Genomic DNA, 129,128 nt, shown 5'->3' on the forward strand with positions numbered 1-129,128 from the left:
TATTAGATGGTATTGACAGAAAATGAATATGCAGGGGACACCCTTAGAATAAAAAAAAATTATATATTATATACATATAAAAAAAAAAATCTGTTTCCTGAGCTTTGCTGTCTAGAGCGAAACAGAAAGGACATGTTAAGATCACAGACAAGTCCTGGATCTTCAGCATCTTGCTCATGATCTACATCCTTACACATATCTGAAAGCAATGCCTGCAAGCATTCTTGTCTCACATGCAACTGCTTAACAGTTAAAGCAATTTCCCAGGACATCCAACAGCTTCTTTTCTTCATTCCACCTAACAGGAGTCAACCCTGATCTAACATCATCTGCCTTCTGCTGAGGTGGCAGTTGCCCTTCTCTCCCTGTCCTATCACAGGCAAAAAAATGAGTTTCAAAAGCTTAAGGAACATGAGCATTCAAGTAAAGAGTTCTGTGGCTTCTCAGTGCAAGGTGAGATGCTTAAATCCTTCTTGGAACTCTATTGGTCAAAATGTTGAAGGCTTCCCACATAATGAATGAGCATACTGACACTAGGCTCCAGTAAAGACGACTTCCTATAATGGAACAGCATTTTTAAAATAGCTGCAACAGGTACAATCACTTTAGTGGGCCTTCTGCTTTCCTATTTGTTTAACTGAGACAGAGGACAACAAAACATGGATTTTTTTGGTTACTAACTGTGTTTAGACAAGGCATTGCTCTGCAAGATAGGTACATGAGACAAGCAGAACATCAGACACTGAAAACTTAAATACAAAGGAACTAAGAAGGTATTACCAGCTTTGTGGAATTCATTAGAATGGACACACTTGAATTCTTTCCCTGATGTGGCTGTTAAGTTTATATTCAAGTTCCCCTTGCTAGAAACAGAAGGGAAGATTTATTACAGAGAAACACTAAAGAACTCTCCAATAAGTTTTGGCTATCAGAGGCTGCACTACTGTAGGCTTATACAAACAAACACAGCAAGGTTCATAAGGCACTCAGAAAAAAACTTAGGTGAAGTTCATGAAATTAACATTTATTAATAAAGATTTTTTCAAACAATCACTCAAGAGTCAAACACCATTTCAAACATCACTCTCCATGCCACAAAACAGCAACATTCCACATCAGCTGATATGAGCTTTCCTTCATATTCAAAATTTCAGAACTACAGCATGAGTTAAATTATTTAAAATATCAGAGGAACTTGAAGCCTTCCTCAGAACCAAGAGGAAGCAAGGACCAGTTCTGGGATGCAACTTACCAATTCAACTAAGTTTGAAATTCTGTATTTAAGCAAAACTCAGTTTGCTTCTTTTGCATCAGGCTTTTCTCTAGCCAGTACCTAAGAAAAACCCAAGCATCTGAAGAAACATTCAGTTTACCTACAGTTATGGGCAAAGACTCTGAAAACTTTCAATTCTTGACTTACTAAAATGTTCCTTCACATTTTGGCGTACAAACACAATTTGGGGCATTTTTTTCTGAACAAACATTAAAGTCGGATTAGTGTGCAGTACTTGTTCAAGGGGATTTCCCTAATCTCATTGCTCTTCTGCAAATACTGAAGCACATGCAGCAAGATATGAACTCATTCCAGCTCCTAATTGTTCTCTTGTATACTGCCAGTCTGCTTCAAACAATGCAGCATGACAGAAGCCAACAAAAGCTGTTCAATGACAAGACTATGGCATTATAGACTAAATTTTAGAAATTTTCCACCAATCAGCACTGCAACCAAGTCAAAGTGAACAGAAACAAGTAGTAAACAAGACATGGGAGATTATTTAATACTATCTAAATTAATAAAAGTAAAGTAGGGAACCTATTTGTGTTCAAAGCTGCAGTAGTAAACTGCAGTGTGTTAGTTTATCCTACAAGTTCTTCCTAGACTAACAGCCTGAGCTACACAATTGGGAAGTTTTTCCTGTAAAATTGCTCTGGTTGTCAGAAAAACATTCACACTAATAAAAACAGCTCTCAGGTGTTTTATTACAGTACCAAGAAAACCAAATTGGATGACTTCTACAAAAGAAGAGGGGAATAATGAGGAGAAAAAGCTTCACCACACTGAACAGCTGGTCTGATATAAAGATACTAATTACCACAGTAAGCCAGGAAATAGTTCAGTATTGATTTAGGTTGACTAAAGCCCTGATTCCTTTATTGGGGAAAATAATTAGTACTATGAGATAACTTGGGGCTCAGTAGTGACAATACAGCACAGTCAACATCTCTGAGTGACCAACATGTCATCTTAATGGTAGCATGAAGTGTCAGATACAGGTACTATTCTTTCTGGTTACAGCTTTGTACTGGGAACCACCAAGCAGTTTAAGTCACTAAAGTGACTTAAGCTTTTTTTCATTTGCTTGAACTCAACAGCCCCAGCATCAGTTGTTAACAATAGCATATAAAAATCAAGCAAGCTTTAACACTTCTTTTTTATTCTGACTCTTACTGTTCCTTACCATTAAGGCAATCCTAATGAGGAGCAACAGTAACTTGAAAAGAAAAAACTTTTACAAATTCCAACAACTTATCACCCCCAAATTTGTTTTTCACATCACTGATACTCCAATGGGAACAACAACTTAAACCCATACCAAATAACACAGCTTATACCAGCGACGTGAAGAGGTGGCATTACCACACACCTTACAAGGAATTCATCTCGATGTATAGAATGAAAAATGATAGCAAATTAAACACTCATATGGTTACCTGGGAAAAAGCAAAGCCAAAGCCAGAACCCACATCCCCTGAGCCTTTACCCAGTGCTCCACTTAGTATACAGTATTGTCACCTAAATTCAACAGTTTTTCCTCCTTACTTAAGAGGCAAGATCCTTGGAACTACACAGCATTTTGCTATTGGCTAAGAATCTTGTGCATTTATGGTTTTGCATGGTGAATGTAGAGACAACAATCAAGTGCCACCATAATTACAGGCCTGAGAAGAGCAAGGGCAACTTGATTCTCCTGCGACACCTTTCCAGCAAACACATCCAAATTCTTCACAGAACCAGCTATCACAAAGAAGATCAGGGAATTTCAAAACTAATCTTAGCCAATACTCCCCAAACTCTCAGCCAACTTTTTTTTTTATATATATACTTTCAGGAAAGATCTCTCTGCCTTTGATCCAAAAATGGTATTTTTATTGAAATTCGAACAAGAAAAAAGCAGAGGGGGGCTCTGCTTTATCCTCAATAATCCTGTCATGAGAAAAATGAGTCATCTTAACAACAATTTACTCGTACACTCTTCCTGTAATCTCAGCAGTAAAAATGGTGCTTTGATGTATTCTGATGTACTGTCTTAAACGTCTATACTTATTTTAAAAAGCTTAATATGTTCAACTATAGTCTTCAAACAATCCCAGGAACAGCTACAGGCTGGGTGAAGAAGAGATTCAGAGCAGCCCTCAGAGAAGGACTTTGGGGTGTTGGTTGATGAGAAAATGAACATGAGCCTACAGTGTACGCTCACAGCCCAGAAAGCCAACCGTATCCTGGGCTGCATCAAAAGAAGCATGACCAGCAGGGTGAAGGAGGTGATCCTGACCCTCTAACTCTGCTCTCATGAGACCTCACTTTGAATACTGTGTGCAGTTCTTGTGTCCTCAACACAAAGAGGACACAGCTGTTGGAGCAAATCCAGAGGAGGGCCACGAGGATGATCAGGGGGCTGGAACACCTCCCATATGAAGACAGGCTGAGAAAGTTGGGGCTGTTCAGCCTGGAGAAGAAAAGGCTGCATGGAGACCTCATAGCAGCCTTCCACTATCTGAAGCAGGCCTACAAGGATGCTGGGGATGGATTCTTCATTAGGAACTGTAATGATAGGACAAGGGGTAACGGGTTCTAACTTAAACAGGGGAAGTTTAGATTACACGTAAGAAAGAAGTTCTTTACTGTGAGAGTGGTGAGGCACTGGAACAGGTTGCCCAAGGCCAGGTTGAATAGAGCCTTAGATGACATGGTTTAGTGTGAGGTGTCCCTGTCCATGGCAGGGGGGTTGGAACTAGATGATCTTTAGGTCCTTTCCAACGCTAAGTATTCTAGGATTCTACAATTTATATAACCAATTTGCATCTAAGTGAATGCATCCAGACTGAAACATGATATATAGTTTGAGAACATGCTTTATAGATAACCATAGCTCACAAGTTGAGAGTTGTTAAGAATCAATGTCCATCTCCAACTTCAATAGTGAATTATCCCAGCTCTGCTACAAACTAACAGTTCTAAGTTTTGCTTCCAGGAAAACAGACTTCACCTCTGTCTGGATCATAATGCTATTTTAGGATTTACTGTGCCAATCCAACTGCCTGCTGTTGTCCTCTTGGCGAACTCATTCATAGCTTAGCAGCAAATGAGATCTATCTTAAAACAGTTTCCAGAGGAACCTTATCCCTCCCCCACACGCACACTGTAATTGTTCAAATTGCTCATCTCCTACAGCTGTAACTCAAGAAGGAAAAAAGGAATTTCTGTATTGCTGCCCTCTGAATTCACTTATTTTGGGTAAAGTTCTTAAAGCTTGAAAACAATCTGTTCCAGAAGCTACATTAGCTTAACAACTCCGCTCTATGAGTGATCAAAAGCATCCTTAACACTAGGTTACTGCATGCAGCTATGTGATGAATTTCCTGACAAGTATTCCCAAAGAATTAAGGAAAAAAAAAAAAAAAAAACAACACACACCCCCCAAAACAAAAACCACACAACAAAAACCAAAAGACGCATGTTAACTGTTAGCACAGATTATATTAAAAAAAAAAAAAAAACTGTGGCCTTTACACCTAAATCAGAAATGACTTTTTACTCAGTTACGTGAAAAAAAAGGCATCAAAATGTCAGAATTTGTTTGCTCTCAAACAGCAGTTCTGAGCCAGTTGTCCCATTTTTAAATAGGTTTGGTCTTTGTCCAGTTTACTTATGCTGTTAACACTTTTATAGACACTTTGATCAGCACTAAGTTCCATGTATGGAGGCTTGTATTAACTAATAGAGCGCCAGACTTCAGAAAAAAAAAATTAACACGTGCTGTGAGCTATGCCTAGGCTGTTCATCTTATCCAGTGATAACTCAGTGCAGGAATGAAGGAAGGGCTGCAGGACAAGTGAAGGAATATCACTACCATAACAGAAAAATTCAGTTTCTTTAGAGAATTTTAACCATGTCAAATGGTTTGGTCTTCACAAGTTCAATGAACTTTCACAAGATTCTGCAGTTTTAAGTATCTGAATCCTTGTAGAATACATTAAAAATACGATGAAATTAAGGTGTACTGGATTTATTTCCTCAACACCATAAACAAGTATAAGTAGTGTCAATAGCATTAGTTACTTGAACATCAAGAGCAGTCTTTTAGGCTGTCACATGGACAAGAAACTCCTGGATATGTAGGCTTTGCTTTACAAAAACAAACAAAAAACCCACCAAAAAACCCTCACAAACCGAAAACTTAACAGACTTCAGAAGCAGTCAGTATGTACTATATTTTTACTTTAAGGAAAAAATAAAGTTAAAAAGGTATTCTGAACGCAATGCTTAAATACCACCACCACACTATTTCCCCAGGAGAATCATGGTATAATTGGTTCCACAACAGCAGTTTAGAAATTTACCAACCTTCACTACCAAAGCGGAAGATACACAAGAGGTATGGCTTTAAAATATCACTACTTCATCCTAAAAAGCTCAAGCACTAGTGTTAGTGAACTTAAGTAGCTCCTAATTTCAATACCAACCACTTCACTTGCAGCTGTCTGCTTTGCATTCCCAACCTCCCTCTCAAGCTTCCATATTCCCCAAACCATCAACCCATTGCAGAGTTTCTTTTTTTGCCTCTGGATGGTACAAAATTTTAGAATTTCTCTCATTTGAAGCAGAAGCAAGGTGCTTTTGAAGTCCAATTGTTGACTGTGAATTCCACAAATCAGCTACATTCTTAAAAACAAAAAAAAAAACAAAAAAAAAAAGCCCCAAAACAAACCCACAACCAACCATAAAGAAAACAAACAAGCAAGCAAAAAAAAACCCCCCAAAAAACCCCAAAACACACAAAAAACCCAACCAAAACAAACCAAACAGCCAACCCACAACATCAGAATTTGAGCCCCTCTTAAGTCACAATTAGGAGGCTACAGAAAGAAAAAAAAGCTTCTGAAAACCAGGGAACATAGCACAGGGATGCTACCCCTCATTTTAAGCAAGAGGAACAGAGGGCACATTTTCTACGTACACATTGAACTGTTAAGCAAGAAAAACATTTTTTTCAGAGAAAGCCTTCTAAAACTCTAATGGCACAGCAGGCTGTGAAGCAAGGGCTTGCAGGAATATTTGCCTGCTCTCTGCGCTGAAAGCAGCTGCTGCATTTTAGCATCACAGCAAAGCATCACTGAAATGGGATTTAAGGAAGTCAGTCTTAAAACCTTACTCCAGTCAATAATCTGCCAGATCACTTTACATCAACATTCAACATCGCTTTGCTTTTGCACTGTTTCCTCTAATATAAAGCAGTAATAAAATTTACCTTCTCCACAGAAACTCAGGACCTCCCTATTAAAGCTAAGATTCAAGTGTTAAGTGTGGTTCCAGATACAGTATCAAAAGCAAGTTTATGTAGTAACTAACTACTACAATTAATGCCAACAAAAAAATTCATCTGTTCAAGAAAGTTTGTGAAGCTGTCTGATGCTGTATCAAACCCTTCCACAGCACTGAAATGAGCACACAAACATCTGGAAAACAAAAATAGAGGTATACTGTCATAGATGCATCTTTTTGCTGACCTCTTCCTCCCAACTAAAAATAGCCTTTGTCAGGGCACACAGAAAAGCTATATTCACTATTCAAAGCTAAAACAAATGAAAGCTAGAAATGCTGAGACTGATGGGAGGAACCTCTCTTCTTTATCCTCACACATAAACTGGAAGAAAAAAAAAAAAAAAAAAAGGAAAAAAGGCAATACATTGTGCAGACCATGTCAGCTGAAGAACAGGGAAACTGTCATCAAGATGATGAGGTACAGCAGTACTCTACGGTTCAACACCACGTAAGCAAAAGCACAGTGCAAGATGGATTCTTCTGGGGAAGAGCAAATGGGGGGTATGCCATACAGGCAGGTCATCTCCATGACTATGCATACTTCATATAAGATAAAGCCCTAATACAGCTGTCACATTACCCAAATGTTAGCATGAAAGTAGAATTCAATGAGAGATAAGGATGTACCCAGTTACAGCTCAGTAATGACACAGTTCTACATTAGTTTTCAGGTATCACAGAATAGTTTGGGTTTGAAGGGACACCTTCCACTAGACCAGACTGCTCCAAGCCCTCACCACCCTTATAGTAAAGGAGCTTCTTCCTAATACAGAATCTAAATCTCCCCTCTCCATCAGGGGTCTGCCTTGACCCTTTCTCCAGGCTAAACAAGCCCAACTCTCTCAGCCTCTCTTCATAGAGACCCTCCAGAGCATACATATGCTCCAGAGGAACAAAAGACACCACAAAGGAGTCCAAGCTCAATGCTTCCCCTAGGTTGCTGGAGTTTCTTTTGGGGGGAAGGGGTTTGTCACTTTTGTTAGGTTTTGTCATTGTCAGGTTTGTTTTTTTTTTTTCTGTTGTTCGGTTTTCTTTGTCTGGTTTGGGGGGGGGGGGGGGGGGGGAGGTGTTTGTCAGGTGGTTTTCTGTTATTGTCCTGAGTTCAGCAGTAGCAGTCATTTTTTCTCCGTCTTAGTAGCTGGTGCAGCACTATGTTTTGACTTTCGGCCTGGGAACAGCACTGATAACACCAATGCTTTTAGTTACTGCTCAAATGTTTAGTCTGACCAAGGACTTTCTGAGTATCATGCTCTGAACAGGGAAGAGGAGAAGCTGGGAGGAAGCAGAGACAGGACACCTGACCCAAACTAGCCAAAGAGCTATTCCGAACCACAGCACGTCATGCTCGGGATGTAACTGGGAGTTACCTGGAAGGGCACTCACTGCTCTATCGGCAGGTGGTATCGTACTCTCTTGCCTTGTTATTTCCCTTATCATTATTATTATTGGTGGTAGCAGTCATGATTTGTATTATACTTTAGTTACTGGACCCTTCTTAACCCATGGGAGTTACATTCTTTCAATTCTCCTCCCCATCCCTCCAGGAGCAGGGGGGGAGGGAACAAGCAAGACTGTGGCTGACAGAGCTTAAACCACAACAGTTATAATTAATATTCTACTTTTGTTTTGTTGGGATTTTTGTTTAAGGGGGTGTTTGGGGTGTGGGTTGTTTTTTTTGTTGTTGGGGGTTAAGTTTAAATATATATATATATATATATATATATATATATATATATATGAGCTACAACAATCTATGTTGTAGCTCACTGTTATCACAAACCTGCCCCAACTAGACACCATTATTAGTTGTACCTTATCAGGCATTTTACAGAAGCAACACAAATCCAAACAAAACCCTCCCCAAGCAGAACAATATTTGGAAAGTTAGACCAGCTGTCACATCAGAACTACATCTCAGCACCTCAAACTTCCATGCAACTAGGAATAAGAAAAATAAGTTTAAAATTCATTTCATTATTTATCCCTGCTGATCTGCAGATCTTTAAGATATTCATTAAAGCAGGTCTCAAGCAGCAGTTTCATTATCTTACTAAATCCAAGTACAACAATCTCCAGAAGTAATTACAGTACTGAGTTGATATTTGTTCTTTCTTAGGAACCCAGACTACTGCTGTCAAAGTGAAATAATATCCACAGCCCAAGAGCCAGCTACAATACTCAAGAATTCTGTATAGTGCTGCTGACAACCCTGACATCACCTCACCCCTTAATACCAAAGCCATTTCTTTGTTTAAAATTAAACCAAGATCACTTGAAGAGCTAACTTACTCCTAAGGCAATCAAGAAAAGTAAAGCCTAGATCCAGTCCTTTTTATAGCTGACTGAAGAACAGATGAGAAAAATCACAGCCCAGGAAGAACTGCTGGTCACAACACAGAGGCTATTCAGAGTATAACAGAGCACTGCATTCTGTTTTAAAGATTTATTATACCTACTTTAACAGAAAGGGTCATGGCAAGCAGGATGATACTCAAAGTAGACTAGGAAAACATTAGCATACTGTTTCTATCTTCTAACATCATCTTCAAAATTAGACAACTATTATTCTGAAGTAGCAATATTTACTGACCCATTACCCCAACAATAGAGCTTTATAAAGTTTCTTTAAGAGCTCAAAAAGAGCTCTAGAAGTTAGATACACATTTATATCAAGTGAATCTCCATATGACATATTTAGCTTGTCATATGAAGTACCTTCCAATTAAGCATTTTGTCTTTGCCACAATAAAGATTTACTAAATACAGAGTCATCTCAAGTCAAGAAATATATATCCTACAGGTTGCAATCTTAAATCCACTGATATACACTAAGACAAGAAAGCTCCAATATTTTATTTATGATCATTTTCCAGCTGGCAAAGTAAGAAAGCAGAAGGGAAACTCAGGGAATTTTGGAACTGCTCTAGGGAAGAAAATACAAGCAGAGGGCAGTATTAGAAGCAAAAGGTGAATAGAAAAAGAGAAAGAACAGAATTAGTCATTAATTCACAGCATACTCATGATGTTCCCAGAAAGCTGCATCAAATCTAAGAGAATGCTAAAAATATTATAAGATAACAGCTATAACATTTGATATAGAAATCATTACCAACACCAGTCAAATCTAGCTTGCACTATGACTGATACAAAGTTTAATAGTAGCTGGGATGAATGCACCAATACAGAAATTAAGGTCATAAACCAGAGGCAGTTTCTCCCCCCTAGAAATTATTTTAAGGATTAAGGGGCCAGAATATTCCTGTGCCACCTCTTCATATAAAAGCACACCTGTGAAGCCATTTGATACTTGTTGCACATAATGAACTTACACAGGCACCTTAGTAGGATTTCTGTAGACAAACTGAGAGCAGACTGCATTATACTTGCAAACATAACCCTTGCCTCTCACACAGCAGTTGCTATAAGTTGAGAAAGTCAAAGAGGTAGAAAGCAAGTTGATCACCTAAATCTATATACATATCAGGAACAAAAGAGCAGTTCCAGAAATACTCCAAGTTATTAAACAAAAAGCACTTTCATTAACCAATAACAAATAATAATTACAGTAAGTGAACTAGTCTTCAGACAACCTGCCTCCAAAGATAAAATTCTCCTTCAAAAGGGAGAATGGATGCAGCTTGTACAATTTAAAAGAAACTACTAGATACAACTGAAAATAATTAGATGACTGAAGTGTTGAGCTAGAAAAAAAGTCTTCTACTTTAAAGAAAAAAAAAAAAAGTAGGTTCCGCTATGCCCCTCTAATTATAGACAGGGTTATTAAATAAAAGCATAAGGCAGTGCTACAAACTAAGAGCTAGGCACCACCAGAGCATGCACAAATTGGAATCTACATAATAACAAAAATTGAAACAAAGACATTATTAGAATTAGTGACCTTACAAAGCATGCAATTGTTGTAAGCAAGCACTATATAAAACCAAAATAGGTTTTAAGGAATTTTTTAAGGAATCAAAAGCATGCAGCTGATTTTTTTTAGTCATTTGTTCACAGGATAGCCTAAACATCTATTTAGTAATTTCTTAAGTGGTTATAACTATTTCAAATACAACAGCACTTACCTTGGTATTGTCACACAATTTGTATTGCAATTCTGAGTTGTAATTGCCTTCTCAAGCTCATCCAGCTGTCCTGTTTTCTTTAATTTCTTGACCAAGCTTTTCACTGCTTTTTCACACCACTTTTCCTCTTGACCATTCTGCTCACCACCACCAGCCCCTCCAGAGCCACCAGCAGTTTTTTTCCACCCCAGAAGTCTTTTCACAACTGGTGGAGTGAATGGCAATATGGATGACATGACTTTTACCAGACGGAACTCTCAGCAAGAAATAAATTGGAGATTCCTGTCTGATCCCTAAAAACACAAACCAAAACAAACACATTAGCACTAAGGTTTCACATGAAACAAATATCTTACTTAGGACCTTTCACTACCAAATGCCATAGGACACTGCATCCGAAAAAAAGTCAGATAATAGATCATAATCAGCCAGCATCATGGTCAGGTACCATTAACAAAGTTCAAATGCAAGTTTCCTGCAGATTCTTCAACAGTTAGTGCGGACTAAAGTTACTGTGGGATGAGACACTTAACTTTTCCTCAAGCCCTTCCTGTCTAAAGTCAATTCCAGAAAATACAGAACTTAATTAGAGTCTAGCTTAATTAGAGTCTGCCCATCTCCAAATTAATTTAACAAGCAAAATTGTATTTGGAATGTCATTTAGTCAATTACAGCTTCACAGAAGTCTTCCAACAGCCAGCCATTTCACAAGCCTTTTCTCCTTTTACTTGACATGTTTTCAATAACTACCAATTTTTGTTCCACAGGGGACACATTTGAAATTCACTCAAGCTTGGCAATAAGCCAACTCCTTCAATCTAGAGTTCAGTAGCCTACAGATAATGAATCTTTTCAATTTTCAGTACTTTAACTCATCAAGTCTTCCAAAATTCATTAAAGGATATTTAAAATCTTAGTTTGCATGCACCCAAGCAGTAAAACTGTCTGCTTTCAATTTTGCTAGCCTTTCATTCAGTATCAACAACCCAATCAGGATGTTTATGTAAAATGAAAGATCAGAAGGGATGCTGAAACTCGGGATATGTTTGGCATTCACTGCAATTTGCACTTCAAATCAGTTTAAAGAGAAATGCATTTTTTTCTAAATGGCTATGGTCTTAGGTTTCTTGCAGCTTCTATTAGACTAGTTTTAGGTATCAAAACATAAATCCCAAATCAACCATTAATTCAGGCAGACAGCTATTAGAAATTGCTCAAGAACATAATAGTTCTATAGATAGAAGCATGGCACTTAAGTCAAAACCAACCTTATTTCCAAGCAGCAAATGGATATTTGAACTGCAGAAAGTTAACTTATTTTCAAGCTACTTAAGTTAGTTCAGGCACCTGAAAATACCTTGGTTTAGCTAAGAACCAACAAATCAACAAACACTACATTATATTTGGCAGATAACTTTAATCATAATTTTTCAACTTCCACAGAATAGAATGTTCAATAGGAATGACATTTCAGTTTCAACTAAATTATATCTCCCATAAAGGAGCTTCTGAGAGCACCTAAAAATACAACTCAAGAACTGTAGTTGGGAGGTGTGTGTCAGAGACAGGGGTTCCAATTAACAGGGACTCAAGAAGAGTTACATTCAAAATAATCTATCCTAAATCAGAGAGTCATAGAAAGGTTTGGGTTGGAAGAGACCTTTAAAAATCACCTAGTTTCAACCCCTGCCATGGGCAGGGACACCTTCCACTAGGCCAGGTTTCTCAAACCCCCATCCAACCAGACTTTCAACACTTCCAGTGACAGGGCATCCACTTCTCCAGGCAGCCTGTTCCAGTGCCTCACCACCCTCATCATAAAAAAAAAATTCTTCCTTACATCAAATCTAAACCTACTCTCTTTCAAATTAAAAACTGTTGCTCCCTGTCCTGTCAGTAGAGGCCTTGGTAAAAAGTCAAAACATTCATTTTCACACAAGACTAATACAACAAACTTTTATTCTTTCAATAACGTTATAGAACTGTCCCAAATATTTCAGACTGACAGTTTTCCAGATCACAAAAGCATTGCACTGGAGCCCCAGCTGCAGCAAACACCAAAAAAGTAAGTTCAATGTCCAACATTTTCAAATTAAACACTGACTAGGATGCTCAGGGTACAGTTTCAAAGGAAGCCAAGCAAATACAATAGTTTCCCTCCAACAGAAAGCCCAGGTGTCCTTCCTTTCTTTTCTGCTGGCACCACCACTACCTCAGCACCAGTGCTAATACCTTTCCACAAAGGCTCAGCAAGATAAAGTAAAAACTGAGCATGAGCAACTTCCTCCCCCTCCCCAGCTCTCTTTCAGGTCAGCAAATTATAGCAGCTCACACATGGTAATATAAGTTACTTGAGCTGATGTCATGAAGAAAATTAACTCTATCCCAGCCAAAATCAGGACAGTGAGCACAGGAATACAGATGAAGGGCTCCAACCCCAGCCTTCAACAGTGGTGTTAGAATTGACTGCATCACTGGAAATGCAAGCCAGGCACGTGCTTTAATTTCAATCATTTATTTTGGTGGCAAGGCAAAATGAAGCTCCCTTTACCACATGTACTGCACTGTTTCCAGGCCTGGGAGTGAAACTCATAGTACACCGAGTAGCTCAAGGGATCAAACAGGAGGCTTATGTGGCCTCTGCTGTTTTAAGGTTTCCAAAAGAGGGAGTGGCAGTCACTCCGAGCTTTATAAAAAGACTTCAACTTATGAGCAAGGCCAACATTAGATGCTTCAGAAACATACTCAAAAAATCTAAAAAAAGACCAAACCAAACAAGAAAGCCTCTTTTGCTTCAAAGCTCACATTTTAAACACTAGAAGCTGATGCTATAATATCTGAACATTAAATTCAATACTGAAAGATGTAGGCAACCAAGTACTACTATCACTGCTTATCCACACATCAATTCTCCCCTTAATGGAGCCCACTGACATGCAACATATGTTATTTCCTGTTCCTTAGCTTCAGAGTTTACATCTTTCAATGCCCCATAATGCTCCTTTGATTGTTAGCCTTATAAAAAAAATGCACTTAAGTAGGGTCTCATTTACCATTTCAGTAAATTTCTTACTCATTCAGGCCTGCTAAACATTCTTAATGCTTTTATCAAAATTTTCAGCTTTACAATAGTCCTTGTGATAAGGTATCCAATTCTGCAATATTCTCTCCCTTAACACATAATCCTGATCTATATAAAGTTTCCTGTATTCTCTGGTGCTTTTTTTTTTTTAAGCCAAGAGACTTAAACTAACCTCTTCCTTCTAGCTATTGTTCTGCCACCTCAGGGATTTACCAGAAATATCAATAAGAATTTCACCATGTTATTCTAGTAGCAGCCCCATATCTTTAAAAGGGCAATCAGAGATTGCAACCCAAGTAGGACAGGAATTGATTCAGCTTAATACTTCAGCCAATTGTGATGAGTACTCACAACTGCAGTCAGCAAATCCACATGTATGTGCAAAGCAGTGACCTTCTTCCACTTAGTATTATGCACCTTGAAGCATTGCTTCTTAAAACTAAAAAGACCTTTACATCCCCACAAAAGCAGTGAATAAACACTCCAAACCACAGCAGTTTAAGTCCTTCTCACCTCATTTGCTTTGACTAAATTTTCTATGTATAGCAGGCAAATACTGGTTTCATTGTTTTAGAAAATAAATACTCCTGGGCTAAATTTGACATGAATATCCACAGAACTGACTATAGAGTATCTAGGTGCCTGTTTCAGTTTTTATCCATATAGCTTAGCAGCTTGTCCACTTCGTTAAAACACAAACAACTGCATTTTACAATGAGTTAATGGAAATTAACTTTCAATACAGGCCTAATGTTCTTCAAACAGGCCAGCCCCACAACCCCTTGATAAGGGAAGTTCACTCTGCACCAGAGTGGCTTAAATTAGGTTCCTATTACTCCAGTGTAATTAAATCTAGCTTGAGCCCCAGACTAAACTGATAAGAGAGCCAGGAACTGCTCTCTCATAGTCATAGTCTCTCCTTGGTCTTACTTCACACTATGGCCGTCAAACACAAATCGTAATAAAATGTCATCTGGAATGAAGCCTTGCTGTTTGTAACATAGACACTCTGATGAAAGCAGAGAGCAATGTTTAAGAAGGTTTTCCGAGTAGCAAATTTCTTCTAGACCAGGGAGTACTGAACACAAGGCTGCCTGTACTCTCCATTCTATTACAAAAAAATAATCCCATCACATAACCTGCAGCAATTCCATTTAACAAATCAACAATTACAAATATTTCAGCAAAGTAAGCTTAGGCGTTGTTTGCCTCTTGGCACAGTTCACAACTAGCTTATGGCTTTATGATTAAAAAAAAAAACACCAACAACAGAATATTAAATCCAACCTGAAAAGCAGAATTTATAGCTCACTTAGCAAGTCAGGCCTGTATATGGATGCTTTCAATTACAGAGAATTCACATGCAATCATTAAGGCAGAATTTAATAAATTTGAAAACTCTACAATACTTTTGATATTAAAACTTTGCATACTGTTCTTTACATAACACTTGGGCATTCTCTTCAGTCTCAAGCAGACCTCAGATTCATTGTTATCCAGAACCTACTATAAAGCCTGCTCTCCCAGTACTCTTGTGGGAAAGGGATTAGAGAGATGAAAACAAGTTTTGCTGGGACTTTTTTTTTAATAATTATTTTGCTTTGGTTTTAAGTTACTCTTAGTAACAGAGATATTTTTGAGCTCAAATATATCAACTGGTGAGCAACACTTCCGAAAGATCAAGTGGAACAGGAAGATGGAAAAGGACCCAGGAGGGCCTTCCATTTGGAGATTTACTGTGTAATTCAAGTTTATTTGATTTTGTTTGTGAATCTAGCTTCCAGGTAGAAAAGGAGATCACTTAAGAGTCCAATTTTTCTTAACCTCATTTTTTCAGTTGTGTTATTCTTTTTATCAGACCACCTCAGGAAAGTTGAGAAATTCTTCTCCAGGATTATCATACACACAGTTTCACACATAAAGAAAGCTGGATCTTCAAACACTTTTGTTCATTATTTCAGTGACTTCAGGTATAGCCCATGACACAACCCACATAACTGCAGAACAATCAACTACGTCACATTTTTTCCTCTTCCCCGCCACACAAAAAAATTACAAATAGGAATTTTATAGCTCTGAAGTAACAACAAATACTTGCATTTATCACAACAGAGTTTCTCCTATGTACTTATCCAGACAGATGAAACAACAGATAATATCTGTTTACATCTTGCAATGCATAGACAGCTGTAGCATTCAAACTAGTGCCATGAAGAAAACTACTAATCTCAATTCGCATGTATATCTCATATAAGCATCATTTATTTCACATCCGTAGCTTTGGACTAGGAGAGGAATAGAAAAAAGGGTACTGGCCGAACCAAAGCCTTGCAGTCCTAAACACTTAACTCCTACTAAACACTCTTAACTTTCTCCACCACCCCAGCACGAAGCTCCGCACACCCAGTCTTGCAAAAAAAAAAAAGGGGGGGCAAAAAACAAAAAACCAAAAAAGAAACCGTTTGTTAGGGTTTTTTTCCATGCACACCCACCCGGAGGGTACAAGCCGCCCACTGACACCCCTCACCACTCCGCGTCGGACGCTATTCAAGCGTGTGGACGGCGAGGAAGTAACATCCCATCCCACCCCACCGGCCGACAAAAGCCACTCCCCGCGGGCATTTCCTTCCGCCGAGATGCCCCTCAGCCCCCAACCGCTGCCAAAGCCGGCCGGCCGGCCCGCCCACACACCCACCGTGGCCGCCAGCCGCCCTCAGTGCCGGCCGCATCCCACCACAAGTAGGGGGGAAGGTCGGGATCGAACCGACCTAAGCCAGGCCCAGCCAACCCAGACCAGACCAGACCAAACCAAACCAAACCAAACCCGGCCCGGCTCCCCCAGCCCATATCCAGCCGACGGAGCCCCCCTTCCCGAGGGACGACCACACTATATACCCCGCCAGCAACACACCCAAAACACCCACCCAAAGCACAAGGAAACCAAGCTTTTTCTCACCAAGCTGCACGGCCACCCTCCCACCTCAGTGCTGCCTTCCCCTACGGAGCTGCCCACCCCCATTGGCTCCTACCGTGCCCCGCCCCAGTGGTGGGCGGGGAGGAAGTGTATTAGTTCTGCTGCCCGTCACTTGATAAAAAGCGGCCGAGGACTGGGCAGCGGGCTTCGAGGGCTGTCCCGAGACGCCGATTGGTGGATTGAGGCGCCAATCGACTGCCCACGGTGGAAAAAAATGAGGAAAGAGAAATTAAAAAAAAAAAAAAAGACTCAAGAAGAAGGGCAATGGAGTCGGATCGGTGGTGCTGTCTGCCCTACGCGATCACTAGGGGCGGTTGATCGGGAAAGGAGACGCGACAGAGCAGGTTTGAGTGACCCACAGGCGCGCAGCCGCAGTGGCAGAGTGCTTACGCACCGCTCGCGGATCCCCTAACCTTCCACGCCGGGCGCGTTTGGGAGCTGAGAAAACGTAGTACACGCCTTGATTCGGAGAAAACTCCAGGAACAAACTCGCCAACAAAGTTTTCAAGTTGACAAGCAGGTATTCTTTATTGTCGTCTGTGAAATACGAACTCACTCCTCTAAACGAGCGGTTTTATTGAGGGACAAAGTCAATAAAGCAAAAGCAACAGCGCTGGGCATATGACCGGAGCCAGAGGCACGAGTGATTAGTATTTGTTACAGGTTTATATATTTTCACTATTGCATTATTCACATACATTATTCTACAACCTATGTTAAGCTAAAAAGTACATGAACTCTGTTTTCCAGACACTAGCTTTTCTTATATCAACATCCCCCCCCCCCCCCCCCTTTCCTTTACCTTTACAGATTCTTTTACTATGTGACTCCATTTTGCTCAAGAGTTCTGGCCCTTTTTAACTTGTTGTCTAATCTTGTGTCTCTAGTGAGCTTTGTTTCTGTTATTATAAACTCATACAGTTATATCCACATAACCACACCTATGATTTGTGAAAGCCAATACTTTTATGTGTTTATCACATCGTCTTTATTAAGTCCGGTTGGCTTGAATATAGAGTCTCTATAGTTGCCAAGCATCCGTGTGTTAGTGGTTCTGTCGATTGTTCCTGCAAAAAGGATGCTGGATTCACAACATTAGTGACCACAATTTCTATATCATCCTGTTCCACAAGGGTGGCTTCTTTTCTAGCGGTTCCAAGTTCTCTCTGTCCTCCTGTTATTTTATATCCTAGGTAGGAAACTCATGTTTGAATTAGTTGGGCCTTTTGTTTGGATACCCAGTAACCATTCAGTCCCAGAAAATTTAATAATTCCACCGTCCACTGGATACATTCTTCCTTTGTTTCAGTAACGATTAATAGGTCATCCACATATTGTAACAGAGTCCCCGTATGAGTAGGTGGCTTCCAGATTCTGAAGAAGGAAACAATCAGCTGCCTTTGCATTATGTGTAGAAACCAGTCATTATAAATCTTAAGCACGTGACAAAGCTTGGAAGCTATAAAAGGCAGTGCTCTGAAGTGAATAAAGGTCATTTTCTGATTACATTAATCAGTGTTCTGACCGTTGATCTTACGCAAATGGCGCCCGAACAGGGACCCTCTTGTTGTTGCTTGACTGAGCGAAGAAGACAGCTGGAAGAGGAGGGGAGCGGAAAAGCCGACCGAAGGGGTTGCTGTCCCGGCAACTGAAGAAACAGAGTGCACTCTGAGGTATCTACACAGAAAGGGAAGCGTTACAACTGAGAAGGAATCTCATCTAAGAGTGGTGAGCTGTTGGGGAGGAGATGGGAATCTCACTGTTGAAAGAAGAGGCGGAGGTAGTAAAGCTCCTCCAACATATCCTTTCTAAGAGAGGACTAACATATGATGATCATCACTGCTGAGGTGAGTAGCTCGAGAGAGGACGCCTTCAACACCGGAGCGGGGGAGAGATCAGCGTCCAGGAGCCTCAACTCAGAGCGGCGAGAGCTACCGAGGGAGCCTCAAGTCCCCGACAGGACCTGCCCAGGAGCCGGCAGCTCAGCTGACGCGAGCAGCTGACACACAGGGGGCGGAGCCAGGAGCAACGGCACCATTTCTGAGTGGTTAAAAACCTGCCCCAGGGAGCGCGAGCTACCAGGAGCGCGGCGAGGCAGTTTGCGCAGGTAGGCGAGCGGGATGGTGAGCACCTGTCGTATGACCAGGGCCTGGTCTGGGAGCTCTGCCCTGGCTGCCTCGGCGGTGGCCAGCGTAGGCACCCAGACAGAGCAGATGACAGGGGAGGCTGCTGTGCAGGGCTCGGAGTTTGGAGGGTGCCTGCACTGGTCGTGTGAGGGAAAGGTGCATGATGGGCAGGGCTGCACTCTATGCTCCATAGTGGAGGTCCTCCTGCAGCAGGTGGCTGAGCTGCGGAATGCTATTAGCGGGCTTCAAGATGTCAGGCTAGCTGAGAGGAAGCAGGGCTGCTTGCTCCAGCCCCAAACTGTGCAGGGGCCTCAAGCTTCCCCTCCAGCTCATGAAGGAAAGAAGGAGGCCACCAACCCGGGAAATTGGGAATTAGTGACAAAGAAAAATAACAAAAGAAGGAAGAAAAGGATAATTAAAGGCAAGGGGCTTCCTCCTAAGGAGGTTAACGAGGAAACGCACCACAAACAACCGGATGATGCACAGGTAAAAATCTCTAGTGGTGCTACAAAGAAAAAGGGGCTGGTTGTAGTGATACGTGGATTGACTCCACAACTCGTTTAAGTTGTAAAGTAGGTATGCTTTATTCAGCGCTGAGGTGCATGGGGATCATTCCTCCAAAGTATGCACACCCAGGGTCGTTTTTCCTTTACATTTATTCCCTTAAGGCATACATATGCATTAGATTACTGATACGCCTATACATATTTAGTATCTGTCCCCGCTTCGTATTATAATGAGCTAGAAGGTCCTTTGTGCCTGCGCAGTGCCCCCTCTGGTCATGGGCAGGGGTCTCAAGATGAAGTAAATGAGTCTTCCTCCTGTGGGCAGGTGTCCTGGGTTGAGCAGCAGCAGTCATTTTTCTCCTTCTTAGGAGCTAGTACAGTGCTGTGTTTTGATCTTTTGGCCTTGGAGCAGCGCTGATAACGCCGATGTTTTCAGTTGCTGCTCGAATGTTTGGTCTGGCCAAGGACTTTCTGAGCCTCATGCTCTGCCAGGGAGGAGGGGAGGCCGGGAGGAAGCAGAGACAGGACACCTGACCCAAACTAGCCAAAGAGGTATTCCATACCACAGCACGTCATGCCCAGGATGTAACGGGGAGTTACCCGGAAGGGTTGGGACTGCAGGGTTGGAGGAGGTATCGGTCGGTGCTCGGCTGGGGGGAGTGGGGTGAGTTATTGGTCGGCTGGTGTTGAGGTGTTGTATTCTTTCCTCTTGTTATTTCCTTTATCATTATTATTATTGGTGGTAGCAGCAGTGATTTGTGTTATACCTTAGTTACTGGGCTGTTCTTATCTCAACCCGTGGGAGTTTCATTCTTTTCGATTCTCCTCTCCGTCCCTCCAGAAGCAGGGGGAGGGCAAGAAGGGGGGGGAGTGAGTGGACGTGGTTTGTGGTTGGGTTCAAACCACGACAGTTCTTTTTGGCGCCCAACGTGGGGCACAAAGGGTTGAGATAACGACAGAGATGATCAGATTAATAGTCGTCACAGTGCTGATTTATTGGCTCTCAAAGTTGTTTCTCTTGCTCTCAGAGCTTCAGAAGGTAGTACATTACTTAGAGCTGGTATTCCCTGTGGTAGTGTTTATCAAGTGTGGGGCTTGGGCTAAGGTTTTTGTTTCGCTGTACTTTATGGCAATGGCTTGTAATACGGTTGGGCTCCGGCAGCAGGGAGAGATGGACGTGGCCGTGGACTTGTACCCGGCCGTCCCGCTGCTCTTCACCGCCCTGGCCCTTCTCCTCGCCTCCGTCTTTGTGAAGCTGCGGGGAGCTGAGGGGGAGCGGCCCCGGGAGCCGGCGGCGGCCGAAGCGGCCCGGGAGAGCGGCCCCGGGGAGCAGGCGGCGGCGGGAGCGGGGCCCGAGCCCGGGAGGAAGGCGGCTGCTGAGCAGCGGGAGGAGGCCGCGGAGGAGCCGAGCCCCGCGGAGGAGCCGAGCCCCGCGGAGGAGCCGAGCCCCGCGGAGGAGCCGAGCCCCGCGGAGGAGCCGAGCCCCGCGGAGGAGCCGAGCCCCGCGGAGGAGCCGAGCCCCGCGGAGGAGCCGAGCCCCGCGGAGGAGCCGAGCCCCGCGGAGGAGCCGAGCCCCGCGGAGGAGCCGAGCCCCCCGGAGGAGCCGAGCCCCGCGGAGGAGCCGAGCCCCCCGGAGGAGCCGAGCCTCGTGGCGGCCGAGAGCATCCCCCGGCAGCCGCCCGCCGAGCCGCAGGAGGATGCAGGAGCCCAGGCAGCATTTCCCAGCAAGGCAGAGCAGGAAGAGCTGCACCCAGGAAGAGAGAAGCCGGTGGTGGGAGAGCCGGCAGGCACAGCAGCTGCACCAGCCCCAGGGACAAGTACAGCAGCGTCATTGGAGAGTTCTGAAGGGTTTGAATGGCCTCTGGGTACCCTTGGGACCTGCCTGCTGATTGTGATGGGGGTCAGCATGTTGGCACACACACAGAGTGTGTTCTACCCACGGCCATTTTGTCTGATCTCAGAAGTCAAGCAGACTCAGGTTTGCTTCTTGACTGGGGTTAGACAACAATATGGGAGGACCAGGAGATCTTCCCCAAGGCTGGACAGCCATGAGTGGCAGTGTGTGTGGGACAGTATGAGCGAGTACCTGGTCCACTGGGCCCCTCCAGTGCTTTGGAAGCGTCGGAGATGGAAGGCAGCTCTATGGAGTCCCCAGCAACAAGCTGCAGAAACTGCTGAAGGGGACAGTGAATTATTCGAGCCTGGTGGGCCATGACACTTCAGGCCATCAGGGCAGAGATGCAACATAGAGATGGACTCATGATCGAGGGGTGGACTTAGCAATGGACACTATTGCCCAGGTGATTCACGAGTGTGAACACTGCACACAGCCTCTCCTGCTCTGAGAGACTGTTACAAGAGATGGCGCCTGACATCATGGACCAGATGGACTCAGCAGCTTTATAGGTCCATGCACTAAGAAATGATCTTTTTCTCTGTGTGTATGTAGATGTATATATATATGTAAGAGTGATGGCATATTGAAGATGTGGGATCTGAGCATGACGTGAATGGTATGGAATAAGGGGTGGATAATGTCCTGGGTTGAGCAGCAGCAGTCATTTTTCTCCTTCTTAGGAGCTAGTACAGTGCTGTGTTTTGATCTTTTGGCCTTGGAGCAGCGCTGATAACGCCGATGTTTTCAGTTGCTGCTCGAATGTTTGGTCTGGCCAAGGACTTTCTGAGCCTCATGCTCTGCCAGGGAGGAGGGGAGGCCGGGAGGAAGCAGAGACAGGACACCTGACCCAAACTAGCCAAAGAGGTATTCCATACCACAGCACGTCATGCCCAGGATGTAACGGGGAGTTACCCGGAAGGGTTGGGACTGCAGGGTTGGAGGAGGTATCGGTTGGTGCTCGGCTGGGGGGAGTGGGGTGAGTTATTGGTCGGCTGGTGTTGAGGTGTTGTATTCTTTCCTCTTGTTATTTCCTTTATCATTATTATTATTGGTGGTAGCAGCAGTGATTTGTGTTATACCTTAGTTACTGGGCTGTTCTTATCTCAACCCGTGGGAGTTTCATTCTTTTCGATTCTCCTCTCCGTCCCTCCAGAAGCAGGGGGAGGGCAAGAAGGGGGGGAGTGAGTGGACGAGGTTTGTGGTTGGGTTCAAACCACGACAGCAGGGGTCCTCAAGATGAAGCAAATGAGTCTTCCTCTTCTTAAACTTTTCACCTTTTAATCTTTGCGCATGGCTTTAGGGTTTAGTCGGTACCTCATCCATAAATCATCAGCTTCTCCCCCTTATCAACAGACCCAGACATTCGCATTTCCTTGTCAATAGTTGCTTATCAGTAGAATCAGGCCTCTGTCTCCTCCCCTTATCAGTAGTTTGTGCCTTGTTCTGTTTAGTAAGCATGATAGGTGTTTACAACAGACAATACTTTTGTTTAAGCAAGGAATTCTTCTAACTCTTATACAATACCCTGTATTGTTCCCTTGTACATTTATTAACCCTGTATCAATCCCCCCTTTTCTATAAAGTGAGTAAATTCTTTTACTCTTCAGACAAGTTCCTCTTTCAACCAATTCTTGCAGAAGGTATCTCTCAGCACCTTATTATGTGTATTTGATAGAGAGTTCAAAATCATTATGTGTCGTAACATTGGCCAGTTCCAAACAAATAATTCAATCGACAATATGAAACGAATACTAACTAACATTAGAAGAACAATAATGGGGTGACACAACGTATTCAGTATGCCAGTTGCAGTTGGTGGTCATCCCAAAGGTACATTTCACCAGTGGTGGCTTGTATCTGGCCCTACCCTTAGTAGGACTCTGCTTATTTCTTCCATATTATGATGGATGCCTGTTTTCCTGGACCCCTCTTATCAGGTCTGGATTTTATCAGTTGGTGGGATATAACTGGTGCTGAATATGCAAAGTCACACCCAGTGATCTTAGTAAAATTATAAAAACAAAATTAGAATGATTCTTAACAGTCATGATTTCATTATCATTATCTATTCTCACAAAAGCACAAGCAGTTCTTAAGCACACACATACACAATATATACAAGTACAATATATACAAGTACAGTCCTTTGAGTAATGTCTGGATGGATTTCAAAATGAGAAGTGCCTTGTTCTGTATCAAGGCATATGTTCTTAGTATCAATTGCGTTTCTTCTCAGGCCTTCACAGTTCTAGTTGGAAAGGCTTCTGGCCAATCTGAAAAGATATCCGTTAGTGCCAACAAATATCTATACCCCCCTTTTCTTGGCAGTTCTGTAAAGTTGATCTGCCACTGTTGTCCTGGTTTGTTGTCCCTCCCAGTTTGACCCATTTTGGGTTTAGGATTACTTTTGGGGTTTGTTTGGAGGCAGAGATTACACTGGTGAGTTACCTGTTGAATAATAGCATACAGAGTTATAGCCATAATTTTGCTTATCAAATATTTATATTGACTCCCCATTGTGTTTTGATGTGCATTCTTTACTAAGGACCATAACGAAGATGAGGGAACAATTATCTTTCCCTGTGGTGTACTAGCCCACCCTTCATCTTGACCTATAATTAATTTCTGATCTTCTTTATTATAGTTTGGCTTACCTTGTAGAGAAATTTTCCCATCAGGAATTAAAGCTCCTTCAATTGTTATCTCACCTTTTGCAGCTTCTTTTGCCTCTCTGTCCGCCAGCTCATTTCCCTCCTCCAATTCTGAGCTCACCTTCTGGTGTGCCTTGATGTGCATAATTGTCACCTTCTCAGGTAGCTGGACCTCTTCCAACAGTCTCAGTATTTCTTGTGCATGTTTAACGTTTTTTTCCTTGTGAATTCAACAGTCCTCTCCTTCTAAATGGTACCATGTGCATGCACAACTCCGAATACATATCTTGAGTCTGTATAGACATTTATGTTTTTCAGCATGTCGTTTTCTACTGATGACATAGCTGTTCCCAGTAAACCAGGTTTCTACGTCGTCTAAAGGGGTATCTTTCAGATCCGGACGACTGGAATATGTGGCCTCAGTAGTCTCTGCTGAGGCTTGCTCCACCATGATGGCTTGATATTTCAGAAACCTTTGTGGGGAAAGCCAGTGCCCACCTTTCACTTTCAGCACTGCAGACACTGTATGGGACACCAGCACAGTCATTTTCTGGCCCAAGGTTAGTACAACTGCTGCAACGGCCCTGAGGCATCCAGGCCATCCTTTAGCTGCAGAGTCCAATTGCTTACAGGCCCAAGTCCTGTGCTAGTAATTTCTTGTTTCTTATGGGAGAAAAGAAAGAATGGTTTACTCACATCTGGGAGTCCTAAGGCTGGTGCCGACCTCAAGGCGTTTTTAATTGGCGGAAGGCTCAAGTCGCTTCTCTTGTCACTGAAGATTCTTGTTGTAGTGCATATAGAGGCTTAACAATTAGTCCATGATGGTAGATCCACAATCTACACCATCCTGTTATACTGTCCAGGCCACACAGGCCTTTTCTGTCTGGGTAGCTATTAGGATGTCATCTATGTACTGCAGTAACTTCTCTTCTTCCGGTGGGGCTTCCCAGGACTCTAAGTCTTTTGAAAGTTGTTCTCCAAACAGGGTGGGACTGTTCTTAAATCCCTGAGGCAACACCATTCACATGAGCTGGATTTTTCACCTACTCTTGGGGGTTTTCCATTCAAATGCAAAGATTTTCTGGCTGGCTTCCTGGAGAGGGAGGCAAAAGAAAGCATCCTTCAAATCTAGAATAGTAAATCAAGTTAGCTCTGATGTTAAGCATGTTAGCAAAGTGTATGAATTTACTATTACAGGGTAGTTATTTTGTTAACAGCCCATAAGTCCTGTACCACCCGGTATTACCCATAAGGTTTACAAACAGGTAAAATAGGGGTGTTAAAATCAGATTGGCACTCTTTTAGCAGTCCTAGCTGTAGGAAATTCTCAGTCATTTGGAAAAAATTCCTTCCCTATCTTCCCTCTTCAGGGGGTATTGTTTAATCCTGACAGGCTGTTTTCTCTCCTTGAGCTTATCTGTATCGGGGGGTGCATTTTTGGCCTTTCCAGGTATGTTTGTAGTCCATACCCCTGGGAATACCTGATCCAGTATATCTTCAATCTGACTTCTCCCTCGATATGATTAGTGATCAAAATTAAACTTTAACATCTCTATATACTGTTGGTCCTTTACTTTTAAAGTGATCTCGCCTCCTTCGAAAGTAATGGTCGCTCCCAAGTGTTCTAACAAATCTCTCTCCAAAAAAGCTTTTGGGGAGTTAGGCATATACAAAAACTTATGGATGCCCCATTGTTTTCCCAATTGATATTTTAATAGTTTACAAAAATAAGCCTTTTCACCTTGGCCAGTTGCCCCTTTTATCATCATATAATCGTCCCCAAAGGCATTAAAGCTTTGTTTAAAACTGAATACGTTGTGCCCGTATCAACCAAAAATTCCATTTCCTTTTTTTTTTTTTTCCTTTTGTCCCCTAGCTCCATTATAACCAGTGGATCTGCTAGGGAAGATTCCCCTGGTTCCCGTCAGCCTAGTTCCAATTCAGTCACCTGAGCCACCCCATGGCACTCCCACCAGGGCAGTCTCACTCCCAGCGTCCAAACTCCTCATAGCACTCACACCGATCCGGTTCCACAGAAGAGGAGGTCACTCCCCCACTTCTGTCCGACGTTCGTCCTCCACCAGTTTCAAAGCAACCAGCGCAGCCGTGGCTGTAGCACGACCCAGCTTTTTCTTTTCTACCTATTTCCAATTCCTGTACACTTTCCATACTTCCTCCTTCACTCCCATCCACATTTATTCATCAACCCTTCAGTCCCGTCTGTCAACATGTCTGTCTGCCCCAGCACCCATCCCATGCTCAAACACAGGAACTGCGGGAGCTCCCCTCCTTTCCCCCTTGGTTTTCCCTTATTTATTTATTTATTATTTTTCACAGGTGCTCACTCTGCTCTGCAGGGGTTACAGATGCCTGCCTCTGCAACAGCACTTCTGGTTTAACCCCTTCTTAACTCTGAATGTGAATGTGCTGCTTGTTGCCAGTGATGGCAATTTCCTCCTCCTTATCAATACCTGATAGGACAGAGGCAGAGGGTGCTCCTCTTGGGGGTACCTGTGATACATAATTTTCTTGATGACTGTCCCAATATCACAGGCTGAACAACATCTCTCCAGCTTAGCTTTCTGGTTTTCCCTGTCCTTTTCCAAAACCAAAATTAGGGATCTGGCAGAGTTATATTAATTTCACATTCTGTCTGCCACTCCAGGTGCTTTCTTAAAGTGAAACATATCTGCATACATTACTTCATCGCATTTTCTTGGCCACCTCAAAACCAACATAAATTGTAAAAAATGTATTAGAATTCAGAGTTCCATTTTTAGGCCATTTTTCCTGATTTTCCAAAGTATATAAAGGCCACCATTGGTTACAATATTTTACCAATGTTTTCTTGTTTACCGAGCCCCCAGAAGAACCTCCCAGTTCTTTCCAATGTGCCAAAATGTAACCCAATGGGCTTTTCTTCAGAATTCCCTTGTTTTGACCGGCTCCCATTTCAAACAATCTCTTACAAATCTCTATAGCTTCTCTTTCCCAGTGCTCTGCAAATGCACTTAAAATATGAGAGCACCTACACACAAGTTTAATGATATTCTCAGGGGATTCAGTACGATAGTATCTCTGGGTTCTGCAGATCAACTCCCCTGTCATTAGAACATAGTTTCAGTTCCAGCAAAATTTACACTGCCCTAGTATCCACAGCAGGTTCCACTGTTCAAAACTTATTATGCACTCATATGTCAGGTTATGAAGTTTTTCCTAATATCCCCCGTTGATTGTCCCCAAAAGAGAGACATTAATTGTTGTATTCCCATTTTATTTTCTCCTTTGTAACCACATCTTCTCAAATTTTCTTTGATACCTTTTATAAACCCTTTCTCAGTTTTCCTTTCTAACTTCCCGGAAGTCCGCCAGGATTTTGTGGCTTTTCTCCACAAACCCACCAGCGTTTCATAAGACACCCCGAGCAGTATCTGCCCCACTACCCTGAGTGGCTATAAAAGTGGGATACATACTAAAAGCACTGCCACAATATCCACGTGAAATGCCACCCATCACATACAGTTACACTCCCACAAGGCACATACTCCCACAGGGCACACAGCCACAATATCCACGTGGAATGCCACCCGTCACATACAGTTGCACTCCCACAAGGCACATAGGGAATTCCCTTGCCCTTGTATTTCGTAAAGTTATCCACTGAGGGAGGGGTAGCCGGACCTTCCCCCGCTTTCTGAGCTGCTTGATGGTTATACACAGACAAGACACAGGACAGAAAAACATAAACGCTTCGTCGGTCTCCGGCCGCTCCCCTCGCGGAGACACGGAACCGCGGATTAGGACTCCACACTCGCTTCGTAGCTACGCTACGTCTCAGTCACACAGAAACACATGGGATCCCACACACTCACACTATGGTTCCGCTTACCCTTCTCCTGCTTCCTACACGGTCATTAGCAGGTCCGTCCTGGCTCCCAAAACCTGGGATGCAGCGGAGACCTGGTGGGTTCGCCTACCCTTCTCCTGCTTCCTACACAGTCATTAGCAGGTCCGTCCTGGCTCCCAAAACTTGGGATGCAGCGAAAACCCGGGCTCGCCCGATCCGCCTTCAGGATCGCTCGCAGCCGCGCTATCGGTCGATGAGCCCCCAGCTTGCAAGCCCTACCTGCCAAGGGGAACTCCGCTATGCACCAGACGTCTCTGCACGCCTTACCAGCAGCCCCGGGCCACGCGTACGCCTTACAGGCCCCCTCAAGTACCTAAATTTCAAGCATACCGTTTCTCCGCAGCCGGCACAGGTTGTTGTCTGTCCCCGCAGTGAGCGGATGAGAAGCGGAGCTCCTCCAGGCAAGCAGCCTGGGGCGCCTAGGATGTCCGCTCCTCACCCGATCCTGCAGCCAAACAGAGGTCTCCTGGCTGGCTCGCCAAATTGATACGCGGATTGACTCCACAACTCGTTAAAGTTGTAAAGTAGGTATGCTTTATTCAGCGCTGAGGTGCATGGGGATCATTCCTCCAAAGTATGCACACCCAGGGTCGTTTTTCCTTTACATTTATTCCCTTAAGGCATACATATGCATTAGATTACTGATACGCCTATACATATTTAGTATCTGTCCCCGCTTCGTATTATAATGAGCTAGAAGGTCCTTTGCGCCTGCGCAGTGCCCCCTCTGGTCATGGGCAGGGGTCTCAAGATGAAGTAAATGAGTCTTCCTCCTGTGGGCAGGGGTCCTCAAGATGAAGCAAATGAGTCTTCCTCTTCTTAAACTTTTCACCTTTTAATCTTTGCACATGGCTTTAGGGTTTAGTCGGTACCTCATCCATAAATCATCAGCTTCTCCCCCTTATCAACAGACCCAGACATTCGCATTTCCTTGTCAATAGTTGCTTATCAGTAGAATCAGGCCTCTGTCTTATCAGTAGTTTGTGCCTTGTTCTGTTTAGTAAGCATGATAGGTGTTTACAACAGACAATACTTTTGTTTAAGCAAGGAATTCTTCTAACTCTTATACAATACCCTGTATTGTTCCCTTGTACATTTATTAACCCTGTATCAGTAGTAATAGGGGACTCTACTTTGAAAGGGACGGAAGCACTCGTCTGTCGGCCTGACCCCATCTCGAGGGAGGTGTGCTGCCTACCAGGCGCAGGGATCAGAGATGTTAAAGAGAGGTTGCCTGCTCTAGTATGTTCCACGGACTATTACCCGCTCCTGGTGATCCATGTGGGTGCTAGGGATATAGATAGTAGTAGACTGAGGACCATAAAGAAAGACTATAGAGCCCTGGGAGAGGTGGTTAGGGGCTCTGGAGCTCAGATAGTCTTTTCGTCAATTCTCCAGGACACAGGGGAGGACCAAGAAAAAGCTAGGAGAATTGGCCAGGCCAATAGATGGTTAAAAGGGTGGTGTCATAGTCAGGGGTTTGGGTGTCTTGAACGTAGGAATAAAGTTAGTAGGCCAGGTCTACTGGGGGCTGGTGGAGCTGGTCTGATGATAAAGAAGGGGAAGAGCAGTTTTGGTAGGAGGCTTGCCAGACTGGTCAAGGAGGCTTTAAACTAGATGTGTTGGGGGAGGGGTCATCATTCCATCTCAACACACCCAGACAGTTGCCAGCACCTATAATAAATGCTCGGAACAATGTAGATATATTCCAGCTGCTCCAGCCAACGAGTCGGCTTCAATTGCAGCTTGGCTCAGATGCCTCTATACAAACGCCCATAGCATGGGCAACAAACAAGAGGAATTAGAGTTGTGTGCATGTCTACGGGGGTATGATATAATAGGCATCACAGAAACATGGTGGGATGGCTCCTATGACTGGAGTGTTGGAATGGAGGGTTACAGGCTCCTAAGAAAAGACAGGCCTGGCAGGCGGGGAGAGGGAGTTGCCCTTTATGTTAGGGATAGACTGGAGATTATGTAACTCTGGGGACAGGTGAGCAGTTAAAAGAGAGTTTGTGGGTCAGGGTTAAAGGGAGAACAGTGATGGGAGACATTACTGTGGGGATCTGTTACAGGCCACCTGATCAAGGAGAACCTGTGGATGAAGCACTCTACAGACAGATAGGAAAAGCCTCACGCTCGCAGGCCCTTGTTCTCATGGGGGATTTCAACCACCCTGACATCTGTTGGAACGATGGCACTGCATGGCACAAGCAATCCAGGAGGTTCCTCGATTGTGTGGAAGACAACTTCCTTCTGCAAGTAATAGAGGAGCCGACAAGGAGAGGTGCCATGCTTGACCTTGTGCTCACCAACAGGGAAGGGCTTGTTGAGAATGTGGTACTCCAGGGCAGCCTTGGATGCAGCGATCACGAGATGGTCGAATTTGAGATCCCCAGGACAGTGAGAAGAGCGTGCAGCAAGCTCACTGCCCTGGACTTCAAAAGAGCAGACTTTGGCCTCTTCAGGAGCCTGCTTAGTAAGGTTCCATGGGATATAGCCCTGGAGGGCAGAGGGGCCCAAGACTGTTGGGTGATATTCAAGGATCACCTGCTACAAGCTCAGGAGTGCTGCATCCCAACTAGAAGGAAGTGCAGCAGGAGGGCCAGGAGACCTCCTTGGATGGATAAGGAGCTGCTGAGGAAAATTCAAAGGAAAAAAGAGGCTTATAAAAAATGGAAGCAAGGACAGGCGGCCCGGGTAGAGTACAGGGATGTTGTCCGGGAAGCTAGGGACCAGGTTGGGAAGGCTAAGGCCCAGTTAGAATTAAACCTAGCCTGGGATGTTAAGGATAACAGGAAGGGATTCTACAGGTACGTAGCAAACAAAAAAACAGACTAGGGACAACATAGGCCCCCTGAGGAAGCTCTCGGGAGAACTGTCTGCACAGGATTTGGGGAAGGCTGAGGTTCTGAATGACTTCTTTGACTTCACTGTCTTCACTGGCAAAAGCTCTGACTGCACCACCCAAGTTTTAGAAGGTAAACGCAGGGACTGTGAGAATGAAGACCTTGGGCCCGCTGTAGGAAAGGATATGGTTCGAGGAAATAAAGCCCCCATTTTCAAGAAGGGGAAAATGGAAGACCCGGGGAATTACAGACCAGTCAGTCTCACCTCTGTGCCTGGTAAAATCTTGGAGCACATTCTCCTGGACAACATGCTAAGGCACATAAAAAACAAGGTGCTTGGTGACAGCCAGCATGGCTTCACTAAGGGGAAATCCTGCCTGACCAATCTGGTGGCCTTCTATGATGGGGCTACAGATCTGATAGACAAGGGTAAAGCAGTTGATGTCATCTACCTGGACTTGTGCAAAGCGTTTGACACTGTCCCGCACAACATCCTTCTCTCTAAATTGGAGAGATATCAATTCGATGGATGGACCACTCGGTGGATAAAGAACTGGCTGGATGGCCGCACACAAAGAGTTGTGGTCAATGGCTCGATGTCCGGCTGGAGACCGGTAACAAGTGGTGTCCCTCAGGGATCGGTGTTGGGATCGGTCTTGTTTAACATCTTTGTCGCTGACATGGACAGTGGGATTGAGTGCGCCCTCAGCAAGTTTGCCGATGACACCAAGCTGTGTGGTCCTGTTGATATGCTGGAGGGAAGGGATGCCATCCAGAGGGACCTTGACACGCTTGTGAGGTGGGCTGATGCCAACCTTATGAAGTTCAACCACGACAAGTGCAAGGTCCTACACCTGGGTCGGAGCAATCCCAGGCACGGCTACAGATTGGGCAAAGAAGAGATTCAGAGCGGCCCTGCGGAGAGGGACTTGGGGGTGCTGGTCGATGAGAAAATGAACATGGGCCGGCAGTGTGCGCTCGCAGTCCAGAAAGCCAAACATATCCTTAGCTGCATCAAAAGGAGTGTGACCAGCAGGTTGAAGGAGGTAACTCTTCCCCTCTGCTCTCGTGAGACCTCCCTTGGAGTTTTGTGAACAGTTCTGGTGTTCTCAACATAAAAAAGACATGGAACTGTTGGACCAAGTCCAAAGGAGGGCCATGAGGATGATCAGGGGACTGAAGCACCTCCCATATGAAGATAAGCTGAGAAAGTTGGGGCTGTTGAGCCTGGAGAAGAGAAGGCTGCATGGAGACCTCATAGCAGCCTTCCAGTACCTGAAGGGGGCCTATAGGGATGCTGGGGAGGGACTCTTCGTCAGGGACTGTAGTGACAGGACAAGGGATAACGGGTTAAAACTTAAACAGGGGAAGTTTAGACTGGATATAAGGAGGAAATTCTTTCCTGTTAGGGTGGTGAGACACTGGAATCAGTTGCCCAGGGAGGTTGTGAGTGCTCCATCCCTGGCAGTGTTCAGTGCCAGGTTGGATGAATCCTTGGGTGGGATGGTTTAGTGTGAGGTGTCCCTGTCCATGGCAGGGGGGTTGGAACTAGATAATCTTGAGGTCCTTTCCAAACCTAACTATTCTATAATTCTATGATTCTATGATGGTACCTGTCCTGGGTTCAGCAGTAGCAGTTATTTTTCTCCTTCTTAGTAGCTGGTGCAGCACTGTGTTTTGATTTTTTGGCCTAGGAACAGTGCTGATAACGCCAATGTTTTCAGTTGCTGCTTAGATGTTTGGTCTGACCAAGGGCTTTCTGAGCCTCATGCTCTGCCAGGTAGGAGGGGAGGCCAGGAGAAAGCAGAGACAGGACACCTGACCCAAGCTAGCCAAAGAGGTATTCCGTACCACAGCACGTCATGCCCAGGATGTAAGGGAGAGTTACCCGGAAGGGCTATTTCACTGCAGGGTTGGACGAGGTATCCGTCGGTGCTCGGCTGGCGGTGTGGGGCGAGTTTTTGGTCGGCTGTGTTGAGGTGTTGTATTCTTTCCCCTTGTTATTTCCTTTATCATCATTATTATTATTGGTGGTAGCAGTAGTGATTTGTGTTATACCTTAGTTACTAAACTGTTCTTATCTCAACCTGTGGGAGTTGCATTCTTTTCGATTCTCCTCTCCATCCCTCCAGGAGTAGGGGGATAGCAAGAAGGGGTGGAGTGAGAGAGTGACTGTGTGATTTATGGATGACTTTTTTTAAAACCACGACAGTACCTTAAAAGCCCTTTTAAAATGGTCAAAGGACCGGGAACTAATTTTGGGACTGGGTGCAGCTTTTGAGATACACACTTGGTACCAGATTGGATCCGCTTTATGGGAAGAAATTAGTAAGGGATCCAAGGAGGCTCATATATTAGCTACCTTGTGGCGACTGATTAAAGAGACTTTAGAAGAAATGAAAAGTGAAAGGGCAGCCACTGCGTCTGCGTTTGCTGCGCTTTTGCCGAATTCCTCTTGGACAGAATCCGCTTCAAATGAACTATTTTCCCCAATATCGGTGCCCGGACCGGCGCCGATACAAGCCCGAATCATAAACCCCCTTCAACCATCACAATCAACAGCTCCTGAAGTGAAACTAAAAGGTAAGTCTGATCCGGGGAACAACCACGAGGTGGCAGTAAAAACTCTCCAACCTAATACCGAAGATACTGAGGAATCAGGGGAGGAGGAGGAAACGAATTTCCCTCCGTCCCCCTCCTTCCTTATATCCACCACTGCCTCCATCTACGCCGGAATCTACCCCAGGGACGCCACAACAAGCTGAGATACCAACTGCCACTAGATCTTTAGAAGGACAGAGGGTATTCCCCAGAGCCACAGACAGCGTTTGATGTAAAAACATGTGGAACAGATTGGTGCGGAACTGTGAGATGAAGTTACAAAAGGCAATGACACTGTGAAAAATTTGTTAGTCATTTGGAGAACTATTTTAGAGATGTTAAAGTCAAAAAAAAAAAAAAAGAGAGACCGTGGAGCCCGTTGCACACCCATCCCCCCCAAACCTCCACCAGTTGCTGCTGCAGCTGCGAAGACTGAGGACAGAGATGAGGATGATCCTTGGATCCAGGCCCTATTGACCCCAAGGAGCCTGTGCACATTAATCAGACTGCTGTTGTTGCTGCTCCTGAGGTTCTGATGCCTGATAATTCTGATGCTGACCTGGATGGTCCTTTTGACCCGGGGCCTATTGATCTGGAAAAGGTGTCTGATTTATATCCCCCAGATCCTCATGATAAATTGTGGAGAGCTTTGCAAAGGACTGGCTGCGTGGCAGAGGCCATGCAGATGGTGATACGCTGCAGCTGGTGCAAATCTCAGATGGAAAAGTACAAGGGAGCAAGATGAGCGTGCCCTGGAGATAAACCGTGGCAGAAGCAGAACGATAATTAAGTTTGTGACCTTCAAGTTGCTTAATGTTTATCTTACTGACCAGACTCTTTATCCCTGATCCTATTTTGTATCCTGTTTTGCTGAATTCCTTTACTGTATCTTTAACCAATAATCTTGTAACCTGTAAAAGCTATAAACCAATGATCTTGTAACATGCAAAAGCTATAAGCCAATAATATCTCTGTAATCAAACTATAAACATGCAAGCAAGGTATATAAGCATCCAGCTGCTTAGCAATAAACGAGACTTCTAAAGCAAGTTATGCTCGTGTCTCCCAGCTCTTTGCGACATTTGGCGCCCGAACAGGGACCCAGGGGCTTTGTACAGAACAAGGAGCTGAAGTGGACAGACCTCGTCGCAGCAGGGGTGGCCTAAAAAAGACAAGAAGATTTGTCTCGAGGCTCCTGATGTCACAACGGTGAATCAGGCTGTTACGTGCCGCCAAAACCTTGGAAAAGCTGCAACAGTGCTGACAATACCGTATGGAAAGGCAAGCGGCATATAAACTGTTTGAGGACTTTTTGAAAGTTAAAGGGGCGGATTTAGATTATAAGAAGGAATTATTTAGTTTACTAGATTATGCTAAGTCATTGGGTTGTTTTATTAATCCACATACTGTACATACTTTAACGGAATGGCGAATATTCGGGGATATTTTGTGGGATACAACGATTAATGATGATAAAGTTGCAAAGAAATATGGTAAACCTTGGCAAGCTATATATAATACCCTGTTAAAACAAAAGGCTGGGAAGACAGCAGGGATCGGGAAAGCTCCGAAGAATGAAGCCTTCGGAAGGCAAAGAACGCTTCGCTGCTGGCAGCGTCGGTTCCGAGAGCCTGAGCAAGATTTTACTTGGCTCGCCGCCAGGAGGACAGTTATTAATTGCCTACATAAGTATGCAGTACTTCAGTTCTTCCGACATATCCTCTCTGCGAGAGGGATAGCGTATGATGAAGCTATGCTAAAAAGATTGTTGCTCTGGATTAAGGAGAAGGACTTAATCCAGGGGGTTGGAGAAGCCTTTGAGCTTGGGACTTGGGAAAAAATCGCTAAGGAAGAAGTCTCTGTTTTATGGATGTTTTCAGTCCTTAAAGTGAAGGGGGCAACCTTTAAAGAGACAGACTTAAATTTAATGTTGAAGTGGTCGAAGACGCATTGTCCAGAGACTGATGAGTCTACCGTATCTGAGGTCTCTCTGTGGAGTGGTGCACGAGTTGAGTTGTGGGACGCAGCCACGGAGGGCAGTGACACTGTGAAACATTTGTTGGTCATTTGGAGAACTATTTTAGAGATGTTAAAGTCAAAAAGTGAGATCATGGAACCCAGTGTCCCGTCCCCCCCACCCCTGGCCACCCCTGAGCCTCTGCCAGTTGCCGCTGCGGCTGCAAAGACTGAAGACAGTGATGAAGACACTCTTTTTGACCCGGACCCTATTGACCCCAAGAAGGAGCCTGTGCGTGCTCATCAGACTGCTGTTGCTGCGTCTGAAGTTCTGACGCCTGTTAATTCTGATGCTGACCTGGATGATCCTTTTGACATGGAGCCAGAAAAGAAACCTGATTTATATCCCCCAGATCCTCATGATAAATGGGCAGCTGTAAAGGGAGAAGCGAAACGGGTGGGGGATGCAGATGTATTGTGTGCTTTCCCTGTGATGTAGGTGCTGGATCAAGACCCGTGGTGGGAAGGTCTCTCGTATGCCCTTATCAGGGGTATCGGGAGGACTGTGGCGGACTGTGACGGACCGTGGACTTGGGGCCCCATATACAACTCATTTGATACAGTCTCTCTGTGATACTCATGTACTAGAAGTTGGCAAATATGTCTATGATTCTATTGATGCTTGGAAACCTTTATAGATATTGCTGGCCACTTCTTCTGACATAGGCTGGCCACCTGTGTCAGAATGAGTGTGCATTTTGATCAGTATAAAAGCCCAAGCCTCATGCGATGTGAGGGAGGCAGAGCCTCTGCGGGGACGCTCGCTAAGGTTGAGCCTGCCACCTCACACTGCAATGATGCTTGTTGGAGCTGGTTTCCTGATAGTCTTCACAGAGTCCTTGTGCCACGTTCTGTACGTGGGACTGTGTAGTGCGAGTAATGATTGTCTGGATTTTGTGTTTCAAATATTGTTCCAAAAGATGTGTGAAGTGTGCTTGTGGGATCCCATATGCATACGTATGTGTGTGTGTGTAATGAGGGCAGATGGTGTTCTATGTATTTTTTTTGTTATCGTGTTCATGTAAAAGTTTTTAACAGGTAGTGGTTTAACATTTCAGGCAAGAAAGGGTTAATGCAAAAGTGTGGTTGCTGACAGGTATTTATAGCTGCTGCCGAGCAGGCTGCTGTTTGTAGCTGTGCAAAGCAGGGTGAACAACTTTTGAAAAAAAAAAGAAAAAAAAAAAAAAAGGGAGAGAAGAAGGAAAGGTAGGGTTGCAGAGCACAGGTAGACAAATGCAAATCCAGGTGATAGATTGGAAATCTATTCAGAGAGAGGCTCTGTCAAACAATGATTTTGATTGTTTGCAGGCGTTGCAGGAAAAGATTCTCGCCTTTCCTGTTAAGTACCAGATTAACGCTCAAGGTCAGGCAGTAAATGCTGAAATGTCTCCCTTAAATTGGAAATTGCTATCTCAGTTAAGGCAAACTGTTATTTCTACAGGCATTCAGTTTGAACCCACTAGGCAGATGTTGTCATATATTTGGGGAACAGATTTTCTGTTATATTAAAAGTATTGTGAAATTAATCCTCACCCCTTCGCAGTTGTTGTTATGGAACATGTATTGGCAGAAAACCTGTCAAGAGGCGGTTGCAGTTCAGCGAGGCCAGGGAGATCCCCTGATTGGGGTGCAATTACAACACCTGATGGGAACTGGACAGTTCTCCACTAAGGAGGCTCAAGTCCAGCTAGGTCCAGAATTGTTAAAAGAATCTATGAGACTAGCCTTGCGAGCTCTATCACAGATTAAAGATACTACTGCAGCTCCTGCCTACATGAAAGTGACACAGAAAAAGGACGAGCCCTTCAGTACCTTTGTGGATAGGGTAGCTGATGCTATAAGGAAGTCAGGTACTCCAGAATACATGCATGGTATTTTACAGCGTCAGTGTGCAATACAGAACTGTAATGATGCTGTAAGGCAGATACTTGTTCAGTTACCTGCAAATGCCACTGTAGAAGAGATGTTAGAACGAATGGCACGGGTACCTATGGGGCATCAGGCAATGTTGGTTGAGGCAGTAAAAGCAGTGGGAGAGGCAATTCAAAAAAGTCATTCGCAAGTATTAGCGGCCTTGGCACCTTTGCAAGCCACCGGTATGGTCAAGGGTCCTCGATGTTTTGGATGTGGTCAGCCCAAGGTCATGGCTGTGCAGAATTTGGAGGAATGTGTTGTATGAATTTTTCTGATCATTCAAAATCCATTTACTCACAAATAGATACCCTACGACAGCTTACAGATAAATTATGGGTTGAACAAGATTGGGGATTTGAAAGATGGCTTCGATCATTAGGTCTTACTGAATGGGTGATATCCTTATTGAAATCTGGATTAATCATCGTTGTTGTATTTTTTTTGATTTTATTGTGTCTTCCCTGTTTTTGTTCCTGTATTCAATCTATGCTACAAAGGACGGCTGAGCACCTAACACAGTCAGTTTCGTTTGCCCAAACAGAAAAAAGGGGAATTGTAGGTAAAACATGTCTGATTTAGGGCCAAGACTCCGAAGGTCAAGAGGGAGTCTGTTTTATGTTAACAAGAACAAAACAGACTATGTGGCGGCTGGGAAAATGCAAGGCTTGCTGAGAAGAAGGTCTGTAAATAGTCACATGCATGCTTGAAGGTGTCTCAATGGCCTTTTTTACCCCTGGTGTGATGGCTGCCACTAATTGGAGAAATATTAAAAGCCTAGCATGCTTTGCTATCCAAGAATTTAATATCACATTAACCATATTAGATGACCTCTTATATGATGTTGACAGTATCCGACATGCTGTGTTACAAAATCGGGCTGCCATAAATTTTTTACTTTTAGCACAAGGTCACGGATGTAACGAATTTGAAGGTATGTGTTGTTTAAATCTTTCTGATCACTCAAGTAGTATACACTCTTAAATAGAAAAACTACGCAGTCAATTTAAGGATATTACTTTCGCTTCTAGTTGGTTAGATTCTTGACTATCTTCTTGGGGAATCACTGGATGGTTACTAGATGTCGTTAAGCATGGAATAATCATAGTTTTAGTCATTATATTACTAATAACCTGTCTACCTTGCTTGCTTCAATGTATCCAAATACAAATTAACAAAGCTATGAACAACCTCAATACGTCGCTTATTGTTCTTAAGAAAGAAAGGGGAAATGTGGAGAGCTTTGCAAAGGACTGGCTGCGTGGCAGAGGCCATGCAGATGGTGATACGCTGCAGCTGGTGCAAATCTCAGATGGAAAAGTACAAGGGAGCAAGATGAGCGTGCCCTGGAGATAAACCGCGGCAGGAGCAGAACGATAATTAAGTTTGTGACCTTCAAGTTGCTTAGTGTTTATCTTACTGACCAGACTCTTTATCCCTGATCCTATTTTGTATCCTGTTTTGCTGAATTCCTTTACTGTATCTTTAACCAATAATCTTGTAACCTGTAAAAGCTATAAACCAATGATCTTGTAACATGCAAAAGCTATAAGCCAATAATATCTCTGTAATCAAACTATAAACATGCAAGCAAGGTATATAAGCATCCAGCTGCTTAGCAATAAACGAGACTTCTAAAGCAAGTTATGCTCGTGTCTCCCAGCTCTTTGCGACAATAAATGGGCAGCTGTAGAAGGAGAAGCGAGATGGGTGGGGGATGCAGATGTATTGTGTGCTTTCCCTGTGATGTAGGTGCTGGATCAAGACCCGTGGTGGGAAGGTCTCTCGTATGCTCTTATGAGGGGTATCGGGCGGACTGTGGCGGACCGTGGACTTGGGGCCCCATATACAACTCATTTGATACAGTCTCTCTGTGATACTCATGTACTAGAAGTTGGCAAATATAAGTATGTCCATGTTTCTATTGACACTTGGAGACCTTTATAGATATAGCTGGCCACTTCTTCTGACGTAGGCGGGCCACCTGTGTTGGAATGAGTGTGCATTTTGGTCAGTATAAAAGCCCAAGCCTCATGCAATGTGGGGGAGGCAGAGCCTCCGTAAGGACGCTCGCTAAGGTTGAGCCTGCCACCTCGCACTGCGGTGATGCTTCTTGGAGCTGGTTTCCTGATAGTCTTCACAGGGTCCTTGTGCCACGTTCTGTATGTGGGACTGTGCAGTGGGAGTAATGATTGTCTGGATTTTGAGTTTCAGATGTTGTAGTTGTGTGGAGTGTGCTTGTGGGATCCCATACGTGTGTGTGTGTGTGTGTGTGATGAGGGCAGATGGTGTTCTGTGTGTTTTTTTGTTGTCGGGTTCATGTAAAAGTTTTTAACAGATAGCAGTTTAACATTTCAGGCAAGAAAGGGTTAATGCAAAAGTGTGGTTGCTGTCAGGTATTTATAGTTGCTGCTGAAGCAGGCAGGCAGGCAGCTGTAGCTGCTGCGGAGTAGGCAGGCACTTGTAGCTGCTGCTGAGCAGGCCACTGTTTGTAGCTGCTGCTGAGCAGGCCACTGTTTGTAGCCGTGCAAAGCAGGGTGAACAACTTCGGAACAGCCCCCCCCCCCCCAAAAAAAAAAAAATACCCACAAACAAAAACCAAACAAACAAACAAAAAAAAACCCAAGAAACAAAAACCAAACCTCTCCATCTATTGAAGTATTGAGGCAGTTTGTAGAGACACCACAGACAAAGCCTAAATGGCACCTGCAACACAGTGGGCGCATAGTAGGAGCCTTGCTTAGTGTGTTTAAAGTAACCTGGGGGTGAATCCAACAATTGGAGGAACAGATCGCTTGAAACAAGAACTGCTAACTGAAAAAGCAGGAGGGGTAGTGCAACCACAAGCTTTATCAGCCGTCATCTAAGCAGCATCAGGGTGGCAGAGAAAGAAGAAAAAAAAAAAGGATAATGATGCAGCAAACTTCTTGACTGTTAAAAATGTGCAGTTTACTTCTGCAGCTGCTTTACATTCCTTTTGCATCAGAATGCTTCTCCTTTAAGAAATCACTTTAACTTGTCTACTTCTCAAGAACTGATAACCCGGAAGAGGGGGTATATTTGTGTCCTCCTACCTACAGGTCCATGGCGGCTGCCTGCAAAGTTTGTCAAGCCTTGCCATGAGTTGGACAGACGAGTGGAAAAACCCAATGCCTCAGCTACAGGAGCCGACCGTGAATACCCCAAGCAGAATCAGAGAAAAATGCATGACTGCAAAACATCACTTGGAGGCAACTGAAAAGTAACAACTTGAATAAGTGTACTTGTAAAGTAGCTATTATTAGAGGCTGTGATTTTGTGTATAAAAGCACCTGTTTACTAGCCAGTTGCTAATATGAAACTACACCTTGTATTGTCTGGATTTGTCACTTGCAAAAGAGATGTTAGAGCATGCAAATTTGCAGCAGCTGCTAGAAAATGCTAAGGCAAGAGCTAGAAAGATTCTAATATGACGGTAGTGTTATAAAGCAGGTAATGGAACAAATTAAGAGGGTGGGAGAAATCCACTGGTAAGAAATTTCTTTGGCTAGTCCCTTGCTGCCATCAGCATCTTCACAACAAGGGGCAAGGACTGAGGTTGGCCAAATGCCTGCTACCACAGTTAAGGGCAAGACTGAGTTGGCCTCTGTGTTTGCCACCAAGAAGAACCCTTATCTCCACTGTTGGCTGCAACCCAGCAGGTGTGGAGCGCTGTGGACACATGCCATGCCAGACCTTGATGTGAGGGATGGCCTCCCTTGTTATCAGAGAGCCATCCAGGAGAAAAAGGACAGGCCCAGCAGCCTGTGGCTGGCATATGTTGGAGGTATGACCTAGTCCAAATCCCCTGCTCAAGTAGGGTCGTCTAAAAGATGTATAAAACAAAAAAAAAAGGGGAATATAAGGATTTTCTCCACGTGACGAACGATTCCTTGCCCAAACCACTGGTTCTATATAAAGACCTACATGATAATGAGTTGAAAGGACCAGTGCCATTGCTGACATGGGGTCAAGGATCCGGCTGTGTTCAGCTATCGACAGGACCATACTGGCTGCCAGCAAAACGTATAAAGCCCCAGAACTCAACAACATAAAAAAGCGACAATGACAAAAATCTTTATATCTGTTCTATTATGTGTGATCATGGGTAATGGACAAGTATACTGGGCACATTTGTTAAATCCCCCATTATTCCAACCTGTTACATGATGTGTAGGATACACTGGTATGCCACATGTTATAAAGATTCAAGTGACTTCAAATCAGACTAATCTTACTGAAAAAAAAGTAGTTGTAAACTCTTGTCCTGCATGTCAACCCACAGGCTTTGGCCTTGCTATTGGTGTAAATCCTCCAGGCATTTTACCGCTACAACTTTGGCAAAGGGATGTCACTCATGTTCCAGAATTTGGACACCAAAAATACGTTCATGTCTCTGTTGACACCTTTTCCATGGCAATTTGGGCCATCGCTCAAACTGGAGAAACTTCTCACCATGTTGTGAAACACCTTCACGCCTCTTTTGCTGTCTTAGGTGTACCCCTATCTCTTAAAACAGATAATGGCCCAGCCTATACTTCTTCTAGGTTTCACCGCTTTTGCTCGCTTTGGGGTGTGAAACATCTCACCGGAGTCCCCAGTTCACCCACTGGACAAGCAATTGTTGAGCAGGCTCCCCAGTCCCTTAAAAAGCTGTTATTTAAACAAAAAACGGGGGAGAGTAGTGTAGGACCTAGGGAATGCTTGGCAAAAGAATTATATGTGTTAAATTATTTACGCCTGGCAGGAGAAAGGGAAGAACCTCCCATGGTAATTCATGGTAGTGCCTTAAAATCAGGGTTAACAAAAAAGGAAAAGATTTTTGTTCAATACAAAGATCTCAAAACAGGAGAATGGAAGGGGCCAGTTGAGGTTTGTATGACTGGTCGAGGCTACAGGAGAAGGCCCTCGTTGGATTCCAGCGCGATGGGTAAAACCTTGGAAATCACTGATCAAGGAAACCTCAGAATAGCCTCATTTATAAGTTGGTGGATGATGGCTATGACTATAGGTCAAGCATTACATACCATAGAATCAAGAGAGAACATGTGGATCACCTGGGCAAACCAAACGAACCAGTCATCCTTCTCTATCTCCATGGCCACTCCTGGGGACCCTTTTTGTACTTGTTTAATCGGCATCACGTGCCTGCACCTGGCGGACTGGACCAATTGGATAAATAACAGGACAGCTTGAAATTTCATTTTATTTTTTTTATTTCATTATTTCATTAACCAGACATGTCATAGAATTTATGATTGTACTGTACCAGAAAACAAACCAGCCTGCTTTTATGGGGAAGTGAATCAAACAGGGATGGCTGGAGCAATGATCATTAACGCCTTAAACGCCACGATGCCTTGGGACCCTCAGGAGTTAGATCTCTGGGGATCCTTAGCAGGCAATGGGTCATGTTTTTATTTTGGGGGATTGGCATCTACAGGGGTAATTTTTTTATGAGAAATATAGTTGGACACAATGGACCAATATGTTGAGTAATTATGACTATAAAAATTATAGAAAAAATGGATATTGTAATGGAGCAATAGGTGCTGAGACCCTTGGTAGTAAATTTTCTATTTGGAATAATAATTTGCAAAACAATTTCCTAAAGAATATTTTTTTTAATCTGCGGACATAGAGCTTGGCAAGGGGTACCAAAAAACGTTCAGGAAGGGCCATGTTACATAGGGAAGATGACTATGTTTGTTCCCAGCATGAGGGATATGCTATCATTTTATAAAAGGAAAACCGAGCAACAAAAAAGATCAGTAGAACAACTAGGACCAAACTGTAATGATAATGTTGATATGTTAGGTAAAGTCGGAAGAGTTTTTATGTCCGTTTTTTGTTCCTGGGGCAATGGCTGGGAGGGCACTAAAAAACAGAGCGTTTAGCTTGCTGGACTGCAAAGCAGAGTAATATCACATCTAATGTCTTATCAGAATTATTAGAAGATTTAGACAGTGTTAGGCATGCAGTTTTACAAAATCGTGCAGCCATTGATTTTTTGCTTTTAGCACAGGGCCATGGTTGTGAAGATTTTGAAGGAATGTGTTGTATGAATCTATCTGACCATTCTAGTTCAATTCATCAGCAACTATCCCAATTAAAAGATAACATGAAATAATTAACAATCAATCATGGTTTGGATGGTTGGCTCCAAGGTTTAGGTATTACTGGGTGGTGTGCAGATTTGTTTAAATCAGGCATTACGATATTATTAAGCATTATAGTCTTTGTTATTATTATTAGTATAGTATGGCGTTGCTTAATGTCTGTATTATCGCGAATGATTAAAGGGGTCTGGATCGCTCAAAATAAAGAAGGCGGATTTGTTGAGAGCTTTTTAACAAACAATGGGCATGTGAGCGATCCAGGACTCTTGCCATTGGTTAGAGTTTGTAGTAAGGATTAACGGCCTAGTTCACAGGTTACTTCAGGGCAAAGTTGTGGCCACGTATGCGGAAGTTCTGCAGGAGGGAAACAGCTCCCGGATGCTGAAGAAGGGACCAATCAGCTGTCTTTGCATTGTGTGTAGAAACCAATCATTGTAAAGCTTAAGCACGTGACCAAGCTTGGAAGCTATAAAAGGCAGTGCTCTGAAGTGAATAAAGGTCAGTTTCTGATTACATTAATCAGCGTGCTGTCCGTTGATCTTCCACAGCTGTTGCTCCTCGCTTTATCTCCTAAAAGTCCATTTGAATCCAAATTTTTCGGTGCCCTCTGTGGCCTGTCCAGCATCAGAGTCAGTAGAGTATGAATGTTTGGACTCTGCTCCCACAGCCCAAGAGATGTGAGGAAAAGGTGGTTCTGTGCATTTTAAACGCACAGTGAGCTTTGCAACAGTGAAACACACACTGCTCTCACTCCTAGCTTTGTCTCCTAAAAGTCCATTTGAACCCGACATCTCCGGTCCCCTCTCTGCTGAGCAGCAGCAGAGTGAGCAGAGCACAAACGTTTGGACACTACACCCACAGCTGAAGAGCTGGGACAGAAAGCTGGTGCTGGACGTCTTCAGCACACTGAGCTTTGCAACAATGACACACACATTACTGTTGCTCCTGTCTTTTTCTCCTAAAAGTCCATTTGAATCAAACATTTCAGTTCCTGATCTCGCCTGTTCAGCAGCAGAGTAGAGCATGAACGTTTGGACTCTGCTCCCACAGTGGAAGAGCCAGGACAGAAAGCTGGTGCTGGGTGTCTTCAGCACACAGAGAGCTTTGCAACTGTGACGCACACTGCTCTCACTCCTAGCTTTATCTCCTGAAAGTCCATTTGAATCCAACATCTATTGTGCAAAGTCTCTGCTGAGCAGAAGCAGATTGAGTAGGAGCACAAAATTTTGGACTCTGCTGCCACAGCCAAAGAGCCAAGAGGGAAAGCTGGTGCTGGGCACCTTCTCACACAGTGAGCTTCGTAATAGTGACACACACATTGTAGGTGGGAGAGCGAGGAACGACAGCCATGTGGTTGTTATGAATGCAAACTCGCAGTCTGCAGAAATGGCCCAGCAGCAGCTTTCCATCCTGGCTCTTCAGCTGTGGGAGAAGAGGCCAAACATTCGTGCTCTACTCACTCTGCTGCTGGAAAGCAGAGAGAGGGAGTCACAGAGGTTGGATTCAAATGGACTTTTAGGTGGGAAAGTGAGGAGTGACAGCAGTGAGTGAGAAGCATTGCAAACAAACTATCTGCAGACTTGGACCGTCACCAGGTTTCTCTCCTGGGTCCTTGTCTGTGGCAGCAGAGGCCAAAGACTTGTGATCTACTCACTCTGGTGGTGGAAAATACAGAGCTGGCGCTGCAGAGCTTGGATTCAAATGGACTTTTAGTTGGGAAGGATCATGAATGTTTGGCCTCTGCTCCCACAGCCGAAGAGCCAGGCGAGAAAGGTGGTGCTGGGACTATTGTGCACACAGTGATGTTTGCAAGGGTGACTCACACATTGCTGTTGCCCCTTGGTTTATCTCCTAAAAGTCCATTTGAATCCAACTTTTTTTTTTGTCCTCTCGGCTGAGCAGCAGCAGAGAGAGTAGAGCAGGAACGTTTGGACTCTGCTCCCACAGCCGAAGAGCCAGGACAGAAAGCTGGTGCTGGGCATCTTCACTACACAGTGAGTTTTCAACAGTAATACATACATTGCTGTCACTCCTCGCTTTCTCTTTTAAAAGTCCATTTGAATCCAACAATTCCACAGCTTTGCAACTCTGTCACACACATTACTGTCACTCCTCGCTTTCCCACCTCAAAGTCGATTGGTATCTAACATTGCCGGTGTCAGCTCTCGGCAGAGCAGCAGCAGAGTGAGTAGAGCACGAACATTTAGACTATACTCTCACAGCCGAAAAGCCAGGAGGGAAAGCTGGTGCTGGGCATCTTCGGCACACACTGAGCTTTGCAACTGTGACACAAACATTGCTGTCGCTCCTCGCTTTCCTACCTTGAAGTCCATTTGAATACATCATCGCCGGTGCTTGCTCTCTCCTGTCAAGCAGCAGAGTAGAGCATGAATGTTTTTACTGTGCTCCCACAGACGAAGAGCCAGGATGGAAAGCTGGTTCTGGACATTTTCAGCACACAGTGAGCTTTGAAACAGTGACACACACATTGCAGATGGGAAAGCGAGGAGCGACAGCAATGCTGGTGTCATGAATGCAAACTCACAGTCTGCAGAAAAGGCCCAGCAGCAGCTTTCCATCCTTGCTCTTCAGCTGTGGAAGCAGAGGCCAAACATTCGTGCTCTACTCACTCTGCTTCTGCTCATCCGTGAGGATAACTGAAATGTTGTATTCAAATGGACTTTTAGAAGATAAAGCCAAGGAGTGACAGCAATGTGTGTCACTGTTACAAACTCACTGTGTAAGACTGTGACCAGCACCAGCTTTCCATCCTAGCTCTTCTGCTGTGGGAGCAGAGTCGAAACGTTTTTGCTCTTACTCAATCTGCTTCTGCTCAGCCGAGAATGTGCACAATAGATTTTGGGTTCAAAGGACTTTCAGAAGACAAAGCTAGGAGTGAGAGAAGTGTGTGTATCACAGTTGCAATGTTCTCTGTGTGCTGAAGACACCCAGCAGCAGCTTTCCCTCCCTGTTCTTTGGCTATCAGAGAAGATTCAAATAGGCGAGGGAAAGCTTGTGCTGTACATTTTAAGCACAAAGTGAGCTTTACAACCATGCCACACACACTGCTCTCACTCTTAGCTTTATCTCCAAAAAGTCCATTGTATTCTGACATCTCCTGTGCCCTCTATTTGCTGAGCAGCAGGAGAGAGAGCAGAGCACAAACGTTTGGACTCTGCTCCTACAGCCGAAGAGCCAGGACAGAAAGCTGGTGCTGGGAATCTTCTCACACAGAGAGCTTTTTAACAGTGACACACACATTGCTGTCACTCCTCTATCTTCTAAAAGTCCATTTGAATCCAACATCTCTGGTGCCCGCTCTCTCCTGTCAAGCAGCAGAGTGAGTAGAGCACAAAAGTTTTGACTCTGCTCCCACAGCCGAAGAGCAAGGACAGAAAGCTGGTGCTGGGCATCTTCAGCACACAGTGAGCTTTGCAACGGTGACACACACATTGCAGGTGGGAAAGCGAGGACCAACAGCAATGCGGGTGTCATGAATGCAAACTCACAGTCTGCAGAAAAGGCCCAGCAGCTGTTTTCCATCCTGGCTCTTCAGCTGTGGGAGCAGAGACCAAACGTTCGTGCTATACTCACTCTGATGCTGGACAGGCGACAGAGGGCACCAGAGAAATTGCATTCAAATGGACTTTTTGGAGATAAAGCGAGGAGCGACAGCAATGTGTTTGTCACCGTTATAAAGGTCTCTGTGTGCTGAAGATGTCCATCACCACCTTACCCTCTTGGCTCTTCAGCTGTGGGAGCAGAGTCCAAACCTTCGTGCTCTACTCTGATGCTGGACAGGCGATGTGGGCACCTGACAGGTTGGAATAAAAGACTTTTAGGAGTAAACTGAAGAGAGACAGCAATATTTTGCTGTAACAATTGCAAAGCTCACTGTGTGCTGAAGAAGCCCAGCAGAAGCTTTCTCTCCTTGCTCTTTGGCAATGAGAGTAGACTCCAAATGTTCGTGCTCTACTCACTGCTGCCGCTCTGCCGAGAGCTGACACCAGAAATGTTGAATACGAATGGACTTTGAGGTGGGAAAGCGAGGAGCGACAGCAATGTTTGTGACACAGTTGCAAAGCTGCTGAAATGTTGGATTCGAATGGACTTTTAAAAGCGAAAGAGGGGAGCGACAGCAATGTGTATGACACAGTTCAAAACTCACTGTGTACAGAAGATGCCCAGCACCAGCATTCACTCCTGGCTCTTCGGCTCTGGGAGTAGAGTCAAAACGGTCCTGCTGTACAATACTATGCTCAGCCGAGAGGGGGCACCTGCGACTTTGGATTCAAATGGACTTCGAGGTAAGAAAGTCAGGAGTGACAGCAATGTTTGTGTCACAGTCGCAAAACTCAGTGTGTGCTAAAAATGCCCAGCACCAGCTTTCCCTCCTGGCATTTGGGCTGTGAGAGTAGAGTCCAAACGTCGGTACTCTACTCACTCTGCTGCTGCTCTGCTGAGAGCTGACACCGGAAATGTTGAATACACATAGACTTTTAAAAGAGAAAGCGAGGAGCCACAGCAATGTGTGTATAACCGTTGTAAAGCTCACTGTATACTGAAGATGCCAACCAGCAACTTTCTGTCCTTGCTCTTCAGCTGTGGGAGCAGATGCCAAATATTCATGCTGTACTCTGCTGTGCTCAGCAGTGAGCGATCAACAGAAATGTTAGATTCAAATGGACTTTGAAGTAGGAAAGTGAGGAGTGACAGCAGTGTTTGTGTGTCACAGTAAAAAAGCTCACTGTGTGCTGAAGATGCTCAGAACCACTTTTCTCTCCTGGCTCTTCGGCTGTGGGAGCAGAATCCAAAGGCTCGTGCTCTACTCACTCTGTTGCTGGACAAGTGAGAGCAGGCACCGGAGATGTTGGATTCAAATGTATTGTTAGGAGATAAAGCAGGGAGTGATAGCAGTGTGTTTCTCAATGTTGCAAAGCTCACTGTGTGTTGAAGATGCCCAGCACCAGCTTTTCCCATAGGAAAAGATAGGTTGGAAAATTATGTGTCACAGGTACCTCTGGGAGGAGCACCCTCTGCACCTGTCCTATCTGATATTGATAAGGAGGAAGAGATTGCTGTCACTGGCAAAAAGCGGCAGATTCACATTCAGAGTTAAGAAAGGGTTAAACCAGAAGTGCTGTTGCAGAGGCAGGCATCTGCAGCCCCTGCAGAGCAGGGTGAGCAACTGTGAGATGAAAAAAAAAAGGGAAAACCAAGGGGGAAAGGAGGGGAGCTCGAGCAGCTCCTGTGTTTGAGCCTGAGAGGAGGGATGTCAGGCTCTTCATCTGTGGAAGCTGATCGGTGTGCGTGCTATGGGGAGTTTGGACGTTGGAAGTGAGACTGCCCTGGGTGAGGGGGCAGTGCCATGGGGCGGCTCCGGTGACTGAATTGCAACTAGACTGACGGGGACCTGGGGAATCTACCCTACCAGATCCACTGGTTAAATTAAAACTAGGGACTAGAGGAAATAAAGTGGAATTTTAGTGGTTACAGGAGCAAGTTATTTGGTATTAAATCAGAGAGAAAAGAATTCGTTACAGATGTGGGAGCTACTGGCCACCAGGAAAAAGAAAAAAAAAAAAGAAGAGAGGCATTCTTTCTGAAACCTTTAAAGTACAAATTGGAAAAACAAATAGGAATGCATAAATTTTTATGCATGCCAAATTCTCATAAATCTTTATTAGGGTGAGAAGCAACATTTAAAGAAGGCAAAATGGAATTTATAGTTAAAAATAATCAATTATTTGCAGTTTTGTGTTTATCTTTAATTCAGCAAAAAAAAAAAAAAAAAAAAAAAAAAACAGGAGGACCACCCTGAAATAGAAGAAAACCTTAATCAGGTGTATTTGGGAGTATGGGCATCTGAAGTTCCAGGTAAGGCAAAAAATGCTTTGCCTGTTAAAGTGGAAATAAAAAAGGGGGGGCTTGCTCAGTTAGAATAAAACAATATCCTTAAAATTAGAAGATCAAAGGGAATCAAAAATCATTGATAAATTTTAAAATATACATTATATACTCTCGGTCAGCTGCTGAGGTGAGTAGCTTGAGAGAAGACGCCTGCAACACCGGAGCGGAGAGGGGAGAGATCAGCGTCCAGGAGCCTCACCTCAGAGCGACAAGAGCCACTGAGGAGGGAACCTCAAGTCCTCAACAGGACTTCCCCAGGACCTGGAAGCTCTGCTCCCGCGAGGGGCTGACTCACAGGGGGCGGAGCCAGGAGGCGTGGTACCAGCTGGGAGTGGTTAAAATACCTACCTAGGGAGCGCAGCGAATGGAGCCGGCAAACAGAGGGGGTTGAGGCAGTTTGCTGGAGCAGGTGAGCTGGCTGGGAAGCTGGCTGGGAAGCTGGCTAACCGCCTCATCAAGAGGACTCGCCTGGAGTGCAGGAGGAGGAAGGAGTGCTTATTTGTGTGGAGAGATGTAGATGGATTGATTGACCAAATAGATCATGGTTACAACATGATTGAAAGCTGTAGTGAGTACTAATGTGGGTATGTAGACTGAGCCTTCCTGCAGGCATACAGCTGTGCAGGTCTCTGGCTACAGTGAATGCCTGAGCCTGGCACTTGTATTGGAGGGAGCCAGTGACACTGCTTGTGTTTGCTGTGAGCAAATAAATGACCTGCTCAGGCAGGTAGCTGAACTGAGGGAGGATGTTGAAAGGTTGAGAGCCATCAGAGAATGCGAAAGTGAAATAGATTGGTGGAGCCACACCCTAAGGCAAGGGCAGAGGGAAGTGGTTCAACAAGATATGGATCCCCTTCCCTCCTACCATCAGACAGAAGGAGAGAGCTTAATGGACAAGGAGGTATGGAGAGAGGTCCCTCCTTGGAGAGGTAAGTGAAAACCCTCACAATCTCTTCCTCCCTCCCAATTGCCCTTGAATAACAGGTATGAGGTCTTGGAAATACAGGGCCAGGTGAATGGAAATGGAGAGGCAAATCTGTCTAGTGAGTCACCCAGGGCTTGTCACTCGCCCCCATGCCTCAGAACTTCCCCAACCAAGAAGAAAAGAAGAGTAATTGTGGTGGGTGACTCCCTTCTGAGGGGAACAGAAGGGCCCATTTGTCAACTGGATCCACCCCACAGGGAAGTCTGCTGCCTACCTGGGGCTCAGATTAGAGATGTTAAAAAGAAACTCTCTGAACTGGTGCAGCCCTCTGACTACTATCCGCTGCTGGTTTTTCAGGTTGGCAGTGACGAAATTATTATGAGGAATGTAAGGGCAATGAAGAGAGACTTCAGGGCCCTGGGACGGCTGGTTAAAGGGTCTGGAGTGCAAGTGGTGTTTGCCTCCATACCTGTTGCAAGCAAGGGTGAAGGGATATATAGGAAGAGTCTGCAGATTAATGTATGGCTACGTGACTGGTGCCAAAGGCAGGGTTTTGGGTTTTTCAATCATGGGCTGCTGTATGAGACACCTGGTTTGCTGGTGGCAGGTGGGATACACCAGTCCCAGAGAGGAAAAAAGGTGTTGGGGCAGGAGTTAGCAGGGCTTATTGACAGGGCTTTAAACTAGATATGAAGGGGGGAGGGGATTTAACTGGGCCTGTTGGGGACAAGCCCAAGAGAAACATGCTAGGGATTGAAGGATGGCAGACTAAGGAGGACTATCAATCTCTTGTTTCACTTGTGGGAAAGGATAGTTTTTTAGACCCTGTCCCGCAGGGGAAAAAGGGTACTAGGACTGGCTCCCTGAAATGCCTGTACACCAATGCACGCAGCATGGGGAATAAACAGGAGGAGTTAGAAGTCTGTGTGCGGGCTAAAGGTTATGATCTAGTGGCAATTACAGAGACATGGTGGGACAGTTCACATGACTGGAATGTGGTCATGGATGGCTATGTCCTTTTTAGGAAAGATAGGTCAGCAAAGCGAGGTGGTGGAGTTGCTCTTTATGTGAGAGGGCAACTAGAATGTATTGAGCTCTGTCTGGGGTCGGATAAGGAGCAAGTGGAGTGTCTGTGGGTACGAAGTAAGGGACAGACTGGCACAGGTGATACAGTTGTGGGGGTCTATTACAGACCTCCTGATCAGGACGAAGGAGTTGATGAGGCTTTCTACAGGCAACTGGAAGTAGCCTCGTGACTACATGCCTTAGTCGTCGTGGGGGATTTTAACTACCCCGATATTTGCTGGAAGACTCACACAGCCAATCATTCACAGTCTAGGAGGCTCCTCGAGTGCATTGATGATAACTTCTTAATGCAAATGGTGGACATACCAACTAGGAGAGCAGCGCTGCTAGATTTAGTACTCGCCAACAAGGAAGGTTTGGTCGAAGTGGTGACGGTCAATGGCAGCCTTGGCTGCAGTGACCATGAGATGGTGGAGTTTAGGATCCTGTGTGGGAGGAATACAATACTTAGCAAAGCCACAGTTCTGGATTTCCGAAGGGCCAACTTTGGCCTCTTCAGTCAACTGCTAAGGGAAGTCTCATGGGAAAGAGTACTAGGCAGTAAAGGGGCTCAAGATAGTTGGTCAGCATTCAAGGACCACTTCTTCCAAGCTCAGGATCAGAGCATCCCAATGAGTAGGAAATCAAGTAAGGGATCTAGGAGACCAGCGTGGTTAAACAAGGGAGCTGCTGGGCAAACTCAAGTGGAAAAGGAGAATCTATGGATTATGGAAGGAGGGGCTGGACACTTGGGAGGAATATAAGACAGTTGTTAGAGGATGTAGGGAGGCAATTAGGACAGCTAAGGCCTCCTTGGAACTTAATCTTGCTAGTCGGGTTAAGGACAATAGAAAGGGCTTCTTCAATTACATAGCAAATAAAACTAACACAAGAGGCAATATAGGCCCACTGCTGAACGAAGTGGGTGCCCTGGAGACAGAGGATATAAAGAAGGCAGAGGTGCTGAATGCCTTCTTTGCCTCTGTCTTTACTCCTGCAGACTCTCCCCGGGGGCCCTGGATTCCTATAGCCCCAGAAGGAGTCAGGACAAAAGAGGAGTTTGCTTTGGTAGATGAGGATTGGGTTAGGGATCAGCTATGCAATCTGGACATTTGTAAATCGATGGGTCTGGATGGAATGCACCCACAGGTGCTGAGGGAGCTGGCGGATGTCATTGCTAGGCCACTTTCCATCATCTTTGGTAAGTTGTGGGAAACGGGAGAGGCGCCTGAGGATTGGCGGATGGCAAATGTCACACCAGTCTATAAGAAGGGCAAGAAGGAGGACCCAGGTAATTACAGGCCGGTCAGCCTTACCTCCATCCCTGGAAAGGTGATGGAACAACTTGTTCTTGACTCCATCTCTAGGCATATCAAGGATGAGGGGGTCATTAAGAACAGCCAACATGGTTTTGTGAGGGGGAAGTCATGTTTGACCACTTTATAGCCTTCTATGAGGAAGTGACTAGGTGGAGGGATGATGGTAGAGCAGTAGATGTGGTTTTTCTTGATTTCAGTAAGGCATTTGATACTGTCTCCCACAGCATCCTCATAGATAAGCTAAGGAAGTGTGGGCTTGACGATCAAGTAGTGAGGTGGATCAAGAACTGGTTGAAAGGAAGAAGGCAGAGAGTTGTGGTCAGTGGCGCAGAATCTAGCTGGAGGTCTGTGACTAGTGGAGTCCCTCAGGGGTCGGTTCTGGGACCAGTGCTGTTTAATATTTTCATCAACGACCTGGATGAGGGAACTGAGTGTACCCTCAGCAAGTTTGCTGATGACACAAAACTGGGAGGAGTGGCTGACACACCAGAAGGCTGTTTTGCCATTCAGCGTGACCTGGACAGGCTGAAGAGTTGGGCAGGGAGAAACATGATGAAATTTAACAAGAGCAAGTGTAGAGTCTTGCATCTGGGGAAGAACAACCCCATGTACCAGTACAGGTTGGGGGTTGACCTGCTGGAAAGTAGTGAACGGGAAAGGGACCTGGGGGTCCTGGTGGATAGGAGGATGACCATGAGCCAGCAATGTGCTCTTGTGGCCAAGAAGGCAAATGGCATCTTAGGGTGCATTAGAAAGGGAGTGGTTAGTAGGTCAAGAGAGGTTCTCCTCCCCCTCTACTCAGCCTTGGTGAGGCCGCATCTGGAATATTGCGTCCAGTTCTGGGCCCCTCTGTTCAAGAAGGACAGGGAATTGCTTGAAGGAGTCCAGCGCAGAGCCACAAAGATGATTAAGGGAGTGGAACATCTCCCTTATGAGGAGAGGCTGAGGGAGCTGGGTCTCTTTAGCTTGGAGAAGAGGAGACTGAGGGGTGACCTCATCAATGTTCACGAATATGTAAAGGGTGGGTGTCAGGATGATGGAGCTAGGCTTTTTTCAGTGATATCCAGTGATAGGACAAGGGGCAATGGGTGTAAACTGGAGCATAGGAAGTTCCACGTTAACATCAGGAAGAACTTCTTTACTGTAAGAGTGACAGAGCACTGGAACAGGTTGCCCAGGGGGGTTGTGGAGTCTCCTACACTGGAGATATTCAAGGCCCGCCTGGACAAGTTCCTGTGTGATGTACTGTAGGTTACCCTGCTCTTGCGGGGGGGTTGGACTAGATGATCTTTTGAGGTCCCTTCCAACCCTTGGGATTCTGTGATTCTGTGATTGATATAGATGGTATCGTAGTCCAGTGGTGGCCTGTTCCTAAAGGGAAAGGATGGTATTGGTTATGTGGAGAAAATGCTTTTAAGACTCTAGCCCCCAACTAGAAGGGGGCATGCACCTTAGGTGCTGTAATACCCAATTTTACTATTATTGACAGGTATCCTTCTGGGACCTCAATTTTAAGTTTTGCTAAACAAATTAAGCAAGGGTTTAACCGTATTAGTGAACAGCACACTGCATTTCATAGTTTTGTAAGAGGGCTAATTCCATCTTTGGGAATAAGTGAATTAGAGAAGGCAATTGTAAATATCTCAGCAACCATAGAGGAAATGGAAAGTAAAAGCATTGATATAATCCAGGCAGAATGAGAGATAACTAGCCTATCAAAGGTGGTATTACAAAACCAAATGGCTCTAGACATGTTATTGACATCACAAGGAGGGTTTTGTTCCATAATCAATAAAAGTTGTTGTTCCTATATAGACCAAAGTGGCAGATTTGAAACAGATCTGGAGGAAATTTGGAAACAAACGAAGATATTTCATGAAATGGCCATGGATGACACCTCCTGGGATTTTGGAAAAAAAAAAAAAATGGAGAAAGTTCACTTCATGGTTACCTGATCTCTCCTGGTTGAGGCAACTGGTGGCAGGCATATTGGTGTTAATTATTTTAGTATTGATTACTTGTGGTATAATACAATGTTCTCTCTGGTGTTGTAAATGATCTATGATAAATTATGAAGACTGGAAAAGGAATGAAATTAAGCACTAAGTAGAAACGGGAAATTATTTCAAAAAGACTTTTGATGGTAATGGTAATATATAAAATATCGCAAAAGAATTTGCAAAAGGACAGAAAAAGGGGGGATTTGAGACAAGGGGGACACAAAATCACAACATGTAATATATAAATCTTTAGAATCAGTTTTAAGTTATGTTAAGTTTGATGGCTGTTGCCTTAGGGTGGCGTGGCGACCTATCTCAGGAATGGCACGGCTACCAACCCCAGGCCGCTCGCTCCATCTGCTCACAGACACCAATGTGGTGGACGGCAAATGGCGTTTATTGGTGGGTTACACGGCATTATATACTCTGAGTTTACAATGTCACTTCCGTCTACTTACATCACAAACCAAGCGTTACTGGCTCTAGGGAGAGGGGCCTTATCTTCTTATCTTTCCGTACAGCGTGACATCTTCCGATCGCCGAGCCCTAACTACCACATTTTCCCCCTCCCTATGCTCAACTAAATAAGCCAAAATATAAAAGTATAAAAGCATGCACCATAATCTCATAATAACAATAAAATTGGCTAAAATCTAATAAGCTCTAAAAGAGGTATATCATTATCTACTTATCTTGAGGTATATATCACAGACAAACTTGAATATAAAACATAAGGCACGTAGAGCAAGAGGTACCCAGGGGGTAACTAAGATCAGTGGGGTATAATTGGAGATGGTGAAAGGAGACTTCGAATAAGCACATTTTTTAAGCAGTTGTCGGCGTTCTATCAACATAATATCGACTCGTTCTAGCCGGCTCTTGACAAACGACATAAGCTTGTTCAGGACACAGGGTCCAAAGATCAGTGCCATCACGATCATTGCAATTGGCCCCACCAGGGTAGATATCAGGGTGTTTAACCATGGTGAGTGGTTGAACCAGGTTTCATACCACCCTTGTTGGGCTTCTCTGTCCCTTTTTCTTTTTTCTAGACCTTCTCTAAGTTTGGTCATGGTATCTCTGACGACTCCAGTGTGATCTGCATATACACAACATTCCTCTCTAAGCGCTGCACACACCCCTCCTTGCTGTAAAAACATTAAATCTAATCCTCTCTGGTTTTGCAACACTACTTCGGACAATGATCTGATGGATTTTTCTAAAGCAGTTATTGATTGCTCAATTCTTACCAGATCCTCATCTACAGCCGTCCTTAGTGCTTTAAATTCTTTGCTCTGTTGCACTAACGAGGCTACTCCTGTACCTACTCCCACACCTCCTAGGATCATTAATGTAGCTACTGTTAGTGCTGTAAAGGATTCTTGTTTGGATAAGTGATGTTCTGAAGTGATCTGTGAGTGGTAAACAAACTTTTCAGAATGACAGAAAATTCTGGGAACTATCAAGCTAGGAGTGAGAGCAGTGTGTGTCAGTCTTGCAAAGCTAAATGTGTGTTTAAAATGCACAGCACCAGCTTTCCCTCCTGTCTCTTGGGCTGTAGGAGCAGAGTCCAAACATTCGTGCTCTACTCACTCTGATGCTGGAAAGGCCACAGATGGCACCGGAGAAATTGGATTCAAATGGACTTATAGGAGATAAAGCGAGGAGCGAGAGCAATTTTTTGCTGTAAAAGTTGCAAAGCTCACTGTGCTGAAGAAACAAAGCAGAAGCTTTCCGTCCTGGCAATTCGGCTGTGAGAGTAGAGTCAAAACATTCGTGCTCTACTCGCTCTGCTGCTGCTCTGCAGAGAGCTGACACCTTAAAAGTTGGATACAAATGGACTTTGAGGTGGGAAAGTGAGGAGTGACAGCAATGTGGCTGACACAGCTGCAAAGCTCACTGTGTGCTGAAGATGCCCAGCACCAGCATTCACTCCTGGTTCTTCGGGTCTGGGAGTAGTCAGAACTTTCCTGCTGTACTATGCTGTGCTCAGCCGAGAGCCGGCACCGGAGATTTTGTATTCCAAATGGATTTGTGAGGATTTCCTCATTTTCAAATGGGCAGTCTTCAAGAAGATGGTTGTCCTGGGTTCAGCACTAGCAGTCATTTTTCTCCTTCTTTGTTGCTGGTGCAGCGCCATATTTTGACTTTTGGCCTGGGAACAGAGCTGATAACATGAATATTTTAGTCTGACCAAGGACTTTCTGAGCCTCGTGCTCTGCCAGGGAGGAGGGAAAGCTGGGAGGAAGCAGAGACAGGACACCTGACCCAAACTAGCCAAAGAGGTATTCCATACCACGGCACATCAAAACCCCAAAACCGCCCCCCCCCCCCCCAACAAACAAACAAAAAGCCCCAAACCTTTACGCAAAAGGCGAATAGCAAGAGTACGTCGCTGTGATGCTTCAGCAGCAGCAGAGATTCTGCAAAGTATAACGTGGAGCGGGAAGGCCGGGGCGAATTGGAGCAGAGGCTGAGAGAGGCAGAGACAGGAGAGAGCAGAGCGGAGCTTGCCAAAAATCAAGCTAGGTCACTCGGTGGCAACTCAGAGCAGTCCCCTCGCTCCTGGAGCATACCCTTTCTTGTAGAACTCTCAGCAGCAAAAGGATGGCATCAGAACTGGCAATGAGCAGCTCCGACCTGCCCACCAGTCCCCTGGCCATGGAATATGCAACTGAGTTCAATTTGATGAAGTTTGAAGTGAAAAAGGAGCTGGTGGAGACTGATCGCATTATCATCCAGTGCGGCTGCTTGATCGCTGGGGGATCGCTCTCTTCCACCCCGATGAGCATGCCTTGCAGCTTGGTGCCCCCGTCCCCCATTTTCTCGGTGCCCAGCCCCGTCTCTGGCATCGACCAGAAGACCTACCTGGAAGACTACTACTACTGGATGACGGGCTACCCACAGCAGCATAACCCGGAGGCGCTGGGCTTCAGCCCCGAGGACGCGGTGGAGGCCCTGATCTATAGCAGCCACCACCTGCTGCCCGTCACCTTCGATGGCTATGCTAGAGGGCAGCCGTTGGCCGCAGCCGCCGGCAGCTCCGAGCCGGCCGAGGAGATGGGCTCGGCGGCAGCCGTGATGTCGGCGGTGATCGCCGCGGTGGCGGTGCAGGGTGGCGCGCCCCACTGCCACCCACACCACGGCGTCAGCAAGCACCCCCACGCCGCGGCGCCGGGCAGAATGCCGCCCTCCTCCGCCTCCTCGGCCGCTGGGGGACTGCATCACCTGCACCAAGGCGGCGGCGGCGGCCTCCACTTCCATGACCGCTTCTCCGACGAGCAGCTGGTGACCATGTCGGTGCAGGAGCTGAACCAGCAGCTGCGGGGCGTCAGCAAGGAAGAGGTGATCCGGCTGAAGCAGAAAAGGAGGACCCTCAAAAACAGGGGCTATGCCCAGTCCTGCCGCTTCAAGAGGGTCCAGCAGCGGCACGTCTTGGAGTCAGAGAAGAACCAGCTGCTGCAGCAAGTGGAGCACCTAAAGCAGAAGATGTCCAGGCTGGTTCGGGAGAGGGACGCCTACAAGGAAAAGTACGAGAAGCTGGTCAGCAGTGGCTTCAGAGAAAACTGATCTAGCAGTGGCAACCCTTCCTCTCCAGAGTTTTTCATGTGAATGCCCACAGCCTTGCCATGATACACAGATAAGACTCCACAACTCGTTAAAGTTGTAAAGTAGGTATGCTTTATTCAGCTGACGCGCATGGGGAATAACTCCTCCAAAAGCATGCGCACCTCAGTGTTGTTTCCCTCTACATGGTTAGTAGGTCAAGAGAGGTTCTCCTCCCCCTCTACTCAGCCTTGGTGAGGCCGCATCTGGAATATTGCGTCCAGTTCATCCTTGTGGCTCTGCGTTGATTAAGGGAGTGGAACACCTCCCTTATGAGGAGAGGCTGAGGGAGCTGGGTCTCTTCAGCTTGGAGGAGACTGAGGGGTGACCTCATCAGTGTTTACAAATATGTAAAGGGTAGGTGTAGGGATGATGGAGCTAGGCTTTTTTCAGTGATATCCAGTGATAAGACAAGGGGCAATGGGTGTAAACTGGAGCATAGGAAGTTCCACGTTAACATCAGGAAGAACTTCTTTACTGTAAGAGTGACAGAGCACTGGAACAGGTTGCCCAGGGGGGTTGTGGAGTCTCCTACATTGGAGATATTCAAGGCCCGCCTGGACAAGTTCCTGTGTGATGTACTTTATGTTACTCTGCTCTTGCAGGGGGGTTGGACTAGAAGATCTTTTGAGGTCCCTTCCAACCCTTGGGATTCTGTGATTCTGTGATTAACTGAATGTCAATTGGAATATAATACTCCTATCTGGACAGTAAAGGAATATGATGGGGAAAGTTGCTGATTGGTTTAAGATCTCAGGGCAATCAATAAAACAGCAGAGGATATTCGTCCAGTAGTAGCTAATTCGTATGACTTACTAAATTGATTAATAATCAGAAATGGTTTGCCATCCTGGATTTAAAGGATGCTTTCTTTTGCTTACCATTGGCCAAAGAAAGACTAAGTTATTTGCTTTTGAATGGGAAAATCCTGACACAGGAAAGGAAACTCAATTAACTTGAACAATATTACCTAAAGGGTTTTAAACAGTCCAGCAGTTTTTTGGAAATCAGCTAGCATGAGAACTAGAATCATGGAAGCCACCTACTCAGATGGGACTCTGTTACAATATGTGGATGACTTATTAATTGCTACTGAAACAAAGGAGGAATGTATCCAGTGGATGGTGGAATTATTAAATTTTCTGGGACTGAATGGTTATCAGGTATTCAAATGAAAGGCCCAACTAATCCAAACCTGAGTTTCCTAGTGATTCGGAGAAAACTCCAGGAACGAAGTTGCCAACAAAGTTTTCAAGCTGACAAGCAGGTATTCTTTATTGCGGCGCCAAGAGACACGGGGGATAGCTCCACCTAACGTGTGTCTCCTCAGTTGCCACACACGCTATCCTTTTATAGTCACTGGGCATACATACATACGTATTCTTGAGGCTACGTATTTATTACATCATTTTCCAGAAAGCTCCCCGCATGTGTACAGAATTGTGGTGGTGGTCTCTTAGGGTCATTTACTTCTTCCAACAATCTTCATCACTTCTGGCAGCCTTTGAAGCATGCGCAGTAGATGTTTACACCAGTTTAATTGGCTCGTTAGCACCAGAGACTCCTATCCTCCTATGTATCAGTTAGTTTAGCTCTAGCCCATCCTGGACACCTGCCGTTCCCAGATACTCCTTATCCCTGTATCCTGTTTTTCTGGACTGTTTTTCTTAAAACTATGTCAACTATAACGATTTATCATGTGAGAGAATTCTCAGTGTGTTCTCTAGTTGTCCTCTATTTTTTCTGTATGTATCCTGCACCTCAGTAATATTCCACTGCTACTGTTACAAAGCTATTAAACTTAACATAACTCAAAACTAATTCTGAAGGTTTATATATATTCCATTTCGTGATTTTTGTCCTCCCCTTGTCTCAAACTCCCCCCTTTTTCTGTCCTTTTGCAAATTCTTTTGCAACATTTTATATGTTACCATTACCATCAGAAGTCTTTTTGAAATAATTTCCTGTTTCTACTTGGTGCTTAATTTAATTTCTTTTCCAATCTTCATAATTTATCATAGATCGTTTGCAACACCAGAGGGAACATTGTATCATACCACAAGTAATCAATATTAAAGTAATTAACATCAATATTCCTGCAACCAGTTGCCTTAACCAGAAGAGATTGGGTAACCATGAAGTTAACCTTTTCAATATCTCTTCAAAACCCCAAGAGGTGTCATCCATGGCCATTTCATGAAATATCTTAGTTTGTTTCCAAATTTCCTCCAGGTCTGTTTCAATTCTGCCACTTTGGTCTATATAGGAACAACAGCTTTCATTAATTATGGAACAAACCCCTCCTTGTGATGGCAATAACATATCTAGAGCCATTCCATTTTGTAACACCACTTTAGGCTGGTTATCTCTTGTTGTTCTGCCTGGATTATATCAGTGTTTTTATTTTCCGTTTCCTCTATGGTTGCTGAGATATTTACAATTGCTTTTTCTAATTCACTTACTCCTAAAGACGGAATTAGCCCTCTTATAAAACTATGAAATGCAGTGTGCCATTCAATAATAGGGTTAAATCCTCGCTTAATCTGTTTAGCAAAACTAATAGAGGTTCCTGAAGGATACCTGTCAATAATAGTAAAATTAGGTATTACAGCACCTAAGGTGTATGCTCCTTCCCAGTTGGGGGGTAGAATCTTATAAGCATTTTCTCCACATAACCAATACCATCCTTTCCCTTCAGGAACAGGCCACCACTGACCTATGATACCATCTATATTAATAGTATGATTGCATTTTGAATGGTGACCTACATCTGTGGCATTTGAACAAGCATGATTTCATACCCTGGTTCCTGGTGTAATACATCTTTGTGCACAGGTGTAATATTTATTACCTGGATTAAGATAAACTATTCCAAATTTTAACCTTTCTTTCGGATACAGATTACTAGTGTTCACCCACAAAATTGCCCACAAGACAGTGTTATGAATTGGAATTCCAATCAATGGGAGATCCAGGCTTTCTTCTGATTTAGGCAACTGTGCACATACCCAACAGTCACTACGATTAAAAATATTAGTAACATTCTGCACTAATTTCAGGTACAAATTCTGGTCCCAAGCTTGTGAGCCAGTAATCACATAAGTCCAAATCATGATCGACGCAATTTCATATGTAAGGGTCCTGAATGTTCGATCTGCCATGTTTTCCGTGGCTCTGGTGCTTTCTTTACTCTTGAATAATGTGTTCAAGCAGGTTGTTCACTGCTGTAAAGGTGGTCTGTAATATCTGGTATGGTCCGCTCCACTTCTCCTGTAGAGGATCTCCTGAAAAAATTCTTAACATAAACTCAGTCTCCAGATCTGAAGGGGTGAATCGGATAATCCAAACCTCTTGCTCTTGTCCCTACTATTCTCTTATTTATCTTTTCCAATTGTTTTCCCAGATTGATCAAAAACTGTCGGAGATAGCCTTCTCCCACTTCCTGAAGACTTTCCCCTTTAAACTGGGATTGATATGGTCTTCCATACAAAATCTCAAATGGGCTAACCTCTTATTTTGACGGAGGTTTAGTTCGAAATCTTAATAGAGCCAGTGGTAACGCCTGGTACCAATATAAATTTGTTTCCTGACGTATTTTACCAATCTGTTGTTTAATCCGATGGTTCATTTTTTCTACTTGCCCACTGGCCTGAGGCCTGCATGGAACATGTAGTTGCCAATCAATTTCTAATTTTTTTGCTAATTTCTTGTAACAATTTTGCACTAAAGTGTGAACCCTGGTCGGAAGATATTGTCGCTGGTACTCCAAAATGAGATATTATTTCATTTAATAATGTCTTAATCACCTGTCTTGCATTAATTATCCTACAAGGGAATGCTTCTGGCCATCCTGAAAAAGTATTCGTTAACACCAACAAATATTGATAACCCCCTTTTCTTGGTAATTCAGAAAAATCTGTTTGCCACTGCTGTCCTGGATAACTTCCTCTCACAATTGTCCCAATTTGATTTCTATTTTCAGTTTTAGGATTATTCTTAAGACATAGCTGACATTGTTTTGTTACTAATTGAACTGTGGTGTATAGATGCCTTCCTACAATTTGTTTATCTAAATATTTATGCAAGGAGTTGCTACCCCAATGAGTCTTACTATGTTCTTCCTGAACTAACTTCCAGAGTTGGTTATAGGGGATTACAATTTGCCCATCAGGTATTTGAACACAATCCTCTTTATTTTCCTGTCCCTTTAGATCCTCAATCAATTTTCTATCCTCTTCTGAGCATCTAGGTTTAGATTTTTCAATTATTAATTTGCTGTCAGGGATTAAGGACATGATTTGAGATTATTCAGCTGCTCGTTTGGCTTCAAAATCAGCCAAATTATTTCCAATTTCCTGATCAGAGTCACCTTGATGTCCCTTACAGTACATAATAGCTACTTCTTCAGGTAGCTGAACAGCTTCTAGTAATTGTAGGATTTCTGTAGCATGTGTAATCTGTTTCCCTTGTGTGTTCAAAAGTCCTCGTTCTTTCCAGATAGCACCATGTGCATGTACCATGCCAAATGCGTACTTAGAATCAGTCCAAATACTTACCCTTTGATCTTTAGCCAATTCCAGGGCTCTCGTTAATGTTATTATTTCTGCCTTCTGGGCAGAGGTGTTTGCAGGTAAAGGTTTAGCTTCTATTACCTGTGAAGTGGTGGTAACGGCATATCCTGCCTTTCGTTCACCATTTTTCACAAAGCTACTGCCATCAGTGAACCAAGAATCGGCGTCTTCCAGAGGTTTTTCTTTCAAGTCTGGTCAAGACAGTGTCTATGGTGGCCAAGCAGTCGTGTGTTAGTGGTTCTGTGGATTGTTCCTGCAAAAAGGATGCTGGATTCACAACATTAGTGACCACAATTTCTATATCATCCTGTTCCACAAGGGTGGCCTGGTATTTTAAAAAACCTGAAGGAGATAACCAGTGGGCTCCTTTCTGCTCCAGGACTGCTGATACCACATGGGACACTAGCCCAGTAATCTTCTGTCCCAAGGTGAATTTGCGAGCCTCTTCAATATTCATGATGACTGCTGCCACAGCTCTTAGGCATCCGGGCCATCCTTTGCTTGCTTCATCCAGTTGTTTTGAAAAATACGCCACTGCTCTTCTGTATGGTCCTAGTTTCTGAGCAAGGACCCCCTAGGCTATTCCTTGTTTTTCATAGGAATATAGCCAAAATGGTTTAGTTACATCCGGAAGTCCCAGAGCTGGAGCTCTCATTAGCTTTATCTTTAAATTTCTAAAAGCCCCCTCTGCTTTATCAGTCCAGTCCAAAGAGGGAGGGTTTCCCTTCAACAGTTTGTATAGTGGTCTTACCAGAACTCCATAATCATGGTTCCAAAGTCTGCGGCATCCAGTCATTCCCAGGAATGTCTGGAGTTCCTTGACGGTTGATGGTCGAGGAGTCTGGCAAATGGCTTCTTTTCTGGCAGTTCCAAGTTCTCTCTGTCCTCCTGTTATTCCATATCCCAGATAGGAATCTCGGGTTTGGATTAGTTGGGCTTTTTGTCTGGATACCCAATAACCATTCAGCCCCAGAAAATTTAATAATTCCACTGTCCCCTGGATACGTTCTTCCTTTGTTTCTGTAGCAATTAGCAGGTCATCCACGTATTGTAACAGAGTCCCCGTCTGAGTAGGTGGTTTCCAGGATTCTAGTTCTCGTGCTAACTGATTTCCAAAAATTGTTGGACTGTTTTTAACCCCCTGAGGTAATGCCGTCCAAGTTAATTGGGTTTTTCTTCCTGTATCAGGATTTTCCCTTTCAAAAGCAAATAAATTTTGGCTTTCTTTGGCTAATGGCAAGCAAAAGAAAGCGTCCTTTAAATCCAGGACGGCAAACCATTTCTGATTTAGTTTTAGTTTGGTCAATAAAGTATATGGATTAGCCACCACAGGGTGAATATCTTCTAGTATTTTATTTATTGCTCTTAAATCTTGAACTAGCCTATAGCTTTTCCCATCTGCTTTCTTTACTGGTAAAATGGGTGTGTTATATTCCGATTCACATTCCACTAATAAATCGTATCTTAAAAAATTATCAATTATTCCTTTAATTCCCCTTCTGTCTTGTGTTCTTAAAGGATATTGTTTTATTCAAACTGGGCAGGCCCCCCTTTTCATTTCAGTTTTAATAGGCAAAGCATTTTTTGCCTTACCTGGAATTTCTGATGCCCAAACTCCTGGATCCTGGAGAAAGGGTTAATGCAAAAGTGTGGTTGCTGTCAGGTATTTATAGTTGCTGCTGAAGCAGGCAGGCAGGCAGCTGTACCTGCTGCGGAGTAGGCAGGCACTTGTAGCCGCTGCTGAGCAGGCCACTGTTTGTAGCCGTGCAAAGCAGGGTGAACAACTTCGGAACAGCCCCCCCCCCCCCCCCCCCCAAAAAAAAAAAATACCCACAAACAAAAACCAACCAAACAAAAAAAACCCCAAGAAACAAAAACCAAACCTCTCCATCTATTGAAGTATTGAGGCAGTTTGTAGAGACACCACAGACAAAGCCTAAATGGCACCTGCAACACAGTGGGCGCATAGTAGGAGCCTTGCTTAGTGTGTTTAAAGTAACCTGGGGGTGAATCCAACAATTGGAGGAACAGATCGCTTGAAACAAGAACTGCTAACTGAAAAAGCGGGAGGGGTAGTGCAACCACAAGCTTTATCAGCTGTCATCTAAACAGCATCAGGGTGGCAGAGAAAGAAGAAAAAAAAAAGGATAATGATGCAGCAAACTGTAGAAGAGATGTTAGAACGAATGGCACGGGTACCTATGGGGCATCAGGCAATGTTGGTTGAGGCAGTAAAAGCAGTGGGAGAGGCAATTCAAAAAAGTTATTCGCAAGTATTAGCGGCCTTGGCACCTTTGCAAGCCACCAGTATGGTCAAGGGTCCTTGATGTTTTAGATGTGGTCAAAATGGGCACATGAGAAAAGAGTGCCAGCACTCGGTTTGGTGCCCTAATTGTCAAATGGATAACCATTGTGCTGCTACCTGTCAACGCTAACAGAACCAGTCGGGAAACAGGCAGCGGAGCGCCAAGACCCGTCACACGATGATCCCAAGCATGGGTACTACAGCCCCTGCACCTCAACGTGTGTACGCAGCATATCAAACTCCATCTCCCTGCAACCAGCCACCGCCGACAGCCTCAGAATGGACTTGGCAACCGCAGCAGATACTACCTTATATGATAAGACCGTGTCATTGCTCTCTACCGGAATGTATGGTCCTCTGACGTTAAATAATAAGCCTATAGGAGCCTTGCTACTGGGGAGATCATCATCTGCCTTGAAAGGACTATTCATTGTTCCAGGTGTCATCGATGCTGATTATATGGGTGAAATTACGTTAAATTATTTATGCATCTTTGGTGATGAACAAACTCCAGCGGTTGTTAAGCACTTTTTACAAAAAGAAGCGCAGAAGATAAAGCCTTCTTTTAAGGCGTACTATCAAGATCCTAATACAGATTTGTGGCAGGGACCGGCAGATGTAATGTATTTGGGCCGTGGTTACGCCTATGTTTCTGCTCCCGCAGGACCCTTGTGGGTATCATCCAAGTGACTAAGACTGGCTGTTGCAGAAGCTCCAGTGATGGTGTCTCCGAGCTAGTGTATGGACCCTGACTCGCAGGCCCAGGAGGAGCGTCGCTTGCGCCGAGCGCTACAGCCACTAATAGAAGAATTTAACTCCTTAATCAACACAGAGCTTTCGTTGAGCACGATTGCCCTCCTAGATCCGGTCCATGGCCACAGGCATAGAGTGGTACAACTGAGATTGGTGATACAACAAGTGCTTTGATAACTCTGTAGTTTTTGTCATCAGTGTGACCCTACAGTAGAATTGTATTGTGGTGGTTGTCAGTCTATAAGGCATCTTCGCCAGAGTTAGCTGAAACAAAGACTTTTTGTATAGTCTGTCAAATTATCTTTTATATAACCCGCTTATAGCGCTTCAGAAATATTTAGCTGATTTTAGAAGTACAGATTTTGAATTACTCTATTTAATTGAAAATCGAGGTTCACTTCATAGAGCTGCATATACGTTTGCTTTACAAGCTGCTTCGCTGTTATAGGTCTCATAATTATAGGGGGTTTGTTACTTTGTTATGCCTTCCAATATTGTTCTGCTTGTTTACAACGACTCCTGACTCAGTCCTTATTCCTTTATAAAGAAAAAGGGGGAATTGTGGAGGATTGGCTTGTTGAAAAAGGTCAAAAGGTCACGTTCCCATCAACGAGCTGAAACAAGACATCTGTGTAGAACATGGTGCAGACTTCTCATGCCAGATAATGAGGAACTGAAGGACACCGGCAAACAGCAACATACTATGACCAATCACAGCCAAGGACACTAAGCGATAAGTGCATGAGAAGGAGGATGGTGGGGGGGTGCACGGTGTAGCTGCAAGAATGTAGAGCTTACACAATGCCTTATTTGTGCCAGAACCAATCAAGTGCCTAGTATTTGCATATTTACTGTTATCTTAACCGAAGGTAGAAGCCCAATAAACGAAGCTTGCTGTTAACTCATATTGAGTCATCCAAGTCTTCCTTTCACGACAGGACACTAACACAATAATTTTTTGTCCCAAGGTGAATTTGTGAGCATCTTCAGTATTCATGACAACTGCCGCTACAGCCCTTAGGCATCTGGGCCTTCCTTTGCTCACTTCATCCAGCTGTTTTGAGAAATATGCCACTGCCCTCTTATAGGGTCCTAGTTTTTGAGCAAGGACCCCCAAAGCTATTCCCTGTTCTTCACAGCAATATAGCTAAAAGGATTTAGTCACATCTGGAAGTCACAGAGCTGCAGCTCTCATTAGCTTTGTTTTTAAATTTCTAAAAGTCCCCTCTGCTGCATCAGTCCATTCTAAAGAGGGAGGGTTTCCTTTCAACAGTTCATATAGTGGTCTTACCAGAACACCATAATGATGGATCCAAAGTATGCATCATCCAGTCATTCCCAGGAACATCCGGAGCTCCTTGATGGTCGAAGGTTGTGGAGTTTGACAAATGGCTTCTTTTCTAGCAGTTCCAAGTTCTCTCTGTCCTCCTGTTATTTTATATCCTAGGTAGGAAACTCAGGTTTGAATTAGTTGGGCCTTTTGTTTGGATACCCGATAACCATTCAGTCCCAGAAAATTTAATAATTCCACCATCCACTGGATACATTCTTCCTTTGTTTCAGTAGCGATTAATAGGTCATCCACATATTGTAACAGAGTCCCCATATGAGTAGGTGGCTTCCATGATTCTAATTCCAGTGCTGTTTTCCAAAAATTGTTGGACTGTTTTTAAACCCTTGAGATAATACTGTCCAAGATAACTGAGTTTTCCTTCCTGTGTCAGTATTTTCCCTGCGGAAGATGAACGGACAGCATGCTGATTAATGTAATCAGAAACCGACCTTTATTCACTTCAGAGCACTGCCTTTTATTGGAGAAACAGTTACTTAGTTCCAGTGAAAACCAGCTTTGTGGTTTGGACATTGACCAGACTCCTAAAGGGTATGGGTGACAGCTAGAGGTGAAAAGTTCAGGCTCGATGAAGACTCATTTACTTCATCTTGAAGACCCCTACTCACAAGAGGAAGACTCATTTACTTTATCTTGAGACCCTCGCCCACGCCCACGGGGGGGGGGGGCACTGCGCAGGCGCAAAGGAACTTCTAGCTCATTATAATATGAAGCGGGGATAGGATATGAATATGTATAGGTGTATTGTGTAACCTTATGAATATGTATAACTTTAGAGAATAAATGTAGAGGGAAACAACACTGAGGTGCGCATGCTTTTGGAGGAGTTATTCCCCATGCGCGTCAGCTGAATAAAGCATACCTACTTTACAACTTTAACGAGTTGTGGAGTCTTATCTGTGTATCATGGCAAGGCTGTGGGCATTCACATGAAAAACTCTGGAGAGGAAGGGTTGCCACTGCTAGATCAGTTTTCTCTGAAGCCACTGCTGACCAGCTTCTCGTACTTTTCCTTGTAGGCGTCCCTCTCCCGAACCAGCCTGGACATCTTCTGCTTTAGGTGCTCCACTTGCTGCAGCAGCTGGTTCTTCTCTGACTCCAAGACGTGCCGCTGCTGGACCCTCTTGAAGCGGCAGGACTGGGCATAGCCCCTGTTTTTGAGGGTCCTCCTTTTCTGCTTCAGCCGGATCACCTCTTCCTTGCTGACGCCCCGCAGCTGCTGGTTCAGCTCCTGCACCGACATGGTCACCAGCTGCTCGTCGGAGAAGCGGTCATGGAAGTGGAGGCCGCCGCCGCCGCCTTGGTGCAGGTGATGCAGTCCCCCAGCGGCCGAGGAGGCGGAGGAGGGCGGCATTCTGCCCGGCGCCGCGGCGTGGGGGTGCTTGCTGACGCCGTGGTGTGGGTGGCAGTGGGGCGCGCCACCCTGCACCGCCACCGCGGCGATCACCGCCGACATCACGGCTGCCGCCGAGCCCATCTCCTCGGCCGGCTCGGAGCTGCCGGCGGCTGCGGCCAACGGCTGCCCTCTAGCATAGCCATCGAAGGTGACGGGCAGCAGGTGGTGGCTGCTATAGATCAGGGCCTCCACCGCGTCCTCGGGGCTGAAGCCCAGCGCCTCCGGGTTATGCTGCTGTGGGTAGCCCGTCATCCAGTAGTAGTAGTCTTCCAGGTAGGTCTTCTGGTCGATGCCAGAGACGGGGCTGGGCACCGAGAAAATGGGGGACGGGGGCACCAAGCTGCAAGGCATGCTCATCGGGGTGGAAGAGAGCGATCCCCCAGCGATCAAGCAGCCGCACTGGATGATAATGCGATCAGTCTCCACCAGCTCCTTTTTCACTTCAAACTTCATCAAATTGAACTCAGTTGCATATTCCATGGCCAGGGGACTGGTGGGCAGGTCGGAGCTGCTCATTGCCAGTTCTGATGCCATCCTTTTGCTGCTGAGAGTTCTACAAGAAAGGGTATGCTCCAGGAGCGAGGGGACTGCTCTGAGTTGCCACCGAGTGACCTAGCTTGATTTTTGGCAAGCTCCGCTCTGCTCTCTCCTGTCTCTGCCTCTCTCAGCCTCTGCTCCAATTCGCCCCGGCCTTCCCGCTCCACGTTATACTTTGCAGAATCTCTGCTGCTGCTGAAGCATCACAGCGACGTACTCTTGCTATTCGCCTTTTGCGTAAAGGTTTGGGGCTTTTTGTTTGTTTGTTGGGGGGGGGGGGGGCGGTTTTGGGGTTTTGATGTGCCGTGGTATGGAATACCTCTTTGGCTAGTTTGGGTCAGGTGTCCTGTCTCTGCTTCCTCCCAGCTTTCCCTCCTCCCTGGCAGAGCACGAGGCTCAGAAAGTCCTTGGTCAGACTAAAATATTCATGTTATCAGCTCTGTTCCCAGGCCAAAAGTCAAAATATGGCGCTGCACCAGCAACAAAGAAGGAGAAAAATGACTGCTAGTGCTGAACCCAGGACAACCATCTTCTTGAAGACTGCCCATTTGAAAATGAGGAAATCCTCACAAATCCATTTGGAATACAAAATCTCCGGTGCCGGCTCTCGGCTGAGCACAGCATAGTACAGCAGGAAAGTTCTGACTACTCCCAGACCCGAAGAACCAGGAGTGAATGCTGGTGCTGGGCATCTTCAGCACACAGTGAGCTTTGCAGCTGTGTCAGCCACATTGCTGTCACTCCTCACTTTCCCACCTCAAAGTCCATTTGTATCCAACTTTTAAGGTGTCAGCTCTCTGCAGAGCAGCAGCAGAGCGAGTAGAGCACGAATGTTTTGACTCTACTCTCACAGCCGAATTGCCAGGACGGAAAGCTTCTGCTTTGTTTCTTCAGTACAGTGAGCTTTGCAACTTTTACAGCAAAAAATTGCTCTCGCTCCTCGCTTTATCTCCTATAAGTCCATTTGAATCCAATTTCTCCGGTGCCATCTGTGGCCTTTCCAGCATCAGAGTGAGTAGAGCACGAATGTTTGGACTCTGCTCCTACAGCCCAAGAGACAGGAGGGAAAGCTGGTGCTGTGCATTTTAAACACACATTTAGCTTTGCAAGACTGACACACACTGCTCTCACTCCTAGCTTGATAGTTCCCAGAATTTTCTGTCATTCTGAAAAGTTTGTTTACCACTCACAGATCACTTCAGAACATCACTTATCCAAACAAGAATCCTTTACAGCACTAACAGTAGCTACATTAATGATCCTAGGAGGTGTGGGAGTAGGTACAGGAGTAGCCTCGTTAGTGCAACAGAGCAAAGAATTTAAAGCACTAAGGACGGCTGTAGATGAGGATCTGGTAAGAATTGAGCAATCAATAACTGCTTTAGAAAAATCCATCAGATCATTGTCCGAAGTAGTGTTGCAAAACCAGAGAGGATTAGATTTAATGTTTTTACAGCAAGGAGGGGTGTGTGCAGCGCTTAGAGAGGAATGTTGTGTATATGCAGATCACACTGGAGTCGTCAGAGATACCATAACCAAACTTAGAGAAGGTCTAGAAAAAAGAAAAAGGGACAGAGAAGCCCAACAAGGGTGGTATGAAACCTGGTTCAACCACTCACCATGGTTAAACACCCTGATATCTACCCTGGTGGGGCCAATTGCAATGATCGTGATGGCACTGATCTTTGGACCCTGTGTCCTGAACAAGCTTATGTCGTTTGTCAAGAGCCGGCTAGAACGAGTCGATATTATGTTGATAGAACGCCGACAACTGCTTAAAAAATGTGCTTATTCGAAGTCTCCTTTCACCATCTCCAATTATACCCCACTGATCTTAGTTACCCCCTGGGTACCTCTTGCTCTACGTGCCTTATGTTTTATATTCAAGTTTGTCTGTGATATATACCTCAAGATAAGTAGATAATGATATACCTCTTTTAGAGCTTATTAGATTTTAGCCAATTTTATTGTTATTATGAGATTATGGTGCATGCTTTTATACTTTTATATTTTGGCTTATTTAGTTGAGCATAGGGAGGGGGAAAATGTGGTAGTTAGGGCTCGGCGATCGGAAGATGTCACGCTGTACGGAAAGATAAGAAGATAAGGCCCCTCTCCCTAGAGCCAGTAACGCTTGGTTTGTGATGTAAGTAGACGGAAGTGACATTGTAAACTCAGAGTATATAATGCCGTGTAACCCACCAATAAACGCCATTTGCCGTCCACCACATTGGTGTCTGTGAGCAGATGGAGCGAGCGGCCTGGGGTTGGTAGCCGTGCCATTCCTGAGATAGGTCGCCACGCCACCCTAAGGCAACAGCCATCAAACTTAACATAACTTAAAACTGATTCTAAAGATTTATATATTACATGTTGTGATTTTGTGTCCCCCTTGTCTCAAATCCCCCCTTTTTCTGTCCTTTTGCAAATTCTTTTGCGATATTTTATATATTACCATTACCATCAAAAGTCTTTTTGAAATAATTTCCCGTTTCTACTTAGTGCTTAATTTCATTCCTTTTCCAGTCTTCATAATTTATCATAGATCATTTACAACACCAGAGAGAACATTGTATTATACCACAAGTAATCAATACTAAAATAATTAACACCAATATGCCTGCCACCAGTTGCCTCAACCAGGAGAGATCAGGTAACCATGAAGTGAACTTTCTCCATTTTTTTTTTTTTTCCAAAATCCCAGGAGGTGTCATCCATGGCCATTTCATGAAATATCTTCGTTTGTTTCCAAATTTCCTCCAGATCTGTTTCAAATCTGCCACTTTGGTCTATATAGGAACAACAACTTTTATTGATTATGGAACAAAACCCTCCTTGTGATGTCAATAACATGTCTAGAGCCATTTGGTTTTGTAATACCACCTTTGATAGGCTAGTTATCTCTCATTCTGCCTGGATTATATCAATGCTTTTACTTTCCATTTCCTCTATGGTTGCTGAGATATTTACAATTGCCTTCTCTAATTCACTTATTCCCAAAGATGGAATTAGCCCTCTTACAAAACTATGAAATGCAGTGTGCTGTTCACTAATACGGTTAAACCCTTGCTTAATTTGTTTAGCAAAACTTAAAATTGAGGTCCCAGAAGGATACCTGTCAATAATAGTAAAATTGGGTATTACAGCACCTAAGGTGCATGCCCCCTTCTAGTTGGGGGCTAGAGTCTTAAAAGCATTTTCTCCACATAACCAATACCATCCTTTCCCTTTAGGAACAGGCCACCACTGGACTACGATACCATCTATATCAATCACAGAATCACAGAATCCCAAGGGTTGGAAGGGACCTCAAAAGATCATCTAGTCCAACCCCCCCGCAAGAGCAGGGTAACCTACAGTACATCACACAGGAACTTGTCCAGGCGGGCCTTGAATATCTCCAGTGTAGGAGACTCCACAACCCCCCTGGGCAACCTGTTCCAGTGCTCTGTCACTCTTACAGTAAAGAAGTTCTTCCTGATGTTAACGTGGAACTTCCTATGCTCCAGTTTACACCCATTGCCCCTTGTCCTATCACTGGATATCACTGAAAAAAGCCTAGCTCCATCATCCTGACACCCACCCTTTACATATTCGTGAACATTGATGAGGTCACCCCTCAGTCTCCTCTTCTCCAAGCTAAAGAGACCCAGCTCCCTCAGCCTCTCCTCATAAGGGAGATGTTCCACTCCCTTAATCATCTTTGTGGCTCTGCGCTGGACTCCTTCAAGCAATTCCCTGTCCTTCTTGAACAGAGGGGCCCAGAACTGGACGCAATATTCCAGATGCGGCCTCACCAAGGCTGAGTAGAGGGGGAGGAGAACCTCTCTTGACCTACTAACCACTCCCTTTCTAATGCACCCTAAGATGCCATTTGCCTTCTTGGCCACAAGAGCACATTGCTGGCTCATGGTCATCCTCCTATCCACCAGGACCCCCAGGTCCCTTACCCCTTCACTACTTTCCAGCAGGTCAACCCCCAACCTGTACTGGTACATGGGGTTGTTCTTCCCCAGATGCAAGACTCTACACTTGCTCTTGTTAAATTTCATCATGTTTCTCCCTGCCCAACTCTTCAGCCTGTCCAGGTCACGCTGAATGGCAAAACAGCCTTCTGGTGTGTCAGCCACTCCTCCCAGTTTTGTGTCATCAGCAAACTTGCTGAGGGTACACTCAGTTCCCTCATCCAGGTCGTTGATGAAAATATTAAACAGCACTGGTCCCAGAACCGACCCCTGAGGGACTCCACTAGTCACAGACCTCCAGCTAGATTCTGCGCCACTGACCACAACTCTCTGCCTTCTTCCTTTCAACCAGTTCTTGATCCACCTCACTACTTGATCGTCAAGCCCACACTTCCTTAGCTTATCTATGAGGATGCTGTGGGAGACAGTATCAAATGCCTTACTGAAATCAAGAAAAACCACATCTACTGCTCTACCATCATCCCTCCACCTAGTCACTTCCTCATAGAAGGCTATAAAGTGGTCAAACATGACTTCCCCCTCACAAAACCATGTTGGCTGTTCTTAATGACCCCCTCATCCTTGATATGCCTAGAGATGGAGTCAAGAACAAGTTGTTCCATCACCTTTCCAGGGATGGAGGTAAGGCTGACCGGCCTGTAATTACCTGGGTCCTCCTTCTTGCCCTTCTTATAGACTGGTGTGACATTTGCCATCCGCCAATCCTCAGGCGCCTCTCCCGTTTCCCACAACTTACCAAAGATGATGGAAAGTGGCCTAGCAATGACATCCGCCAGCTCCCTCAGCACCTGTGGGTGCATTCCATCCAGACCCATCGATTTACAAATGTCCAGATTGCATAGCTGATCCCTAACCCAATCCTCATCTACCAAAGCAAACTCCTCTTTTGTCCTGACTCCTTCTGGGGCTATAGGAATCCAGGGCCCCCGGGGAGAGTCTGCAGGAGTAAAGACAGAGGCAAAGAAGGCATTCAGCACCTCTGCCTTCTTTATATCCTCTGTCTCCAGGGCACCCACTTCGTTCAGCAGTGGGCCTATATTGCCTCTTGTGTTAGTTTTATTTGCTATGTAATTGAAGAAGCCCTTTCTATTGTCCTTAACCCGACTAGCAAGATTAAGTTCCAAGGAGGCCTTAGCTGTCCTAATTGCCTCCCTACATCCTCTAACAACTGTCTTATATTCCTCCCAAGTGTCCAGCCCCTCCTTCCATAATCCATAGATTCTCCTTTTCCACTTGAGTTTGCCCAGCAGCTCCCTTGTTTAACCACGCTGGTCTCCTAGATCCCTTACTTGATTTCCTACTCATTGGGATGCTCTGATCCTGAGCTTGGAAGAAGTGGTCCTTGAATGCTGACCAACTATCTTGAGCCCCTTTACTGCCTAGTACTCTTTCCCATGAGACTTCCCTTAGCAGTTGACTGAAGAGGCCAAAGTTGGCCCTTCGGAAATCCAGAACTGTGGCTTTGCTAAGTATTGTATTCCTCCCACACAGGATCCTAAACTCCACCATCTCATGGTCACTGCAGCCAAGGCTGCCATTGACCGTCACCACTTCGACCAAACCTTCCTTGTTGGCGAGTACTAAATCTAGCAGCGCTGCTCTCCTAGTTGGTATGTCCACCATTTGCATTAAGAAGTTATCATCAATGCACTCGAGGAGCCTCCTAGACTGTGAATGATTGGCTGTGTGAGTCTTCCAGCAAATATCGGGGTAGTTAAAATCCCCCACGACGACTAAGGCATGTAGTCACGAGGCTACTTCCAGTTGCCTGTAGAAAGCCTCATCAACTCCTTCGTCCTGATCAGGAGGTCTGTAATAGACCCCCACAACTGTATCACCTGTGCCAGTCTGTCCCTTACTTCGTACCCACAGACACTCCACTTGCTCCTTATCCGACCCCAGACAGAGCTCAATACATTCTAGTTGCCCTCTCACATAAAGAGCAACTCCACCACCTCGCTTTGCTGACCTATCTTTCCTAAAAAGGACATAGCCATCCATGACCACATTCCAGTCATGTGAACTGTCCCACCATGTCTCTGTAATTGCCACTAGATCATAACCTTTAGCCCGCACACAGACTTCTAACTCCTCCTGTTTATTCCCCATGCTGCGTGCATTGGTGTACAGGCATTTCAGGGAGCCAGTCCTAGTACCCTTTTTCCCCTGCGGGACAGGATCTAAAAAACTATCCTTTCCCACAAGTGAAACAAGAGATTGATAGTCCTCCTTAGTCTGCCATCCTTCAATCCCTAGCATGTTTCTCTTGGGCTTGTCCCCAACAGGCCCAGTTAAATCCCCTCCCCCCTTCATATCTAGTTTAAAGCCCTGTCAATAAGCCCTGCTAACTCCTGCCCCAACACCTTTTTTCCTCTCTGGGACTGGTGTATCCCACCTGCCACCAGCAAACCAGGTGTCTCATACAGCAGCCCATGATTGAAAAACCCAAAACCCTGCCTTTGGCACCAGTCACGTAGCCATACATTAATCTGCAGACTCTTCCTATATATCCCTTCACCCTTGCTTGCAACAGGTATGGAGGCAAACACCACTTGCACTCCAGACCCTTTAACCAGCCGTCCCAGGGCCCTGAAGTCTCTCTTCATTGCCCTTACATTCCTCATAATAATTTCGTCACTGCCAACCTGAAAAACCAGCAGCGGATAGTAGTCAGAGGGCTGCACCAGTTCAGAGAGTTTCTTTTTAACATCTCTAATCTGAGCCCCAGGTAGGCAGCAGACTTCCCTGTGGGGTGGATCCAGTTGACAAATGGGCCCTTCTGTTCCCCTCAGAAGGGAGTCACCCACCACAATTACTCTTCTTTTCTTCTTGGTTGGGGAAGTTCTGAGGCATGGGGGCGAGTGACAAGCCCTGGGTGACTCACTAGACAGATTTGCCTCTCCATTTCCATTCACCTGGCCCTGTATTTCCAAGACCTCATACCTGTTATTCAAGGGCAATTGGGAGGGAGGAAGAGATTGTGAGGGTTTTCACTTACCTCTCCAAGGAGGGACCTCTCTCCATACCTCCTTGTCCATTAAGCTCTCTCCTTCTGTCTGATGGTAGGAGGGAAGGGGATCCATATCTTGTTGAACCACTTCCCTCTGCCCTTGCCTTAGGGTGTGGCTCCACCAATCTATTTCACTTTCACATTCTCTGATGGCTCTCAACCTTTCAACATCCTCCCTCAGTTCAGCTACCTGCCTGAGCAGGTCATTTATTTGCTCACAGCAAACACAAGCAGTGTCACTGGCTCCCTCCAATACAAGTGCCAGGCTCAGGCATTCACTGTAGCCAGAGACCTGCACAGCTGTATGCCTGCAGGAAGGCTCAGTCTACATACCCACATTAGTACTCACTACAGCTTTCAATCATGTTGTAACCATGATCTATTTGGTCAATCAATCCATCTACATCTCTCCACACAAATAAGCACTCCTTCCTCCTCCTGCACTCCAGGCGAGTCCTCTTGATGAGGCGGTTAGCCAGCTTCCCAGCCAGCTTCCCAGCCAGCTCACCTGCTCCAGCAAACTGCCTCAACCCCCTCTGTTTGCCGGCTCCATTCGCTGCGCTCCCTAGGTAGGTATTTTAACCACTCCCAGCTGGTACCACGCCTCCTGGCTCCGCCCCCTGTGAGTCAGCCCCTCGCGGGAGCAGAGCTTCCAGGTCCTGGGGAAGTCCTGTTGAGGACTTGAGGTTCCCTCCTCAGTGGCTCTTGTCGCTCTGAGGTGAGGCTCCTGGACGCTGATCTCTCCCCTCTCCGCTCCGGTGTTGCAGGCGTCTTCTCTCAAGCTACTCACCTCAGCAGCTGACCGAGAGTATATAATGTATATTTTAAAATTTATCAATGATTTTTGATTCCCTTTGATCTTCTAATTTTAAGGATATTGTTTTATTCTAACTGAGCAAGCCCCCCCTTTTTTATTTCCACTTTAACAGGCAAAGCATTTTTTGCCTTACCTGGAACTTCAGATGCCCATACTCCCAAATACACCTGATTAAGGTTTTCTTCTATTTCAGGGTGGTCCTCCTGTTTTTTTTTTTTTTTTTTTTTTTTTTTGCTGAATTAAAGATAAACACAAAACTGCAAATAATTGATTATTTTTAACTATAAATTCCATTTTGCCTTCTTTAAATGTTGCTTCTCACCCTAATAAAGATTTATGAGAATTTGGCATGCATAAAAATTTATGCATTCCTATTTGTTTTTCCAATTTGTACTTTAAAGGTTTCAGAAAGAATGCCTCTCTTCTTTTTTTTTTTTCTTTTTCCTGGTGGCCAGTAGCTCCCACATCTGTAACGAATTCTTTTCTCTCTGATTTAATACCAAATAACTTGCTCCTGTAACCACTAAAATTCCACTTTATTTCCTCTAGTCCCTAGTTTTAATTTAACCAGTGGATCTGGTAGGGTAGATTCCCCAGGTCCCCGTCAGTCTAGTTGCAATTCAGTCACCGGAGCCGCCCCATGGCACTGCCCCCTCACCCAGGGCAGTCTCACTTCCAACGTCCAAACTCCCCATAGCACGCACACCGATCAGCTTCCACAGATGAAGAGCCTGACATCCCTCCTCTCAGGCTCAAACACAGGAGCTGCTCGAGCTCCCCTCCTTTCCCCCTTGGTTTTCCCTTTTTTTTTTCATCTCACAGTTGCTCACCCTGCTCTGCAGGGGCTGCAGATGCCTGCCTCTGCAACAGCACTTCTGGTTTAACCCTTTCTTAACTCTGAATGTGAATCTGCCGCTTTTTGCCAGTGACAGCAATCTCTTCCTCCTTATCAATATCAGATAGGACAGGTGCAGAGGGTGCTCCTCCCAGAGGTACCTGTGACACATAATTTTCCAACCTATCTTTTCCTATGGGAAAAGCTGGTGCTGGGCATCTTCAACACACAGTGAGCTTTGCAACATTGAGAAACACACTGCTATCACTCCCTGCTTTATCTCCTAACAATACATTTGAATCCAACATCTCCGGTGCCTGCTCTCACTTGTCCAGCAACAGAGTGAGTAGAGCACGAGCCTTTGGATTCTGCTCCCACAGCCGAAGAGCCAGGAGAGAAAAGTGGTTCTGAGCATCTTCAGCACACAGTGAGCTTTTTTACTGTGACACACAAACACTGCTGTCACTCCTCACTTTCCTACTTCAAAGTCCATTTGAATCTAACATTTCTGTTGATCGCTCACTGCTGAGCACAGCAGAGTACAGCATGAATATTTGGCATCTGCTCCCACAGCTGAAGAGCAAGGACAGAAAGTTGCTGGTTGGCATCTTCAGTATACAGTGAGCTTTACAACGGTTATACACACATTGCTGTGGCTCCTCGCTTTCTCTTTTAAAAGTCTATGTGTATTCAACATTTCCGGTGTCAGCTCTCAGCAGAGCAGCAGCAGAGTGAGTAGAGTACCGACGTTTGGACTCTACTCTCACAGCCCAAATGCCAGGAGGGAAAGCTGGTGCTGGGCATTTTTAGCACACACTGAGTTTTGCGACTGTGACACAAACATTGCTGTCACTCCTGACTTTCTTACCTCGAAGTCCATTTGAATCCAAAGTCGCAGGTGCCCCCTCTCGGCTGAGCATAGTATTGTACAGCAGGACCGTTTTGACTCTACTCCCAGAGCCGAAGAGCCAGGAGTGAATGCTGGTGCTGGGCATCTTCTGTACACAGTGAGTTTTGAACTGTGTCATACACATTGCTGTCGCTCCCCTCTTTCGCTTTTAAAAGTCCATTCGAATCCAACATTTCAGCAGCTTTGCAACTGTGTCACAAACATTGCTGTCGCTCCTCGCTTTCCCACCTCAAAGTCCATTCGTATTCAACATTTCTGGTGTCAGCTCTCGGCAGAGCGGCAGCAGTGAGTAGAGCACGAACATTTGGAGTCTACTCTCATTGCCAAAGAGCAAGGAGAGAAAGCTTCTGCTGGGCTTCTTCAGCACACAGTGAGCTTTGCAATTGTTACAGCAAAATATTGCTGTCTCTCTTCAGTTTACTCCTAAAAGTCTTTTATTCCAACCTGTCAGGTGCCCACATCGCCTGTCCAGCATCAGAGTAGAGCACGAAGGTTTGGACTCTGCTCCCACAGCTGAAGAGCCAAGAGGGTAAGGTGGTGATGGACATCTTCAGCACACAGAGACCTTTATAACGGTGACAAACACATTGCTGTCGCTCCTCGCTTTATCTCCAAAAAGTCCATTTGAATGCAATTTCTCTGGTGCCCTCTGTCGCCTGTCCAGCATCAGAGTGAGTATAGCACGAACGTTTGGTCTCTGCTCCCACAGCTGAAGAGCCAGGATGGAAAACAGCTGCTGGGCCTTTTCTGCAGACTGTGAGTTTGCATTCATGACACCCGCATTGCTGTTGGTCCTCGCTTTCCCACCTGCAATGTGTGCGTCACCGTTGCAAAGCTCACTGTGTGCTGAAGATGCCCAGCACCAGCTTTCTGTCCTTGCTCTTCGGCTGTGGGAGCAGAGTCAAAACTTTTGTGCTCTACTCACTCTGCTGCTTGACAGGAGAGAGCGGGCACCAGAGATGTTGGATTCAAATGGACTTTTAGAAGATAGAGGAGTGACAGCAATGTGTGTGTCACTGTTAAAAAGCTCTCTGTGTGAGAAGATTCCCAGCACCAGCTTTCTGTCCTGGCTCTTCGGCTGTAGGAGCAGAGTCCAAACGTTTGTGCTCTGCTCTCTCTCCTGCTGCTCAGCAAATAGAGGGCACAGGAGATGTCAGAATACAATGGACTTTTTGGAGATAAAGCTAAGAGTGAGAGCAGTGTGTGTGGCATGGTTGTAAAGCTCACTTTGTGCTTAAAATGTACAGCACAAGCTTTCCCTCGCCTATTTGAATCTTCTCTGATAGCCAAAGAACAGGGAGGGAAAGCTGCTGCTGGGTGTCTTCAGCACACAGAGAACATTGCAACTGTGATACACACACTTCTCTCACTCCTAGCTTTGTCTTCTGAAAGTCCTTTGAACCCAAAATCTATTGTGCACATTCTCGGCTGAGCAGAAGCAGATTGAGTAAGAGCAAAAACGTTTCGACTCTGCTCCCACAGCAGAAGAGCTAGGATGGAAAGCTGGTGCTGGTCACAGTCTTACACAGTGAGTTTGTAACAGTGACACACATTGCTGTCACTCCTTGGCTTTATCTTCTAAAAGTCCATTTGAATACAACATTTCAGTTATCCTCACGGATGAGCAGAAGCAGAGTGAGTAGAGCACGAATGTTTGGCCTCTGCTTCCACAGCTGAAGAGCAAGGATGGAAAGCTGCTGCTGGGCCTTTTCTGCAGACTGTGAGTTTGCATTCATGACACCAGCATTGCTGTCGCTCCTCGCTTTCCCATCTGCAATGTGTGTGTCACTGTTTCAAAGCTCACTGTGTGCTGAAAATGTCCAGAACCAGCTTTCCATCCTGGCTCTTCGTCTGTGGGAGCACAGTAAAAACATTCATGCTCTACTCTGCTGCTTGACAGGAGAGAGCAAGCACCGGCGATGATGTATTCAAATGGACTTCAAGGTAGGAAAGCGAGGAGCGACAGCAATGTTTGTGTCACAGTTGCAAAGCTCAGTGTGTGCCGAAGATGCCCAGCACCAGCTTTCCCTCCTGGCTTTTCGGCTGTGAGAGTATAGTCTAAATGTTCGTGCTCTACTCACTCTGCTGCTGCTCTGCCGAGAGCTGACACCGGCAATGTTAGATACCAATCGACTTTGAGGTGGGAAAGCGAGGAGTGACAGTAATGTGTGTGACAGAGTTGCAAAGCTGTGGAATTGTTGGATTCAAATGGACTTTTAAAAGAGAAAGCGAGGAGTGACAGCAATGTATGTATTACTGTTGAAAACTCACTGTGTAGTGAAGATGCCCAGCACCAGCTTTCTGTCCTGGCTCTTCGGCTGTGGGAGCAGAGTCCAAACGTTCCTGCTCTACTCTCTCTGCTGCTGCTCAGCCGAGAGGACAAAAAAAAAAGTTGGATTCAAATGGACTTTTAGGAGATAAACCAAGGGGCAACAGCAATGTGTGAGTCACCCTTGCAAACATCACTGTGTGCACAATAGTCCCAGCACCACCTTTCTCGCCTGGCTCTTCGGCTGTGGGAGCAGAGGCCAAACATTCATGATCCTTCCCAACTAAAAGTCCATTTGAATCCAAGCTCTGCAGCGCCAGCTCTGTATTTTCCACCACCAGAGTGAGTAGATCACAAGTCTTTGGCCTCTGCTGCCACAGACAAGGACCCAGGAGAGAAACCTGGTGACGGTCCAAGTCTGCAGATAGTTTGTTTGCAATGCTTCTCACTCACTGCTGTCACTCCTCACTTTCCCACCTAAAAGTCCATTTGAATCCAACCTCTGTGACTCCCTCTCTCTGCTTTCCAGCAGCAGAGTGAGTAGAGCACGAATGTTTGGCCTCTTCTCCCACAGCTGAAGAGCCAGGATGGAAAGCTGCTGCTGGGCCATTTCTGCAGACTGCGAGTTTGCATTCATAACAACCACATGGCTGTCGTTCCTCGCTCTCCCACCTACAATGTGTGTGTCACTATTACGAAGCTCACTGTGTGAGAAGGTGCCCAGCACCAGCTTTCCCTCTTGGCTCTTTGGCTGTGGCAGCAGAGTCCAAAATTTTGTGCTCCTACTCAATCTGCTTCTGCTCAGCAGAGACTTTGCACAATAGATGTTGGATTCAAATGGACTTTCAGGAGATAAAGCTAGGAGTGAGAGCAGTGTGCGTCACAGTTGCAAAGCTCTCTGTGTGCTGAAGACACCCAGCACCAGCTTTCTGTCCTGGCTCTTCCACTGTGGGAGCAGAGTCCAAACGTTCATGCTCTACTCTGCTGCTGAACAGGCGAGATCAGGAACTGAAATGTTTGATTCAAATGGACTTTTAGGAGAAAAAGACAGGAGCAACAGTAATGTGTGTGTCATTGTTGCAAAGCTCAGTGTGCTGAAGACGTCCAGCACCAGCTTTCTGTCCCAGCTCTTCAGCTGTGGGTGTAGTGTCCAAACGTTTGTGCTCTGCTCACTCTGCTGCTGCTCAGCAGAGAGGGGACCGGAGATGTCGGGTTCAAATGGACTTTTAGGAGACAAAGCTAGGAGTGAGAGCAGTGTGTGTTTCACTGTTGCAAAGCTCACTGTGCGTTTAAAATGCACAGAACCACCTTTTCCTCACATCTCTTGGGCTGTGGGAGCAGAGTCCAAACATTCATACTCTACTGACTCTGATGCTGGACAGGCCACAGAGGGCACCGAAAAATTTGGATTCAAATGGACTTTTAGGAGATAAAGCGAGGAGCAACAGCTGTGGAAGATCAACGGACAGCACGCTGATTAATGTAATCAGAAACTGACCTTTATTCACTTCAGAGCACTGCCTTTTATAGCTTCCAAGCTTGGTCACGTGCTTAAGCTTTACAATGATTGGTTTCTACACACAATGCAAAGACAGCTGATTGGTCCCTTCTTCAGCATCCGGGAGCTGTTTCCCTCCTGCAGAACTTCCGCATACGTGGCCACAACTTTGCCCTGAAGTAACCTGTGAACTAGGCCGTTAATCCTTACTACAAACTCTAACCAATGGCAAGAGTCCTGGATCGCTCACATGCCCATTGTTTGTTAAAAAGCTCTCAACAAATCCGCCTTCTTTATTTTGAGCGATCCAGACCCCTTTAATCATTCGCGATAATACAGACATTAAGCAACGCCATACTATACTAATAATAATAACAAAGACTATAATGCTTAATAATATCGTAATGCCTGATTTAAACAAATCTGCACACCACCCAGTAATACCTAAACCTTGGAGCCAACCATCCAAACCATGATTGATTGTTAATTATTTCATGTTATCTTTTAATTGGGATAGTTGCTGATGAATTGAACTAGAATGGTCAGATAGATTCATACAACACATTCCTTCAAAATCTTCACAACCATGGCCCTGTGCTAAAAGCAAAAAATCAATGGCTGCACGATTTTGTAAAACTGCATGCCTAACACTGTCTAAATCTTCTAATAATTCTGATAAGACATTAGATGTGATATTACTCTGCTTTGCAGTCCAGCAAGCTAAACGCTCTGTTTTTTAGTGCCCTCCCAGCCATTGCCCCAGGAACAAAAAACGGACATAAAAACTCTTCCGACTTTACCTAACATATCAACATTATCATTACAGTTTGGTCCTAGTTGTTCTACTGATCTTTTTTGTTGCTCGGTTTTCCTTTTATAAAATGATAGCATATCCCTCATGCTGGGAACAAACATAGTCATCTTCCCTATGTAACATGGCCCTTCCTGAACGTTTTTTGGTACCCCTTGCCAAGCTCTATGTCCGCAGATTAAAAAAAATATTCTTTAGGAAATTGTTTTGCAAATTATTATTCCAAATAGAAAATTTACTACCAAGGGTCTCAGCACCTATTGCTCCATTACAATATCCATTTTTTCTATAATTTTTATAGTCATAATTACTCAACATATTGGTCCATTGTGTCCAACTATATTTCTCATAAAAAAATTACCCCTGTAGATGCCAATCCCCCAAAATAAAAACATGACCCATTGCCTGCTAAGGATCCCCAGAGATCTAACTCCTGAGGGTCCCAAGGCATCGTGGCGTTTAAGGCGTTAATGATCATTGCTCCAGCCATCCCTGTTTGATTCACTTCCCCATAAAAGCAGGCTGGTTTGTTTTCTGGTACAGTACAATCATAAATTCTATGACATGTCTGGTTAATGAAATAATGAAATAAAAAAAATAAAATGAAATTTCAAGCTGTCCTGTTATTTATCCAATTGGTCCAGTCCGCCAGGTGCAGGCACGTGATGCCGATTAAACAAGTACAAAAAGGGTCCCCAGGAGTGGCCATGGAGATAGAGAAGGATGACTGGTTCGTTTGGTTTGCCCAGGTGATCCACATGTTCTCTCTTGATTCTATGGTATGTAATGCTTGACCTATAGTCATAGCCATCATCCACCAACTTATAAATGAGGCTATTCTGAGGTTTCCTTGATCAGTGATTTCCAAGGTTTTACCCATCGCGCTGGAATCCAACGAGGGCCTTCTCCTGTAGCCTCGACCAGTCATACAAACCTCAACTGGCCCCTTCCATTCTCCTGTTTTGAGATCTTTGTATTGAACAAAAATCTTTTCCTTTTTTGTTAACCCTGATTTTAAGGCACTACCATGAATTACCATGGGAGGTTCTTCCCTTTCTCCTGCCAGGCGTAAATAATTTAACACATATAATTCTTTTGCCAAGCATTCCCTAGGTCCTACACTACTCTCCCCCGTTTTTTGTTTAAATAACAGCTTTTTAAGGGACTGGGGAGCCTGCTCAACAATTGCTTGTCCAGTGGGTGAACTGGGGACTCCGGTGAGATGTTTCACACCCCAAAGCGAGCAAAAGCGGTGAAACCTAGAAGAAGTATAGGCTGGGCCATTATCTGTTTTAAGAGATAGGGGTACACCTAAGACAGCAAAAGAGGCGTGAAGGTGTTTCACAACATGGTGAGAAGTTTCTCCAGTTTGAGCGATGGCCCAAATTGCCATGGAAAAGGTGTCAACAGAGACATGAACGTATTTTTGGTGTCCAAATTCTGGAACATGAGTGACATCCCTTTGCCAAAGTTGTAGCGGTAAAATGCCTGGAGGATTTACACCAATAGCAAGGCCAAAGCCTGTGGGTTGACATGCAGGACAAGAGTTTACAACTACTTTTTTTTCAGTAAGATTAGTCTGATTTGAAGTCACTTGAATCTTTATAACATGTGGCATACCAGTGTATCCTACACATCATGTAACAGGTTGGAATAATGGGGGATTTAACAAATGTGCCCAGTATACTTGTCCATTACCCATGATCACACATAATAGAACAGATATAAAGATTTTTGTCATTGTCGCTTTTTTATGTTGTTGAGTTCTGGGGCTTTATACGTTTTGCTGGCAGCCAGTATGGTCCTGTCGATAGCTGAACACAGCCGGATCCTTGACCCCATGTCAGCAATGGCACTGGTCCTTTCAACTCATTATCATGTAGGTCTTTATATAGAACCAGTGGTTTGGGCAAGGAATCGTTCGTCACGTGGAGAAAATCCTTATATTCCCCTTTTTTTTTTGTTTTATACATCTTTTAGACGACCCTACTTGAGCAGGGGATTTGGACTAGGTCATACCTCCAACATATGCCAGCCACAGGCTGCTGGGCCTGTCCTTTTTCTCCTGGATGGCTCTCTGATAACAAGGGAGGCCATCCCTCACATCAAGGTCTGGCATGGCATGTGTCCACAGCGCTCCACACCTGCTGGGTTGCAGCCAACAGTGGAGATAAGGGTTCTTCTTGGTGGCAAACACAGAGGCCAACTCAGTCTTGCCCTTAACTGTGGTAGCAGGCATTTGGCCAACCTCAGTCCTTGCCCCTTGTTGTGAAGATGCTGATGGCAGCAAGGGACTAGCCAAAGAAATTTCTTACCAGTGGATTTCTCCCACCCTCTTAATTTGTTCCATTACCTGCTTTATAACACTACCGTCATATTAGAATCTTTCTAGCTCTTGCCTTAGCATTTTCTAGCAGCTGCTGCAAATTTGCATGCTCTAACATCTCTTTTGCAAGTGACAAATCCAGACAATACAAGGTGTAGTTTCATATTAGCAACTGGCTAGTAAACAGGTGCTTTTATACACAAAATCACAGCCTCTAATAATAGCTACTTTACAAGTACACTTATTCAAGTTGTTACTTTTCAGTTGCCTCCAAGTGATGTTTTGCAGTCATGCATTTTTCTCTGATTCTGCTTGGGGTATTCACGGTCGGCTCCTGTAGCTGAGGCATTGGGTTTTTCCACTCGTCTGTCCAACTCATGGCAAGGCTTGACAAACTTTGCAGGCAGCCGCCATGGACCTGTAGGTAGGAGGACACAAATATACCCCCTCTTCCGGGTTATCAGTTCTTGAGAAGTAGACAAGTTAAAGTGATTTCTTAAAGGAGAAGCATTCTGATGCAAAAGGAATGTAAAGCAGCTGCAGAAGTAAACTGCACATTTTTAACAGTCAAGAAGTTTGCTGCATCATTATCCTTTTTTTTTTTCTTCTTTCTCTGCCACCCTGATGCTGCTTAGATGACGGCTGATAAAGCTTGTGGTTGCACTACCCCTCCTGCTTTTTCAGTTAGCAGTTCTTGTTTCAAGCGATCTGTTCCTCCAATTGTTGGATTCACCCCCAGGTTACTTTAAACACACTAAGCAAGGCTCCTACTATGCGCCCACTGTGTTGCAGGTGCCATTTAGGCTTTGTCTGTGGTGTCTCTACAAACTGCCTCAATACTTCAATAGATGGAGAGGTTTGGTTTTTGTTTCTTGGGTTTTTTTTTGTTTGTTTGTTTGGTTTTTGTTTGTGGGTATTTTTTTTTTTTTGGGGGGGGGGGGGCTGTTCCGAAGTTGTTCACCCTGCTTTGCACGGCTACAAACAGTGGCCTGCTCAGCAGCAGCTACAAACAGTGGCCTGCTCAGCAGCAGCTACAAGTGCCTGCCTACTCCGCAGCAGCTACAGCTGCCTGCCTGCCTGCTTCAGCAGCAACTATAAATACCTGACAGCAACCACACTTTTGCATTAACCCTTTCTTGCCTGAAATGTTAAACTGCTATCTGTTAAAAACTTTTACATGAACCCGACAACAAAAAAACACACAGAACACCATCTGCCCTCATCACACACACACACACACACACGTATGGGATCCCACAAGCACACTCCACACAACTACAACATCTGAAACTCAAAATCCAGACAATCATTACTCCCACTGCACAGTCCCACATACAGAACGTGGCACAAGGACCCTGTGAAGACTATCAGGAAACCAGCTCCAAGAAGCATCACCGCAGTGCGAGGTGGCAGGCTCAACCTTAGCGAGCGTCCTTACGGAGGCTCTGCCTCCCCCACATTGCATGAGGCTTGGGCTTTTATACTGACCAAAATGCACACTCATTCCAACACAGGTGGCCCGCCTACGTCAGAAGAAGTGGCCAGCTATATCTATAAAGGTCTCCAAGTGTCAATAGAAACATGGACATACTTATATTTGCCAACTTCTAGTACATGAGTATCACAGAGAGACTGTATCAAATGAGTTGTATATGGGGCCCCAAGTCCACGGTCCGCCACAGTCCGCCCGATACCCCTCATAAGAGCATACGAGAGACCTTCCCACCACGGGTCTTGATCCAGCACCTACATCACAGGGAAAGCACACAATACATCTGCATCCCCCACCCATCTCGCTTCTCCTTCTACAGCTGCCCATTTATTGTCGCAAAGAGCTGGGAGACACGAGCATAACTTGCTTTAGAAGTCTCGTTTATTGCTAAGCAGCTGGATGCTTATATACCTTGCTTGCATGTTTATAGTTTGATTACAGAGATATTATTGGCTTATAGCTTTTGCATGTTACAAGATCATTGGTTTATAGCTTTTACAGGTTACAAGATTATTGGTTAAAGATACAGTAAAGGAATTCAGCAAAACAGGATACAAAATAGGATCAGGGATAAAGAGTCTGGTCAGTAAGATAAACACTAAGCAACTTGAAGGTCACAAACTTAATTATCGTTCTGCTCCTGCCGCGGTTTATCTCCAGGGCACGCTCATCTTGCTCCCTTGTACTTTTCCATCTGAGATTTGCACCAGCTGCAGCGTATCACCATCTGCATGGCCTCTGCCACGCAGCCAGTCCTTTGCAAAGCTCTCCACATTTCCCCTTTCTTTCTTAAGAACAATAAGCGACGTATTGAGGTTGTTCATAGCTTTGTTAATTTGTATTTGGATACATTGAAGCAAGCAAGGTAGACAGGTTATTAGTAATATAATGACTAAAACTATGATTATTCCATGCTTAACGACATCTAGTAACCATCCAGTGATTCCCCAAGAAGATAGTCAAGAATCTAACCAACTAGAAGCGAAAGTAATATCCTTAAATTGACTGCGTAGTTTTTCTATTTAAGAGTGTATACTACTTGAGTGATCAGAAAGATTTAAACAACACATACCTTCAAATTCGTTACATCCGTGACCTTGTGCTAAAAGTAAAAAATTTATGGCAGCCCGATTTTGTAACACAGCATGTCGGATACTGTCAACATCATATAAGAGGTCATCTAATATGGTTAATGTGATATTAAATTCTTGGATAGCAAAGCATGCTAGGCTTTTAATATTTCTCCAATTAGTGGCAGCCATCACACCAGGGGTAAAAAAGGCCATTGAGACACCTTCAAGCATGCATGTGACTATTTACAGACCTTCTTCTCAGCAAGCCTTGCATTTTCCCAGCCGCCACATAGTCTGTTTTGTTCTTGTTAACATAAAACAGACTCCCTCTTGACCTTCGGAGTCTTGGCCCTAAATCAGACATGTTTTACCTACAATTCCCCTTTTTTCTGTTTGGGCAAACGAAACTGACTGTGTTAGGTGCTCAGCCGTCCTTTGTAGCATAGATTGAATACAGGAACAAAAACAGGGAAGACACAATAAAATCAAAAAAAATACAACAACGATGATTAATCCAGATTTCAATAAGGATATCACCCATTCAGTAAGACCTAATGATCGAAGCCATCTTTCAAATCCCCAATCTTGTTCAACCCATAATTTATCTGTAAGCTGTCGTAGGGTATCTATTTGTGAGTAAATGGATTTTGAATGATCAGAAAAATTCATACAACACATTCCTCCAAATTCTGCACAGCCATGACCTTGGGCTGACCACATCCAAAACATCGAGGACCCTTGACCATACCGGTGGCTTGCAAAGGTGCCAAGGCCGCTAATACTTGCGAATGACTTTTTTGAATTGCCTCTCCCACTGCTTTTACTGCCTCAACCAACATTGCCTGATGCCCCATAGGTACCCGTGCCATTCGTTCTAACATCTCTTCTACAGTGGCATTTGCAGGTAACTGAACAAGTATCTGCCTTACAGCATCATTACAGTTCTGTATTGCACACTGACGCTGTAAAATACCATGCATGTATTCTGGAGTACCTGACTTCCTTATAGCATCAGCTACCCTATCCACAAAGGTACTGAAGGGCTCGTCCTTTTTCTGTGTCACTTTCATGTAGGCAGGAGCTGCAGTAGTATCTTTAATCTGTGATAGAGCTCGCAAGGCTAGTCTCATAGATTCTTTTAACAATTCTGGACCTAGCTGGACTTGAGCCTCCTTAGTGGAGAACTGTCCAGTTCCCATCAGGTGTTGTAATTGCACCCCAATCAGGGGATCTCCCTGGCCTCGCTGAACTGCAACCGCCTCTTGACAGGTTTTCTGCCAATACATGTTCCATAACAACAACTGCGAAGGGGTGAGGATTAATTTCACAATACTTTTAATATAACAGAAAATCTGTTCCCCAAATATATGACAACATCTGCCTAGTGGGTTCAAACTGAATGCCTGTAGAAATAACAGTTTGCCTTAACTGAGATAGCAATTTCCAATTTAAGGGAGACATTTCAGCATTTACTGCCTGACCTTGAGCGTTAATCTGGTACTTAACAGGAAAGGCGAGAATCTTTTCCTGCAACGCCTGCAAACAATCAAAATCATTGTTTGACAGAGCCTCTCTCTGAATAGATTTCCAATCTATCACCTGGATTTGCATTTGTCTACCTGTGCTCTGCAACCCTACCTTTCCTTCTTCTCTCCCTTTTTTTTTTTTTTTCTTTTTTTTTTCAAAAGTTGTTCACCCTGCTTTGCACAGCTACAAACAGCAGCCTGCTCGGCAGCAGCTATAAATACCTGTCAGCAACCACACTTTTGCATTAACCCTTTCTTGCCTGAAATGTTAAACCACTACCTGTTAAAAACTTTTACATGAACACGATAACAAAAAAAATACATAGAACACCATCTGCCCTCATTACACACACACACATACGTATGCATATGGGATCCCACAAGCACACTTCACACATCTTTTGGAACAATATTTGAAACACAAAATCCAGACAATCATTACTCGCACTACACAGTCCCACGTACAGAACGTGGCACAAGGACTCTGTGAAGACTATCAGGAAACCAGCTCCAACAAGCATCATTGCAGTGTGAGGTGGCAGGCTCAACCTTAGCGAGCGTCCCCGCAGAGGCTCTGCCTCCCTCACATCGCATGAGGCTTGGGCTTTTATACTGATCAAAATGCACACTCATTCTGACACAGGTGGCCAGCCTATGTCAGAAGAAGTGGCCAGCAATATCTATAAAGGTTTCCAAGCATCAATAGAATCATAGACATATTTGCCAACTTCTAGTACATGAGTATCACAGAGAGACTGTATCAAATGAGTTGTATATGGGGCCCCAAGTCCACGGTCCGTCACAGTCCGCCACAGTCCTCCCGATACCCCTGATAAGGGCATACGAGAGACCTTCCCACCACGGGTCTTGATCCAGCACCTACATCACAGGGAAAGCACACAATACATCTGCATCCCCCACCCGTTTCGCTTCTCCCTTTACAGCTGCCCATTTATCATGAGGATCTGGGGGATATAAATCAGGTTTCTTTTCTGGCTCCATGTCAAAAGGATCATCCAGGTCAGCATCAGAATTAACAGGCGTCAGAACTTCAGACGCAGCAACAGCAGTCTGATGAGCACGCACAGGCTCCTTCTTGGGGTCAATAGGGTCCGGGTCAAAAAGAGTGTCTTCATCACTGTCTTCAGTCTTTGCAGCCGCAGCGGCAACTGGCAGAGGCTCAGGGGTGGCCAGGGGTGGGGGGGACGGGACACTGGGTTCCATGATCTCACTTTTTGACTTTAACATCTCTAAAATAGTTCTCCAAATGACCAACAAATGTTTCACAGTGTCACTGCCCTCCGTGGCTGCGTCCCACAACTCAACTCGTGCACCACTCCACAGAGAGACCTCAGATACGGTAGACTCATCAGTCTCTGGACAATGCGTCTTCGACCACTTCAACATTAAATTTAAGTCTGTCTCTTTAAAGGTTGCCCCCTTCACTTTAAGGACTGAAAACATCCATAAAACAGAGACTTCTTCCTTAGCGATTTTTTCCCAAGTCCCAAGCTCAAAGGCTTCTCCAACCCCCTGGATTAAGTCCTTCTCCTTAATCCAGAGCAACAATCTTTTTAGCATAGCTTCATCATACGCTATCCCTCTCGCAGAGAGGATATGTCGGAAGAACTGAAGTACTGCATACTTATGTAGGCAATTAATAACTGTCCTCCTGGCGGCGAGCCAAGTAAAATCTTGCTCAGGCTCTCGGAACCGACGCTGCCAGCAGCGAAGCGTTCTTTGCCTTCCGAAGGCTTCATTCTTCGGAGCTTTCCCGATCCCTGCTGTCTTCCCAGCCTTTTGTTTTAACAGGGTATTATATATAGCTTGCCAAGGTTTACCATATTTCTTTGCAACTTTATCATCATTAATCGTTGTATCCCACAAAATATCCCCGAATATTCGCCATTCCGTTAAAGTATGTACAGTATGTGGATTAATAAAACAACCCAATGACTTAGCATAATCTAGTAAACTAAATAATTCCTTCTTATAATCTAAATCCGCCCCTTTAACTTTCAAAAAGTCCTCAAACAGTTTATATGCCGCTTGCCTTTCCATACGGTATTGTCAGCACTGTTGCAGCTTTTCCAAGGTTTTGGCGGCACGTAACAGCCTGATTCACCGTTGTGACATCAGGAGCCTCGAGACAAATCTTCTTGTCTTTTTTAGGCCACCCCTGCTGCGACGAGGTCTGTCCACTTCAGCTCCTTGTTCTGTACAAAGCCCCTGGGTCCCTGTTCGGGCGCCAAATGTCGCAAAGAGCTGGGAGACACGAGCATAACTTGCTTTAGAAGTCTCGTTTATTGCTAAGCAGCTGGATGCTTATATACCTTGCTTGCATGTTTATAGTTTGATTACAGAGATATTATTGGCTTATAGCTTTTGCATGTTACAAGATCATTGGTTTATAGCTTTTACAGGTTACAAGATTATTGGTTAAAGATACAGTAAAGGAATTCAGCAAAACAGGATACAAAATAGGATCAGGGATAAAGAGTCTGGTCAGTAAGATAAACATTAAGCAACTTGAAGGTCACAAACTTAATTATCGTTCTGCTTCTGCCACGGTTTATCTCCAGGGCACGCTCATCTTGCTCCCTTGTACTTTTCCATCTGAGATTTGCACCAGCTGCAGCGTATCACCATCTGCATGGCCTCTGCCACGCAGCCAGTCCTTTGCAAAGCTCTCCACAATTTATCATGAGGATCTGGGGGATATAAATCAGACACCTTTTCCAGATCAATAGGCCCCGGGTCAAAAGGACCATCCAGGTCAGCATCAGAATTATCAGGCATCAGAACCTCAGGAGCAGCAACAACAGCAGTCTGATTAATGTGCACAGGCTCCTTGGGGTCAATAGGGCCTGGATCCAAGGATCATCCTCATCTCTGTCCTCAGTCTTCGCAGCTGCAGCAGCAACTGGTGGAGGTTTGGGGGGGATGGGTGTGCAACGGGCTCCACGGTCTCTCTTTTTTTTTTTTTTTGACTTTAACATCTCTAAAATAGTTCTCCAAATGACTAACAAATTTTTCACAGTGTCATTGCCTTTTGTAACTTCATCTCACAGTTCCGCACCAATCTGTTCCACATGTTTTTACATCAAACGCTGTCTGTGGCTCTGGGGAATACCCTCTGTCCTTCTAAAGATCTAGTGGCAGTTGGTATCTCAGCTTGTTGTGGCGTCCCTGGGGTAGATTCCGGCGTAGATGGAGGCAGTGGTGGATATAAGGAAGGAGGGGGACGGAGGGAAATTCGTTTCCTCCTCCTCCCCTGATTCCTCAGTATCTTCGGTATTAGGTTGGAGAGTTTTTACTGCCACCTCGTGGTTGTTCCCCGGATCAGACTTACCTTTTAGTTTCACTTCAGGAGCTGTTGATTGTGATGGTTGAAGGGGGTTTATGATTCGGGCTTGTATCGGCGCCGGTCCGGGCACCGATATTGGGGAAAATAGTTCATTTGAAGCGGATTCTGTCCAAGAGGAATTCGGCAAAAGCGCAGCAAACGCAGACGCAGTGGCTGCCCTTTCACTTTTCATTTCTTCTAAAGTCTCTTTAATCAGTCGCCACAAGGTAGCTAATATATGAGCCTCCTTGGATCCCTTACTAATTTCTTCCCATAAAGCGGATCCAATCTGGTACCAAGTGTGTATCTCAAAAGCTGCACCCAGTCCCAAAATTAGTTCCCGGTCCTTTGACCATTTTAAAAGGGCTTTTAAGGTACTGTCGTGGTTTTAAAAAAAGTCATCCATAAATCACACAGTCACTCTCTCACTCCACCCCTTCTTGCTATCCCCCTACTCCTGGAGGGATGGAGAGGAGAATCGAAAAGAATGCAACTCCCACAGGTTGAGATAAGAACAGTTTAGTAACTAAGGTATAACACAAATCACTACTGCTACCACCAATAATAATAATGATGATAAAGGAAATAACAAGGGGAAAGAATACAACACCTCAACACAGCCGACCAAAAACTCGCCCCACACCGCCAGCCGAGCACCGACGGATACCTCGTCCAACCCTGCAGTGAAATAGCCCTTCCGGGTAACTCTCCCTTACATCCTGGGCATGACGTGCTGTGGTACGGAATACCTCTTTGGCTAGCTTGGGTCAGGTGTCCTGTCTCTGCTTTCTCCTGGCCTCCCCTCCTACCTGGCAGAGCATGAGGCTCAGAAAGCCCTTGGTCAGACCAAACATCTAAGCAGCAACTGAAAACATTGGCGTTATCAGCACTGTTCCTAGGCCAAAAAATCAAAACACAGTGCTGCACCAGCTACTAAGAAGGAGAAAAATAACTGCTACTGCTGAACCCAGGACAGGTACCATCATAGAATCATAGAATTATAGAATAGTTAGGTTTGGAAAGGACCTCAAGATTATCTAGTTCCAACCCCCCTGCCATGGACAGGGACACCTCACACTAAACCATCCCACCCAAGGATTCATCCAACCTGGCACTGAACACTGCCAGGGATGGAGCACTCACAACCTCCCTGGGCAACTGATTCCAGTGTCTCACCACCCTAACAGGAAAGAATTTCCTCCTTATATCCAGTCTAAACTTCCCCTGTTTAAGTTTTAACCCGTTATCCCTTGTCCTGTCACTACAGTCCCTGACGAAGAGTCCCTCCCCAGCATCCCTATAGGCCCCCTTCAGGTACTGGAAGGCTGCTATGAGGTCTCCATGCAGCCTTCTCTTCTCCAGGCTCAACAGCCCCAACTTTCTCAGCTTATCTTCATATGGGAGGTGCTTCAGTCCCCTGATCATCCTCATGGCCCTCCTTTGGACTTGGTCCAACAGTTCCATGTCTTTTTTATGTTGAGAACACCAGAACTGTTCACAAAACTCCAAGGGAGGTCTCACGAGAGCAGAGGGGAAGAGTTACCTCCTTCAACCTGCTGGTCACACTCCTTTTGATGCAGCTAAGGATATGTTTGGCTTTCTGGACTGCGAGCGCACACTGCCGGCCCATGTTCATTTTCTCATCGACCAGCACCCCCAAGTCCCTCTCCGCAGGGCCGCTCTGAATCTCTTCTTTGCCCAATCTGTAGCCGTGCCTGGGATTGCTCCGACCCAGGTGTAGGACCTTGCACTTGTCGTGGTTGAACTTCATAAGGTTGGCATCAGCCCACCTCACAAGCGTGTCAAGGTCCCTCTGGATGGCATCCCTTCCCTCCAGCATATCAACAGGACCACACAGCTTGGTGTCATCGGCAAACTTGCTGAGGGCGCACTCAATCCCACTGTCCATGTCAGCGACAAAGATGTTAAACAAGACCGATCCCAACACCGATCCCTGAGGGACACCACTTGTTACCGGTCTCCAGCCGGACATCGAGCCATTGACCACAACTCTTTGTGTGCGGCCATCCAGCCAGTTCTTTATCCACCGAGTGGTCCATCCATCGAATTGATATCTCTCCAATTTAGAGAGAAGGATGTTGTGCGGGACAGTGTCAAACGCTTTGCACAAGTCCAGGTAGATGACATCAACTGCTTTACCCTTGTCTATCAGATCTGTAGCCCCATCATAGAAGGCCACCAGATTGGTCAGGCAGGATTTCCCCTTAGTGAAGCCATGCTGGCTGTCACCAAGCACCTTGTTTTTTATGTGCCTTAGCATGTTGTCCAGGAGAATGTGCTCCAAGATTTTACCAGGCACAGAGGTGAGACTGACTGGTCTGTAATTCCCCGGGTCTTCCATTTTCCCCTTCTTGAAAATGGGGGCTTTATTTCCTCGAACCATATCCTTTCCTACAGCGGGCCCAAGGTCTTCATTCTCACAGTCCCTGCGTTTACCTTCTAAAACTTGGGTGGTGCAGTCAGAGCTTTTGCCAGTGAAGACAGTGAAGTCAAAGAAGTCATTCAGAACCTCAGCCTTCCCCAAATCCTGTGCAGACAGTTCTCCCGAGAGCTTCCTCAGGGGGCCTATGTTGTCCCTAGTCTGTTTTTTTGTTTGCTACGTACCTGTAGAATCCCTTCCTGTTATCCTTAACATCCCAGGCTAGGTTTAATTCTAACTGGGCCTTAGCCTTCCCAACCTGGTCCCTAGCTTCCCGGACAACATCCCTGTACTCTACCCGGGCCGCCTGTCCTTGCTTCCATTTTTTATAAGCCTCTTTTTTCCTTTGAATTTTCCTCAGCAGCTCCTTATCCATCCAAGGAGGTCTCCTGGCCCTCCTGCTGCACTTCCTTCTAGTTGGGATGCAGCACTCCTGAGCTTGTAGCAGGTGATCCTTGAATATCACCCAACAGTCTTGGGCCCCTCTGCCCTCCAGGGCTATATCCCATGGAACCTTACTAAGCAGGCTCCTGAAGAGGCCAAAGTCTGCTCTTTTGAAGTCCAGGGCAGTGAGCTTGCTGCACGCTCTTCTCACTGTCCTGGGGATCTCAAATTCGACCATCTCGTGATCGCTGCATCCAAGGCTGCCCTGGAGTACCACATTCTCAACAAGCCCTTCCCTGTTGGTGAGCACAAGGTCAAGCATGGCACCTCTCCTTGTCGGCTCCTCTATTACTTGCAGAAGGAAGTTGTCTTCCACACAATCGAGGAACCTCCTGGATTGCTTGTGCCATGCAGTGCCATCGTTCCAACAGATGTCAGGGTGGTTGAAATCCCCCATGAGAACAAGGGCCTGCGAGCGTGAGGCTTTTCCTATCTGTCTGTAGAGTGCTTCATCCACAGGTTCTCCTTGATCAGGTGGCCTGTAACAGATCCCCACAGTAATGTCTCCCATCACTGTTCTCCCTTTAACCCTGACCCACAAACTCTCTTTTAACTGCTCACCTGTCCCCAGAGTTACATAATCTCCAGTCTATCCCTAACATAAAGGGCAACTCCCTCTCCCCGCCTGCCAGGCCTGTCTTTTCTTAGGAGCCTGTAACCCTCCATTCCAACACTCCAGTCATAGGAGCCATCCCACCATGTTTCTGTGATGCCTATTATATCATACCCCCGTAGACATGCACACAACTCTAATTCCTCTTGTTTGTTGCCCATGCTATGGGCGTTTGTATAGAGGCATCTGAGCCAAGCTGCAATTGAAGCCGACTCGTTGGCTGGAGCAGCTGGAATATATCTACATTGTTCCGAGCATTTATTATAGGTGCTGGCAACTGTCTGGGTGTGTTGAGATGGAATGATGACCCCTCCCCCAACACATCTAGTTTAAAGCCTCCTTGACCAGTCTGGCAAGCCTCCTACCAAAACTGCTCTTCCCCTTCTTTATCATCAGACCAGCTCCACCAGCCCCCAGTAGACCTGGCCTACTAACTTTATTCCTACGTTCAAGACACCCAAACCCCTGACTATGACACCACCCTTTTAACCATCTATTGACCTGGCCAATTCTCCTAGCTTTTTCTTGGTCCTCCCCTGTGTCCTGGAGAATTGACGAAAAGACTATCTGAGCTCCAGAGCCCCTAACCACCTCTCCCAGGGCTCTATAGTCTTTCTTTATGGTCCTCAGTCTACTACTATCTATATCCCTAGCACCCACATGGATCACCAGGAGCGGGTAATAGTCCGTGGAACATACTAGAGCAGGCAACCTCTCTTTAACATCTCTGATCCCTGCGCCTGGTAGGCAGCACACCTCCCTCGAGATGGGGTCAGGCCGACAGACGAGTGCTTCCGTCCCTTTCAAAGTAGAGTCCCCTATTACTACTGATACAGGGTTAATAAATGTACAAGGGAACAATACAGGGTATTGTATAAGAGTTAGAAGAATTCCTTGCTTAAACAAAAGTATTGTCTGTTGTAAACACCTATCATGCTTACTAAACAGAACAAGGCACAAACTACTGATAAGACAGAGGCCTGATTCTACTGATAAGCAACTATTGACAAGGAAATGCGAATGTCTGGGTCTGTTGATAAGGGGGAGAAGCTGATGATTTATGGATGAGGTACCGACTAAACCCTAAAGCCATGTGCAAAGATTAAAAGGTGAAAAGTTTAAGAAGAGGAAGACTCATTTGCTTCATCTTGAGGACCCCTGCCCACAGGAGGAAGACTCATTTACTTCATCTTGAGACCCCTGCCCATGACCAGAGGGGGCACTGCGCAGGCGCAAAGGACCTTCTAGCTCATTATAATACGAAGCGGGGACAGATACTAAATATGTATAGGCGTATCAGTAATCTAATGCATATGTATGCCTTAAGGGAATAAATGTAAAGGAAAAACGACCCTGGGTGTGCATACTTTGGAGGAATGATCCCCATGCACCTCAGCGCTGAATAAAGCATACCTACTTTACAACTTTAACGAGTTGTGGAGTCAATCCGCGTATCAATTTGGCGAGCCAGCCAGGAGACCTCTGTTTGGCTGCAGGATCGGGTGAGGAGCGGACATCCTAGGCGCCCCAGGCTGCTTGCCTGGAGGAGCTCCGCTTCTCATCCGCTCACTGCGGGGACAGACAACAACCTGTGCCGGCTGCGGAGAAACGGTATGCTTGAAATTTAGGTACTTGAGGGGGCCTGTAAGGCGTACGCGTGGCCCGGGGCTGCTGGTAAGGCGTGCAGAGACGTCTGGTGCATAGCGGAGTTCCCCTTGGCAGGTAGGGCTTGCAAGCTGGGGGCTCATCGACCGATAGCGCGGCTGCGAGCGATCCTGAAGGCGGATCGGGCGAGCCCGGGTTTTCGCTGCATCCCAAGTTTTGGGAGCCAGGACGGACCTGCTAATGACTGTGTAGGAAGCAGGAGAAGGGTAGGCGAACCCACCAGGTCTCCGCTGCATCCCAGGTTTTGGGAGCCAGGACGGACCTGCTAATGACCGTGTAGGAAGCAGGAGAAGGGTAAGCGGAACCATAGTGTGAGTGTGTGGGATCCCATGTGTTTCTGTGTGACTGAGACGTAGCGTAGCTACGAAGCGAGTGTGGAGTCCTAATCCGCGGTTCCGTGTCTCCGCGAGGGGAGCGGCCGGAGACCGACGAAGCGTTTATGTTTTTCTGTCCTGTGTCTTGTCTGTGTATAACCATCAAGCAGCTCAGAAAGCGGGGGAAGGTCCGGCTACCCCTCCCTCAGTGGATAACTTTACGAAATACAAGGGCAAGGGAATTCCCTATGTGCCTTGTGGGAGTGCAACTGTATGTGACGGGTGGCATTCCACGTGGATATTGTGGCTGTGTGCCCTGTGGGAGTATGTGCCTTGTGGGAGTGTAACTGTATGTGATGGGTGGCATTTCACGTGGATATTGTGGCAGTGCTTTTAGTATGTATCCCACTTTTATAGCCACTCAGGGTAGTGGGGCAGATACTGCTCGGGGTGTCTTATGAAACGCTGGTGGGTTTGTGGAGAAAAGCCACAAAATCCTGGCGGACTTCCGGGAAGTTAGAAAGGAAAACTGAGAAAGGGTTTATAAAAGGTATCAAAGAAAATTTGAGAAGATGTGGTTACAAAGGAGAAAATAAAATGGGAATACAACAATTAATGTCTCTCTTTTGGGGACAATCAACGGGGGATATTAGGAAAAACTTCATAACCTGACATATGAGTGCATAATAAGTTTTGAACAGTGGAACCTGCTGTGGATACTAGGGCAGTGTAAATTTTGCTGGAACTGAAACTATGTTCTAATGACAGGGGAGTTGATCTGCAGAACCCAGAGATACTATCGTACTGAATCCCCTGAGAATATCATTAAACTTGTGTGTAGGTGCTCTCATATTTTAAGTGCATTTGCAGAGCACTGGGAAAGAGAAGCTATAGAGATTTGTAAGAGATTGTTTGAAATGGGAGCCGGTCAAAACAAGGGAATTCTGAAGAAAAGCCCATTGGGTTACATTTTGGCACATTGGAAAGAACTGGGAGGTTCTTCTGGGGGCTCGGTAAACAAGAAAACATTGGTAAAATATTGTAACCAATGGTGGCCTTTATATACTTTGGAAAATCAGGAAAAATGGCCTAAAAATGGAACTCTGAATTCTAATACATTTTTTACAATTTATGTTGGTTTTGAGGTGGCCAAGAAAATGCGATGAAGTAATGTATGCAGATATGTTTCACTTTAAGAAAGCACCTGGAGTGGCAGACAGAATGTGAAATTAATATAACTCTGCCAGATCCCTAATTTTGGTTTTGGAAAAGGACAGGGAAAACCAGAAAGCTAAGCTGGAGAGATGTTGTTCAGCCTGTGATATTGGGACAGTCATCAAGAAAATTATGTATCACAGGTACCCCCAAGAGGAGCACCCTCTGCCTCTGTCCTATCAGGTATTGATAAGGAGGAGGAAATTGCCATCACTGGCAACAAGCAGCACATTCACATTCAGAGTTAAGAAGGGGTTAAACCAGAAGTGCTGTTGCAGAGGCAGGCATCTGTAACCCCTGCAGAGCAGAGTGAGCACCTGTGAAAAATAATAAATAAATAAATAAGGGAAAACCAAGGGGGAAAGGAGGGGAGCTCCCGCAGTTCCTGTGTTTGAGCATGGGATGGGTGCTGGGGCAGACAGACATGTTGACAGACGGGACTGAAGGGTTGATGAATAAATGTGGATGGGAGTGAAGGAGGAAGTATGGAAAGTGTACAGGAATTGGAAATAGGTAGAAAAGAAAAAGCTGGGTCGTGCTACAGCCACGGCTGCGCTGGTTGCTTTGAAACTGGTGGAGGACGAACGTCGGACAGAAGTGGGGGAGTGACCTCCTCTTCTGTGGAACCGGATCGGTGTGAGTGCTATGAGGAGTTTGGACGCTGGGAGTGAGACTGCCCTGGTGGGAGTGCCATGGGGTGGCTCAGGTGACTGAATTGGAACTAGGCTGACGGGAACCAGGGGAATCTTCCCTAGCAGATCCACTGGTTATAATGGAGCTAGGGGACAAAAGGAAAAAAAAAAAAAAGGAAATGGAATTTTTGGTTGATACGGGCACAACGTATTCAGTTTTAAACAAAGCTTTAATGCCTTTGGGGACGATTATATGATGATAAAAGGGGCAACTGGCCAAGGTGAAAAGGCTTATTTTTGTAAACTATTAAAATATCAATTGGGAAAACAATGGGGCATCCATAAGTTTTTGTATATGCCTAACTCCCCAAAAGCTTTTTTGGAGAGAGATTTGTTAGAACACTTGGGAGCGACCATTACTTTCGAAGGAGGCGAGATCACTTTAAAAGTAAAGGACCAACAGTATATAGAGATGTTAAAGTTTAATTTTGATCACTAATCATATCGAGGGAGAAGTCAGATTGAAGATATACTGGATCAGGTATTCCCAGGGGTATGGACTACAAACATACCTGGAAAGGCCAAAAATGCACCCCCCGATACAGATAAGCTCAAGGAGAGAAAACAGCCTGTCAGGATTAAACAATACCCCCTGAAGAGGGAAGATAGGGAAGGAATTTTTTCCAAATGACTGAGAATTTCCTACAGCTAGGACTGCTAAAAGAGTGCCAATCTGATTTTAACACCCCTATTTTACCTGTTTGTAAACCTTATGGGTAATACCGGGTGGTACAGGACTTATGGGCTGTTAACAAAATAACTACCCTGTAATAGTAAATTCATACACTTTGCTAACATGCTTAACATCAGAGCTAACTTGATTTACTATTCTAGATTTGAAGGATGCTTTCTTTTGCCTCCCTCTCCAGGAAGCCAGCCAGAAAATCTTTGCATTTGAATGGAAAACCCCCAAGAGTAGGTGAAAAATCCAGCTCATGTGAATGGTGTTGCCTCAGGGATTTAAGAACAGTCCCACCCTGTTTGGAGAACAACTTTCAAAAGACTTAGAGTCCTGGGAAGCCCCACCGGAAGAAGAGAAGTTACTGCAGTACATAGATGACATCCTAATAGCTACCCAGACAGAAAAGGCCTGTGTGGCCTGGACAGTATAACAGGATGGTGTAGATTGTGGATCTACCATCATGGACTAATTGTTAAGCCTCTATATGCACTACAACAAGAATCTTCAGTGACAAGAGAAGCGACTTGAGCCTTCCGCCAATTAAAAACGCCTTGAGGTCGGCACCAGCCTTAGGACTCCCAGATGTGAGTAAACCATTCTTTCTTTTCTCCCATAAGAAACAAGAAATTACTAGCACAGGACTTGGGCCTGTAAGCAATTGGACTCTGCAGCTAAAGGATGGCCTGGATGCCTCAGGGCCGTTGCAGCAGTTGTACTAACCTTGGGCCAGAAAATGACTGTGCTGGTGTCCCATACAGTGTCTGCAGTGCTGAAAGTGAAAGGTGGGCACTGGCTTTCCCCACAAAGGTTTCTGAAATATCAAGCCATCATGGTGGAGCAAGCCTCAGCAGAGACTACTGAGGCCACATATTCCAGTCGTCCGGATCTGAAAGATACCCCTTTAGACGACGTAGAAACCTGGTTTACTGGGAACAGCTATGTCATCAGTAGAAAACGACATGCTGAAAAACATAAATGTCTATACAGACTCAAGATATGTATTCGGAGTTGTGCATGCACATGGTACCATTTAGAAGGAGAGGACTGTTGAATTCACAAGGAAAAAAACGTTAAACATGCACAAGAAATACTGAGACTGTTGGAAGAGGTCCAGCTACCTGAGAAGGTGACAATTATGCACATCAAGGCACACCAGAAGGTGAGCTCAGAATTGGAGGAGGGAAATGAGCTGGCGGACAGAGAGGCAAAAGAAGCTGCAAAAGGTGAGATAACAATTGAAGGAGCTTTAATTCCTGATGGGAAAATTTCTCTACAAGGTAAGCCAAACTATAATAAAGAAGATCAGAAATTAATTATAGGTCAAGATGAAGGGTGGGCTAGTACACCACAGGGAAAGATAATTGTTCCCTCATCTTCGTTATGGTCCTTAGTAAAGAATGCACATCAAAACACAATGGGGAGTCAATATAAATATTTGATAAGCAAAATTATGGCTATAACTCTGTATGCTATTATTCAACAGGTAACTCACCAGTGTAATCTCTGCCTCCAAACAAACCCCAAAAGTAATCCTAAACCCAAAATGGGTCAAACTGGGAGGGACAACAAACCAGGACAACAGTGGCAGATCAACTTTACAGAACTGCCAAGAAAAGGGGGGTATAGATATTTGTTGGCACTAACGGATATCTTTTCAGATTGGCCAGAAGCCTTTCCAACTAGAACTGTGAAGGCCTGAGAAGAAACGCAATTGATACTAAGAACATATGCCTTGATACAGAACAAGGCACTTCTCATTTTGAAATCCATCCAGACATTACTCAAAGGACTGTACTTGTATATATTGTACTTGTATATATTGTGTATGTGTGTGCTTAAGAACTGCTTGTGCTTTTGTGAAAATAGATAATGATAATGAAATCATGACTGTTAAGAATCATTCTAATTTTGTTTTTATAATTTTACTAAGATCACTGGGTGTGACTTTGCATATTCAGCACCAGTTATATCCCACCAACTGATAAAATCCAGACCTGATAAGAGGGGTCCAGGAAAACAGGCATCCATCATAATATGGAAGAAATAAGCAGAGTCCTACTAAGGGTAGGGCCAGATACAAGCCACCACTGGTGAAATGTACCTTTGGGATGACCACCAACTGCAACTGGCATACTGAATACGTTGTGTCACCCCATTATTGTTCTTCTAATGTTAGTTAGTATTCGTTTCATATTGTCGATTGAATTATTTGTTTGGAACTGGCCAATGTTACGACACATAATGATTTTGAACTCTCTATCAAATACACATAATAAGGTGCTGAGAGATACCTTCTGCAAGAATTGGTTGAAAGAGGAACTTGTCTGAAGAGTAAAAGAATTTACTCACTTTATAGAAAAGGGGGGATTGATACAGGGTTAATAAATGTACAAGGGAACAATACAGGGTATTGTATAAGAGTTAGAAGAATTCCTTGCTTAAACAAAAGTATTGTCTGTTGTAAACACCTATCATGCTTACTAAACAGAACAAGGCACAAACTACTGATAAGGGGAGGAGACAGAGGCCTGATTCTACTGATAAGCAACTATTGACAAGGAAATGCGAATGTCTGGGTCTGTTGATAAGGGGGAGAAGCTGATGATTTATGGATAAGGTACCGACTAAACCCTAAAGCCATGCGCAAAGATTAAAAGGTGAAAAGTTTAAGAAGAGGAAGACTCATTTGCTTCATCTTGAGGACCCCTGCTGTCGTGGTTTGAACCCAACCACAAACCTCGTCCACTCACTCCCCCCCTTCTTGCCCTCCCCCTGCTTCTGGAGGGACGGAGAGGAGAATCGAAAAGAATGAAACTCCCACGGGTTGAGATAAGAACAGCCCAGTAACTAAGGTATAACACAAATCACTGCTGCTACCACCAATAATAATAATGATAAAGGAAATAACAAGAGGAAAGAATACAACACCTCAACACCAGCCGACCAATAACTCACCCCACTCCCCCCAGCCGAGCACCAACCGATACCTCCTCCAACCCTGCAGTCCCAACCCTTCCGGGTAACTCCCCGTTACATCCTGGGCATGACGTGCTGTGGTATGGAATACCTCTTTGGCTAGTTTGGGTCAGGTGTCCTGTCTCTGCTTCCTCCCGGCCTCCCCTCCTCCCTGGCAGAGCATGAGGCTCAGAAAGTCCTTGGCCAGACCAAACATTCGAGCAGCAACTGAAAACATCGGCGTTATCAGCGCTGCTCCAAGGCCAAAAGATCAAAACACAGCACTGTACTAGCTCCTAAGAAGGAGAAAAATGACTGCTGCTGCTCAACCCAGGACATTATCCACCCCTTATTCCATACCATTCACGTCATGCTCAGATCCCACATCTTCAATATGCCATCACTCTTACATATATATATACATCTACATACACACAGAGAAAAAGATCATTTCTTAGTGCATGGACCTATAAAGCTGCTGAGTCCATCTGGTCCATGATGTCAGGCGCCATCTCTTGTAACAGTCTCTCAGAGCAGGAGAGGCTGTGTGCAGTGTTCACACTCGTGAATCACCTGGGCAATAGTGTCCATTGCTAAGTCCACCCCTCGATCATGAGTCCATCTCTATGTTGCATCTCTGCCCTGATGGCCTGAAGTGTCATGGCCCACCAGGCTCGAATAATTCACTGTCCCCTTCAGCAGTTTCTGCAGCTTGTTGCTGGGGACTCCATAGAGCTGCCTTCCATCTCCGACGCTTCCAAAGCACTGGAGGGGCCCAGTGGACCAGGTACTCGCTCATACTGTCCCACACACACTGCCACTCATGGCTGTCCAGCCTTGGGGAAGATCTCCTGGTCCTCCCATATTGTTGTCTAACCCCAGTCAAGAAGCAAACCTGAGTCTGCTTGACTTCTGAGATCAGACAAAATGGCCGTGGGTAGAACACACTCTGTGTGTGTGCCAACATGCTGACCCCCATCACAATCAGCAGGCAGGTCCCAAGGGTACCCAGAGGCCATTCAAACCCTTCAGAACTCTCCAATGACGCTGCTGTACTTGTCCCTGGGGCTGGTGCAGCTGCTGTGCCTGCCGGCTCTCCCACCACCGGCTTCTCTCTTCCTGGGTGCAGCTCTTCCTGCTCTGCCTTGCTGGGAAATGCTGCCTGGGCTCCTGCATCCTCCTGCGGCTCGGCGGGCGGCTGCCGGGGGATGCTCTCGGCCGCCACGAGGCCCGGCTCCTCCGGGGGGCTCGGCTCCTCCGCGGGGCTCGGCTCCTCCGCGGGGCTCGGCTCCTCCGCGGGGCTCGGCTCCTCCGCGGGGCTCGGCTCCTCCGCGGGGCTCGGCTCCTCCGCGGGGCTCGGCTCCTCCGCCGCCTCCTCCCGCTGCTCAGCAGCCGCCTTCCTCCCGGGCTCGGGCCCCGCTCCCGCCGCCGCCTGCTCCCCGGGGCCGCTCTCCCGGGCCGCTTCGGCCGCCGCCGGCTCCCGGGGCCGCTCCCCCTCAGCTCCCCGCAGCCTCACAAAGACGGAGGCGAGGAGAAGGGCCAGGGCGGTGAAGAGCAGCGGGACGGCCGGGTACAAGTCCACGGCCACGTCCATCTCTCCCTGCTGCCGGAGCCCAACCGTATTACAAGCCATTGCCATAAAGTACAGCGAAACAAAAACCTTAGCCCAAGCCCCACACTTGATAAACACTACCACAGGGAATACCAGCTCTAAGTAATGTACTACCTTCTGAAGCTCTGAGAGCAAGAGAAACAACTTTGAGAGCCAATAAATCAGCACTGTGACGACTATTAATCTGATCATCTCTGTCGTTATCTCAACCCTTTGTGCCCCACGTTGGGCGCCAAAAAGAACTGTCGTGGTTTGAACCCAACCACAAACCACGTCCACTCACTCCCCCCCCTTCTTGCCCTCCCCCTGCTTCTGGAGGGACGGAGAGGAGAATCGAAAAGAATGAAACTCCCACGGGTTGAGATAAGAACAGCCCAGTAACTAAGGTATAACACAAATCACTGCTGCTACCACCAATAATAATAATGATAAAGGAAATAACAAGAGGAAAGAATACAACACCTCAACACCAGCCGACCAATAACTCACCCCACTCCCCCCAGCCGAGCACCGACCGATACCTCCTCCAACCCTGCAGTCCCAACCCTTCCGGGTAACTCCCCGTTACATCCTGGGCATGACGTGCTGTGGTATGGAATACCTCTTTGGCTAGTTTGGGTCAGGTGTCCTGTCTCTGCTTCCTCCCGGCCTCCCCTCCTCCCTGGCAGAGCATGAGGCTCAGAAAGTCCTTGGCCAGACCAAACATTCGAGCAGCAACTGAAAACATCGGCGTTATCAGCGCTGCTCCAAGGCCAAAAGATCAAAACACAGCACTGTACTAGCTCCTAAGAAGGAGAAAAATGACTGCTGCTGCTCAACCCAGGACACCTGCCCACAGGAGGAAGACTCATTTACTTCATCTTGAGACCCCTGCCCATGACCAGAGGGGGCACTGCGCAGGCACAAAGGACCTTCTAGCTCATTATAATACGAAGCGGGGACAGATACTAAATATGTATAGGCGTATCAGTAATCTAATGCATATGTATGCCTTAAGGGAATAAATGTAAAGGAAAAACGACCCTGGGTGTGCATACTTTGGAGGAATGATCCCCATGCACCTCAGCGCTGAATAAAGCATACCTACTTTACAACTTAAACGAGTTGTGGAGTCAATCCACGTATCACTACAACCAGCCCCTTTTTCTTTGTAGCACCACTAGAGATTTTTACCTGTGCATCATCCGGTTGTTTGTGGTGCGTTTCCTCGTTAACCTCCTTAGGAGGAAGCCCCTTGCCTTTAATTATCCTTTTCTTCCTTCTTTTGTTATTTTTCTTTGTCACTAATTCCCAATTTCCCGGGTTGGTGGCCTCCTTCTTTCCTTCATGAGCTGGAGGGGAAGCTTGAGGCCCCTGCACAGTTTGGGGCTGGAGCAAGCAGCCCTGCTTCCTCTCAGCTACCCTGACATCTTGAAGCCCGCTAATAGCATTCCGCAGCTCAGCCACCTGCTGCAGGAGGACCTCCACTATGGAGCATAGAGTGCAGCCCTGCCCATCATGCACCTTTCCCTCACAAGACCAGTGCAGGCACCCTCCAAACTCCGAGCCCTGCACAGCAGCCTCCCCTGTCATCTGCTCTGTCTGGGTGCCTACGCTGGCCACCGCCGAGGCAGCCAGGGCAGAGCTCCCAGACCAGGCCCTGGTCATACGACAGGTGCTCACCATCCCGCTCGCCTACCTGCGCAAACTGCCTCGCCGCGCTCCTGGTAGCTCGCGCTCCCTGGGGCAGGTTTTTAACCACTCAGAAATGGTGCCGTTGCTCCTGGCTCCGCCCCCTGTGTGTCAGCTGCTCGCGTCAGCTGAGCTGCCGGCTCCTGGGCAGGTCCTGTCGGGGACTTGAGGCTCCCTCGGTAGCTCTCGCCGCTCTGAGTTGAGGCTCCTGGACGCTGATCTCTCCCCCGCTCCGGTGTTGAAGGCGTCCTCTCTCGAGCTACTCACCTCAGCAGTGATGATCATCATATGTTAGTCCTCTCTTAGAAAGGATATGTTGGAGGAGCTTTACTACCTCCGCCTCTTCTTTCAACAGTGAGATTCCCATCTCCTCCCCAACAGCTCACCACTCTTAGATGAGATTCCTTCTCAGTTGTAACGCTTCCCTTTCTGTGTAGATACCTCAGAGTGCACTCTGTTTCTTCAGTTGCCGGGACAGCAACCCCTTCGGTCGGCTTTTCCGCTCCCCTCCTCTTCCAGCTGTCTTCTTCGCTCAGTCAAGCAACAACAAGAGGGTCCCTGTTCGGGCGCCATTTGCGTAAGATCAACGGTCAGAACACTGATTAATGTAATCAGAAAATGACCTTTATTCACTTCAGAGCACTGCCTTTTATAGCTTCCAAGCTTTGTCACGTGCTTAAGATTTATAATGACTGGTTTCTACACATAATGCAAAGGCAGCTGATTGTTTCCTTCTTCAGAATCTGGAAGCCACCTACTCATACGGGGACTCTGTTACAATATGTGGATGACCTATTAATCGTTACTGAAACAAAGGAAGAATGTATCCAGTGGACGGTGGAATTATTAAATTTTCTGGGACTGAATGGTTACTGGGTATCCAAACAAAAGGCCCAACTAATTCAAACATGAGTTTCCTACCTAGGATATAAAATAACAGGAGGACAGAGAGAACTTGGAACCGCTAGAAAAGAAGCCACCCTTGTGGAACAGGATGATATAGAAATTGTGGTCACTAATGTTGTGAATCCAGCATCCTTTTTGCAGGAACAATCGACAGAACCACTAACACACGGATGCTTGGCAACTATAGAGACTCTATATTCAAGCCAACCGGACTTAATAAAGACGATGTGATAAACACATAAAAGTATTGGCTTTCACAAATCATAGGTGTGGTTATGTGGATATAACTGTATGAGTTTATAATAACAGAAACAAAGCTCACTAGAGACACAAGATTAGACAACAAGTTAAAAAGGGCCAGAACTCTTGAGCAAAATGGAGTCACATAGTAAAAGAATCTGTAAAGGTAAAGGAAAGGGGGGGGGGGGGGGGGATGTTGATATAAGAAAAGCTAGTGTCTGGAAAACAGAGTTCATGTACTTTTTAGCTTAACATAGGTTGTAGAATAATGTATGTGAATAATGCAATAGTGAAAATATATAAACCTGTAACAAATACTAATCACTCGTGCCTCTGGCTCCGGTCATATGCCCAGCGCTGTTGCTTTTGCTTTATTGACTTTGTCCCTCAATAAAACCGCTCGTTTAGAGGAGTGAGTTCGTATTTCACAGACGACAATAAAGAATACCTGCTTGTCAACTTGAAAACTTTGTTGGCGAGTTTGTTCCTGGAGTTTTCTCCGAATCAAGGCGTGTACTACGTTTTCTCAGCTCCCAAACGCGCCCGGCGTGGAAGGTTAGGGGATCCGCGAGCGGTGCGTAAGCACTCTGCCACTGCGGCTGCGCGCCTGTGGGTCACTCAAACCTGCTCTGTCGCGTCTCCTTTCCCGATCAACCGCCCCTAGTGATCGCGTAGGGCAGACAGCACCACCGATCCGACTCCATTGCCCTTCTTCTTGAGTCTTTTTTTTTTTTTTTAATTTCTCTTTCCTCATTTTTTTCCACCGTGGGCAGTCGATTGGCGCCTCAATCCACCAATCGGCGTCTCGGGACAGCCCTCGAAGCCCGCTGCCCAGTCCTCGGCCGCTTTTTATCAAGTGACGGGCAGCAGAACTAATACACTTCCTCCCCGCCCACCACTGGGGCGGGGCACGGTAGGAGCCAATGGGGGTGGGCAGCTCCGTAGGGGAAGGCAGCACTGAGGTGGGAGGGTGGCCGTGCAGCTTGGTGAGAAAAAGCTTGGTTTCCTTGTGCTTTGGGTGGGTGTTTTGGGTGTGTTGCTGGCGGGGTATATAGTGTGGTCGTCCCTCGGGAAGGGGGGCTCCGTCGGCTGGATATGGGCTGGGGGAGCCGGGCCGGGTTTGGTTTGGTTTGGTTTGGTCTGGTCTGGTCTGGGTTGGCTGGGCCTGGCTTAGGTCGGTTCGATCCCGACCTTCCCCCCTACTTGTGGTGGGATGCGGCCGGCACTGAGGGCGGCTGGCGGCCACGGTGGGTGTGTGGGCGGGCCGGCCGGCCGGCTTTGGCAGCGGTTGGGGGCTGAGGGGCATCTCGGCGGAAGGAAATGCCCGCGGGGAGTGGCTTTTGTCGGCCGGTGGGGTGGGATGGGATGTTACTTCCTCGCCGTCCACACGCTTGAATAGCGTCCGACGCGGAGTGGTGAGGGGTGTCAGTGGGCGGCTTGTACCCTCCGGGTGGGTGTGCATGGAAAAAAACCCTAACAAACGGTTTCTTTTTTGGTTTTTTGTTTTTTGCCCCCCCTTTTTTTTTTTTGCAAGACTGGGTGTGCGGAGCTTCGTGCTGGGGTGGTGGAGAAAGTTAAGAGTGTTTAGTAGGAGTTAAGTGTTTAGGACTGCAAGGCTTTGGTTCGGCCAGTACCCTTTTTTCTATTCCTCTCCTAGTCCAAAGCTACGGATGTGAAATAAATGATGCTTATATGAGATATACATGCGAATTGAGATTAGTAGTTTTCTTCATGGCACTAGTTTGAATGCTACAGCTGTCTATGCATTGCAAGATGTAAACAGATATTATCTGTTGTTTCATCTGTCTGGATAAGTACATAGGAGAAACTCTGTTGTGATAAATGCAAGTATTTGTTGTTACTTCAGAGCTATAAAATTCCTATTTGTAATTTTTTTGTGTGGCGGGGAAGAGGAAAAAATGTGACGTAGTTGATTGTTCTGCAGTTATGTGGGTTGTGTCATGGGCTATACCTGAAGTCACTGAAATAATGAACAAAAGTGTTTGAAGATCCAGCTTTCTTTATGTGTGAAACTGTGTGTATGATAATCCTGGAGAAGAATTTCTCAACTTTCCTGAGGTGGTCTGATAAAAAGAATAACACAACTGAAAAAATGAGGTTAAGAAAAATTGGACTCTTAAGTGATCTCCTTTTCTACCTGGAAGCTAGATTCACAAACAAAATCAAATAAACTTGAATTACACAGTAAATCTCCAAATGGAAGGCCCTCCTGGGTCCTTTTCCATCTTCCTGTTCCACTTGATCTTTCGGAAGTGTTGCTCACCAGTTGATATATTTGAGCTCAAAAATATCTCTGTTACTAAGAGTAACTTAAAACCAAAGCAAAATAATTATTAAAAAAAAAGTCCCAGCAAAACTTGTTTTCATCTCTCTAATCCCTTTCCCACAAGAGTACTGGGAGAGCAGGCTTTATAGTAGGTTCTGGATAACAATGAATCTGAGGTCTGCTTGAGACTGAAGAGAATGCCCAAGTGTTATGTAAAGAACAGTATGCAAAGTTTTAATATCAAAAGTATTGTAGAGTTTTCAAATTTATTAAATTCTGCCTTAATGATTGCATGTGAATTCTCTGTAATTGAAAGCATCCATATACAGGCCTGACTTGCTAAGTGAGCTATAAATTCTGCTTTTCAGGTTGGATTTAATATTCTGTTGTTGGTGTTTTTTTTTTTAATCATAAAGCCATAAGCTAGTTGTGAACTGTGCCAAGAGGCAAACAACGCCTAAGCTTACTTTGCTGAAATATTTGTAATTGTTGATTTGTTAAATGGAATTGCTGCAGGTTATGTGATGGGATTATTTTTTTGTAATAGAATGGAGAGTACAGGCAGCCTTGTGTTCAGTACTCCCTGGTCTAGAAGAAATTTGCTACTCGGAAAACCTTCTTAAACATTGCTCTCTGCTTTCATCAGAGTGTCTATGTTACAAACAGCAAGGCTTCATTCCAGATGACATTTTATTACGATTTGTGTTTGACGGCCATAGTGTGAAGTAAGACCAAGGAGAGACTATGACTATGAGAGAGCAGTTCCTGGCTCTCTTATCAGTTTAGTCTGGGGCTCAAGCTAGATTTAATTACACTGGAGTAATAGGAACCTAATTTAAGCCACTCTGGTGCAGAGTGAACTTCCCTTATCAAGGGGTTGTGGGGCTGGCCTGTTTGAAGAACATTAGGCCTGTATTGAAAGTTAATTTCCATTAACTCATTGTAAAATGCAGTTGTTTGTGTTTTAACGAAGTGGACAAGCTGCTAAGCTATATGGATAAAAACTGAAACAGGCACCTAGATACTCTATAGTCAGTTCTGTGGATATTCATGTCAAATTTAGCCCAGGAGTATTTATTTTCTAAAACAATGAAACCAGTATTTGCCTGCTATACATAGAAAATTTAGTCAAAGCAAATGAGGTGAGAAGGACTTAAACTGCTGTGGTTTGGAGTGTTTATTCACTGCTTTTGTGGGGATGTAAAGGTCTTTTTAGTTTTAAGAAGCAATGCTTCAAGGTGCATAATACTAAGTGGAAGAAGGTCACTGCTTTGCACATACATGTGGATTTGCTGACTGCAGTTGTGAGTACTCATCACAATTGGCTGAAGTATTAAGCTGAATCAATTCCTGTCCTACTTGGGTTGCAATCTCTGATTGCCCTTTTAAAGATATGGGGCTGCTACTAGAATAACATGGTGAAATTCTTATTGATATTTCTGGTAAATCCCTGAGGTGGCAGAACAATAGCTAGAAGGAAGAGGTTAGTTTAAGTCTCTTGGCTTAAAAAAAAAAAAGCACCAGAGAATACAGGAAACTTTATATAGATCAGGATTATGTGTTAAGGGAGAGAATATTGCAGAATTGGATACCTTATCACAAGGACTATTGTAAAGCTGAAAATTTTGATAAAAGCATTAAGAATGTTTAGCAGGCCTGAATGAGTAAGAAATTTACTGAAATGGTAAATGAGACCCTACTTAAGTGCATTTTTTTTATAAGGCTAACAATCAAAGGAGCATTATGGGGCATTGAAAGATGTAAACTCTGAAGCTAAGGAACAGGAAATAACATATGTTGCATGTCAGTGGGCTCCATTAAGGGGAGAATTGATGTGTGGATAAGCAGTGATAGTAGTACTTGGTTGCCTACATCTTTCAGTATTGAATTTAATGTTCAGATATTATAGCATCAGCTTCTAGTGTTTAAAATGTGAGCTTTGAAGCAAAAGAGGCTTTCTTGTTTGGTTTGGTCTTTTTTTAGATTTTTTGAGTATGTTTCTGAAGCATCTAATGTTGGCCTTGCTCATAAGTTGAAGTCTTTTTATAAAGCTCGGAGTGACTGCCACTCCCTCTTTTGGAAACCTTAAAACAGCAGAGGCCACATAAGCCTCCTGTTTGATCCCTTGAGCTACTCGGTGTACTATGAGTTTCACTCCCAGGCCTGGAAACAGTGCAGTACATGTGGTAAAGGGAGCTTCATTTTGCCTTGCCACCAAAATAAATGATTGAAATTAAAGCACGTGCCTGGCTTGCATTTCCAGTGATGCAGTCAATTCTAACACCACTGTTGAAGGCTGGGGTTGGAGCCCTTCATCTGTATTCCTGTGCTCACTGTCCTGATTTTGGCTGGGATAGAGTTAATTTTCTTCATGACATCAGCTCAAGTAACTTATATTACCATGTGTGAGCTGCTATAATTTGCTGACCTGAAAGAGAGCTGGGGAGGGGGAGGAAGTTGCTCATGCTCAGTTTTTACTTTATCTTGCTGAGCCTTTGTGGAAAGGTATTAGCACTGGTGCTGAGGTAGTGGTGGTGCCAGCAGAAAAGAAAGGAAGGACACCTGGGCTTTCTGTTGGAGGGAAACTATTGTATTTGCTTGGCTTCCTTTGAAACTGTACCCTGAGCATCCTAGTCAGTGTTTAATTTGAAAATGTTGGACATTGAACTTACTTTTTTGGTGTTTGCTGCAGCTGGGGCTCCAGTGCAATGCTTTTGTGATCTGGAAAACTGTCAGTCTGAAATATTTGGGACAGTTCTATAACGTTATTGAAAGAATAAAAGTTTGTTGTATTAGTCTTGTGTGAAAATGAATGTTTTGACTTTTTACCAAGGCCTCTACTGACAGGACAGGGAGCAACAGTTTTTAATTTGAAAGAGAGTAGGTTTAGATTTGATGTAAGGAAGAATTTTTTTTTTATGATGAGGGTGGTGAGGCACTGGAACAGGCTGCCTGGAGAAGTGGATGCCCTGTCACTGGAAGTGTTGAAAGTCTGGTTGGATGGGGGTTTGAGAAACCTGGCCTAGTGGAAGGTGTCCCTGCCCATGGCAGGGGTTGAAACTAGGTGATTTTTAAAGGTCTCTTCCAACCCAAACCTTTCTATGACTCTCTGATTTAGGATAGATTATTTTGAATGTAACTCTTCTTGAGTCCCTGTTAATTGGAACCCCTGTCTCTGACACACACCTCCCAACTACAGTTCTTGAGTTGTATTTTTAGGTGCTCTCAGAAGCTCCTTTATGGGAGATATAATTTAGTTGAAACTGAAATGTCATTCCTATTGAACATTCTATTCTGTGGAAGTTGAAAAATTATGATTAAAGTTATCTGCCAAATATAATGTAGTGTTTGTTGATTTGTTGGTTCTTAGCTAAACCAAGGTATTTTCAGGTGCCTGAACTAACTTAAGTAGCTTGAAAATAAGTTAACTTTCTGCAGTTCAAATATCCATTTGCTGCTTGGAAATAAGGTTGGTTTTGACTTAAGTGCCATGCTTCTATCTATAGAACTATTATGTTCTTGAGCAATTTCTAATAGCTGTCTGCCTGAATTAATGGTTGATTTGGGATTTATGTTTTGATACCTAAAACTAGTCTAATAGAAGCTGCAAGAAACCTAAGACCATAGCCATTTAGAAAAAAATGCATTTCTCTTTAAACTGATTTGAAGTGCAAATTGCAGTGAATGCCAAACATATCCCGAGTTTCAGCATCCCTTCTGATCTTTCATTTTACATAAACATCCTGATTGGGTTGTTGATACTGAATGAAAGGCTAGCAAAATTGAAAGCAGACAGTTTTACTGCTTGGGTGCATGCAAACTAAGATTTTAAATATCCTTTAATGAATTTTGGAAGACTTGATGAGTTAAAGTACTGAAAATTGAAAAGATTCATTATCTGTAGGCTACTGAACTCTAGATTGAAGGAGTTGGCTTATTGCCAAGCTTGAGTGAATTTCAAATGTGTCCCCTGTGGAACAAAAATTGGTAGTTATTGAAAACATGTCAAGTAAAAGGAGAAAAGGCTTGTGAAATGGCTGGCTGTTGGAAGACTTCTGTGAAGCTGTAATTGACTAAATGACATTCCAAATACAATTTTGCTTGTTAAATTAATTTGGAGATGGGCAGACTCTAATTAAGCTAGACTCTAATTAAGTTCTGTATTTTCTGGAATTGACTTTAGACAGGAAGGGCTTGAGGAAAAGTTAAGTGTCTCATCCCACAGTAACTTTAGTCCGCACTAACTGTTGAAGAATCTGCAGGAAACTTGCATTTGAACTTTGTTAATGGTACCTGACCATGATGCTGGCTGATTATGATCTATTATCTGACTTTTTTTCGGATGCAGTGTCCTATGGCATTTGGTAGTGAAAGGTCCTAAGTAAGATATTTGTTTCATGTGAAACCTTAGTGCTAATGTGTTTGTTTTGGTTTGTGTTTTTAGGGATCAGACAGGAATCTCCAATTTATTTCTTGCTGAGAGTTCCGTCTGGTAAAAGTCATGTCATCCATATTGCCATTCACTCCACCAGTTGTGAAAAGACTTCTGGGGTGGAAAAAAACTGCTGGTGGCTCTGGAGGGGCTGGTGGTGGTGAGCAGAATGGTCAAGAGGAAAAGTGGTGTGAAAAAGCAGTGAAAAGCTTGGTCAAGAAATTAAAGAAAACAGGACAGCTGGATGAGCTTGAGAAGGCAATTACAACTCAGAATTGCAATACAAATTGTGTGACAATACCAAGGTAAGTGCTGTTGTATTTGAAATAGTTATAACCACTTAAGAAATTACTAAATAGATGTTTAGGCTATCCTGTGAACAAATGACTAAAAAAAATCAGCTGCATGCTTTTGATTCCTTAAAAAATTCCTTAAAACCTATTTTGGTTTTATATAGTGCTTGCTTACAACAATTGCATGCTTTGTAAGGTCACTAATTCTAATAATGTCTTTGTTTCAATTTTTGTTATTATGTAGATTCCAATTTGTGCATGCTCTGGTGGTGCCTAGCTCTTAGTTTGTAGCACTGCCTTATGCTTTTATTTAATAACCCTGTCTATAATTAGAGGGGCATAGCGGAACCTACTTTTTTTTTTTTTCTTTAAAGTAGAAGACTTTTTTTCTAGCTCAACACTTCAGTCATCTAATTATTTTCAGTTGTATCTAGTAGTTTCTTTTAAATTGTACAAGCTGCATCCATTCTCCCTTTTGAAGGAGAATTTTATCTTTGGAGGCAGGTTGTCTGAAGACTAGTTCACTTACTGTAATTATTATTTGTTATTGGTTAATGAAAGTGCTTTTTGTTTAATAACTTGGAGTATTTCTGGAACTGCTCTTTTGTTCCTGATATGTATATAGATTTAGGTGATCAACTTGCTTTCTACCTCTTTGACTTTCTCAACTTATAGCAACTGCTGTGTGAGAGGCAAGGGTTATGTTTGCAAGTATAATGCAGTCTGCTCTCAGTTTGTCTACAGAAATCCTACTAAGGTGCCTGTGTAAGTTCATTATGTGCAACAAGTATCAAATGGCTTCACAGGTGTGCTTTTATATGAAGAGGTGGCACAGGAATATTCTGGCCCCTTAATCCTTAAAATAATTTCTAGGGGGGAGAAACTGCCTCTGGTTTATGACCTTAATTTCTGTATTGGTGCATTCATCCCAGCTACTATTAAACTTTGTATCAGTCATAGTGCAAGCTAGATTTGACTGGTGTTGGTAATGATTTCTATATCAAATGTTATAGCTGTTATCTTATAATATTTTTAGCATTCTCTTAGATTTGATGCAGCTTTCTGGGAACATCATGAGTATGCTGTGAATTAATGACTAATTCTGTTCTTTCTCTTTTTCTATTCACCTTTTGCTTCTAATACTGCCCTCTGCTTGTATTTTCTTCCCTAGAGCAGTTCCAAAATTCCCTGAGTTTCCCTTCTGCTTTCTTACTTTGCCAGCTGGAAAATGATCATAAATAAAATATTGGAGCTTTCTTGTCTTAGTGTATATCAGTGGATTTAAGATTGCAACCTGTAGGATATATATTTCTTGACTTGAGATGACTCTGTATTTAGTAAATCTTTATTGTGGCAAAGACAAAATGCTTAATTGGAAGGTACTTCATATGACAAGCTAAATATGTCATATGGAGATTCACTTGATATAAATGTGTATCTAACTTCTAGAGCTCTTTTTGAGCTCTTAAAGAAACTTTATAAAGCTCTATTGTTGGGGTAATGGGTCAGTAAATATTGCTACTTCAGAATAATAGTTGTCTAATTTTGAAGATGATGTTAGAAGATAGAAACAGTATGCTAATGTTTTCCTAGTCTACTTTGAGTATCATCCTGCTTGCCATGACCCTTTCTGTTAAAGTAGGTATAATAAATCTTTAAAACAGAATGCAGTGCTCTGTTATACTCTGAATAGCCTCTGTGTTGTGACCAGCAGTTCTTCCTGGGCTGTGATTTTTCTCATCTGTTCTTCAGTCAGCTATAAAAAGGACTGGATCTAGGCTTTACTTTTCTTGATTGCCTTAGGAGTAAGTTAGCTCTTCAAGTGATCTTGGTTTAATTTTAAACAAAGAAATGGCTTTGGTATTAAGGGGTGAGGTGATGTCAGGGTTGTCAGCAGCACTATACAGAATTCTTGAGTATTGTAGCTGGCTCTTGGGCTGTGGATATTATTTCACTTTGACAGCAGTAGTCTGGGTTCCTAAGAAAGAACAAATATCAACTCAGTACTGTAATTACTTCTGGAGATTGTTGTACTTGGATTTAGTAAGATAATGAAACTGCTGCTTGAGACCTGCTTTAATGAATATCTTAAAGATCTGCAGATCAGCAGGGATAAATAATGAAATGAATTTTAAACTTATTTTTCTTATTCCTAGTTGCATGGAAGTTTGAGGTGCTGAGATGTAGTTCTGATGTGACAGCTGGTCTAACTTTCCAAATATTGTTCTGCTTGGGGAGGGTTTTGTTTGGATTTGTGTTGCTTCTGTAAAATGCCTGATAAGGTACAACTAATAATGGTGTCTAGTTGGGGCAGGTTTGTGATAACAGTGAGCTACAACATAGATTGTTGTAGCTCATATATATATATATATATATATATATATATATATATATATATTTAAACTTAACCCCCAACAACAAAAAAAACAACCCACACCCCAAACACCCCCTTAAACAAAAATCCCAACAAAACAAAAGTAGAATATTAATTATAACTGTTGTGGTTTAAGCTCTGTCAGCCACAGTCTTGCTTGTTCCCTCCCCCCCTGCTCCTGGAGGGATGGGGAGGAGAATTGAAAGAATGTAACTCCCATGGGTTAAGAAGGGTCCAGTAACTAAAGTATAATACAAATCATGACTGCTACCACCAATAATAATAATGATAAGGGAAATAACAAGGCAAGAGAGTACGATACCACCTGCCGATAGAGCAGTGAGTGCCCTTCCAGGTAACTCCCAGTTACATCCCGAGCATGACGTGCTGTGGTTCGGAATAGCTCTTTGGCTAGTTTGGGTCAGGTGTCCTGTCTCTGCTTCCTCCCAGCTTCTCCTCTTCCCTGTTCAGAGCATGATACTCAGAAAGTCCTTGGTCAGACTAAACATTTGAGCAGTAACTAAAAGCATTGGTGTTATCAGTGCTGTTCCCAGGCCGAAAGTCAAAACATAGTGCTGCACCAGCTACTAAGACGGAGAAAAAATGACTGCTACTGCTGAACTCAGGACAATAACAGAAAACCACCTGACAAACACCTCCCCCCCCCCCCCCCCCCCCAAACCAGACAAAGAAAACCGAACAACAGAAAAAAAAAAAACAAACCTGACAATGACAAAACCTAACAAAAGTGACAAACCCCTTCCCCCCAAAAGAAACTCCAGCAACCTAGGGGAAGCATTGAGCTTGGACTCCTTTGTGGTGTCTTTTGTTCCTCTGGAGCATATGTATGCTCTGGAGGGTCTCTATGAAGAGAGGCTGAGAGAGTTGGGCTTGTTTAGCCTGGAGAAAGGGTCAAGGCAGACCCCTGATGGAGAGGGGAGATTTAGATTCTGTATTAGGAAGAAGCTCCTTTACTATAAGGGTGGTGAGGGCTTGGAGCAGTCTGGTCTAGTGGAAGGTGTCCCTTCAAACCCAAACTATTCTGTGATACCTGAAAACTAATGTAGAACTGTGTCATTACTGAGCTGTAACTGGGTACATCCTTATCTCTCATTGAATTCTACTTTCATGCTAACATTTGGGTAATGTGACAGCTGTATTAGGGCTTTATCTTATATGAAGTATGCATAGTCATGGAGATGACCTGCCTGTATGGCATACCCCCCATTTGCTCTTCCCCAGAAGAATCCATCTTGCACTGTGCTTTTGCTTACGTGGTGTTGAACCGTAGAGTACTGCTGTACCTCATCATCTTGATGACAGTTTCCCTGTTCTTCAGCTGACATGGTCTGCACAATGTATTGCCTTTTTTCCTTTTTTTTTTTTTTTTTTTCTTCCAGTTTATGTGTGAGGATAAAGAAGAGAGGTTCCTCCCATCAGTCTCAGCATTTCTAGCTTTCATTTGTTTTAGCTTTGAATAGTGAATATAGCTTTTCTGTGTGCCCTGACAAAGGCTATTTTTAGTTGGGAGGAAGAGGTCAGCAAAAAGATGCATCTATGACAGTATACCTCTATTTTTGTTTTCCAGATGTTTGTGTGCTCATTTCAGTGCTGTGGAAGGGTTTGATACAGCATCAGACAGCTTCACAAACTTTCTTGAACAGATGAATTTTTTTGTTGGCATTAATTGTAGTAGTTAGTTACTACATAAACTTGCTTTTGATACTGTATCTGGAACCACACTTAACACTTGAATCTTAGCTTTAATAGGGAGGTCCTGAGTTTCTGTGGAGAAGGTAAATTTTATTACTGCTTTATATTAGAGGAAACAGTGCAAAAGCAAAGCGATGTTGAATGTTGATGTAAAGTGATCTGGCAGATTATTGACTGGAGTAAGGTTTTAAGACTGACTTCCTTAAATCCCATTTCAGTGATGCTTTGCTGTGATGCTAAAATGCAGCAGCTGCTTTCAGCGCAGAGAGCAGGCAAATATTCCTGCAAGCCCTTGCTTCACAGCCTGCTGTGCCATTAGAGTTTTAGAAGGCTTTCTCTGAAAAAAATGTTTTTCTTGCTTAACAGTTCAATGTGTACGTAGAAAATGTGCCCTCTGTTCCTCTTGCTTAAAATGAGGGGTAGCATCCCTGTGCTATGTTCCCTGGTTTTCAGAAGCTTTTTTTTCTTTCTGTAGCCTCCTAATTGTGACTTAAGAGGGGCTCAAATTCTGATGTTGTGGGTTGGCTGTTTGGTTTGTTTTGGTTGGGTTTTTTGTGTGTTTTGGGGTTTTTTGGGGGGTTTTTTTTTGCTTGCTTGTTTGTTTTCTTTATGGTTGGTTGTGGGTTTGTTTTGGGGCTTTTTTTTTTTGTTTTTTTTTTTGTTTTTAAGAATGTAGCTGATTTGTGGAATTCACAGTCAACAATTGGACTTCAAAAGCACCTTGCTTCTGCTTCAAATGAGAGAAATTCTAAAATTTTGTACCATCCAGAGGCAAAAAAAGAAACTCTGCAATGGGTTGATGGTTTGGGGAATATGGAAGCTTGAGAGGGAGGTTGGGAATGCAAAGCAGACAGCTGCAAGTGAAGTGGTTGGTATTGAAATTAGGAGCTACTTAAGTTCACTAACACTAGTGCTTGAGCTTTTTAGGATGAAGTAGTGATATTTTAAAGCCATACCTCTTGTGTATCTTCCGCTTTGGTAGTGAAGGTTGGTAAATTTCTAAACTGCTGTTGTGGAACCAATTATACCATGATTCTCCTGGGGAAATAGTGTGGTGGTGGTATTTAAGCATTGCGTTCAGAATACCTTTTTAACTTTATTTTTTCCTTAAAGTAAAAATATAGTACATACTGACTGCTTCTGAAGTCTGTTAAGTTTTCGGTTTGTGAGGGTTTTTTGGTGGGTTTTTTGTTTGTTTTTGTAAAGCAAAGCCTACATATCCAGGAGTTTCTTGTCCATGTGACAGCCTAAAAGACTGCTCTTGATGTTCAAGTAACTAATGCTATTGACACTACTTATACTTGTTTATGGTGTTGAGGAAATAAATCCAGTACACCTTAATTTCATCGTATTTTTAATGTATTCTACAAGGATTCAGATACTTAAAACTGCAGAATCTTGTGAAAGTTCATTGAACTTGTGAAGACCAAACCATTTGACATGGTTAAAATTCTCTAAAGAAACTGAATTTTTCTGTTATGGTAGTGATATTCCTTCACTTGTCCTGCAGCCCTTCCTTCATTCCTGCACTGAGTTATCACTGGATAAGATGAACAGCCTAGGCATAGCTCACAGCACGTGTTAATTTTTTTTTTCTGAAGTCTGGCGCTCTATTAGTTAATACAAGCCTCCATACATGGAACTTAGTGCTGATCAAAGTGTCTATAAAAGTGTTAACAGCATAAGTAAACTGGACAAAGACCAAACCTATTTAAAAATGGGACAACTGGCTCAGAACTGCTGTTTGAGAGCAAACAAATTCTGACATTTTGATGCCTTTTTTTTCACGTAACTGAGTAAAAAGTCATTTCTGATTTAGGTGTAAAGGCCACAGTTTTTTTTTTTTTTTTAATATAATCTGTGCTAACAGTTAACATGCGTCTTTTGGTTTTTGTTGTGTGGTTTTTGTTTTGGGGGGTGTGTGTTGTTTTTTTTTTTTTTTTTTCCTTAATTCTTTGGGAATACTTGTCAGGAAATTCATCACATAGCTGCATGCAGTAACCTAGTGTTAAGGATGCTTTTGATCACTCATAGAGCGGAGTTGTTAAGCTAATGTAGCTTCTGGAACAGATTGTTTTCAAGCTTTAAGAACTTTACCCAAAATAAGTGAATTCAGAGGGCAGCAATACAGAAATTCCTTTTTTCCTTCTTGAGTTACAGCTGTAGGAGATGAGCAATTTGAACAATTACAGTGTGCGTGTGGGGGAGGGATAAGGTTCCTCTGGAAACTGTTTTAAGATAGATCTCATTTGCTGCTAAGCTATGAATGAGTTCGCCAAGAGGACAACAGCAGGCAGTTGGATTGGCACAGTAAATCCTAAAATAGCATTATGATCCAGACAGAGGTGAAGTCTGTTTTCCTGGAAGCAAAACTTAGAACTGTTAGTTTGTAGCAGAGCTGGGATAATTCACTATTGAAGTTGGAGATGGACATTGATTCTTAACAACTCTCAACTTGTGAGCTATGGTTATCTATAAAGCATGTTCTCAAACTATATATCATGTTTCAGTCTGGATGCATTCACTTAGATGCAAATTGGTTATATAAATTGTAGAATCCTAGAATACTTAGCGTTGGAAAGGACCTAAAGATCATCTAGTTCCAACCCCCCTGCCATGGACAGGGACACCTCACACTAAACCATGTCATCTAAGGCTCTATTCAACCTGGCCTTGGGCAACCTGTTCCAGTGCCTCACCACTCTCACAGTAAAGAACTTCTTTCTTACGTGTAATCTAAACTTCCCCTGTTTAAGTTAGAACCCGTTACCCCTTGTCCTATCATTACAGTTCCTAATGAAGAATCCATCCCCAGCATCCTTGTAGGCCTGCTTCAGATAGTGGAAGGCTGCTATGAGGTCTCCATGCAGCCTTTTCTTCTCCAGGCTGAACAGCCCCAACTTTCTCAGCCTGTCTTCATATGGGAGGTGTTCCAGCCCCCTGATCATCCTCGTGGCCCTCCTCTGGATTTGCTCCAACAGCTGTGTCCTCTTTGTGTTGAGGACACAAGAACTGCACACAGTATTCAAAGTGAGGTCTCATGAGAGCAGAGTTAGAGGGTCAGGATCACCTCCTTCACCCTGCTGGTCATGCTTCTTTTGATGCAGCCCAGGATACGGTTGGCTTTCTGGGCTGTGAGCGTACACTGTAGGCTCATGTTCATTTTCTCATCAACCAACACCCCAAAGTCCTTCTCTGAGGGCTGCTCTGAATCTCTTCTTCACCCAGCCTGTAGCTGTTCCTGGGATTGTTTGAAGACTATAGTTGAACATATTAAGCTTTTTAAAATAAGTATAGACGTTTAAGACAGTACATCAGAATACATCAAAGCACCATTTTTACTGCTGAGATTACAGGAAGAGTGTACGAGTAAATTGTTGTTAAGATGACTCATTTTTCTCATGACAGGATTATTGAGGATAAAGCAGAGCCCCCCTCTGCTTTTTTCTTGTTCGAATTTCAATAAAAATACCATTTTTGGATCAAAGGCAGAGAGATCTTTCCTGAAAGTATATATATAAAAAAAAAAGTTGGCTGAGAGTTTGGGGAGTATTGGCTAAGATTAGTTTTGAAATTCCCTGATCTTCTTTGTGATAGCTGGTTCTGTGAAGAATTTGGATGTGTTTGCTGGAAAGGTGTCGCAGGAGAATCAAGTTGCCCTTGCTCTTCTCAGGCCTGTAATTATGGTGGCACTTGATTGTTGTCTCTACATTCACCATGCAAAACCATAAATGCACAAGATTCTTAGCCAATAGCAAAATGCTGTGTAGTTCCAAGGATCTTGCCTCTTAAGTAAGGAGGAAAAACTGTTGAATTTAGGTGACAATACTGTATACTAAGTGGAGCACTGGGTAAAGGCTCAGGGGATGTGGGTTCTGGCTTTGGCTTTGCTTTTTCCCAGGTAACCATATGAGTGTTTAATTTGCTATCATTTTTCATTCTATACATCGAGATGAATTCCTTGTAAGGTGTGTGGTAATGCCACCTCTTCACGTCGCTGGTATAAGCTGTGTTATTTGGTATGGGTTTAAGTTGTTGTTCCCATTGGAGTATCAGTGATGTGAAAAACAAATTTGGGGGTGATAAGTTGTTGGAATTTGTAAAAGTTTTTTCTTTTCAAGTTACTGTTGCTCCTCATTAGGATTGCCTTAATGGTAAGGAACAGTAAGAGTCAGAATAAAAAAGAAGTGTTAAAGCTTGCTTGATTTTTATATGCTATTGTTAACAACTGATGCTGGGGCTGTTGAGTTCAAGCAAATGAAAAAAAGCTTAAGTCACTTTAGTGACTTAAACTGCTTGGTGGTTCCCAGTACAAAGCTGTAACCAGAAAGAATAGTACCTGTATCTGACACTTCATGCTACCATTAAGATGACATGTTGGTCACTCAGAGATGTTGACTGTGCTGTATTGTCACTACTGAGCCCCAAGTTATCTCATAGTACTAATTATTTTCCCCAATAAAGGAATCAGGGCTTTAGTCAACCTAAATCAATACTGAACTATTTCCTGGCTTACTGTGGTAATTAGTATCTTTATATCAGACCAGCTGTTCAGTGTGGTGAAGCTTTTTCTCCTCATTATTCCCCTCTTCTTTTGTAGAAGTCATCCAATTTGGTTTTCTTGGTACTGTAATAAAACACCTGAGAGCTGTTTTTATTAGTGTGAATGTTTTTCTGACAACCAGAGCAATTTTACAGGAAAAACTTCCCAATTGTGTAGCTCAGGCTGTTAGTCTAGGAAGAACTTGTAGGATAAACTAACACACTGCAGTTTACTACTGCAGCTTTGAACACAAATAGGTTCCCTACTTTACTTTTATTAATTTAGATAGTATTAAATAATCTCCCATGTCTTGTTTACTACTTGTTTCTGTTCACTTTGACTTGGTTGCAGTGCTGATTGGTGGAAAATTTCTAAAATTTAGTCTATAATGCCATAGTCTTGTCATTGAACAGCTTTTGTTGGCTTCTGTCATGCTGCATTGTTTGAAGCAGACTGGCAGTATACAAGAGAACAATTAGGAGCTGGAATGAGTTCATATCTTGCTGCATGTGCTTCAGTATTTGCAGAAGAGCAATGAGATTAGGGAAATCCCCTTGAACAAGTACTGCACACTAATCCGACTTTAATGTTTGTTCAGAAAAAAATGCCCCAAATTGTGTTTGTACGCCAAAATGTGAAGGAACATTTTAGTAAGTCAAGAATTGAAAGTTTTCAGAGTCTTTGCCCATAACTGTAGGTAAACTGAATGTTTCTTCAGATGCTTGGGTTTTTCTTAGGTACTGGCTAGAGAAAAGCCTGATGCAAAAGAAGCAAACTGAGTTTTGCTTAAATACAGAATTTCAAACTTAGTTGAATTGGTAAGTTGCATCCCAGAACTGGTCCTTGCTTCCTCTTGGTTCTGAGGAAGGCTTCAAGTTCCTCTGATATTTTAAATAATTTAACTCATGCTGTAGTTCTGAAATTTTGAATATGAAGGAAAGCTCATATCAGCTGATGTGGAATGTTGCTGTTTTGTGGCATGGAGAGTGATGTTTGAAATGGTGTTTGACTCTTGAGTGATTGTTTGAAAAAATCTTTATTAATAAATGTTAATTTCATGAACTTCACCTAAGTTTTTTTCTGAGTGCCTTATGAACCTTGCTGTGTTTGTTTGTATAAGCCTACAGTAGTGCAGCCTCTGATAGCCAAAACTTATTGGAGAGTTCTTTAGTGTTTCTCTGTAATAAATCTTCCCTTCTGTTTCTAGCAAGGGGAACTTGAATATAAACTTAACAGCCACATCAGGGAAAGAATTCAAGTGTGTCCATTCTAATGAATTCCACAAAGCTGGTAATACCTTCTTAGTTCCTTTGTATTTAAGTTTTCAGTGTCTGATGTTCTGCTTGTCTCATGTACCTATCTTGCAGAGCAATGCCTTGTCTAAACACAGTTAGTAACCAAAAAAATCCATGTTTTGTTGTCCTCTGTCTCAGTTAAACAAATAGGAAAGCAGAAGGCCCACTAAAGTGATTGTACCTGTTGCAGCTATTTTAAAAATGCTGTTCCATTATAGGAAGTCGTCTTTACTGGAGCCTAGTGTCAGTATGCTCATTCATTATGTGGGAAGCCTTCAACATTTTGACCAATAGAGTTCCAAGAAGGATTTAAGCATCTCACCTTGCACTGAGAAGCCACAGAACTCTTTACTTGAATGCTCATGTTCCTTAAGCTTTTGAAACTCATTTTTTTGCCTGTGATAGGACAGGGAGAGAAGGGCAACTGCCACCTCAGCAGAAGGCAGATGATGTTAGATCAGGGTTGACTCCTGTTAGGTGGAATGAAGAAAAGAAGCTGTTGGATGTCCTGGGAAATTGCTTTAACTGTTAAGCAGTTGCATGTGAGACAAGAATGCTTGCAGGCATTGCTTTCAGATATGTGTAAGGATGTAGATCATGAGCAAGATGCTGAAGATCCAGGACTTGTCTGTGATCTTAACATGTCCTTTCTGTTTCGCTCTAGACAGCAAAGCTCAGGAAACAGATTTTTTTTTTTATATGTATATAATATATAATTTTTTTTTATTCTAAGGGTGTCCCCTGCATATTCATTTTCTGTCAATACCATCTAATATGGGGTACTGTATTCTGTTCTGGGCCTGAATGAGAGCAGAGGGCTCTAATTAGGCACCTTGGCTATTAAGTTGCTTTCTTAATTTTGCCTTTGCTAAGCACATAAGACAAAATCTCTGCAAACCCGCTAAGGTAATTAAAAAAAAACAAAATACTGCTTTCTTATATCTGAACAATGAAACTCTTCAAACCTTTTTATTGCTTCCTTGCTAGTTGTGAATTTTCTTTATTTCTCATAAAATATAGACATTGTGAGTTATGGTAATGACTGACTCAATTTTTGTATTTACTTATTTAGCAGAGTGTTATAACAGGCATAGCACAAGTACCTTTCTTTTCTCCAACTTCATTTGAAATATAGGAAACATTGCATGCCTTAGTTGTATAACAGTTAATGTTTCTTTGAGTTTTCATATCCCTTATATTTAGAGATAGTCTCTTGTTTGGGATATGGATCAAGTTCAATGTATTGTCTGTTTTGCCCATTTTTTTCTGCTGGGTATGCATGGTTTGGGCTGCAACAGAGGGGTCATTCTGGATGTAGAGGCTTCCCTGCATTGAGGACTTTATATATCCTGTGTTCCTCTGTCTTACTGAGATTCTTGAGACAGGTGTATAATTCATAGAAGCTGTCCAGAGGAAGTTTCAGTTTGAAATGATGTGTTAAAAGATCCTGTAACTGTTGTTCTGAGAGTAATTTTTTTACCAAGTAAGCATCTTTTTCAAGTAACATAGACAAGATAAATGGCTTGCAGAGCTAATCTCTTCCCCTCACTACCCCAAATACCCAATAGTTTGAGATGGCTAATCAAAATGTCACGTGCTTTTTTCAGCTGTTAGTTGCAAAACAGTCCACTCATGCCATAGCATCAGCCACTCACCCACTTGGAGGGTGACAGACTGCTTGAGAAAAATTTTTTTTACTTAGCTGTACTTGTTAGCTTGTGGGAAGAGCATTCACTGCACCTACTATGACTAATAGTGGTTAGAGAATGTGAGATAAATGTTGTGTTTTTTTTTTTTTTTTAACACTTATCTGGTGATTATCCTGAGATGTGTATGCCAGGCTCTCTTTTGAAAGTATGATCTTCTATGAGATTGCTATCTGCTTTTAATAAACCAGTTTGTTGTGGATAGATCAGCCAGTACTGTGATGGATATGTCTTCCTATAACAGTACTTTGTCCTTTGATACTTGTGATTCTGTTGAGGTCTTTTAAGGATGATATAGTGTTAATCTGTGAAACTGCATTGGAATGTCATCTTAACCCACTGCATGGTATTGCTTACTAGTACAAAACAGAAAAAAGGGCACCACATGTGGTATGATCAAAATTGAGATGAATCTGTTAGGTTCTTCCTTCCTTACGTAACTTGTAAGTAAAAGTATTGTTCCTGGTCTGGAAGACTGCTAGTCGTCATCTGTGTTTCTAGTTGGAACATTTCAGTGGCAATTTAAACATCAGAAAGGAATTGCTTAATCAGCTGCTTTCACAGGCACAGTATAATGAGTGTGGAGGACATGGTGATTTCTCAGCTAGACTGAATTGCTGAACATAATAGCTTCATAGCTGCCTGCTACATGATGTGGTGCAACATCTCACTAGCTACAGGGAACTCTAATTCTTTTCCTAAATGGATGTTATTGGAGTGTGTGTTTCTGGTTATGCTTCCTTTATTCTGATAATAGAGTTTTGATTCTTTATTTCTTTTAGGAGGTGGTGGTCTTGTCTTTTCTGGAAAGCTTTTGTCAGAAAGTCCAAAGACATTTTCTGGCATGGTGTTCTCATGAAATATAGCTTGTCAGAGTGAACTAATGTTGATGATATGCAATGAACATGGTACTTTCAGTTGTGGTAATTTTAAACTTAAAAACTTCTGTCCTTGTTGAAGCGTTCTTTACATTTCTAAAGATATTGTGAGAAATTGCAAAATAATACACCAATCAGACAAATGTTATTGGATATAATTAACAAATGAAAGCAGTGTAGGAATTCCAAGCTATCATTTCATTAATGCCATCTTAAATACAAACATCCACACCCTCATAGCTCATGGGCCCACATGATGATTTTTTATTTTTTATTTCTTTGATTGGTTGGTTGGGGTTTTGCCCACTACCACCTGGCTAGTCACTGGGGAGCTGCCATTGTGAATACTGTTGTGCCCTTGTCACTAAGTAGATGCATGGCATATAGAAGTCACTGGCTTTGGGGTTTTTTGGTGGTGTTTTTTTTTTTTATTTTATTTGTTTTTGTTCGTTTTTGTGTGTGTGCAATTGGGGGAGAAAATCTGTGTTGTGGTGTGTCCTGGGTTTACCAGGAGCCGTTTTGCTCCTTCTTAGTAACTGGTTCAAGCTCTGTTTTGACTTCCAGCCTGGGCAGAGTGCCATGAGTGGCAGGGTGTGTGGGATAGTACGGGCAAGTATCTAGGTCAGTGGGCCCCTCCAGTACTTTGAAATTTCACCACCGAACAAGTGCAAAATCCAGAAGAATTAGTAAAACACTTAAATGAGGTGTGTGGTCAGTCTGGAAATACCAGAGACGGACAAATCATGGCAACGTGCTGGGGCTTGGCCTATGCTTATAGGGCCTTGTTCAACACTATCCAGCACCTTAAAAAGGAAAAAAATGCCCCTGCATCTGAGGGCAAAGCAACAGTCAGCGCAGCTACTCCAGCTCCAAGCACAGCAGCTACACCAACCCCAGCGAAAAGTACAGTTGCTACCCAAACCTCAGTAATAATCACTGCAGCTAAACCAGAGGACCAATTTGTACCAATATCGGTTACCCCTGTACACAAGAGAAAAAGCAAAAAGGAGGCAAGAAGGGTGAAGCAAGATGATGAAACAATGTATTAACCACCTGGTCCAGTATCTGAGGAGGAGTCGTCATCAGATAACGAAGAAGAAGAAGAGGTGACTTCTCGACCTCGGACCTCAACTGAGCTACGGAATATGCGAAAAGCTTTTACCTGTCAACCAGGGGAG

The 129,128-nt window shown here is 44.4% G+C and overlaps 2 protein-coding genes and 4 long non-coding RNA genes across 8 annotated transcripts; 3 read left to right on the plus strand and 3 right to left on the minus strand.

Moving 5' to 3' along the window:
- Positions 1–9,463: 9,463 nt before the first annotated feature.
- LOC136004393 (uncharacterized) lies at positions 9,464–16,785 on the minus strand. Its single transcript, XR_010608436.1, has 3 exons — positions 16,725–16,785; positions 10,687–10,979; positions 9,464–9,522 (listed from the first exon to the last, which is right to left on the minus strand). It is a non-coding gene; the product is annotated as an uncharacterized LOC136004393 (long non-coding RNA).
- Positions 16,786–16,956: 171 nt separating this feature from the next.
- LOC136004278 (uncharacterized) lies at positions 16,957–41,695 on the plus strand. Of its 2 annotated transcripts, none has more exons than XR_010608356.1 (3): positions 16,957–17,262; positions 18,299–18,849; positions 40,287–41,695. It is a non-coding gene; the product is annotated as an uncharacterized LOC136004278 (long non-coding RNA). The 2 variants fall into 2 exon arrangements; XR_010608355.1 differs by lacking the exon at positions 40,287–41,695 and adding an exon at positions 29,905–29,989.
- A 15,474-nt stretch (positions 41,696–57,169) lies between these two features.
- Positions 57,170–58,132, plus strand: LOC136004276 (transcription factor Maf-like). The gene has a single exon (XM_065660635.1). It carries the CDS (start codon positions 57,170–57,172, stop codon positions 58,130–58,132), a length of 963 nt encoding a protein of 320 aa, XP_065516707.1.
- A 9,983-nt stretch (positions 58,133–68,115) lies between these two features.
- LOC136004275 (transcription factor Maf-like) lies at positions 68,116–69,078 on the minus strand. The gene has a single exon (XM_065660634.1). It carries the CDS (start codon positions 69,076–69,078, stop codon positions 68,116–68,118), a length of 963 nt encoding a protein of 320 aa, XP_065516706.1.
- A 15,474-nt stretch (positions 69,079–84,552) lies between these two features.
- On the minus strand, positions 84,553–109,183 carry LOC136004277 (uncharacterized). 2 transcript variants are annotated; one of them, XR_010608354.1, is made up of 3 exons: positions 108,878–109,183; positions 107,291–107,841; positions 84,553–85,961 (listed from the first exon to the last, which is right to left on the minus strand). It is a non-coding gene; the product is annotated as an uncharacterized LOC136004277 (long non-coding RNA). The 2 variants fall into 2 exon arrangements; XR_010608353.1 differs by lacking the exon at positions 84,553–85,961 and adding an exon at positions 96,259–96,343.
- Positions 109,184–109,354: 171 nt separating this feature from the next.
- On the plus strand, positions 109,355–116,676 carry LOC136004385 (uncharacterized). Its single transcript, XR_010608429.1, has 3 exons — positions 109,355–109,415; positions 115,161–115,453; positions 116,618–116,676. It is a non-coding gene; the product is annotated as an uncharacterized LOC136004385 (long non-coding RNA).
- Positions 116,677–129,128: the final 12,452 nt, after the last annotated feature.

Source organism: Lathamus discolor, chromosome W (genome assembly GCF_037157495.1).
Source record: "Lathamus discolor isolate bLatDis1 chromosome W, bLatDis1.hap1, whole genome shotgun sequence".
NCBI lineage: Eukaryota > Metazoa > Chordata > Aves > Psittaciformes > Psittacidae > Lathamus > Lathamus discolor.

Bases quoted from the DNA above. Each gene is read 5' to 3' on its own strand.
- LOC136004276 (XM_065660635.1), top strand. From the start codon at position 57,170: ATGGCATCAGAACTGGCAATGAGCAGCTCCGACCTGCCCACCAGTCCC.
- LOC136004275 (XM_065660634.1), bottom strand. From the start codon at position 69,078: ATGGCATCAGAACTGGCAATGAGCAGCTCCGACCTGCCCACCAGTCCC.